Source organism: Myotis nattereri (assembly GCF_964212035.1).
Source record: "Myotis nattereri genome assembly, chromosome: 2".
Classification (NCBI taxonomy): domain Eukaryota; kingdom Metazoa; phylum Chordata; class Mammalia; order Chiroptera; family Vespertilionidae; genus Myotis; species Myotis nattereri.
Genome location: NC_138076.1, coordinates 177,605,870 through 177,750,048, shown reverse-complemented (window position 1 = coordinate 177,750,048; position 144,179 = coordinate 177,605,870). Strand labels below are relative to the sequence as shown.

The 144,179-nt window shown below is 41.2% G+C and overlaps 1 protein-coding gene and 1 pseudogene across 2 annotated transcripts; one reads left to right on the top strand and one right to left on the bottom strand.

The window, feature by feature from the left end:
- The first annotated feature begins 50,434 nt into the window (after positions 1–50,434).
- Positions 50,435–51,337, top strand: LOC308513949 (THO complex subunit 4-like; annotated as a pseudogene). The gene has a single exon. The product of its transcript is annotated as a THO complex subunit 4-like (transcript).
- Positions 51,338–75,062: 23,725 nt separating this feature from the next.
- IPO8 (importin 8) lies at positions 75,063–139,096 on the bottom strand. Its single transcript, XM_081082707.1, has 25 exons — positions 138,784–139,096; positions 133,307–133,388; positions 130,749–130,905; positions 128,683–128,841; positions 127,498–127,654; positions 121,270–121,359; positions 119,985–120,079; positions 117,868–117,952; positions 116,240–116,374; positions 114,527–114,626; positions 110,133–110,209; positions 109,754–109,870; positions 108,863–108,952; positions 105,948–106,113; positions 104,590–104,750; positions 99,752–99,877; positions 95,723–95,789; positions 93,841–93,966; positions 92,679–92,776; positions 89,687–89,782; positions 84,797–85,017; positions 82,399–82,604; positions 80,076–80,279; positions 78,144–78,260; positions 75,063–77,026 (listed from the first exon to the last, which is right to left on the bottom strand). Exons 1-25 carry the CDS (start codon positions 138,865–138,867, stop codon positions 76,929–76,931), a joined length of 3,114 nt encoding a protein of 1,037 aa, XP_080938833.1. The 5' UTR covers positions 138,868–139,096; the 3' UTR covers positions 75,063–76,928.
- Positions 139,097–144,179: the final 5,083 nt, after the last annotated feature.

The following is a 144,179-nucleotide window of genomic DNA, read 5'->3' as shown; positions in this document are numbered from 1 at the left end:
GTTGTACTGTTGATATTTGGCTCTGTAAACTAATGAGTTTGCCGACCACTGGCTAGACCACCCAGTGTCTCAGCTCTTCCTGCACAAGCTCTCCCAACACAGTGCCTCATCCCAGAACTCCAAAAGGAGCCGCAGGGGCCCTGCCTGGGTAAAGTGCCGAAGATGCCCCTTCGTGAGCTGCTTGATTAATATAAAAAGTTAGTTTTAAATGGAGAACCATGAATCAAATAATACTTAACCTTAGTCATTTTCTTTTAACCTGACCCATACAAATGTACATTGGCCCACATTTTAAAGTCAGGTCAAGGCATTTTAATAAGAGCCCATCGATTGCAAAACTGAATCATCATTCTCACATACACCCTACCCAGAATGCATCCCCTCTGGTTATCATCAGCTTGTGCATCTTTAAAGTGGAATGAACATTTAAAGACTCACAAGTCAGGTGAGTCGAGAACCCACAGTTTCCAGGATTTATTTTCCCCTTACAGTCTTTCGCAAGTTGTCTCATCAACACCTAATCAAACAGCAGTTTTCTATTTTTGGCAGCTTCACTTTTTTCATTCTTTCCAAAGCACTTACTTGGTTTTCATAGAAATGGCAACTCTTTTCACACTCAGATTTTATCCATTTATAGAATGTTTCACTAAATTGTATAATTATAATAAGAAGAGCAACTGAATAAATTTGGGAATGAACATGAAGTGACTCTTGGCAATCAAACAGCTCAACCAGTGGGCACAGAGGCACACAGGCTTTCTAAGGAGCCCGGCACTTCCTCAAGGCTTTACTAGGGCACAGCTAAACTCCACTGAGGGCTGGACAGTGTCTGCTAATGTGGTGACTCTTTGTAGTGGAGGTTATTTAAAAGAGTTTCTCCTATAGGTGCAATACATATGCTATAGGTAAAATAGTAAAAACTGTAGTCTACTACTGTTCAGACTCTCTGGATGACAATTATTGACTCTTTTCAGCTGGTCAAGAACCCTGCATCGGGGATTACAGAATAAGGTTTTCTGCTTCCCTGTGAGTCAGGCTGGTCTCTCCCATGTCACCAGACTATTACCACTGGACATTTGTTCACCTAGAGGCCCCTCCTGCCACTCCACTCCCATAATGCTCCCGCAGCACCAGCACCCGAAGCTTTGCTGATGTGCCCCAGGGGTTCGGATAGCAGCATGTGCAGGATTTAATCCTGAGGAGAAGCTGAGATCCTCAGTCACCCAGACAACTGTTTTCATCTTCCAATGTATGGTTTCAGCACAAAATAAACAGTAAATCAACCAATATTGCAGTCGAACTGGAGATACATTACCCTGCCCTATAATAGATCAACTATGCCTGGGCCACCAGGGACCCTTAGAATGACTTATATGCTCCTAATTTAGGTGTCTGCTGTTGATATCCAGAGCAGAGCCTCTAAAACAGTGGTTCTCAACCTGTGGGTCGCGACCCCTTGACAGTCAAATGACCCTTTCACAGGGGTCACCTAAGACCATCCTGCATATCAGATATTTATGTTACAATTCATAACAGTAGCAAAATTAAAGTTATGAAGTAGCAACAAAAATAATTTTATGGTTGGGTCACAACATGAGGAACTGTATTTAAAGGGCCAGAAGGTTGAAAATCACTGCTCTAAAAGGAAAGAAAACTGTGCAAACAGAATTTCGGTTCCTGATGGTGTTCTGTTGGTATCACTGAAAAGAAAGGACCATACTTTTAATGATTCTATATGAAGGAAACCTTGCCCTACTTTTTTTCCTATATAATAAAAGCCTAATATGCAAATTGACCAAATGGTGGAACAACTGGTTTCTATGACATGCACTGACTACCAGGGGGCAGATGCTCAATGCAGGAGCTGCCCTCAGCCCGCAGGCCCCAACTGGCAGCAGCGGGGGGCAGGCTGGCGAGCAGGCAGCACAAGGCCAGCCAAGGCAGGTGCCAGCAGGGACCACCCCCACATCACCCCACTGGTCGCCCTGCAGATCGGCCTAATCATCGGCCAGGCCTAGGGATCCTACCTGTGCATGAATTTCACACACCAGACCTCTAGTACATACATATTTTTTATTGATTTCAGAGAGGAAGAGAGAGGGAGAGAGAGATAGAAACATCAATGATGAAAGAATCATTGATTGGCTGCTTCCTGCATGCCCCACACTGGGGATCGAGCCCGCAACCCAGGCGTGTGCCCTGACCAGAAATCGAATCATGATCTCCTGGTTCATATGTCAACACTCAACCACAGAGTCATGCCAGCTGGGCTCCTTTTTTTTAATTGTTTAAAGTATTAATTTACTGAAACATTGTGAAGGAAAAGGCTGACATTGTTATTAAAACTCATTTAATGCATACAGTGGAGGCTTGTTATAATAATTATGCCAATTGATGTAGTACTTCATTATCCTTCTTGTGTCAACAATTGGAACTCTTTTAAGAAAACTGCATAAGACTTGCATGTATATCTTTTCAATAAGAAAAAACAAAACGTATTCCAAAATGAAAAAAAAAATGGGTGAATAGTACAGAAACATATCATTAGAACTGTAATGAAATATAACAAAAGTTAATTGCAAGTGCAAACTGACCTACTTCTTTATAATATCCAAAGTGCGTTTAAAAAGCTACACTAATAGAAAGATGCAAATTGACCATACCTTCACAATGCTCACCAGCCAATCAGGAGTGAGTATGCAAATTAACCCAACAAAGGTGGCAGATTAATTTGCATACACAGATGCCAAGCTGCTGGGGGCAGGGCAACGATGCAGGCATTCCATACCGCCTCAGCTGCTCCAGGCATCTGGGCAGCGTGGGAAGGCAGAAAGGCGGCTCTGGGCCAGAATGGCAGCAGAAAGGCAGCTCCGGGCTGGAGCGAAAGCTGTGCCGGCAGCCAGGGGAAGAAAGGCCCATTCTTGCATGAATCTTCATGCATTGGGCTTCCAGTATTCTTATAAAACATGTCTATGAAGACTGTGTTCAACAAAATGTATGTAGTTGGTAAAAACTAGGACCCAAATGAGGTACCATCTCACACCTGTCAGAATGGCTATCATCAACAAATCAACAAATGACAAGTGCTGGTGAGGATGCGGAGAAAAAGGAATCCTCCTTCACTGCTGGTGGGAATGCAGACTGGTGCAGCCACTGTGGAGAACAGTATGGAGTTTCCTCAAAAAACTAAAAATGAACTCCCATTTGACCCAGTGATCCCACCTCTAGGAATATATCCCAAGAAACTAGAAACACCAATCAGAAAGGATATATGTACCCCTATGTTCACAGCAGCACAATTTACAATAGCTAAGATTTGGAAACAGCATAAGTGCCCATCAGCAGATGAGTGGATTAAAAAACTGTAGTACATCTACACAATGGAATACTATGCTGCTGTAAAAAAAGAAGGAACTCCTACCATTTGGAACAGTATGGATGGTCCTGGGGAGTATTATGCCAAGTGAGATAAGTCAATTAGAGAAAGATAAATATCATATGATCTTACTCATTTGTGGAATATAATGAACAACATAAACTGATGAACAAAAACAGATCCAGGGACAGAGAAGCATTGATCAGACTGTCAAACCTCAGAGGGAACGTAGGGGAGGGTGGGGGTAAGGGGGAGAGATCAACCAAAGGATTTGTATGCATGCATATAAGCCTAACCAATGGACACAGACAACAGGGGGGTACGGGCATGAGCGGGGCGGGGAAGGCAATGGGGGGATAAGGACACATATGAATTACATTAATCAATAAAGAGAGAAAGAAGGAAAAAAAACTAGAACCCAGTGAGCAGGAAAAAACACTGTCTTATTTACATGCCTATTTTGAATGAACTTTTAAAGTAATTCCCATAACTACAGATGGCCTCATATGCCAGCTGGCATGTGTTTCTGGAAGGAATTAAAATTCCAGCACCACTTGTTGCCAGGGTTTAACACACAGAGACGGCTCCTCTGCCGGAATGGGGTTATTACCACAGTGCTGCTCACATTTAGAGAATGGAATATCATTTATGGTATCTCATTTGGAAACTTGACATTATTTTTTTGTGTCTCCTTTTTGATGGAATTACATTCTCATTGTGTTAAGTCTGGCGGTCTTGATCAAAATCCAAGAAGCATTTTTTTTAATAGAGTTATTTTATTCACACAGTGGTCACATGTCTAGATACATCTTAAAATCAAAGAACTATGATTTTCACTCAAAACTTTTTTTTCCCCTCAAATCATTCTTGCACATCAAAAACTAGCGTAACGGATGACCTATTATGAGTCCATTAGGCAATTTTGTCAAGGGATTGTTTGGATTGTCTGTGAGAATGGGGATATTGGTACTAGCTACCTTGCAGAGTTCTTGTGAGAATTAAATCAGTTAATTCAAGTTAAGCACTTAACAATGGCTGGTGCCAACTGGTAAGTTCTGCGCTATTATTACACTTAGAATCTAACTACATCTCTGCTCTACACTGCTCCCCCATCCGTCCCCATTGGCACCACCATTCTCTCCAGCCTGGTTCACTGCCTGACGCCCACTGGTCTCCCTGCCTCCTTGTCTGTCTCTGCCCCATCAATTCTCACCTGGCAGCCTCAGGATTCAGGATCCTTGGTTCAAGTCACGCTTCTGCTCAGAGCCTGGCACTGGCCCACCTCATCCAGAGTCAAAGTCGAAGTCCTCACATCAGTCTGAACACCCCCTAGTGTCTGTCCCCTCCTGTCTCCATTGCCCATCCCTCCTGTCCCTATCGCCCACTGCCACCTTCTCTGTGAAGCCTTCCCTGACCACCCTACTTAAATCGGGACACACACACACCCCAGTACTTCCTCTTCCTCTCCCCTGATTTTCCTCCACAGCACTCACCACCCTCTGACAGTTTTACTTGCTGTTTGTTAATTGTCTAGCTCCCTCCACTAGAAGAGCAGATACTTTTATGTCCCAGCACAGGGGACAGTATCCGGCACATGCAGGCCTATAATATATATTTTGTTGAATACGTGAATACTCCATCTAGTACTGGGTTGTTGTTGTTTTTTTAACATGGAATTGTCTGAAATAAAAAAATATATTTCTTTCTAAAGTATTTCACTTTAATTTTTTTTCTGTACTCTCCATTTCTTCTAAGGGTGTATTTATTGTGTTTACTTGTTCCTGTGTTTCTTCTTGTTTAGAATTCATTTCTAAACTGACTTTTTTTGGCTTTTATTTCTATTTCTTTCCTGAATTCAGTCACATCTGTTCTGTTTTTCTAATTCTGATTTGTGATCCTCATGTCTTATATAACTTTCAGCCCATTTTGAAATAATAAGTTATAGTTTTTATTGGGGTTGTGGACACATCTTTCTGGTATGCACTCATTTTCTCCACACGTGTCACTTTGCTTATTATCTTATCTAATAAATAGGGAATGTGCAAATTGACCATCATACTGTAATGGTCAAGATGGCTGTGCCTATAGTGGAGGCAGGGATTCCTTAACACAAGATGGCTGCACCCACAGCAAAGGCCGAATTCCTGTAATGAGCCTTAAAGAGCTATCAGCAGGGACCTGAGGCTGCGTGGTGCTGGGCCCCCCGCCTGGTGAGGCTTGACGGGGACCTCAGGCCACATCCCCTGCCCCGGTGCCAGGCTGGGGGAACCTCAGGCCATGCCCCCCACCCAGTGCCAGGCCAGGGGACCTGAGGCTGCGCCCCCCCCCCCACCTTGTGGGGCTTGACAAGGGTGGGGCCGGGTGGGTCTGGTTCGCGCGCAATTTTGAGGCACCACAGGTGGGCGGGGACTTGACTCTGGGTCCCGCGGCGCACCCCAGACTCTGACAGGAGGAAGATTTTCATATACATTTTACTAATTTTCTTTCATCTCTGATACTTCTATTATAAAGGGCAAATAGCAATATTAAAATATTTCCTCTAATTAATCCCCTTTTAATGTGCACGAATTTCATGCACCAGGCTACTAGTTACTTTTATAATAGCTTTGGGTGTTATTTGCCCTTGAAACTATGCTGTTCCTGTTTATGTGAAATTTGTTTTCCTGAACTCAAATGAGCCACAGTCCCAGGTAGCTTTCTCACTGCACAGAGCTTTCTGTGTGAGGCTTTTGTGTAGGGTCCTAAAATTCCCGACCTCCCTACTTGAGTGTAGATCTTTCTGTCTGTCATCCTTGTTGTCCCTGTCCCAGTGCACTTCAAGTCCAATATCAGCACTCCCTCTTTAGTGTGGGCCCCATCCTGTGAGGTTCATGGGGCGTCACTGCTGCAGCTCTTTCTTTACTTGTGTCTGCCTGGAATTCCATTTGATTTTAAGTGCAACAAAGAGGCATGGAAAAAAATTGGTTTGGTGTCTGTGAGGATCATCTGCTTTGAATGAAGAAGGATTGGCATATTTTGGAAGGCACTCCCAATAAAGAACATTCCTGCACGCATCCTTCACACCCAACACACAGCATGGTGGAAACGGATGGATACAAGATTATTCTAGTCTTCACTCAGTGAATAAAGAAATAACAGATGACATTGACTGAAGGGAGCAAGAATAAGGCTTGTTCTGAAGATGAGAATGTCACCGGGGAGATGGAGAGCTGATGTTTCAGCCTGGCCCAGGTTCATGAAGCCTGTGGGAACAACTGAATCAGCCTGGAGGTTCTGCAGCTGCCTGGGCTCCCCTCCAGCTCTGCATGAAAGACTCAAGGACCCTAAAATAAACTGGGTGTAGGAAACAGGCTCAAAAGAGAAACGACCACACTTGTTAGAATTGAATGGAGCAGGGGTGGCCTTTGGAACTTTTACACAGATCATTTTAGAGGTTCCCCAGGCACCTAGGGAGAGACTCTATTGGCTCTGCTATTACAGGGAAAGAACCCAAGTTACAGGCACAAATCCAACCCACACAGCTAGAAAGTGTCATAGTCATAACAGAGCCCAGGGCTTCTGAATCCCAATCCAGTTCTCTTTCCACTTCACCAAAGCCACTTCCCACCCATCCTGGCCCCACAACAAGAAAAGGCTAGGTTATATACACAATACTGTTCGCAGGAGCAGAGAAGTGTGATGGTGCTTTTAAGAAAGAATTTAATTAAATTCCCTACTTTCTGTTTAGAAGACTCATTTTCGGATTCTTCAACCATGGTTTCACTCTAAATCGGGTTGGCAACTAAACAGGAGGAAGGTTTTCTGGATCACCCTAGTTATACCATGATGCATTTAGGGTAGGTTGGTTGATTATTACTTCCTGGGGATAAGGAAGGAAGGAACCCCTCTAGCCCCTCACCCCTACCCTCCCACCCACCAATGTCTACACCCACAGAGCAAAGAAAGACTAACAGTGATAGTACAGTGCCACCTCCTAACACTGAGTTTGTCTGGGGTCATTTTTAGTCCTGAAAAATGCAGGATTTATGAGGGGGTTTTTCTGAAGGGGTTTGGTTGCTTTGTTGTTGTTCTTGTTGTTTTGGAAGTCATGTTTTCCTCTTTGGTTTTTTTTCTCAACAGGAAATTGAAAGTAAATATCTAACCTTAAGAATAGTTAACCTCCAATAAATAAGATCTGGGAGGGAAACCAAGATGGCGATATAGGTAAACACCGGAAATTGCTGCCTCCCACAACAAATTCAAAAATACAACGAAAAGACAAAACAGACATCATCCAGAACTACAGGAAGGCTGGCTGAGTGGAAATTCTACAACTAGAAGGAAAGAGAAAAGCACACTGAGACTCAGAGGAGCTGCGGAAGTGAAGTGCAGAGGTACGGAGGCTCGAGCGCGCACAAGGAAAGGGGCTGGCACCTGAGGACGCTGCTGTCTTTTTGAATCAGCAGGGAGTCACAAGCTCCCAACTGCTCTGAACTCCAGTTCCAGGAAGTCTCTTGGGACCCAGGACTCATACGGGGAGAAACTGGATGGTCTGGCAGCAGGCAGAACTCGGAACTCGAGGGCGGCTTTCTCTCAGAGGTGCTTGCAGCAATTACCGGGACACTGAGACGCGGGACCACTTAGGGCATTGCTGAGGATCAGCCATAGCTGCTTGCTCCATCCTGTTGATCCCCTGAACCCCGCCCCACCCAGGCTGTGGCAGAGGCTTTTGCATATGAATGCCCTGGCCTTTTGCAACCTGAAAATTACCTAACAAATTGCAGCTGGGCCAGACAGACCCAGAACTTCCAAGAGAAAGCTCAAGGCCCCACAGAAGCTTGCATTGCCTCACAGCTGGGCCTCATCTGGGCACCTCCAAACCCCTAAAAAGGATGGGGAATCTGCAGATCTCTTCATAGCTCCGGCTGGGTAGCCTCAGGCAGAGGCTAAATTAGCACCTCCTTAGATCCAAGAGCCAGTGTACCCAGTGGTCAGAGTGGGACCATCCAGAATACAACTCCTCAGATCCATAAGGGATACACTCAGGGGGCAGACTCAGTGAGCACCAAAGCCCCACTGAAGCAAGTCTTGCCCCATAAGGGTGTCTCCAGCACAGAAGTTCTCCCACTGCAGACACAGCTGATTCTCACAGCCAATTTGCCTAGAGGTCAATTCCTCCCAGTGATAACTACAACAACCAAGGCTTAACTACAACAAGACTGTGCACAAAGCCCACAAAGGGGTGTACCAAGAGTGTCCACCTCAGGTAATTGGGGAGGCTGAGCCACTGGGCCCTATAGGACACCTAGCACACAAAGCCACTCTACCAACACAGGGAAGCATAAAAAATGTGGAGACAAAGAAACAGGTCACAAATGACAGAAATGGAGGAAAACAAATGACTGGATATAGAGTTCAAAACCACGGTTATAAGGTTTTTCAAGAATTTTCTGGAAACCACCGATAAATTTAGTGAGACCCTGGAGGATATGAAAAAAAGACCAACTGGAAATTAAGCATACACTGACTGAAATAAAGAATAATATACAGAGATCCAACAGCAGACTAGAGGATCCCAAGAATCAAGTCAAAGATTTAAAATACAAAGAAACAAAAAATACCCAACCAGAAAAGAATAAAGAAAAAAGAATCCAAAAATATGAAGATAGTGTCAGGAGCCTCTGGGACAACTTCAAGCGTACCAACATCTGAATTATAGGGGTGCCAGGAGAAGAGAGAAAGCAAGATATTGAAAACCTATTTGAAGAAATAATGACAGAAAACTTCCCCTACCTGGTGAAAGAAATAGACTTACAAGTCCAGGAAGCACAGAGAACCCCAAACAAAAGGAATCCAAAGAGGACCACACCAAGACACATCATAATTAAAATGCCAAGAGCAAAAGACAAAGAGAGAATCTTAAAAGCAGCAAGAGAAAAAAAGTCAGTTACCTACAAGGTACTACCCATACGACTGTCAGCTGATTTCTCAACAGAAACTATGCAGGCCAGAAGGGAGTGGCAAGAAATATTCAAAGTGATGAATAGCAAGAACCTACAACCAAGACTACTTTACCCAGCAAACCTATCATTCAGAATTGAAGGTCAGATAAAGAGCTTCACAGATAAAAAAAAGCTAAAGGAGTTCATCACCACCAAACCAGTATTATATGAAATGCTGAAAAGTATTCTGTAAGAAGAGGAAAAAGAAAAAGGTAAAGATACAAATTATGAACAACAAATACACATCTATCAACAAGTGAATCTAAAAATCAAGTGAATAAATAATCTGATGAACAGAGTAAACTGGTGAATATAATACAACCAGGGGCATGGAAAGGGAGTGGACTAACAATTCTTGGGGGGAAACGGGTGTGGGGGTACAGGAACAGACTGGACAAAAATCGTACACCTATGGATGAGGACAGTGGGAGGGGTAAGGGCAGAGGGTGGGGTGGGAACTGGGTGGAGAGCTATGGGGAGAAAAAAAAGAGGAACAACTCTAATAATCTAAACAATAAAGATTTAATAAAAATAAAAAAAAACAAATAAAATCCATCCCCCCCAAAAAAATGTAAAAAAAATAAGATCTGGGAATAGAAATTAGGCAAGTAAATCTGGATGTATACATAGAAAAGGGGAAATTACAAACTATGGCACATGAGGCAATTTTATTTTTTTAAATATTTTTATTGGTTTCAGAGAGGAAGGGAGAGGGAGAAAGACAGCAACATCAATGATGAGAGAGAATCATGGATCAGCTGCCTCCTGCATGCCCCCAACTGGGGTCAAGCTCAAAACTTTGGCATGTGCCTTGACCAGGAATCAAACCATGACCTCCTGGTTCATAGGTCAATCCTCAACCAATGAGCCACACCAGTTGGGCACATGAGGCTATTTTAGTTCAGCATGGAATTACAAATTATTTGAACAATGAAAAACTGATGACATCCATAACTCTTAAATAAATAGTGCAAACTCTAAATTCTTGACATAAAAAATCTGAACTTCAGTTATATAAATTTCACCAATTGCTAACCTATGTATGGACTAGTATGTAATCCTCTCCTTTTTATTCTTTTATTATTTTTTTTTTGAGACTCAAGCCTATAGAACTTTACTCAAAGACAGAGCTTAAAAATAGTAGAACCAAAAGCACTTTGTATTTTAATTTAATTTTTATATAACACCTGGTAAGCCAAGTCTTACTCACTGAGTGTTACTGATTTTAAAAGGCTTTCAATTATGGCTATAGTGTTCAGAGATATGTTCATTTTGTGTTATGGGAAGCAAAATTTCCAGTTAAAGAAGTAATCTTATCGGCCCAGATTTTTTAGATATATTTAACTTCTATTTCAGTATTCTTCTCTGAAATGTTACAGTTGAACAAATTGACGGAGAAAAAGCAGCAATTATTCCACATTGAAGATCAACTGGTAGCAGCATATTTACATATAGCATATGCTATGTGACTGTTGAGCATTCTGATTATAGCTCAGAGGGCGGTTGCCACAGTTGTACTGAAACATAAGTCAGTACTCATGTCCAGAAAACAAATAGATATATCAGAATCATCTGCCTCTTAACACTTCTAAACACGTGTGCTTCTGATATACTAGTTTTTGTTTGTTTATTATAATTTACTTAGTTTCTCCTAGATTTGGTTTCCTCAACTGTAAAGTAGGCAAAATAATTTTTTCCTGAAAAAAGGGACAAGTAAATGAGATAATATATGATGGGAGAGTATAAATTGCAAAGTATAAGATAAATGTAAAATCTCATTACCACTATTTTAGATCATTTGGTCTTTATTATCCTTTATTCCTAAATTTTATTTTTCCCTTAAGCAATTACAATGGCCTAGGAGGGAAGGAAATAATTTTCTTGCCTACTTACTTAACTACTTCTGCTCAATGAAATGTTGTTAGATGCAAAGTGATATCCCTTTAAATATGTATAAATATACTAGAGGCCCATTGCACGAAATTCATGCAAGGGATTCAGCCCTCACAGCCCCGGCTTTGTCCGGAAGGATGTCCAGTCATTTGGCTGTCTGGTCTAATTAGCATATTACACTTTTATTATTGTAGATAGATAGATATATATTACTTATCAAACATTTAAGTTTCCAATATCTAAGTAACAATTTTTAATAAAGTAGAAGTCTTTTTCATAACAAATAATTTATTCTCTATGTGTTCCTTTTCTGTGCAACTCCTCCAACTATTTATCTTGTATTTATATTTGTCTTTAAACAATAAGGTTTATTACTTGAGAATACTAGGTAGGCTCTTATAATTTAAAAAAATTAAGATTTTTCTTTATTGATTTTTTTTTTTTTTAGAGAGAGAAAGGGAGAGGGAGAGAGAGAAAAAAAAATCTACTTGAGAGCAGAACATTGATCAGCTGCCCCTTACTTGGGGTCAAGCCCTCAACTGGGGCATGTGCCCTGACCAGGAATCAAACCTGCAACTTTTCCATGCACAGGACAATGCTCAACCAACTGAGCCACACTGACCAGGACATAATATAAAGTTTTAATTCATCTTAAAGGAAAAATGACTTTTTTAAAAGTTGAGGTCAACCAAAAGCAGTGGCTGTTCACAGCTAGTCTTCAAAAGTAGACTAAAAATCACTAGTATTTTCCAAGTCAGTGAAGTATTTGTTTTTTATACCAATGGGACTCTGAGTTTCTATAGATCTTTTGACAATTGATGTGGAAACAGAGACACCTCTTAAATTATTCATCTTTCCAGTAGAAATGATCCCCACTTGACTTTTCTGAAGATCTAAGCTCCACATAATTCAAGCCCACAGTTAATTAAAGATAAAAACACAAAGTAGGTTTTACCATTGCATGGGTCTGTGGTAAGTCGGAGAAAAAGATATGTTTCCTAAAACTAAATTTAGCAAAAACTCAAAAATGCTATCTTTTACCTGGCTGTGGAAGAATATTTTTTTAAAATATATTTTATTGATTTTTTACAGAAAGGAAGGGAGAGAGATAGAGAGCTAGAAACATCGATGAGAGAGAAACATCGATCAGCTGCCTCCTGCACATCCCCCACTGGGGATGTGCCCGCAACCCAGGTACATGCCCTTGACCGGAATCGAACCTGGGACCCTTGAGTCCGCAGGCCGATGCTCTATCCACTGAGCCAAACCGGTTTCGGCAGGAAGAATATTTTTAATAAAATACAGCTTTGTTTCCTAAATGGTGTAGTGCTCACCTATGGTTGGGTGAAGCCGCAGAAATTTTTACTAATCAAATACCTAGAGAGAGACAGGATATTACTTACAGGCCTATGTCATTACCAGGAACGAAAAATGTCTACACATTATCCAGATCTCCCTCCATGTTACCGCTACAGCTTGGTAATAGAATCAGTCGATTACAGTAAATGCCGGCAAGCCAATTCTAATTCCGGGGCTATTTGTTCAAACAAAGTCTCTACTCTGACTTTGAGCAAAAAGGTTTTCTGTGCTCACAGAGCTCTTTTTTTCTTTCTTTCTCCTTCTTGATGTTTGTGTCTGGTTTTGAGAGCTCAGGGATGAACTTATTTTCTGTTTCAGGGTAAAAAAAAAGAAGAAAAGGAAGAGAAAAACAATTCTGTAGTCAGTGAATGTGATGATTTTAAGGACAGTGGGATCATATGTGACTATAAAGTCCCAGAAAGGAGTTGAGAGCCAGCTGGAGAGGGCAGCTGTGGGATGCGGGGACAGGCATCTTAACAGATGGGTGAGCCCATTGGCCAAGCAAGCTCTCATCGACTTTGGTTTGATCTTTCCCCTAGTTAGTACTTTCACCTCAGATGTTTATTTCAAAGGCCATAAAACACGGAGAAATAAGGAAAAGATCTAGTTTTAAGAAATTATCTCTTCTGTGCCCTGGTTGGTTTGACTCAGTATTTAGAACATCCGCCAGGGGACTTAAGGGGCATAGGTTCAATTCCTAATCAAGGACACGTACCTCGGTTGTGGGATTGTCCCCAGGCCTATCTGTGTGCCATATGTCACTCTCACACTTTCTTTCTCTCTCTCTCTCCCCTCCCCCCTCCCTTCACCCTCCCTCCCATCCTCTCTGGAAATCAATGGAGAAAATATGCCCGGGTGAGGATTAAGGAAAAAAAAAAATTACCTCCTCTGTGATCAAAGGAGGGAAATACCCCAAGTAGGCTTTCTATGACTACTTGTCATCTGAGAAACAACGAACCTAGGAATTGCCCTCACTATGTTCACAGGACATCCCCTAAATCTATTACAGGTCACAGAGCTTTCCTTAAATCAGTAAGTCCTGCCTGGGATATGCTCTTTATAATCACTTCCAGAGAATAACAAAGTAGTTTTTGTGTCTAAGATACCCAGATCTTTCACAAGCACGGAACACAAGAGTATGTTTTGCCTCCTGTCACAGTTGCAATAACTTCGAACTCCTTTTAGAGACATCACTTGGTCCTGCTGTCCCTCCGTTAGGGCTCACAGTGTGCCTGGGGACAGAGAAGGCCCGAGGACTGCCTGCCAAGGAAAGGTGTGCACAAGGAGGTTACAGGGCCTGTTCCGGCTGCCTCTAATGTGTCCAAGCTGCGTGTGGGCCCTTTACGCTGTTGCAACGTGACTTCTTGGCCTTTCAAGAAGAACTCCTTCTGCTCCAAAATTAAACCGATCTTCTTAGGTAGGAAAGAACAGGGCAAGCGCAGCAAAAGGCCGCTGCAGTTTTGTTCCTTGGGTGACAGAGAGGGAGAGAACCTATTAGATTGCCAAATGTGTCCGCTTTAAATGCAGCAGAAACATCTAAATTAGTAGCTGTGGTCATTTTGGCTTCTTTCTTGTTTAGGAAGGAAGCAGATCCCCTTGCTTCCCTACATCAGCACAGATGTGCTTTAGTGCTGGACATCTAGCACGCCTTTGCATTTGCTTTTGAACTTTGGGAGTTGCTGGCTTTTTTCTTTTTCTTTTTTAACATCATTATGCATCGTTTAATATTTTTAATTGAATTTATTGGTGTGGCGTTGGTTAACAAAACCATACAAGTTTCAAACGTACAGCTCAACAAAACATCACCTGCACACTACATCATACACCCATCGCCCCAAGCGGAGTCTCTTTCCAGCCTCATTTTCCCCCTTTGCTCAATTTTTTTATTTTCATATGTTTTACAATGATTGTCATGCTGGAAATGACATCAGAGGAGGTAGGAGGTAGACTCTCACAGCCAAAGGAGGGGAAAATTAGACAAAATAGTAAGGCCAGATGAAGAACCATTTTAGGAATAGAAATTATTTTTATTTTTATATAATTTATTTCATACTTAGTTTTGTAAATTTGATATGCCTTTCTTTCTTCACAATGCTGCTTTCACGCATTGTAAAGACATTTACGTAAATCCCTCATAGACAAACCAAAGAACTCCCACCCCCTTGTATAAATAGAGGGCACTTTGTGAGCAGGTTGTCAGAATCCCACCAGACAGAAATTCAACACCTCAAGAGAAATCTTCTACCAAAAGAACTTGCCAATAACTCTATAAGCCATAAAAGGTTGGATTTTACTTTAATCATGGTAGCTTTGTGTAATATTTCTAAATCTTAGCATTACTTTGGGCTTATATTTATACTACTGTGTGGCAAATCTATGCTCTCCTGCCAAATTTGTCTGCCTCCAGCAGAAAAATATATAAAGCACATTAAATTGCTTTACTTTTTTACACAAAAGAAGTTGACCGTAAAGATTGACATAGGCATACATATTCTGGAGAGAGGGTAAGGGAAGAATTCAATGTTTTCCTTGGGTTGTGGGGTACCTGGATTTAAAAAAAGAAAACTGTACCAAACTTAAAAATGTTTAAGCAATCATGGCTGAGCATTTATACGATTTCAGGCTGTATCCACAGCATGCAACAGCCCTGAAAAATCCTGGAACCCTGACTAGATACACAGCACAGGCAAAGATGCACTATCAGAGGGCTCTCCAGCCACATTCTGAACACAACTGGGCTCTTACTACACCTCGGAAATCTCCTTACTAAGTAAGTGAACATCCACCATTGATCAGGTGGCCTTGTGATTCCTTCTCCACTCACTTAATTGTGGTGCCGAGGCCTCTTCCTGGAGCTTATTAGGGCTTTCAAGCTGTGGAAGGATCATCTGAATTGATTCTATCCCTTGTCAATCAAGAGAAGTATCTACCCTAAGTCTTCCTGGAATTACAAGTTCTGAGGGATGTTCATATTACTCACTAAGTTTGGACAGGAGTGAGTTCAATGGTCAAGTAAACTTAGGAAATGCTGGGGTAAGCACAGATAACTAGGTTCCTTTGTTATGAGAATCATGAATATACTAATCTACTGTTGTGACTCTTCCAAAAGGGACTAGAGCAGCGGTTCTCAACCTGTGGGTCGCGACCCCTTTGGGGGTCAAACGACCCTTTCACAGGGGTCGCCTAAGACCATCGGAAAACACATATATAATTACATATTGTTGTTGTGATTAATCACTATGCCTTAATTATGTTCAATTTGTAACAATGAAATTGGCGGGTCACCACAACATAAGGAACTGTATTAAAAGGTTGTGGCATTAGGAAGGTTGAGAACCACTGGACTAGAGTATTCAGAATTTCCCTAGAAACTCTTCTTTGGCAGAATTTTCCCAACACAAAAGATACCATGGATATACATGGAAGACTAGTTTAGAAACTAGTTACCTGCCTCCTTACCGTCTCCTTTTAGGTCACTGTGTAGCTGATGCCCTTTTTTCTGTGCAGTAGCAGAATTGACTTACTTGCCTCTATATTTGAGTGTAAGGCATCTTTTTTCTGCCTTTTCATTTACTTTTAGAGGCATATTCACTCAGAGGTTTCTCCCTCTTGCTAATCTGTGTGTGTGTTTGTGTATTAATCTTTGGCCCCATGTTAAGAGAAGCATTGATTTGAGTTAATCATGGAATAATCTTAACATGCTAACTACAAGGAGATAGATTTTATCATTTATGTTAAAGAATAGCTTCATCTATCTTGTTGGAGCAAAAAAACAAGGGGAGTACACTACACAAAAAAAGATGCTAATAAACTCCTATTTATGAAAAGTGGAAAAAATGGAACTCAGTACAAGCTAAGGGAGTTGAAATTAGATGATATTGTTATAATTTGGTACCATCAAAAGTGATTAAATTGAATACAGAAGTACATGCTTTGAAAGCTCTACAATTTTTGCATTGTGAAATTCCCTAAGAAAATAAAAGGGGATCAAAGAATGAGAGGAGATGTGTGCTAGTTATTTTTTTCCAGCTTTATTGAGATATAATTGACAAAGAGAAGTAAAACTAGTTGTTGCTTTATTATTTAGGTTTAATACCATATGATGCTTATTACTTTACTCTGCTATTTTTAAGTTATGGCCACTTACTTTTTTTAAATCACTGCAGTATTTCAATATGTCCTGCTTATGGACCAAATAACATAAAAATTGGGGGGAAATTTTCTTTCAATGACTGTTTGGGTTCCTGGACCATACATACTATATCATTAAAATATTTATTATTTCAAGACTCATGTGAGAGTGTGTGTGTGTGTGTGTGTGTGTGTGTGTGTGTGTGTGTACAATTCTTCCTAAAGCAGCTTTTATGACCTGGTTATAAATGCCACTTCATTGTAATGAAAGGTTTCATTCTGTTAATGATTATAACATTGTGCTCAGTGTGGCTCCAAATGAAAACAATAGCAGAGATCTCTTATGTTTCATTTCCCAAGTCCTAGACAAGATAATGATACTGTGAAGTCTCCTTTTTAAATCACATATTATCTTTAGTACATGTGAAAAAAATTTAGGGGGGAAATTTGATTCTTTTGAGCATGGAAATGGTTATTTTTGCAATAAAGGTTATCATTAGGTAGCCAATAAAGGAAAAATGTCTCTAGTTTCATCAGTCCCTGTTGCTGAGCCACACTACTGACAATGGCTTATATTTGTATGCTTTGTCGTTTTTTGAGTGCCAGTCACTATTTCATTAGAACCTCACAATTAGTCTGTGAAATAAAAAGGGACAAAGAGGCCATGAAAGCCCTGAAGGTTCAAGAATTTGTTCAGAATCATGCAGCAAATTAGTTTCAGGGTTAGGTTTGCCAACCTGCTTTACCACCTGCCCCTCCAGATAGATTGTATTATCAGTAGCTAATTCAATCAAGTAGATTAATACTGTGGTCATAGCTAACATTTTAAAATAATACTTTATATGTTTCTTCTATATTCATTATTTAATTTCATCTTTACAACAACCTTTTGAGATTGATGGAATTATAACCATTCCCACTGAAATATAAAGACTTGGGGGTTCAGCAATATTATGTGACTTTGGTCTTGGTTGTGGAAGATTCGAGCTTGAATCCATGCCCTTTGATTCCTGCTCACTTCCTTATCCACGACTCCATGCTGCTCAAATGCCACTCCAATGCAGAAATTTATATTTACCTTTATCATAATGTATGTTTACTTCTTTGTAGAAAAGCATCTTTTCTATATCTTTCTTACAGAGACAGAATTAGTTTACATTTCCTGAACCAGAATCCCTGAGAGGTGACCAAGAAAACAGAAGGGATCATCTAAATATAGATAACTCTGAACTTTAACACACATTCCTTAAGATATATGTGATTCTAAATCACAGCAATGGCCAAAGGCAGAAAGACTTTTCTATTTGATTTTTATTTGCTCAGTTTTACTGATTTATTTAAGATTTTGTTTACCTCTCTCGGCAGCTAACTTTTATATTTTTACCCTATAAAAGCATAATCCTAATATGTGTCCAGAACATTGTGAAAGGCTTGTAGAGATCTGATACAATGCAAATGATTCTCATCCGTGGAAATGCAAATTATTTGCAGCAGAATGCAAGCGATTAGTGCCCTGTGGATACTGACCAGTTCTGCTTCCATTTGTAAATTCATCTCAACAGTCCCCTGAATTCTTCTCTGAACTGGTTACAACACGTTGCTGGTTCTCTCATTGATTCATGAGTTAAACAAAATCTTTAACATGTGTTTAGTTTATATGTGTATCACACCATGATTTTACCTTTAAATTGGGAGGTGAGTAAAGTGCTCAAAGCTCAAGAGCAAAGCGTGAGTGGAACCAGCACACCCTCCTGCCTTCCTGGGCCCCCTCAGGGCTGGGACACTGCTGGCCCTTCTTTATTAATGACCTGGATTTTGAAAGAACTGTATAGCTCTGTCCAACCCCAAAGTCTAAATAAGACATTGGTCTTCCAGAACATCCTAGCCTTATACCTTATTTGGGAATATCTGATAATATTGGGAATAAGTATTATTTGGGTCCTTGGAACCATATGGTAGGCAAGCTTTGGGCCTTTTCAGAGCAAGTAGACCACACTGAGTATTATTTAAATACTTTAGGTTTCTTCTGTGACCATTTCACTGACCTTGAAACTAATCCATTCATATTCTGTGCAGCACCATTCCAGCGTGAGGGGCTGATTAAGAACAGGTTTCCCTGCTGGCATCCTTCATTTACACCAATTACTGCTGGTTATGGTTGGAAACAAGAATGTAAAACAAATTCTATGTCCTGAATGTAGGCAAGATTAGCATAAACTTTTTATGGATGAGCACAAGTCTCTCAAGGATGTGAATATTGTAATAGAATTTGTAAATTTGTAATTAATGTTACAAATAACTCTAACTTTATTCTGTAAATTCTTAGGCATAATATTTTTTATTTATTCCTGAGACTGAAGACTAAAGTTCAAACTTTCCTACTTTTCATCTGAAGCTCCCTAGAATCCATAGAGCCAGGATCACTCGTCAATGAATGGGAAATACGATTCTACCCCAATACATTTTGTGGTGTTGAGAAATCACTAATATTTTCATGTTCCGCACAGTCAAGGTTTCTTGAACAAAAATTCCTGACAAACTGGGTTAAGGGATGGCTGACCAGTAGTGACCATGCCTTGGAAGTTAGGAATAGTGAATTCCTCCTGAGAAATGTACAGGTTTATCTCCCCCTGGAGGCACTTATTTATATTTCAAAATGTAATAAAATTCTGAGCCACACATTTATATTCCAAAGAGTGGTAACACCTAGAAACCTGATTTTCTATTCAATAGAGGGTTTGTTCACATTAAAAAGATTAAGTTTTTCTCGCCCTACTGGAGTGGCTCTGTGGTTGACCATTAACCTACAAACCAGGAGTTCATGGTCTGATTCCCAGTCAGGGCACATACCCTGGTTGCAGGCTCCATCCCCAGTTGGGGAGCTGCAGGGGGCAGCCGATTAATGATTCTCTCTCATCATTGATGTTTCTATCTCTCTCCCCCTCTCCCTTCCTTTCTGAAATCAATAAAAATCTTTAAAAAATAAAAGATAAAGTTTCTCTCCCTCTTTCAGTACTTTTAACCCTATATCTTTAAGCTTCAGTTTCACCATTTCAGCGGTCCTCTCCTAGACTATGGACCCTGCACACACAGGGTGACATCCGCCCCATCACACCGCCGGAAGGAGAACTGGGGCATGGCAAACCCACACTAAGATGTTCTGTAAGCAGCTCATCAGCCTGCCTTTGATCCAGAAGCCTCATGCTTGCTGTCAGGAGAAAATAAATCAACAGGGATATTCAAAATTAATCAAATAGAATGTTACAGAGAATTTCATTTACAATTTTTTGCAAAGTGAGAACTGTTTTAGTTCACTTGAAATATGCTTTCATTTGCATTTTTGTTTACCTATGCTCAGCTTTTTATATAAAGCTGAGTTATCTGTAAAATGGTGATAAAAATGCTTCCCTACTCTCTCAAAATTTGGACATTATTTCCACATGAAAAGAATTCTAATTCTTAAGATTTACTCTATCTTCCATGATAACTTGAAACAACTCACGAATCAGGATGTAAGTTGAGAAAGGGGTAATTCAATGAAAAGAATCAGAGAAATAAGGTCTGTTCATTGCCCCGCACCTCTTGCACTCGTTATATTACTCTAGGTTACCAGACATAAAACCCCACCGTCTACCTCCACTTCCTCTATTTTCTCAACTTCCTGTCTTAAACTAGCCTGGGCTCAGTTTTACCCTGCCCTGAAGGCTGAGCTTTGTATATGAGGCTCTTGAGATCATCAAAACACTTTCCAATCTAAAAGTGTTAGTTCTATGTCAGCCAGGAAGAGAGACATGAATAAACTTAGATTGAGAGCCATGAGGGAAAAACGAACAAACAAGAAACTGAGACACTATAAATTCCCTTGGATCATACTGCCCTTGGGGAGAGCTGCTTGCCTATAAGGTTCCCTCTTTTCATAATAACTACCCACCCTATAGGGCAGCAATCTTGGGCAAGTCCAACCAACCTCCTGTTTTCACCACCTTTCATGCCGTGCCGCCTGTCTGCTGAACAGTGTTGCAGCGCACTCTGTCCCTCACCCTTCCCATTACCCTCCTTTTCCAAGTGAAAAGTACAACAGTAATTGACACTTAAAAGTCCATTTACAAGGCACTTCCACTTCTCTCCTGCACCCAACCTTTCAGTGTTTGGTAGGACAGGGATCATCAACCTCATTTTTCAGAAAGGGAACAGGCTGAAGAAAGTCATCCATGTCCTCCCACTGCAATTGAATAGTGACAACCTCTTTGACACTCAGTTTTCGCATCAGCGAAAGAAGCTGTTGACTGGGTGCGCTCATAGACCACTCTAGTTCTAAGAATCTGTGATTGTAACTAAGAGTCTAAGATTCTCAACTCCTAAACCCAAGGGTCAACTAAAGAAGCCATATTTCCATTTGAACGGTGCCTTCTGGAGACAATTCCCCCACCTTTGTAGGAATCTGTTAGTCATCTGCTAGATGGAAATTTTAGGCCAGGTGGAAAGCTGCCTGGTTAGTGGGAAAGAAACAATGGTTTTAAAATTTATTGAGTGTTATCATGTGCAGACACTCTGCCAAACAACATAATACCCGTGTTAGCCTCTTAAACCCTTCAGGATACAGGTGCCTCAATACACTGTTCCTTAACTTTGCGTTCAGTAAAAAATAACTTTTTCTTTTGGTGTGCAAGTCTATAAAGAGATGAGGTTTAGGCTGACTTTTTAAGTCTTTTGCATATTGATGAAAAGATTATGGTTACTCCACTGAATTGCCTTTGCATTATCAAAAATGAGTTGGTCACATTTGTGTCAATTTATTCTGCTCATTATTCTAAATGTTTACCTTTATACCAATACCACACTGGTATTGGTGACTGTAGCTTTATATTAAGTCTCAAAATCAAGTACTTAAGTCTTTTTTAAAAAATAAATTTATTTATTGTCTAAAGTTTTACATATGTCTCCTTTTTCCCCAGTTGACACCCCCCTTCCTCAGCCATTCCCACCCGGGGCAAGCCCCACCGCCCCAGTGTCTGTGTCCATTGGTTATGCTAATATGCATGCATACAAGTCCTTTGGTTGCTCTCTAACCCCCCACCTCCCCTGCCATTTGTCTCTGGATCTATTTTTGTTCATCAAATTATGTTGATCATTATATCCCACATATGAGTGAGATCAAGTGATATTTATCTTTCTCTAACTGGCTTATTTCGCTTAGCATAATGCTCTCCAGTTCCATCCATGCTGTTGCAAATGGTAAAAGTTCCTTCTTTTTTATAGCGGCGTAGTATTCCATTGTATAGATGTACTACAGTTTTTTAATCCACTCATCTGCTGATAGGCACTTAGGTTGTCTCCAAATCTTAGCTAGGGTAAATTGTGCTGCTATGAACATAGGGGTGCATGTATCCTTTCTGATTGGGTTTCTGATTTCTTGGGATATAGTCCTGGAAGTGGGATTACTGGGTCAAATTGGAGTTCCATTTTTAACTTTTTGAGGAAACTCCATACTGTTCTCCACAGTGGCTGCACCAGTCTGCATTCCCACCAGCAGTGCATGAGGGTTCCTTAAAAATATGAAATGCTTTATGAATTTTCGTGTTATCCTTGCACAGGGCCCTTGCTAATCTTCTCTGTATCATTCCAAATTTAGTATATGTGCTGCTGAAGCGAGCACAATCACTTAAGTCCTTCAAGATTGTTTGGCCATTCTACATATTTTGCATTTCCATGTATATTTGAGAGCCAATTTGTCAATTTCTATAAAAAAAAAAAAAACTCCTCAGATTTTAATGGGAATTTCATTAACTCTCTGGATCAATTTTGGAATAATGACATCTCACCAATATGAATTTTTTAACTTATAAGCATGGTTTATCTCTCTATCTGTTTAGCATTTCTTTCTCTCAGTAAGTTTTTATGTTTTCAATATAGAAGTTTTATGTTTTTAGTAAAATTTTCCCTAAATAGTTTTATGCTACTTAAATGGCATCTTTGGAATTCCTTTTTTTTTTTTTAATTGTTTAGTGCTAGTGTATAGGAAGACAATCTTAGTATATTAATCTTCTATCTGGCAAGCTTGCTAAATTAACTTGCTAGTGTTAATAGGTTTTATTATTGTCTTGGTAGAGTGCTTGGGATTTTTTACATATACAATCATGCCATTTGTGAATAAAGACCATTTACTTCTTGTCTAATCCGTGTACTTTTAAATTTTTTCTCTTGCCTTATTCTCCGGACTAAGACCTCCAGCACAATATTGAGTGTAAGTGCTAAGAATAGACATCCTTTCCTTGTTCCCAATTTTAGCCTTTGATCATTAAGTATAATTAAAGCTGTATGTTTTCTGCTGGTGTGTTTACTGTTGATGAGCACTATTTTTAATGCTTTTCTTCCAGTCATGGGATGGGTTAGTATAAATATTTTCATACATTAATTTAAATTTGCGACTAACTTCTCACCTTGTCCATTACAAGTCACCCTTAACAGAACTAGCTCTACCTATGAAGAAAAATCCATAATGTGGCACTGCTGGGATTCAGAAGCAGTGGCCTCAAAGATCTAGTGAATACAAGGTATTTCAAATAAGGACAGGGTCGGAACTAAAATTACAGAGTATTTCCTCTCAGACCCCATATGAGGCCTTTTATGTGTGTCATCTCCACTTCTTTTCTTATCTGTGCAGAGTCAGAACTTTATTTATTTATTTCTATTAATCCTCACCCAAGGATATTTTTTCCATTGATTTTTAGAGAAAGTGGAAGGGAGGGAGGAGAACGAGACAGAAACATAAAAGTGAGAGAGACGCATCAATTGGTTGCCTCCGTCTCTTGCCCGGACTGGGCCTGGGGATTGAACTTGCAACCCAGGCACATGCCCTTGACCGGGAATCAAGCCTGAGACTCTTTGGTGTGTGGGGCAATGCTCTAAGCATTGAGGACACCAACCAGGGCCAGAATCAGAACTTGTACATAATTCTACATATGATCCCCGACTTATGATGGTTCAACTTACAATTTGCAACTTTACAATGGTGTGAAAGCAATGCATGCAGTAGAAACTAAACTTTGAATATTAATTGTGATCTTTCCCAGGCTACAAAAATGCGGTATAATACTCTCTCATGATGGTGGGCATGAAGTGATTTTGCCCAACTGTAGCTCATGTAAGTGTTCTGAGCATGTTTAAGGTAGACTGGGCTAGGCTATGAGGTAGGTATAAATGCATTTTCGACTGACAATATTTTCTATTTATGATGAGTTTATTGGAATGAAACCCCATCATAGGTCGGGAAGCCCCTGTATTCATTCCTCCATTTTCAGCAGGGGAGAGTGAAGTGCTCCAAAGCTTTTCTGATCACACCACACAGGCTGGGCTCCTGGGCTGCCTCTCGCTGCTGCTGCAGGGACCCAAACATGATGTTGTAACTGACTCTCCAAGCAAGAGAGGAACAACTGATTTCCTCTCTTGCGGTGATTTCTGACCTGAAAAATGTTTCATTTGTTATCACCATATATTAAGAATTTGTAGTCTCCAGAAAGTTCTAATATATAGCTTGTGTATAGAGTCTATTCAGAAGACTCCCCTCCTAAACTAGATGATATATTTCCATTGTATTTCCAAGGGATGCACTTCGGGTCTTTCTGCCCATCCCAATTTTCAGATGAGGAACAGAGGCTTTGGGGGACCACGTGGCCTGCCCAGGGTTACACAGCCAGTTACTGACCAATCCTGGACTGGGACTCAGTGTTCTAAAAACCCACGTGACTTGTCATTTTTACCAGGACTAGCATAACTATTAAACCCACTTACGCCATCATTAACCAGTCTATAACATCTGACCAAACTCAAATGTTTTCCTTCCCAATATGTTGACACCTAATCTAGTTACTCATGTATTAAATTACATTTTTAGGCACACCCCTCTTGCCTTAAAAAGGACAAAAGATGAAAAAGGTACCATGACAAATTTTTGGAGAAAGTTGAAAGGTGTTCATATAGAACAATAGATGTTTTTTGCAAGTTATTGTAACATATTGAACACATAGGCTACACAGAATGTAATCAAAGTTTCTTCTCTCTGTACATACCAGGTGAGTGGTTATTCAGGCTGGATGGGTGCTCTAACAAGATGCAACAGTCTCTCATTCAGACTTCTTATCATTTAACTCTCAAAATTCCATTTTTTTAAAGAGTCACAACGTCTAATCTTTATGTATAATTCAGTCAGTTAGGAAAAAAGAAGAAAGCACACTTCTTCATTTGAGAGGGACATTGTTTGGGGATAAAAAATAATAATAATAAAAAGAAGAAGAAAAGACAACACAAAGAAACAGAAATTGAGAAGCCCTCCCAGGAGTTCAGATTCCGACTGCAGTTAATAGGGCATTTACTGCCACCAAGTGGTTTGCTAAATCCACTTAATTCTGTAACTGCCGTTTCTTACATTCTCCCCAAACACCAACACTTTTTCAAAGCATCTGTTTTCAGTTTAAATGAAAATACCATGAAACCTTAGACAGGGAATGCTGGAAACTCATCCTAAATGGACACACTAACAAGTCCTTAATTGCTGGGTGGGAAAGTGTGGTAAATCTTTATTTGCTTTTTCTAAACTTCTTTTATTGAAACAGACAAAAAACTGGGGTGTCAAAAATGCTTTTACTCAACACATGGGAAGGCAGTGTCACGGCTGGTAAACAAAGGGAAAATCCCTTTGGAAACTACAAATGTTTCATGAAAACATTTATACCCTTTGAATGGGGTCTGATTTCTAGTAAGTGTTGTTTTTGCAAAACACATGGTGAAGTTAGTACTGCCATGTCTACCCCACCCCCAACTCTCCACCTTTTGGGGATTCCTGGGGAGTATTTAGAGAGTGGGTCTTTAAAGTAGTAGTAGGTTTTATCCATTTCATACCTATTGGGATACCCCTGGGAACTAGCTCACAGTGAACATGCAGAACAGATCACTTCTTCCTATCGCAGCATTTCCCATCGTCACACCCAACTGTCAACAAACAGTTGACATTAAAGTAAAGTGCAGGGGTGAGGGTGCATTTTGTAGACTATAGGAGACTATTTAGGCATCAAATAACTCCAGCCACCTCATGTCACCTTGGCAACCAGAGGTATGGTGTTGGAACAAGCCAGCCAGCCAGCCGCTGTGATCTTTGGCCTTGGCTCATTGTCCTAGGAGTCTTCTTGAATCTTTTATTTAGCTTTTAGCATCTTGTTCAATTTAATCTGATATTAAGCATTAATTGATGGGCCCAAACCCTGCATGCTTACTCAGGCAGTGTTTCTCAATGTGACAAATGACGACCTATGCCAATTTCTAGGGCCCCATCCCAAACCTACTGAAACTCTTCAGGACTCTGAATTTTAGCAAGAACTTCGTGTGATTCTTATGCCCTCAAATTTGGGGATTACTCATCTAAGGGGGTCAGAGAGCAGTGGTTCCCAAACGTTGCTACACAATAGGATAATCTAGGGATCCCTTTAAAAATATTGTTGCCTGGCTCCTTTCCCCAGATATCTGGATTGGTATGGGTGTGGCCTGGTCATTAGGAGTTTTTTAAACTCTCCACGATTATAATATGTAAAAAAATTTTAGGAGCCTGTCATAGAGGATTCTAGATCATCATCTGAGGACTATTTAACAGACAAGGAACTAGCAGATGCCAAAAGGTAATAATATTGCCAAACCCTGCAGCTGTTTTTACTCTAAACTGCTGATGCCATTTAACCAGGATATTATTTAACCCTAATAGTTTCATCAGTGTGAACTGAACACCCTTAGCAGAAGCTTTGAGACTTTGAGTGTGCGGCCCTTGGTTTCACATTAATTTCAAAAGGATGCAGGGTATTCTTGTCTGTGGCTCATGTGAGCTAACTCAGACCTTCAGCTAATGGAAGAGGGTGTGAACTGATGGTATCTACTTGAACACCTTATCAACCATTTTGATTTTAGCCATTCATTCAACAAATATGGACTAATCAGTTCAGGTTTTGCTCATTACTATGGAAAAACAACCTGACCTATGGACTTCCATAAAAGACCACAGACTAAGTGGCTTAAAGAACAGAAATGTATCCTCTCAGAGTTCTGGAGACTAGAAATCCAAGATCAATCAAGGTGTCTTCTAAGTTGATTTCTTCTGAGGCCCCTCCCCTTGGCTGGTAGATGGCCACCTGTTGACATGGTCTTTTGCTGTGCATGTGCATCTCTGGTATCTCCCTATGTTCTTCTTATAACAATACCAGGCATCATGGAGCAGAGCCTGCTCTAGCGGCCTAACTTAGTCACCTTTTCAAAGGCCCTGCCTTGGAATGCGGCCTTCTGAGGTACTAGAAGTAGGGGCTTCAACATATAAATTTGGGGAGAACACAATTCTACCCATAACAGCCTGTTTCATAATAAAAATTAAAAGAAATAATGCAGCCCTGGCCAGGTGGCTCAGGTGGTTGGAGCATTGTCCCATGCACCAAAAGGTTGTGGGTGCGAGATGCAACCGATCAATTTTTTTCTCTCTCTTTCCCTTTCACCTTCTCTAAAATCAATAAACATATTCTCGGATGAAGATTTAAAAGAATAGATGAATAAATAATGCACCTCAAATTAAAATATTTTTCTTAAGCTCTGGCTCAGTACATTTAGAGTAAAGTGAAATATTGGCTTCCCTAGCTCTGGTCCCTATATCATTATTCTACTCAAATTGGCTGTTTTGGGGGGTTTTGCCTCCATATGACTTTGTGGCTCAGTCAACTGAAACCTCTGATATTTTCTTTTTTCACATGAACTTCTATTAAACCAAGCCTCACCCATCTGGCAGTCGTGTAGCCAATTTCTTATACCTGAGTTGAAGGATTCATATTTACCTGTACTTTATTTCATCTTCTTGACATTAATCCAAAATTTTAGGCTTTGGGGGACTTATTTTTCTATCTTTTCCTGACATTCATTGTGTAAACAATCCTTTTGTAGCTATTTTAATTGGGCAAATTTGATGTAAATATTTTCTGATTATTTAAGTTATTGATAAAAATGCTAAAGAGATCAGTACAAGATGGATTTGTGCCCTCTTTCCAAGTTAATCTCTATCTTAATCAAGATTCTTGGTATAGTTTTTCAACCAGCCATGAATTCACCCAAGTAATTATCATCCAGCTCACATTTCTTAGTCTTGTCTACAAGGCTGTCAAGGTTACTTAGTCAAATACTGTGCTGAAAGCATCCCCCTGATAGAGGCTAATGAACTTCATCAAAGTGAGTCTGAAATGCCTTGTTCTTATTGCTTTGCTGACTGCCATTTCTTGTCGTCAGTGACAACAAAACTGTGAGTGTCATAATCCTTCCTAGTATTTTGTCTGTGACTAATATTATGTTCACTAGTCTGTTATTTTTAAATCTGTTTTTGCAAAATTTTTAAAATTTAGAAAAAATATTAGCCACTAACCATAATTCTTTAGGGATTATGCTATCCATAAGAACACATCACCTAATGTTTGTGTGCCACTTTTCAAACACCTTATCACACTTGAATTTCATTAGGACACTTAGAAAGAAGATTGATGAGTGCAAAGCATGAAAGTGCAGCCCAGCTGGTGTTGCTCAATGGTTGAGCATCAACCTATGAACCAGGAGGAGATGGTTTAATTCCTGGTCAGGGAACATGCCTGGGTTGCAGGCTCAAACCCCAGTGGGTGCCATGCAGGAAGCAGCCCATCAATGACTCTCTCATCATTGATGTTTCTATCTCTTTCTCCCTCTCCCTTCCTCTCTGGAATAAATTTAAAAAAAAAAATTTTTTTAAACATGGAACTGCAACTTAGCAGCGTTTTCTAGCCAAAGTAGAGAACTTGAGATGGAGATATTTATAATACAAGACAAGAAGTTGAACAGTGAATATATAGAAAAGGGTAGTAAGATCAACAGCGGAGTCCAAACTTGAAATTGGTAGGTAATAGGGAACAAAGGTAGGTTTATGAGAAGAGGAACTATGTAAGGTATTGAGGGCTGTTAAATACATTCTGGCTAGAGTGGTTGAGAGCTTGGATTTGGGCAGAGGGTGGTGATGAGTGAAATCTGCTGAGAAGAAGATTCCACTGCACTTGGGGGTAGTTGGAGTATGAGAGGTGAAAAGAAAAGAGAATCAGAAAATTAAGAATTCCAGAGCAGAGCTCCTAGAGGACTGAGAAGACACATAGCCACTGTGAGCCACAAGGAAGCCAGGGAGAAACAAGATTTTTAGGAAGAAAGGACATTAGATAAGCTTTCAATATTGATTTTTTTTCAGTTACACGAGTAGCATAAAAATACAATTGCAGGCTTGGATAAGGAATACAAAATAAAAACTCTCATCTGATCTGCCACCTGTCACATAATGATTATCATTTTGTTCTATTTCCTGCAGAAACCTTGGAAATGGTTCATTTTATATGCTATTATATTACATTACATGATATATATTATTGCACATATTTTCCATGTGGCTACATGGAACTAAAACATTTTAATAGGGTTTTTTTAGTGTTTATTAAATAAATTTATCTTAAGTGACTTAATCCCCTTGCTATTGGTCATTTAGATTGCTATCAATATGAACATACTTGTGTTTACAGGCTTTCCAAAAATATACCTTGAACTGTTTCTTATGATGGATTTCTAGAAGTCCTGAGTCAACATTTATGAATATGTTTCATGACTCTTAAGACACAATATTAATTTGCTTCCAAAAGAGAGTACCAATTTCCACTTCCACCGGCAGTGTTCAACTTGATGTTAATGTGACATTTATATTGTAATGGCATATGGACAATTGGAAGCAAGAGAAATTGAGGCTGGAAATATAGATTTGTGATTTTTTATATATAAACAATAAACAAAATCAAACAGGCAAATTCCTCAGGATAGTGAATGAAAATGGAGAATCATTTTTTAATTTATTATTTACTTACTTGCTTGCTTATTTTGTTAATCCTTACCTGAGGACATTTTTCCATTGATTTTTAGACAGAGTGGGAGGTAGGGGGAGAGACAGAAGCATCGCTGTGAGAGAGACACATCCATTGGTTGTCTCCCACATGAACCCTGACCAGGGCCAGACATCCAGCCTGCAACCAAGGTACGTGCCCTTGCCTAGAATTGAATCTAGAACCCTTGAGTCTGCAGGCTGACACTCTATCTGAAGTATGGTACCTATTAGCTTTGTTTAACAATGGACAGGTTATTTTGATTTTCTGAATTGTATACATCACCCCATTCGATTGAATGACTATCCCATTGATTGTTATCTTAGTGGTTTTAGAAAGCACATTCTTCTGTACCTGGGAAACAGGACAGCACAATTATCCTAAATTGTCTTAGTGGACACAGATAATGCATTCCATTTGACTCAGTGGTCCCAAGACCAGGACAATGCAATTACTCTAAATTGCCTCGATGGCTCTAGATAATGAATTCCTGGCAACTCAGTGGTCTCGAGACCCGAGGGCTCTAGATAAGGTCAATTCAGTGACCCCGAGATCCAAACCTATAATTAACATGCTTAATTCTGCTTCTGTAAACTGCTTTTTTGCAAACCAGGTTCCTCATTCCAAGCCTTGAGATGTAATCAATACCTTTGTGATCTTTGCCTATATAAGTCTGGTTTTGCCACCATCTTAGCACTATGAGATTTGGGGAATGGCCCCTCATAGTCCTGGATTACAATAAATGTGACTCTTTAATTTGACTTCTTGAGGCGTCCTTCTGTGATTCACAGGGTACATTGCAACATATCCACTGAGCCAAACCAGCTAGAGCAAAATGGAGAATAATTTTGGAAGATAAACCTTGCAGGCATATTAGTAAACTTCTCATTTTGCAGATGAGGTGCACAGAAGGAACTGGCTGGCCGAAGGTCATAAAAGTAACAGGTAATGAGGTTTGGTGGAGCAGGGAAGGGAAAGGGAAGGGAGCTCATGTAAGAGAACAATGACTGTGCATTGTCATAGGAGTTAAAGACTAAACCTTGTCAAACAGAAGGTGTCAGCATCACTGTGTCAAAAAGCAGCAAAGAAATTTTTTTTAAAATTAAACACTGAGAAAGGAAAGTAAATTATTGGACTTAGAAAGCGGGTGGTCTCTGACTTACAGATTCTCCTCCGATTCTCCTTAAGTTCTGAGAATTGTCTGTTACCCAGACTCACAGATAGACTTTTAAACATTTACAAGCACACAAACACTATAAGCTCCCTAGTTCTGCCCAAGGAAATAGTCGCCAGCAGTAAAAGGGAAAAAGTCAACATTCTTTACGACTCTGACCACCTATAAATTATTACTAGTCCCAGGTTGTGAACTGTGTTTAAAAGCTATTCATTTAATAGCGCATTCAATCAAATGTCTTCCTTTCGTGAATTTTGGTATATGACTTCACCCAGCACAAGAATAAAAAAGCAAATTGGACCAATTAAATCTAAGGGCAGTATCCAGGGTCAATTTCTCCTTCTACAAGGACGATGCTTTGGATATTTTCAGACACTCATGCCTCTCTGGGCAAGTCGAAATAAACTGTATTTCGCTTTAAGGATTCCAGGAACAGAGAGAAGGTCAGTGTTCCTGGAAGGATAGGAAATGAAAGCAAACCTGTCTGGGATGATGTGGATCTGGATAAACAGGACGCTGCAATTACCTGCCACATGGTTTTCCTCTCTCTCTCTCTCTCTCTCTCTCTCTCTCTCTCTCTCTCTCTCTCTCTCCCACCACCTCCATTTTCATGGTCTCCTGACTGCTGTCCTTCTGTGTTTGTGGCTCATGGCTCATGTCACATTTCCTTTAACTTTTACAAGCCTTGGCATTTCCTCCTTAAAGTGCTATTTCTCTCTTGCTTAAATCGCCACTGTGTTGTGTTTGTCACACTCTGCTGGGTGCTGAGAAAACCTCAGATTGGGGGAAGGGGGACAGTTGCTGGGTAGGTGGGTGGGAAGAATGCCAGATTAAATTACAACCGTGGGAAGGACGAACCAGTGAGCAAATACTGAAAAGCGTTTCTCATAGAATGCCCACTTTATGACAGAGGAGTGGGGGGAACTGTTTTGTGGAGAGCATAAAAGCAGCAGTATTTCTGCTTTGTTTTTCTTAATTGGTGTGCCTTGAATCGCAGGCTTCTTAGAGAAATAATTAGCATAAACAGAAACTTCCATTGGTCCTCAATTTCCTAGAGAGGTGGTAACTTAGAAAGTCAACTGGCTGTTGGGGAGGTAACTCAAGATTCCAGGTGCTACCAACCTGAGGGAAAGGATTTCCAGGAGGTAGTTCAGGTGCATGAGGGTGAAGTCAGGACACCAGGCCCGTTTCCAAGCCCATCTCCCCTTCATTCGCTTTGAATTCCACACCCTATCGCTTCTGTATGTTATCTTACAACATCCATTCAACAAATGTTCATTTCTCCTCTAAGCTTTTGCCACCCAAGTCACAAGAAACGTTTTCCAACTGCTATCAGTTGTCCAAGAGAGAAAAGAACTTTCAGGAGTCCTTGTCAGATGCAGCAAGAGCATTGCCGGAGCTCTGGGGCTCTGAGTTGCTCTGTGTCCATATATTCTTCTAAATTCTTCCCGACTACACCAGAGTAGGTTCCTTCTCGAACCCCATCCCTACCCTAACTGTTGGGAACTTAGTCCAAGTTCCTCCTTTATCTTCTGTTCACTAGGGACAGGGGCCGGGTCCGAGCCCCTCCTTGGATGTCGGGTTTAGACGGAGAAGCCATGAGAAGTGGTGGGTGTATAAGAATGAGTCTTTATTGCAGAAGCCAGTGGCCATATAGCCACCAGACAAAACAGTTCTTCACAGCCAAGTCCACACCCGCAGCCGTACGCAGGCTGGTCAACAAAGACATCTTAAAGCAGTAGCACCTGAATAGCCTCTGTACCTACAGCTATTATCTGAGCAGCCGCACGCTGCCTCTAAACTCACCGCCTCACATCACAGCGGTATCTGAAGTCTCTGTCTCAGCAGCTTCTCCTGTCTCCCCTGCCCAGTCTCTGGAGCCTCACATAGTAACTACCTCGAAGCTTCTCTCTCAGCACACTGGCTGGTTAACATAGTAGGTATAACTGAGTTCTCTGGGAGCTCTTAGCCTTACGTCGGAGCAGTACCAGTGCTCAGCTCAGGCTCTTCTCTCCTCTCTCACTCATGAGCTGGTCAGTGCCAGGTATTCTGCTCCTTAAACAAAGAAGGCTAGTTACCAACCATGACATCAGTCATTTTGGCTACAGAAGGGCACCGGGTCCCGTGAGGTCGCTGTGGCCTTGCAGCTGTGTTCAGAGTGGCCTTGGCCGTTCAGCATCCGACCAACAAGGCCTCCACACTCTCATTAGCCTTGGTGATCCCGGGACTCTGGTGTGGCCCACAGTCCTTTACTTCTTCAGAAGGTGGACTTTGCACTTCTGCTTCCTCAAGATAAAAAGCATGCCAGAGCAGGTGCTGCTGACATCAGAAAGGAGTGCTTCATGTGGCCTGTTCCCTCCCCGTGGCTCCCATTCATTTTCACCGCCTGCAGAGGTTTCCCGCCCACAGGAGACGCCCAGGAGGAAGGCTGCCCCTCAGGTGCTGTCCCCGTGGCTGATTCGTGGTGAGGCGGTGACTGGCTGGAGACTCTGTGTACAGCAGGCAGCATGGCTGTCGGGACTGCTGCTTAGAGGAAGAGCAGCAGACTTTTGGAATGCTTTTGACAATCCAACATGCAGTTGCTGCCAGCCATGACAGTTATGTCAAGGGCTGTGTCAAACTGAGGTCATGGGGGCCCTGACTGGCATGATCAATGGTTAGAGCATCAGCCTGAGCACCAAAGGGTGACAGGTTTGATTCCTGGTCAAGGGCATGTACCTGGGTTACAGGTTCAATCTCCATTCTAGTCAGAGTACATGCAGAGGTAACCAATCGATGTGTCTCTCTCACATCAATTCTCTCTCTCTTTCTCCTCCATTCCCTCCCTCCCTTCTACTCTCTTTTAAAAAAATCAATGGAAAAATATCCTTGGGTGAGGATTAACAACAACACCAAAAACAAACAAACAAAAACCCTGAGGTAACGGGGTATAACAAGCATGCCTTTGCAAGGGGCCTAGAATGCGCCAAAACTCAAGTCTCAACACTCGGGTAAGGACTCCATCTGGACACTGATATGAGCGGGACCTCTGCCGCTGTGGGCTGTGAGAACTGAGCGCTCCAACCACCCAGCGCTGGAGCTTGTCTGTCCCACGGGTCACGCTAGGAGCCCTGCCGGACTTCCACTCCACCAGACACGTGCTGCCACTCAGCCACCTGGTTGAGACCGATGCCCGCCTCTCCACCTGCCATCCTCACCAGTGACAGGCCCTTCACTCTGGACCCTCGCTCTGCTCACCGCTATCTCGAAGCTCGCCCTCTGTGTGTCCTCCACGTGTGACTCTACTGGCTTATTGGGGAGCTCTCCCCTGATAAACCTGGCACCGTGGAAAGACACACACGTGTGCGAGTGACTCCTTTCGGGGATGCTCCCTTGCTCACAACAACTGTTCTCCTGGTCAGACGCATTTGTAATCAAACATGTCCTATATGTATCGCATCTTTTCCTTCTGAGCTCACAGTGTCAACCGAGAACGCAAATGGCCAGGCTTGGTTCAGAACCTTCTAATTTGATGAATTAAGTAGAAAACAAACTTGTTTGAAATTGACTGCTTAAAAATTGTTAGACTATTCAAAAATACTTAAAAATTGGACTACACCCTAACTGGTTTGGCTCAGTGGATAGAGCATCGGCCTGCGTACTCAAGGGCCCCAGGTTCGACTCCGGTCAAGGGCATGTACCTTGGTTGTGGGCACATCCCCAGTGGGGAGTGTGCAGGAGGCAGCTGATCAATGTTTCTCTCTCATTGGTGTTCCTAACTCTCTATCCCTCTCCCTTCCTCTCTGTAAAAAGTCAATAAAATATATTTTTTTAAAAAAATTGGACTAGATTACTTAAAAAATAATGCATTGCCTTCCCAGAAATTACAAAAATAAGCTTTGTGTAAATCAGATCAATATCAGATTTTTCCCTTCTCCAGTGGTTCCCCTTCATGCATTTTATAAGTAGAGCTTTAACCACTCCTAGAAATTTAGAATCATGACAGCAAGTGAAGAAAGTTGGCTACTGAGACCACTTTCCAATGAACCAGAGTTCTGAAACTGAAGAGGTTATTTGCTCTTATTGTGAATGATCGTTTAGAGGTCCCTTGTTATCATTAAAACTTTGAAATTGAAATCCAATTCAGAAATAGGAGCAAAACATCTTAGGTGAAAAAAATATGATGTCTTCACCTATTTTAATCAGCAAAAATGTGGGGGAAAATAAAATTAAAACCAGTAATTGCTCTGTTATTTAGTGTTGAATTTTGCTTCTGAAAGTTACAATGTCGGGAACTGATTTTAATATAACTTTTCAGGAAACAGAGTTTAGTTTAAATAATGCCTTTAAGCCGAAACCGGTTTGGCTCAGTGGATAGAGCATTGGCCTGCGGACTGAAAGGTCCCAGGTTCGATTCCGGTCAAGGGCATGTACCTGGGTTGCGGGCACATCCCCAGTAGGAGATGTGCAGGAGGCAGCTGATCGATGTTTCTCTCTCATCGATGTTTCTAACTCGCTATCTCTCTCCCTTCCTCTCTGTAAAAAAGTCAATAAAATATATTTTTAAAAAATAAATAAATAAATAAATAAATAAATAAATAAAATAATGCCTTTAAAAGTATCCATAGATTTTTTTAAAGCACATTTGATGCTACTGTGCCACTGTGTGAGTTCATGATAACAGGTCTAGTAAGATGGGATGACATTTGAATCATGACAATACTTGATGTGCCTCTCTAATAATTTTTATTCACAAGCTAAAGGTGCCATTTCTGAGAAAATGTTAATTTAATTATCACTCTGCATTCCCCTTTTCATTTTTCTAGTTGAATAATCAGTAGTAGCAAGTTGGCATAAGGTTATGAAACATGTCCATACTCAGAGCATCTTGAAAATATGGCCGTGGGCCTTGTGCTGGGCCACTGGCTTTCATCTGACCTTCAGAACTGTGCTATGGAGTCATGACATTGTCTCATGATGGTGGAACCTCAGTAGTTCTAGTTAACTCAATTTTGCCATCTGTCATGGAAAGCTGAAAAGTAAACGCTGACATGATCTTATTTGTGAAAACGTATAGTTTGATATCTAAGAGCTTATAAAATAAGTATTCTTATCGTATATTTAACCAGTAGATAGGGGAGGGGCATGGCTCAGGATAAGAAGCTACACCCCCAGAGGGCTATTTTTATTTTTATTTTTTAAGAAAAATTAAAATAGACTTCTCCAGGACACCTGCTTCCACCCTGACAGGCATGGGTGTGGTGAGAGAGACTTCGTGTTGTCAAACATTTACTCAGGCTGTTTACAGGCCCTCAGAATGGGGCAAATGCTAGAAATGAACGAGGCGCCTTGGTAAATGAGGACATAAGCTTGCTGCGTGTCTCTGTGGTCCATTCGACTATGAGTTTGGGCACCTTGTGCAAAGCCTGCGGAAGCAAGAAGCCCCACATTCCGGTGCCCACGGGAGGGTTATTTAAATCAAATGCAGCGCCTGTGCCTTGTTTAATGGAGAGTCAGCTTCTGTAATGGTGCCTATTGAAGGCTGAGTCTTGAGATGTCAGATCTTCCATTTTTTTCTAGAGAAATCAAAGGCTGGAATTTTATGTAAAATTTCTCAATCTTTGCAACTAATTTTTAAATGTTTACTCATTTCGTGGGCTAAACTAAACGACCCATGTTTAGTTGTGTGCACTCTCTGGCTTAGGAGGTGTGAGGCCTGCTCCTGCCCTCAGGAGAGGCAACAATGGCTGTGATATAAGCCCCGGCGGGCAGAGGGGTGCCAAAGACCTGCAGCGGGGGCAGCGAGCAAGAGTCCATGGAGGAAGAGGTGCTGAAGGTGGGATTTAGAGGTGGGTCAGTGAGGGAATCCTGCCCGGGTGGGAAGCGCAGGTTGGTCCTGGTGAACTGCAGTGGCTCAGTGTGCTCCAGCCGCGGGCTGAGGACATGTCCCAAGTAAAGGGTCTTCATGAGCACCCTCACCCAAGAAAACCTCCCCAGATTTTGGAAACAGCCTAAGTGCCTATCAGTAGATGAGTGGATTAAAAAACTGTGGTACATTTACACAATGGAATACCACACTGCAGTAAAAAAGAAGGAAGTCTTACCATTTGCAACAGCATGGATGGAACTGGAGAGCATTATGCTAAGGGAAATAAGCCAGTCAGAGAAAGATAAACATCACATGATCTCACTCATTTATGGAATATAATGAACAACATAAACTGGTGAACAAAAACAGATCCAGAGACAGAGAAGCACCGATCAGATGGTCAAACCTCAGAGGGAAGGTAGGGGAGGGCAGGGGTAAGGGGGAGAGATCAACCAAAGGACTTATATGCAGGTATATAGGCCTAACCAATGGACAAAGACAACAGGGGGGTGAGGGCATGAGTGGGGGGGGGGTGGTAATGTGAGGATAAGGACACATATGTAATAACTTAATCAACCAAAAATTTAAAAATAAATAAATAAATAAAGAGAAATAAAAAAAATTAAAAATATTTTCTATTATAAAAAGAAGAAGAAAGAAAACCTCCCCAGAGAACTGTGCAAATTGTGCAAGGTAGGTTAAAAGAGACTATGAACATTTGAAATGATTTTGAAAAGCAGCTTTAAGCACTGCCCATCCTTAACAGCCCCAGCGGAGCAGTCACTGCTCCAGAGGTCGTAAGTACCCTTTCTTATCGGGAGTTACTGGGCTGAGAAGAAAAGCCTCACACATCTAAAGGTTAGTCTTTTCAAGCAAACACGTTGAGCCCTTTTCCATCTTAAAGATGTGCTTGGTTAGGCCCGGGTGTGTCCAGAGAGCCAGATGTCCTTTCCCATAGACCTCAGCTTGTGGCCTTTCTCTCTGAGCATGACATCACCCTAAGTGCTATTTTAGGACAGAGGGACTTTGTATCTGCAAAGTCAGGTAAACCTTCATGAGACAGAGCATGTAATTGGCTCTTCGTTGTTCTTTTAAGAGGAAATGTGACTGCTTCCAGGGACAGAGCCCCAGTCCGCTCACCAAAGTGCGGATGACAGCAGCCACTCTACTCACCAGCCCAAGCATCACAATGTCTTGCCTTTTTTCTTTCTGAAACCTTGGAAAGTCACCTGATAAGGAAGATCATGACCTCTAGGGAGATGAGGTTGTACTCGGGTCATTGAGAAATTAGTTCTGTGTCAACTCTTTTTCTTCTAGATGTGCCAATGAAAGAGATATGTATGTGCAAAAAAAGAACTGATAGGCCATTCATTTTCCATGTGCAGTAGATGATGCATTCAAACAGTTGTTGGAAAATAAGACTCCAAGAATCTTAATAGCTGGATTTACAGTTAGTAACATGGACATGAGGTATAGATGTTTTTCATAGTTAATGTTGACAAAAATGCAAGCACAGCATGGTAAGTGTTTATCACAGTACCTGGTATATAGTAGGTGTCAGTAATGTTAGTTCTCCCATTTGACCCTCCCTCTCCCATTAGAGTTGATTTAGTCAGAGTTTTTGTATCATGTATTTTCTTTTTTATTCTCTTTTAAAGAGCAATTTGAGGAAGCTGAGGCAATGTATCAGGCTGCAATAAAGAACTGAGTAGAAAGCTCAGGCTTAAACGTGAACCACAGCATGGCCTTAGTCAAGCCTGGTCAGTGAGATGAAGGGAAACTGTTTTGTTAAGATCAGGGAACATTGATCGCTGATCAGGTCTATCTATGAAGAAAATGACAGTGACCCAAACTATGCCTCAGAAGTAAAATACACGGGCTCGGCAGGAAGCTCACACTGGTGACAGCCGCAATGTACCGTGGGACTGTGACTTCTCTAAATCTTCAAGTTCAGCTCAGTAAAATGCACCCAGCCATGTGACCATACCTCTAAGGCAAACTCTGCAGGACATGGGAAGTGCTCTTGATGATTTAAAAAGCAGTCATCTGCTGTTAGTACCATTTATACACATTTTTAAATCCACGATCTTGTAATGCACCCCCACAGAGTTACAGAACCTGCCTTTAAATCTGGTCATGGTACACGGTAGACACTAGTTTCCACAGATTACACAAATCTTCATACCTTTTTCTCTTTCCTTATTTAAAATACCTTATGGAAGCAATAAGATCATTGGTCAGATGCTATTGTATGGCAGGTGCTATATAAAATACACTTACTTCATCTTATTTAATGTAAAATCTCTTGGGCAGAAATTCTTTTTTATGATCTGTGCAGAGCTCCATATATTGTTGGCAGGCAATGAATGCTTATAAATAATGAAAAGAAAGATGTCAAGTTTAATGCAAGAAAATGATTTTATTCACATTGACTAATGGACTGGCTGCCTGCAGTAGACTGTAGCTTTAATTATTTTTTCAGTAGGACAAACTCAAACAAGTTTTATTTTCTTTTTCCTACTTTTTTAAAGAGCAATTTGAGGAAGCTGAGGAAATTTATGAGGCTTAGAGTAAAGGATTGTCTAGAAAGCCCAAACTGAAACATGAATCACATTTGAAGCACTTCTGTTTTCTAGAAAGTAAGTTACATCATGAATTATTTTAAAGCTGAGCTGCCCATTTGTGCATATAAAATTGCTCAATGTTTTTCCTACTCATCTATAAGCAACATAATACAAACTAGGAGTTACACACATTAAGAGATTAAAAACCAAAATGCTCAAGAGAAAAGCCTAATCTTCTTCCTTCTACAGTGAGTGGGGCCTTGACTTACAAGTGTCCCGACTAACGAGTTTTTTGAGATACCAGCTGTCTCTCGGCAGATTTTTTGCATTGAGTTGATAGAGTAATTTGAGTTAACGAGCTCCTTAACAAACTCCTTAACGAGCTCGGGCTCGGAAGGAATTAAACTCGTAAGTCAAGGCCCCACTGTACTTCTACCCACTATTGGCTCTATTTATCTTGCCAACAATACACTTTCTCTTTGCCTTTGTGTTTACATATGAAGTTCCCCCAATTCCTCCCCTGCCACCTGTTGCATGCAGATTTGTCAGTGAGGCATCTCTTGTCTCCTGCCAGTCAAACTTGCCTTCTAAGGCAAACTGTCTGGAAAAATTATAGTGCAAAGAATAAACATTCCTTAGGGAAATGTATACCAAGCACAGTTGTCCCGGTTCAGAAAGCTCTCCAGGAAGTTTTTTAAAGGAAGCTATCTAGACTAGAGAGACCTGATTCTGTTTCTCACTCCGAACTTCTCTTACCTGGGGATCTTAGTCAAGGTACTAAACCTCTTATGCTTTAGCTTCTGTATCCCAGAAGCATAACTTTGTCTATCCATTTTATCTCATAATTCAAAGGGGTTTTAGGTAGCTATGTAATTTTTAAAAACTTGCTAGGATCACATATGCAAGTGTTTTAACCTATATGTTGCACTAGACAAATGAAAGGTACTGTTATAATTATATGGTTAAAAGTCCAATTAAAGATCTTGCTGGTGTGGCTCAGTGGTTGAATGTCGACCCATGAACCAAGAGTTCACTGGATTGAATCCCAGTCAGGGCACATGCCCAGGTTGTGGGCTCCATCCCAGTAGGGGGCATGCAGGAGGCAGCCGATTGATGTTTCTCTATCATTAATGTTTCTATCTCTCTTCCTCTCTTTCTAAAATCAATAAAAACATATTTTCTTAAATGCTTAACACAAAAAAAACTTAAAAAATCCTGTTAAAGTAAATACCACTAAAATAAAATTTTAGCTTTAGAAGTTTCAAACTTTAATTGACACACGTTGATTAAAAGCAATATCTTTAAATATATTTGCTAAGTATAGTAACTTAAAAAGTCCCTTAGAAGTGGCTGCACAATGATTTTCTTTCTTAACAGATGCATATATTTGAATAAATGAGTCATCGATAATCTCAAAATGTCATATCAGCTAGCATGTTGGCCTATAAAAATGTTAACTAAAACACCTCAAAAAGCAAACAAGACGTTTTAGTTTTTATTAATTATATTATCAGGTACATAATTTTATTATACATAAAAACTATTGTCATCATTACTATTGTTGCTTTGCTATTGTCTTATTGGAGGATAGAAGTAAATAGTAAAATGGTCTTAAGCAATGGCAAGGAGGAAAATTTAAAGAGCAAGCTAATTTACAAACTGAGTAACTGATGGTACAGCTCTATAATAATGAGGAAAAACGACATGCCAGAGAGAGACTGAAGAACTCCAGTGTTTTATAAATAAGGACTGTTCTGATCTTCAACTCATAAGAGGTGAGAAGCTCTCCAGAGAAGGCAGTGCCCGTTACCAGCTGTCCATCGAACCCAGCCTCAGTCATCACGGCCATGGTGAGCCTGAGGAGACTGCCGGTCACGGAGAAAGAGCACAGCTGCTGAAAAATGGCACAAATGACAAAACGCCTCTTCTTTGCTTTGCAAGTTGCTCAGAGGCCTTAGCATTGCCTGTCCACTTTTTAATTAAACATTCATCAGAGGAGATGTGCTCTTAGGATATTTGCTAATTTCATCTATTTGGATGGTACTGATTTTCTTACTCAAGGAGAATAATATAAAAAAATATTATAAATGTTATCCTAACTAATGACTGGTTAGAACATGGGGTTAACGAAGCCAAAGCTGGAATGAATTCCCATATGGCACTGGCCACTTTAACAATGCAGTAGATGAGGATGGTAGAGAGCTCAGAATAAGTCTACCCTCCTTGATGGGATGGACCCTTGGACTCTGGTCCGTGTTGGTAGCTCAGCAAGGCAGGCACTGTTATATACAAAGGGAGACGTCATGGCCTTTCTCTTAAACGTTTCTCTAGACATAATCTCAAAGACCATGTTGGCACATGATTCAATCCCTGGACAGTCCTCCCTAATTCTAAATTTAGACCTTTTTGAAATGTAGCTTATTTTTAAAAAGGAATTTTATGCTCTTTCTTAAAACTCAGCACGCCACAGGTGGCACCCAGAGGGACTATGCTATCATCGCTCTCGGTCACCCGTGGGAGCGTTAAGTTACAACAGTGGTAATGTTTGCCAATTTACCAGGAAGCTGTGGCGCCTCGGCCTTCTCACGGGGACTCCATGCTGGTGGGTGGAAGGCCACCACACATTTTTTTTAAAAAAAGGAAAATGGGAACTGGGGAAATAAGTATAGCATGTGACATATGGAGGCTTTGATAAGCCTCAAAACAGAACCGGGATCACGACAGTATATCCATTTTATAAAGATTAGTGTGCCACTCATGTTAGATCCATTTGCCAAAATCACAAAAATGCTTTTTGATCTCATAAAAAATATTTTAAGGTAAGGTCTTTCTTGTCATTAGAAATTCAATCAATGAAACTTTTCTTACACACTTGCTGTGTGAAAAACATTAAAAAATATTTTAGCACTATGGCAGTAGGTCATGATTTGACATACTTAGTTAACTTTTTATTTAAAAGTGCAAGCCATTTCTGTAAATTTCTTTTGGCCAACCTTGCTAGATATACACACACACACATACAAAACTATAAACTGTGGTACATACAGCAATGGATGCTGAAATTTCTTGTCAGAAAAACAAATACAACATACTATATGTACATTATATATACACATATATAAACAAATATAATATACAATATATACATTAAATGTATACATCTTATATAGTAACTAGAGGCCCAGTGCACGAAATTCGTGCACTGATTGGCACATGATTCAATCCCTGAACAGTCCTCTCTAATTCTAAATTTAGACCTTTTTGAAATGTAGCATATTTGTAGGATATTATAAGTAAGGACTGTTCTGATCTTCAACTCATAAGAGGTGAGAAGCTCTCCAGAGAAGGCAGTGCCCGTTACCAGTAGTCTATCGAACCCAGCCTCAGTCATCACGGCCATGGTGAGCCTGAGGAGACTGCCGGTCACGGAGAGAGAGCATAGCTACTGAAAAATGGCACAAATGACAAAATGCTTCTTTCTTAACAGATGCATATATTTGAATAAATGAGTCACCAATAATCTCAGTGTCATATCAGCTAGCATGTTGGCCTACAACAGTGATGGCGAACGTTTTGAACTTGGCGTGTCAACATTTTGAAAAACCCTAACTTAACTCTGGTGCCGTGTCACATATAGAAATTTTTTGATATTTGCAACCATAGTAAAACAAAGATTTATATTTTTTATATTTATTTTATATATTTAAATTCCATTTAACAAAGAAAAATCAACCAAAAAAATGAGTGTCAGAGGTGACACGCGTTTCATAGGTTCACCATCACTGGCCTACAAAAATGTTCACTAAAACACCTCAAAAAGCAAACAAGATGTTTTAATTTTCCCAATGCCTCTCTTCAGGGACACTTTATTTGGTGACACCCCAACCTGCACCCCAACATGCACCCTCTCTAATCTGGGACCCCTCTAGGGATGTCCAACTGCCCGTTTAGGCCTGATGCCAGTGGCAGTCGGACATCCCTCTCACAATCCAGGACTGCTGGCTCCCAACTGCTTGCCTGCCTGCCTGCCTGCCTGCCTGATTGCCTCTAACCACTTCTGCCTGCCAGCCTAATCACCCCCCAATCACTCCCCTGCCAGCCTGATCAATGCCTAATTGCTCCCCTACTGGCCTGATTGCCCCTAACTGCCCTTCCCTGCTGGCCTGGTCACCCCAACTGCCCTCCCCTGAAGGCCTGGTCACCCCAAACTGCCCTCCTTACAGGCCTGGTCCCTCCCAACTGCCCTCACATGCTGGCCTGATCATCCACAACTGCCCTCCCCTGCCGGCCATCTTGTGGTGGCCATCTTGTGTCCCCATGGGGGCTGCCATCTTGTGTGTTGGGGTGATGGTCAATTTGCATATTACCTCTTTATTATATAGGATATATAGTATACTAGAGGCCCGATGCACAGATTCATGCACCAGTGGGGTCCCTCAGCCTGGCCTACTCTCTCTCATAATCCAGGACCCCTCAAGGGATGTCGGAGAGCCAATTTCAGCCCAATCCCCACAGGCCTGGCCAAGGGACCCCACCGGTGCACGATAGGGGCCAGGGAGGGACATGGGAGGGCTCTAGGGCATGTCTGGCCTGTCTCACCCAATCCCAATCAGCCGGACCCCAGCAGCAAGCTAACCTACCAGTTGGAGCATCTGCCCCCTGGTGGTCAGTGCACATCATAGTGACTGGTCCAACAGTCGGTCAGACACTTAGCATATTAGGCTTTTATGATATAGGATAGTTAGTATATACATATAAAATATATATATTATAGTGTAATATAGTGCACCTAAGGCATTTTCCCAATGCCTCTCTTCAAGGACACTTTATTTGGTGAGGTAACAACAAAGTGTCTTCGAAGCCAAGGTCAGTGTGGTTTTGCAGGCTCAGGTTTTGGCCATGAGGGGTCAGGCAAAAGCGGAAAGATGCTCAGTCACACTGTGTCAGAGGACCCTGGGTGCCTCGAATGCTACAGGCAATCTACAGGCAGCACAAGTGAGCACCACGATAAGAAAGCCCCTCTTGGTAGTGTGTTTGAACTCAAAATTAGAAAAATAAGTGACATAAATAATTCATGAATTTGCACATTGAAAACACTGCACAAGCTTGAATATTGTCAATTGGCAAATTATTCTCTCTTGTGGAAGCTTTCCACAGATAAACTTTCGATCTTAGATTTCCATTTGAGGTATCACTTCCAGCTCACCGCTGAGCTGAAGATTTTATGTAGCATTATCTCATCTTGTCCTCAGTGATCTCTATAATAAATAAAGACTAACATGTGTGCACAATGTGGCTTGTCATCCTCATGTTGATACATTTAATCTTGATTACAATCCTTCAAAGCAGGTGAACCACCTATGGTAGAAGCTGTTATTACTTGTCTCAATTGTAAAAGCCACGCAAGCAATAAATTCACAAACTCAACAAACATTTTTGAAGGTCTGCTATGTACTAGACACTGTGTGGGTACCAAGAATTGCATAATAAGAATTAAAAAAAAAATACTTCCTGTGTCTTCATGGAGCCTACAGTCCAGAGAAGGAAATAGATGTTGAACAAGTCATCACAAAACCAATGTAGAGTTATAGCCCTGCTCGCTGATGTCATTAAGGGTGGCAGGGTCCCTAAGGAGCACATCATCAGGGGAGTGGAGTGGTGTGAGAGGTCAGCTGTTCTAGTGGAGTGATATGGAGGTTGGGCTGGGTGATGAACAGAAGTTTAGGGACAAGAGGCAACAAAATAGTGCACACGAAGGCCCTGCAGCAGCAGTGGGTGGCCTGTCTGAAGAATAAGTGTGCTCTGACAGGACATAATATGAGATGGGGCCGCAGAAGTTGCTGGGAGAATCTTTGAGATTTTAAGGAGAAGAGCGACAGTCAGATTTGTGCTTTGAAGGGATCTCTGGCTGCAGGAGGGAGGGGCAGGGAATGCTGGCTGCAGAGTGGGCAAAAGGGACCTGTGAGGAGGTTGTTGGAGGGTCCCGATGGACATGGATCAGAGCAAAACATCCAACCCCAAATCTTGTTTTCTTTCAGCTCTATCACATGACCTCCCTGTCGCCAATCTGTAAATGGGGAGCCTAAGAGTACAGGGAAATCGTTCTGTCAGGGCCAGGTGATCTCTCAATGAGGAAGTGAAGAAGAATGAAGAATGTGAGTGTTTTGATTCTCACCCCACTGTGCTATCTGACATACCATGCCAGCTAATGCGTAAGAATAAGACGTATGCGTTTATTGTTTTAGCAGGTTTTACTTACTATGCTTTCATTCTGTCTTAATTTGCAACTCCTGAGCTTTTGTTCACAAACAGTAACTCACTAAAAAAGCAAAACCTCCCTGACAAAGTTCTGGAAGAAACATTTAATTGAGTCAAGGCAATAAGTTTATGAATGAATATCAATACCCTGATCTTTAAGCATATGCAGTAAAATCCAACTTCATTGGCATGCTTTTCTGATGAATCTTATCGTTAGTTGACATGATAGTTTAACTTTGTTTTCAGTTTATTATTCAGGATCCCACAGGACCTACTATTCAGCTTTCTCTTTGGTTGCCTACGAAAGCCTCCTCTCCAGCTTGACTGATCCCTACATATGCGTTGGGCATTTCTACCTCTGTGCCTGCACATGTCCTTTCAATAGCCCACCACACCCTGACTTCATTGCACCCATCCACGAAGATGCACCCTGCTCCTTCCTCTCTTGGGAGGCTTCCCCTGACCAGTGCAGCTACTCTTTCCTTGCTTCTTCTGGACTCTTGAACCACTTACTGTCCATGCCAGTAATTTGAAAGTCAATCTATTGAATTGTGGTATTAGGTCTCTTTGAGTACATTTTATGTCTCCTACCAGATTGGAAGTTCTTTGAGGAGAAAGACTGCTTCTTTCTATATTTATGACACTGCATTTTGCATCTGGTAGGGGTTTAATATTTACAGCACAAAAATAAAAGGTGTACAGTCTGCTCATTGATCATTTGCAGTCAGACACACCTTGTGTTTTCCTTTCATTAGGCAAATCCCGTAGTTGGAATCTGTGATATCTGAAGATCACACCAATTGTATTTTGGATCAAATTCCAGGTGATATAATTGTGGATGAAAATGAAAAAAAATGACTTAAAATATTGAAAATCAAGTACAAAGGAGAAATTAATTTGATGTGAACCCTCAATAGCGATGATAATGTCAAATTTGAGGTAGAAATTATCTGGATGTTCTTTTAGCTGGTAAACATTTTCAATACCAGTCTTCTTAATTTCTTATTACTAACATAATTTTATTATAAACCTATAAGTATATATGTTGTATGTTACTAAAATTATAAAGACGTTGCTTCGAAATAAAGCTATCTGCTGATTGACCAATGAATCAAATGATCATTATATGGAAGAAAAAATACAGAGAGTAAATCATTAAGTTAATACTAACAGCTAAAATGTACTTAATATATGGCATACACTATCCTAATAACTTTATATGTACTAACTAATTAAAGTTCAGCAATAACCCTATAAGATAGGTAATGCGATTAACCCCATCTTACAAATAAACTAATATACAAAAAGACTAAGTAATTTGTCCAAGGTCACACAGCTAATAAGTGACAGAGAAGGATTTGAACCTGGGGTTTTAACTACTGCACTATATTCCTTTTCTGTTAAATATTAATTAATCTCAAAAACATGCCTTACAGGTTTATTTTAGCAGTTTCTTTTAAGATCATATTTCTTCACTAGTTCTTATTTTAATAAAACTAACCTAATAAACAGGTGAACCAGATTGGCCCTGATCGCCAGCCAGGCCTAGGGACCATACTCATGCATGAATTTCATGCACTGGGCCTCTAGTGTATAAATAATGGAACAACAAATCAAAGTTTCTCTCTCTCCCTCCCCCTCTCTCCTTTCCTCTCTCTCTCTCAAATCAATAAATTTTTTTAAAAATTTTTTTAAAGTATTGAGCATCTTATCATGGAGATATATAAGCATAGACCAGGAGGCCAGATTAGTGATGAAATAAAAGATACTACTAAATTGGGTCTTGAGCTGGGTTAGGCAATTATTCTAAGATTCTGTGATAATGAAAAGTGTTTTTTTACTATATTTTTATTGATTACAGAGAAGAAGGTAGAGAGAGAGAGAGAGAGAGAGAGAGAGAGAGAGAGAGAGATCAGTGCTGAGAGAGAGAGAGACAGAAAGAGAGAGAGAGAGAGAGAGAGAGAGAGAGAGAGAGAGAAACATCAGTGCTGAGAGAGAATCATTTATCGGCTGCCTCTATACTAGGGATCGAGCCTGCAATGCCGGCATGTGCCCTACCCAGGAATGGAGCTGTAGCCTCCTGGTTCACAGGTTGATGCTCACCCATTGAGCCACCAGCGGGGCAATGAGAAGATTTTACAGGGCAACATATTCACGACATTGGATTTGGCAATGACTTCTTGAAGATGACACCAAAGGCACAGGTAACAAAAGAAAAAATAGACATATTGGACTTTATGAAAATCAAAAACTTTGTGCATCAAAAGACACTATTAACAGAGTAAAATTTTAAGCGACCCACAAAATAGGAGAAAATATTTTTAAATCATCTATCTAAAAAGGAGTTAATATTTAGAAGAGATAGAGAACTCACAGAATTCAACAGGAGAAACAATTCAATTCAAAAACTGGCAAAGAACTTAAATAGACATTTCTTTAAAGAAGATATACAGTGGGGCCTTGACTTACGAGTGTCCTGACTGAGTTTTTTGAGATACCAGCTGTCTCTTGGCCGATTTTTTGCATTGAGTTGATAGAGTAATTTGAGTTAACGAGCTCCTTAACAAGCTCAGTCTCAGAACGAATTAAACTCATAAGTCAAGGCCCCACTGTACAAATTGCCAATAAGCACATAAAAAGATGCTCACAATCACTACTCATTAGGAAAATGAAAACAAAAATAAAAGAATATACCACCTCGCTCACATTAGGATGGCTACTATAAAAAAAAAAAAAAGTGGGGATAGGACACATACGTAATAACTTAATCAAAGCAATTTTTTAAAAAAAAAAAAAACAGAAAATAACAAGTGTTGGTGAGGATATGGGGAGACTGGAAACTTAGTGCACGAAGTTTTATGGGAACATAAAATATTGTAGCTGCTATGGAAAATAGTATAGCAGTCCCTCAAGAAAATGAAAATAAACTTGTAATATGCTCAAGCAATTCCACTTCTGGAATTGCTTCAAAATAATGGAAAGCAGAGTCACAAAGAGATATTTGCATACCCATATTCATAGCAGCATTATTTATAATTGCTAAGAGGTAGAAGCAACCCAAGTGTGTATCAATGGATGAATGGATAAGCAAAATGTGTATATACATACAATGGAATATTACTCAACCTTAAGCAGGAAGTCTAATTCTGACACAGGCTACTGACATGAATAAACCTTGAGAGCATTATGCTAAGTGAAATCAGCCAGTCACAAAAGGACAAATATTGTAATTCCACTCATTGGAGGTGACCTGACGAGTCAAATTCACAGATACAGAAAGTGAAATGGTGGTTGTGAGGGGATGGGGAGAGGTGAGAAATGATAGCACACCAATATAAAAGTAGTTATACTGCTGAACTGTATGCTTAAAATGGTTAATTTGGTAAATTTTATGTTAAGTGTATTTTATCACAATAAAAAAAATTGGAAGGAAAAAGTTTTTCTTACCAACTCCATTATCAGCAGTTTTTAGAACAGCTGAAAACCACAGTTTTCTTACAGGTCAAGGCCAGCAGGAAACAGTGCACTATAATAGAAATCCCCAGAATTCCCTGCAGGCGTCTCAGTCTCTTTGAGTCCACAAGATTAGCTCTGCAGGGAAATTACACATTCCAGCTTCCTACACTGTAGAATCAAAAGCTTGTGCTGGGCACGGCACAGACTGGTTTTCTACTATTTAAATAATAGTAAATAATACTGGTAATTATTGTATTAACCATTTAAATGCTTGTTTGTGAAGAGAGTGGTTTACACAGCCCTCTAGTGTTAAGACGGCTTCTCATTTCCTCATCTGATGATAGTTCTTATGTATTTAGAGCTATAAAGCTGCTAGGAAACTAAATCCAGGTCAAGCCCAGGCCTGGGTGAACGTGGGTGAAACCCAGCCCATCAGGATGGAAGAAATAACCCACTTCCATGTGGACTGGGGTCCCGTTGTGTTTTGTCTTTCTGTATTTCTTCTCCCCAAAATGATTTCAAACCTTTCTTTTCATTGAACTCTTCAAAGACCATGGCATGGAGGTTTAAAAGTGAAATTAGCAGTCTGTGGTCTGTTTTCTGTATCTGGATGTTGAATATCAGAAATCCCTTGTTTTTCTATAAATAAAAGCTGTAATAGTAAGAGGCACCCTGATTTGACTGATCACAAATAGAACCATATGGACCAGGAAGCAGCTAGTACACAGCAAGCACAAACCAGCTGGTGTGAACTAAATACCCACTAGAACTTAATGGACTTATTTTTCTGTTCTACTCAAATGTCAATACTCAAGTTTCACTTTAAATAGTATTTTCTATTTCTTAGACTTGTCTTTTTTCTTTCCTTTCTGACCTTTCACTAGTAAATAATCTTGCTTCTTCCGCCCCCCACCTCTTGTTGTTTCCAGAGAAGAACTACACCCGATGACGTTTCCAGTCAAGAGGGCTGAATACTTCGGCTCTATCTAATAAGAGCTATCTTTTGTCCATTTTTCTCCACTCTGACTCAGTACTCCATCCCTGCCCACTCCTAGCCTTCCCCCCCTCCCCTGCCCCATTAAAGGGCCGGAGACTTTTGTTCTGGCTTCCTTAGCAGTGAGACTGCCACTGACCCACGCACCCTGGACCAGCAAGCCTTCCCACCGGAACAGCAGCAAGGGAGAGCTGGCGCTTTCTCTTGCTCAGCCTCTTGGCCGCCCAGTGTAAGACTTGGCTGTTCTTTCATTTTGGCTTGTCATCTGCGTCAGCAGCTCTCTCTAGCTCAGAAGAGCTCTTGGGAATGAAGCAAAACAGATGGGGCAGAGGATTCTGGGAAGAAGGGGAGTAGGCAGCACCCGGAGTCAGTCTCCCCACCTGGACAACAACTGTAGTGGCGGAACCTCTCGCGGGCCACGCTGTGCGTCTGGGTGAGAAAGAGGTGATGGGGGCTCGCTTTCACATCAGCGAGGGCGAAACCGGAGCAGCTGTCCTCTCACTCCCAGGTGAAGCTTCCCTCTCTCGCATTTCAGGTGGTGCATCTGGGGACATAAGATGCCAGCCCTGGTGCTGCGCAATTTGCATTTCAGTAGCAGAACATGAACCGGAGCCAGTGGGCGGCAGAGGCAGGAACCGGCCTGCGCCCTACAGCCGGCCCAGACAGCTTCCCGACAGGTGGCAACACGACCTTTTCGACAGCGGCTGCGGGGGGCGCCGGCGTGGAGACGGGAGGCAAACTGCTGGTGTCCAACCTGGACTTCGCCGTGTCCGACGCGGACATCCAGGAGCTGTTTGCGGACTGCGGGACTCTGAAGAAGGCCGCCCTGCACTGCGACCGCTCTGGCCGCAGCCTGGGAACGGCCCACGTGCACTTTGAGCGGAAGGCAGACGCCCTGGCAGCCATGCAGCGCTACCACGGCGTCCCCTTGGACGGCCGCCCCATGAGCATCCAGCTCCTCACCTCACAGGCAGACACGCGGCGCAGGCCGGGACCCAGTGGCCTCAGAGGCGGGAGGACCTGGAACCGAGGATCTGGAGGCTCCGGTGTCGGCACCCGCAGAGGCGCCCGCCGAGGCAGCCGGGGCAGAGGCAGGGGCACCGGCCGGAGTTCCAGGCAGCAGATCTCGGCGGAGGAGCTGGATGCCCAGCTGGACGCTTACACGGCGAGGATGGACACCAGCTAAAGCACCAGCACGTCCCTGCGTGCAGCTGGGCCTGGACAACCTGGACACACTACCTGGCTGGAGAACCTGGCTACCCTGCTGATCAACTGTGTCATTCCTTCCTCGCCGACTCTGTCCACACCTTTGGGCACCCCTGGACCTGCTGGGGCTGGACCCCAACAGAGCAGAACGCGCTCATCGCCAGGACCCGGCTGGCCAAGGTCTTGTCAGGGAGGTGGTGGAAGAGGCCCTGGGCGTGTCCGGGAGCCGCGGGGAGGGGGGGGGGGGGGGCGGCTGGGACATGGCGGCTTCTTCCCGCTGCTCTTGGGGAGATGACACCACGCCAACCCTTTCGTTGATGACCCTCTTCCCTGAAGGACACGGGGAGAGCGGGAGACCTGAGGACATCTGTGCTGGTGAATCTTGACCTTGAGCCCGTGTTATGTTTGTTTTGTTTTATTCCCCTGATCATGAACCTGTTTTAACTTGCACAAATAAAGATAAAATCCACAAATCCTTCTTGTCTCCGAAATGTCTACTTTTCTTTTCCTTCCCACAGTGCTTTGCGTCGCCGAGCGGTCTGTCACCCGCTGAGGCGTCTTTCTTTCACGTGGTCTCCTAGGCTCTGAGGAGACAGGAGACCAAACCCAATCGCCAGGAACACCTGGGGAACGGCCGCCATCACATTGTCCGCATCCGTGCGGTGTCCCACACTTGCCCTGAGGGGGTGCTAGGCCAGCGTCTCCAGGGGCACCCGAATTGATTTCCAAACCTTGGGCGATCCAAAGGTTTGTCATTTTACCAGCATCCCTAGAACCTCAGCCCCCCGGGCAAGCACAGAGTGACAGCCGGTGTTGTCCCGGGGAACTAAGCAGGCTTATGGGGAGGGAGCAGACCCATTCCAATCTTCCCTGTGCGTGGAGGGTGCGGCAGAGCCCTTCATGACAAGGTCCGTGGTTTCCCTTCAAAGGGTCATCACCCTTCACAGCACAACTCCTCCGGTGGTGTCTACAGGGCTCCTGGGCTCTGCTAGGCTTGCCTCCCTGGCCACTGAGACACCCAGTTGGGGCAAAAGCATATAGGCCCCACTGTCCCACTCTAGTGCTGAAGGGATGGTATCTTGCACTTTGGGTCACCTCCCAAAGGCGAAATGACCCCACACCCACCCCCTCCACCACCACACACACACACACACACACACACACACACAATGTTGTTTTATTTCTCCGCACATTTCCTTTGGCCTTTCCAAAAGCACGGAATCCAAAAGCACGTTGGTGTGTGTTTCTGGGAAGCTTTGTGACTTTAGGAGAGTCGGCAAGTTCTACTTCATGCCAACATATCCTCTTTCTGACACTCTCCTTGACCTACTGGCTACACTCAACACTGACCCATGTGTTCCCTGTGGCTATGATGAGAGACTTCCCAAACTCATGCTCACAAACTAAGCAGGAACAGGGAACCCTCCCCCTCCGTGTTCCAGAGCCATGATGAGTCAGATGGCAGTCCGCAGTCCACCGAGGAGAAGAGCCAGAGCAGTGTGTTCTGTAGCTCTGCATGTCTCTATCTATGCGTTTAGCAGCCATTTCACAAGGGCCGATGACACGACCGACCGACCGTGGAGTACCCAGTCCTAGGACAGCTGACTTGAATGACAGTGTTGAGAGAAACAGAATCTCGAGGTCCAGTCCTCACTTGGGGGTTCCTCTTCAGAAGGGGCAACTGCCGCCTTCTACTTTCCCAACTCTTCTCTTCCTGAAACACACCCTCCAGATACCATGTCCATGCTGTAGATGGAGAGGGGGTGGGTACAGTATGAGGGTCAGTGACAGGCCCTGTGGCCCCTCCTCCTCAAAGGTGTGGCAGGTCACGCCCCCAGCCCCCATCTGCTAGCACCCTAGCCCGCCCCTCTGAGAGGGACTGGGGACACGCCCTGGAAATTTCCAAGTGGGCGTGGCTCCACCCTATATAAGGGCGCCTGCCCTCCCCCAAGTCCACAGATCCCAGCTAGCAGAGGAGCACGCCAGACTGAGGCTGGTTCTCCGCTGGGCCTTTGAAGAAGGAAGGACCCAGAGGCAGATTTCTGACCTGCTCAAGGTCACCGGTGAGTCCAGGGGTTGGGCCAGAGAGCGAGGCGGGAGCGGGGGAGGATTATGGGGGACAGTGGTGCAAAAGAGATAGAAAACCAGCCGCCAGCCTGACCCTGACGCTTCCCGGCATTCCCTTCGCAGGTCCCTGGCCAGGCATCCCACCCCCAGGCCCGAGGCTTCCGTGCCCGCCATGGATGACAAAATGGACATGTCTCTGGACGACATCATTAAGCTGAACCAGAGCCAGCGGGGCGGCCAGTAAAGGGTAGCTAGGGAGAGGGAATGGAGAAAAGCCTAATGTTTTATTCATTTATGCTTGGTTTCACTTCGGGCTTCATTTATACCTTTCTCTACGATTGCAACCTAGGGATCTTATTCCATTTCTAATTCAGCCTTTAATGTCCACAAATAAAAAAAGCGCTCATACGTGAAGGAGTGAGATATATCAAAGTGGTCAAATCCTCCAGGGGAGAGCCAATTGGCGAGTGCTACCAAGAGGAGGCTGGTGTGATCCTCCAGAAACGTACCATGGTAAAATTCAAGAATTCTTTAACTGAAATTCAAATTTAATGGATGTGCAGCTGGTTGCTTGTTTGTTGTAAATCTGGCGATCCTCCTTCAGCTCGGAACACTCACCCATGTTTGTCATTTTGTCCCATGCCATGGAATGATTGGATAGAGAATAATCAAGTCAGCATGCATTACATTCCTACCGGGAGTCTGGCTCTAGGGGTGATATGAAAGAAGTAAGCTGCATCACCCATCCTTGAAGACGTGGGTGCCCAGAGGACTCCACAGGATCTTACGCAGAATGAGCACTCCAGAAATTTTGCAGTTGCTTGGGGAGTGAGTGATACTGTGAGGCTCTCATGAGAACGCTACAAGAGGGCGTGTGGGAAACAATAGTTAGAGATCACAGTGATTTCAGGTTGTCTTGAGCTGGATGATGGTGTTAATTGTTTTTATTGGAAGAAAAATATTCTGCAGAGATAAGAATTCCATTTGAGGGAAATAAGTCAGATTGAACTAAAGAACCATAACAGTTTGGCATGTGTACCCCTGCATTTAATGGATTAGAACCTTCAATTGCTGGACCATCATTCTCTCCTCCCCGCTCCCCCGACCCACCCATTTGGATGAAATCTGCCACTTCTTCATAGGTGGTATCCAAGCTCTGATGAGGCCTGCATCAGCCTGAGGAGAGGCCATCACCCAGGGTTTCAGGCCCAACAATGTTGGTACCATACTGCTGTTCACCAGTTTTTTTGAAAATATGTTCAACCCAGTAAATTCACCCATAGTTTTGCAGTGGTTCTCAACCTGTGGGTCGCAACCCCTGAAAACACATCCTGCATATCAGATATTTACATTACGATTCATAACAGTAGCAAAATTACAGTTATGAAGTATCAATGAAAATAATTTTATGGTTGGGGGTCACCACAACATGAGGAACTGTTTTAAAGGGCCGCGGCATTAGGAAGGTTGAGAACCACTGGGAGAAGTCAGCATTGTGGGAGATGCAGGGGACACGGTTTAGAGTCTGCCCTTAAGAAGCCCTTGGAGCACTAGATTCCATGCACCCCTGCTTCCCCAGACATCCCTCCAGTAATCCCCATCACCCCTGACACTGTCACACCATCACTCACTGCTCTCTTCCGGATTGCCCATCAGGATACAAACACACTGCTATTTCTACCTTCCTAAATTTAAAACAACACAAAACTTTCGTAGGACCCCACTTCCCTTTCTAGAGCTTCTACTCTATTCTTTTCACCAAAACTCCTAAAAGATATTTCTAGCTCACTGTCTCCAATTCCTCATCTCCCATTCTCTCTTGAACCCATTCTAATTGGACTTTCCATCCATCCATCCCCAGTCCTGTGGTACTGTTCTTATTAGGTTCACTGATAACTTCATGCTGCTAAATTCATTGTCCATTTCTAGTCTGCGCTGTCATAGATTTAACAGAGGTGTTTGAAACAGTTCATGGCTACCCTCCTTGAGGCGCTTTTTAACTTCCAAGATCACGTGCTCTTGGCTTTCTTTCTTATTCCTCATTTCTGGCTACAATAACAAACAAATAATTGCACAGCAACCAACCCCCAAATCTTAGGGGCTTGCAAAAACCACCATTGCATTTTTCACTCACAGATCTGAAGGTGGGCTACAGCTTAGCTGATCTAGATTGGGCTCAGCTGGGCCAAATGGGACTCCAGGATTCTGGTTCTGTTCTGTAGAGCATATTTTTAGGGCTTCATTTACTCAGTGTAATATATTTGAAGTTCATCCATGTTGCATGTATGAGGTAATTCTAAATTGATCAATTTACCAGATAGATAGATGATAGATGATAGATAGATGATAGATAGATAGATAGATAGATAGATAGATAGATAGATAGATTCTAGCTCTGTCTGCTGAAAGGGCCTAACAGCAATGACACCCACCTAGCAATAAGTACAAATAGTGCCCCAATCTTGATTTCTAAATACCATGCCCACTAAAAGGAACCAAAGACCCTTGAACAAATGGCTGATTTCAGGGAAAGGAGAAAGTGAATCATCAATATTGTATGCCAGAAAGCAAGTGAATCATCAATATTGTATGCCAGAAAGCAAGGAATTGCTTAAAGTCTGATGGAGACATGTTAAAAGGAGGCAGGGGCCACTTTAAAAAGTTTTCTCACTTGCCCAATTAATTCACTGAATTGTAAAAAGCAAAAAGTGTAGAATCATCAATAATTGGACAAACTCACAGTAAGTGCTTCTTGATGAAATAGAATAGGAAGCACACATCACCTGTACAGCATTTGTGCCAAAAATATTTAACCTGAATTCTAAGCATGAAGGAAAACTCAGAAAATCCAAATTGTGAGACATTCTTTATAGAGTTGACCTGAATTTGTCAAAATGTCAATCTCATAAAAGATTTTTTGGGATTGAGGGAATGTTCTACATCAGCAATTCTCAGTGTGGTCTGAGGATGCCTAGGGGGGCCTGTGAGACTAGGAAGTCTATTTTCAAAATAATATTAATAGATTATTTGCCTTTTTTGTGTATTGAGATTTGTAGGGATGGTGCAAAAGCAATGGTGGCTGAAGCTGCTGACACCTTAGCATGAATCAGACATGGCAGCAAATTGTATTAGGAGTCACGTTCTTCACCACCAGGCACTCACAATTAAAAATTAAATGTCAGGCCTGGCCAATGGGGCTCAGTAGTTGAGCGTCAACCTACAAACCAGGCGGTCAGGGTTCGATTCCCAGTCAGGGCACGTGCCCGGGTTGCAGGCTCAATCCCCAGTGTGGGGCGTGCAGGAGGCAGCCGATCAATGATTCTCTCTCATAATTGATGTTTCTATCTCTCTCGCCCTCTCCCTTCTCTGAAATCAATAAAACATATATTTTTGAAAAATAAATAAATAATAAATGTCCGTTTCACTTGAGAATGTCCTTGAAACGTTCAAAATTGTTAACTTTATAAAACTTCAGCTCTGGAGTACACATCATTTTAATATTCTGTGTGGCAACATGGAAAGGACACCTCACACCCTTCTGTGAGCCAAAGAGCCACAGCTCACCCAGGGAAGGCCCCGCACACCTGTCTGCAGGTGCACTGGTCCCTTTATTCACAGACACAATTTTAACCTGACGGCACACTGACAGACTCCTGGTTTCTCACACTTGGGTGTCTGGCAGACAGTTTCTCAAAAGATAGACAGTGAGCCTGTCACGGAAATCCCTAATAAGATTTGTTGCCAATGATAAAATTCCAACTTTCAAGCAAAAATTGGGATTTGGGAAAATGTGTGTTTATTACTGCATTTATTTGCATTCATCATCAGCTTCCCAATGCTCAATGGCTTTTGGGGGAGAGATTGGTGGTGATATCAATGTATGTGATTTTTTTTCATGTGGAATAATGAAATGTGCATTGGGAAGATCTGCATAACTCTGTGAATCACACTTTCTAAGTGAACAATGCATGGTGTTGTTAACAAACCATCCCTGGGTAAAAGCTTCATTCACCGTGCAAGATAGACCAATGGATTTTAATGTAGCAGAGTATGAAAGGTTTATCTATAGTTTCAGATTCCACATTGCAGCTAACCCTCAGAAATACCACTCCCCAACCCCCACCCCTGTCCAGTGCTGATTAGTATCAAAGGAAACCAGGAACTAACATGCATTGAGTACTCACCAACTGCCAGGTACTGTGCAAGATAACTTAAATACTGTGCAATAACAATTCAGATTTTTTACAGGTTTTACCTCAAAAGCAACTTGAAAAAAAGAAAAATCATGGCATTTGTTGGGGGAAGTGAGTTTATGATAGATTGGGAAATGCTTTAGATGCAAAGCGGACACACGAAAAGGTAAATGAGTATAAGCTTGTATTAGAAGTTTCTATTGAGGCACCCAGATACAGTGAACACCAGATGCTAAGAAAGCCTAAGACAGGCCGCCATAGTGAGGCAATTTCAGAGAGTTGAGAGTGTGTTGACACAGAGCGGACCCTCAGTGAATTTCTTTGGAGAAAACAATTGGTGCATAATATTTCCTAGGTCCACCCATGCTGTCCCAGAGGGCAACAGCTTCCTCCTTTTTACTACTCTTTCCTAATTGAATTCCCTGAATTCCCTCTGTCTTCAAGAAGACTGATTGAATAAAGGATGGCAGCCAAGCACTGCTGAGACCTGAGACATCATTCAGCCAGGGCCTCTACTCCTCTATGCAGAATCCGCTGCAAGCCTCACTGCCCGTCCTAGCTACGAAATGCCCAGCTCAGCACTTTCCTCCTAATTCCAAAACCTGCGATTTGGACACCGCCTATGAAGCAGCAGCAAATGGAACAAAAGAATGATGACTCAACAAACTGCAGCTTCTGGCCCCCCAAAAACCTTTTGGTAATCCAATAAATTATAGTGAGGCAGATGCCAAACTTTTATGACTTCTCAGTTTAATGAAATTAATTTATGCAAAGATGAAATCGTCTTTTCTCGGTTTGCCAGAAAAAGGCAGAACTTCTTTATTCTAATAAAACCTTGATTGCTACAAGCATCACCAACCCTTCTTCCTGCCAAATCAGTCAAGTTCTGATTCTGCCCACTGCTGAGCTCCTCCCTCTCCCTCTGAGCAGGATAAAGCAGGATTTGGGAGCAGAATTTGGAAAAGAAGCTGAGGTGAAAGGTCTCTTCTCATGATGTTAGCAGTGAGAGTAAGAAGGAGCCCCTCGTCCTAGGGGATCTCACCTTTGGGGAGGGCCCTGCACAGGGCTGGGAGAGCTGGGGGAGGGGGAGGGATGGGCTAGAGAGTATGAGGTGGGCCAGGAAGGGTGAGGGACAGGGTCCTTCTGTGGGGGGGCAGTGACAGGCCCCAGAGTGGCAGAGTGCTAGAGAATAGGAGGGAAAGGGGGTTTTAGTAAGAACTGCCTTAGAGTTTGATTTGCATGTGATTTGAATTCCCATTTGTTCTGTTCTTTGAATGTGGCTCCACTTCTGAATGAACCCTGAGGGTCGTGTTTTCCAGATGATCATACAGGCAACAGACATTTACTAAACACCGTCTGGAGATCTCATGTCTTACTTGCAGCCCAGGGGAGGCAAAATATGTAAAAGGCAATGTTAAAGACATTTGATTAGCTGAGAGGTGATAACAACATGTGTACAACCTCTTACTCCTTTTTGAAATGTCAGCGTGTTCGACAGGCTCTTTGTAAGAACTCTCTTGGGCAAACAGGGCAGGCTGTAGTTGTACTACCTGAGCGAAGCGATTCGGCTCAGGGGGAAGAATCTGAACCAGGGACTTCAGAACTTGTTCGCCTCTTCTTCCTGCAACCTCTTGCTCTCTCTGGTCTGGGAAGGAAGTTGCCATGTAGGTTCTGGTGTGCAGTGGCTTTTCAGGATGACGAGATGCCTGGTGCCATCAGTGATGAGGGTCTCACACAAAGATCCAGGAGCACCGGTCTAACAGGTCATCATCTTCCTCTTGGCTAGGCCGTCACTCTTGGTCCCAAAGACAACTACACAGCAGGCCTCGGGGCCACCAGCACAGGCCCCAGCAGACATTGGGGTAAAACGTCCATTTCTGCATATTAGTATCTCCTGGGATCCATATTTATCATAATGAAGGCATCAAAGTGATCGCTTTGTCACCCTCCCTATGGAGTTTCTTTCTAGAACAGTTTTGCCTAAGTCCCCACAAAGGCACCTGGCCTCCCTCATTGTCTTCAGAAGAGGACCGTGAGTGTGGCAGGCAGTGCCAAGGGGGGAGGGTTACCATACTAGTAACCCCGCTTTGGGGCTGTATTTCCTGAATAGTCAATCTCCAGGCATGTGGTTTTTTGGTTTGGGGCTTTTCGTTATTGCTGCTGCTGTTGGTTGTTGTTGTTTTGGCTACCTTAGGGACTCTTCCATTTTTGTTTTAAATCCTTTCAGGCATCTCAGCACTTCAGAGCACTTATTTTTAATTCTCCCTACCCACACACTACTTCTCCACTACATTCTCTCAGCTTTGCTCCTCAAAAGTATGTTGATCCAGAATTTAGCCAGTAAGAGAAGAGAAACACCCAAGCTATTTTGTTGTTGTTGATCCTCACCCGAGGATACTTTTCCCATTGATTTTTTAGACAGAGTGGAAGGGAGGGGGAGAGACAGAGAGAGAGAAATATCAATGTGAGAGAAACACATTGATTTGTTGCTTCCTGCACACACCCCAACCAGGACCAGGGGTCAAGCCTGCAACCAAGGTATGTGCCCTTGACCAGAATCAAAACCTGTGACACTTCAGTCTGTGAGCTGACACTCTAACCCAGCCGTGGGCAAACTATGGCCTGCGGGCCGGATCTGGCCCGTTTGAAATGAATAAAACTAAAAAAAAAAAAGACCATACCCTTTTATGTAATGATGTTTACTTTGAATTTATATTAGTTCACACAAACACTCCATCCATGCTTTTGTTCCGGCCCTCCGGTCCAGTTTAAGAACACATTGTGGCCCTCGAGTCAAAAAGTTTGCCCACCCCTGTTCTAACCACTGAACAAGACCAGCTAGGGCTCATGCTACTATTTTTTTTAATGATTTTGAGCCAAATTCAAAAGCAGCATTCAAATATCACTTACCATGAATGGATTGAAAAGGTCCCTGAATTATCATTTGTAAAAACTAATACAAATTATCAATGGGTTATATTATTTACTACTAGAGGCCTGATGCATGACATTCGTGCACTCCGGGAGGGAGGGGCGGGTCCCTCAGCCCAGCCTGTGCCCTTTTGCAGTCCGGGAACCCTCAGGGGATGTCTGACTAACGGCTTAGGCCCGCACACCCCACAAGGAGGTGGCCTAAGCCATGGGGAGCAGGCCTAAGCCAGCAGTCAGACATCCTTAGCACTGCCGCAGAGGCAGGAGAGGCTCCCACCACTGCCACTGCGCTCGCCAACCATCAGCCCTGCTTCTAGCTGAGTGGCACTCCCCCTGTGGAAAGCACACTGACCACCAGAGGGCAGCTCCTGCATTGAGTGTCTGCCCCCTGGTGATCAGTACGCATCATAGCAACCGATAGTTCCACTGTTCGGTTAATTTGCATATTACCCTTTTATTATATAGGATATTTTAAAGTTTCATGAAAAATCATGAAACAAACTGGTCTGTAACTCAAGATTTGAGTGTTTTCAAAATAAGAAAGACATGACTTTTTAAAATACAAATATATTTTAATATATATTTTTAATATTGTACAGACAAGTGAAGCCATGCCTGTGTGTGCAGAGTATCTCAGTATCAGTCAGTTCTATAATTCCACCATGAAAAAGCATTAACAGCTCAACAGCTGCACTGTACATAGAGCAATTGCTATTGTTGGAACTCAAGGATCTACAAGCTACGCCAGCACATTTAACTAAGTCAAAGCATATACACAGCAGTCATTGCATCAACATGGGATTACGAAAGAGGCCTTAAGCCCTATACTGAAGTCAAGCATTGTAATGTTTGCAAAAGAAGAAGGAGATCCTAGGACTGACCTTGTGCCTAAGGTGAAAGAATCCTTCTGGGGAGATTACACTACAGCAGCAGACGTTGCTGTCACGCTCATCTCATCTCAGCATTTGGGGGTAGAGCCTGCCTAGCTTAGCAGGGTTTGTTAGGACTGGACTGAGGGGTCAAGAATTAGCAGTCATCCATCTACACTGTGGTTTGGAGAAATACGTATAGAAACGATCCACCTTTTACAAATATATCTCCTCTACCTTTTTATAGGGTATCTGAAATCCAGGTCGTGAAGGCACTTCAGACTTTCTAATGTTTTTGTTGCTAATGAAGCTGGTTGGTTATTTCTCCAACACACAAGACTGGCAGCGTGTCCCTATCATCTGGGGGATGGGGATGCATGCAGTACTAGTAATGCAATGAGTTTGAAATGAATAACTGGTAGATAGCGGGGTTCATAATCCAGCCATGTATGCATTTTTGTTAAAATGAACACTAGCTAAATATAGTATGATACGCAGTAAGATTTAAAAGAATTACATGAGCCCAGCTGCGGTGGCTCAGTGGTTGAGCATCAACCTATGAACCAGGAGGTCACAGTTTGATTCCCAGTCAGGGCACATGCCTGGGTTGCAGGCTCGATCCCCAGCAGGGGCCATGCAGGAGGCAGCTGATCAATGGTTCTCTCTCATCATTGATGTCTCTACCTCTATCTCCCTCTCCCTTCCTCTCTGGAATCAATAAAAATATATGTTTAAAAAGAGAATAAACGGAGAGTACAGAGGGATGTGGTGGCAACAGGCCTCCAAAATCACCAGCAAAAGAATTCTCCCAGAAGGGGAGGACCTCGCCCTGACTGAGACCTGCTGTGGGTAGGACTGGGGTTGTGTAGGTTCAGAGGGCGGGGGAAGAGAGAGAATGGTGGCAGGTGCCAGGGGTACCCAGAGTAGTGAGTATCAAAGGCAGCACCTAGAGCACACCCTCTAAAAATGAAGGATCACCTTCCCAGGTAGAAACAGCATTTGGTGAAGCAAGCAGAGGGTGTAACAGACTATAGGTACCATAGTGAACAGGGTGAAGCCCAGAGGAGCGTACACAGAGCGCCATATTTAAAGAACAAAAGAAAGAGGGGCAGCAACTTGAAGTAGTATTGACTGAAAACTTCCCACATTTGATGAAAAACATTAGTCTACACCAAGCATGTCAAACTCAAAGGCTAACACGGGCCAAATGAACAAGGCATGTGGCCCGCGGGCTGCGAGTTTGACATGCTTGATCTACACAGCCAAGAAGAGCAGCACGTTCTAAGCAGATAAATTCCAACAGATCCACACCTAGACACCTCATGTTCAAACTGTCATGAGAAAATAGAAATCTTTTTAACATAGCAAGAGAGAAACAATTCACCACAAGGCGGGAGAAACAGGAACTATATTGAAGTAAAATGTGTATGTGCTATTGTAAATAAGTTAGTGTTATTCTACATAAACTAGATTGTTTAATGTTAAAATGCATATTGTAATCCCCAGAGCAACCACTAAGAAAATAATTCAAAAAATATATAGTAAAAAGTACCAACAAGCCCTGACCGGTTTGGCTCAGTGGATAGAGCATCGGCCTGTGGACTGAAGGGTCCCAGGTTCAATTCCAGTCAAGGGCATGTGCCTTGGTTGCGGGCATATCCCCAGTGGGAGGTGTGCAGGAGGCAGCTGGTCGATGTTTCTCTCTCATCGTTGTTTCTGACTCTCTGTCCCTCTCCCTTCCTCTCTGTAAAAAATCAATAAAATATATTTTTAAAAAAGTACCAACAAAGGAATGAAATGGTATACCAGAATATGTCTATTTAATACAAATGAAGGTGATAAAGAAACAAAAACAGACATGAGGTTTTAAGACAAGTGTCTCATTACACCGGCTGAGGAGGTAACCTCTGCCCCTACTCATGCACACTTCCCTTATCACCTGCCAGAACCTGGTTCAGGAACATGCAATGCATTCAAATATGAATTACAAAAATAAATGATACCATATCAATTTTTAAATTCTATACAATAAGAAAAATGTGGGAAAGCACAGAAAATGTGTCCTGTAAAAATGAAAATCCACCAGAAAGAGTTTTCACAGGTCAGATAAAAACTGTATTCAAATAAGATCACAATAATGAAGGAAGACAGCAAAGCAAAATAGAAGAACTAGAGAAAAAGGACGAGACAGTGGATGGTAGGTTGATAGATAACAGGAAGAAGAGAAAGAGAAACTGGCAGGACTCGGGAAATAAAACAAACAAAGCAAATAATAAATTACTTAAAAACACAAGGGATGATGGATATTATGAAAAGCACAGTAAGAGGTAGGAGGAAAAAATGGGGAAAGCAAGCAAAATGAAACCAAAACAAAAAGAGGTCGAAGGGATTCGAAACAAAATTATAGATACAGAAAACAGGCAAAGGATATCCTGCATATGCATAGAAGAAAGTCACAACCGTGGAGCCGGACACATGTGTGAAAATATAATCATAGAAAAGATTCCTGAAATATAAGATATATGTCTACCTATTGAAAAGGCTAAAGGCTGAGGATCTGGGCTTGGTCCAGACAGAGGGGTTCTGCTAGGGAGGCAGGGAAACTCATGGTGCTGTTAGCGAGCATTCAGGACTGAAATGACTAAAAGGGAAACCTGAGAGCTGGTCTCTCCCTTCAAGTCATTCAACTAATTCCAAGGCTGTGAAGGGTGGGAGATTAAAGAGCTAAACTGAGACCTCTGCAAAGCAGGGCAGAAAAGCAAGTCAGCAGCACTCCCATAGTTCATTGGTGCTAAGAAACAAAGACCACCCCACCTCTTGACTAAAAGTCTGAAGGGACACGCCCTAGGGATGGGCAAACAAGTGGATTGAATCTTCCTAGAACTGCAATGTAGCTCCAACCCAACTCAGACCCTGACTGGATTAAAATGAGTTTCCCTCTCTCCCACTCTGTTCTTAGCAGAGGAAAAGTTTGAACTTGCTCCATTGAAAGGCATCGTCACCTGGAACCTCTGTTTTATACAATTTCCAGCACCTGATTAAAAATTACTAAGCATGCAAAGATAAGGACCATATGCTAATAATCAACAGAAACAAACAAATATGTAGAGGTGCTTAGTAAGAAGATCTAGCCCTCGGCCAGCATGGCTCAATGGTTGAGTGACGACCTATGAACCAGGAGGCCACAGTTCAATTCCTGGTCAGGGCACATGCCCAGGTTGTGGGCTTGATCTCCAATGTGGGGTGTGTGCAGGAGGCAGCAGATCAGTAAAATATTTATAAATATTTTTAAAAGATGGAGATCTATGCAGTTTTCCCAAAATATATCATAGAAGTTGGGGCAGAAGAGGCAGCCAAGTTCCCCATCCCGACCTTCCAGCTACCATCCAGCACCACTGTGAATTTCCCAGAATGCTGGCAACTTTCGGCTTCCCATCTCTCAGGGACAAGGACCACTTTGCTCTTCAAAATTCCTTTCTCTCTTCAGAGCCTAGCAGAAGGGGGGTGGGATTATATTCACAATAGAAGGTAATAGAGGTTTATAATAACCTCATCAGAAATCCCAGAAATGGCCACCCTCTCCCCAGACCCAGTCAGCAGTTTCCCAGGCAACTAGTTTCAAATTTTCAACTTGATTTCGCTCCTATAAATGTTCTAAGTGTTTCCTTTATGACCGTAGTTTTCTGAAATTTTTATAGCGTGATCTGGGCACAGCTGCACGATTTTTTAAGAACCATTTTCCTTTGAAAAATAGAGCATTTTAAAAATATGGAACAACATAACTTGGTTTTAAAAATGAAGATTAGCCAAAGAACTTATATGCATTTATGCATAACCTATGGACACAGACAATAGTGCAGTGAAGGCCTGGCAGGGTGGGGTGGAAATGGGTGAGGGATAGAGGGGGACCATTGGGGGAGCAAGTGTAATACTTTCAACAATAAAGATAAATCTTAATAATAATTAATAAAGTGTAAAATAATTTTGCATAATATCTCTTCTTCCTTTCTCCCTGCTTTTATTCTAAATTTCAAAGTTAAAAAAAAACAACTAAAAATAAAGACATGTCAGAATTACAGTTATGAGGGTACAATTCCCCAAGGCAGGCGGCCAAATTTCTAGTCTCCAGATAAACTCTAAACAAGCCAGTGTCAAAACACAGAGACTTAGATTTCCTAAACTATTTTTTTTAAATATATTTTATTGATTTTTTACAGAGAGGAAGGGAGAGAGATAGAGAGTTAGAAACATCGATGAGAGAGAATCATCGATCAGCTGCCTCCTGCACATCTCCCACCGGGGATATGCCCGCAACCCAGGTACATGCCCGCAACCCAGGTACATGCCCTTGACCGGAATCGAACCTGGGACCCCTCAGTCCGCAGGCCGACGCTCTATCCACTGAGCCAAACCGGTTTCGGCCCTAAACTATTTTTGAAAAATTACCGTTCTCCTGCCTGAACAACTTTGGCTAATAATTCATTAGTAATATATAATAATAATAATTCTAAAAATTATAAAATTCTATAAAACAGAGAATCATTTAGTTCTTGGCTAATGTCCTAAATAGGGAATGTGAAACTATCCCATCATAAGATATTACTATGATACTTCAGCTTAATTTCTAAGAACAAAAACGTGTTCATTTACCTTTTGTCCTTTGATTTTGATTTTCATAAAAATCAAAACAGAAATTGGCAGTTTTTTTAAGAGTCTCAGGTCACAAAGCTCATCCGCAATTTTGGAAACAAAAAGATAACCCAAGGATTGCTATTTTCAAGTTGTTTCATGAACTGCTGTCAAGTTGATGGCAGCCGTTAGCTTCCAAAGGAAGAAAACTTTCCGGTATTTTTTATGTCTAAAATACTAGAATTCAAGTCATCCTGCAGAAGTTCATCTGGCATGCTCACCACGGACACACTTCTCCCACACTTTCTCTCCACTCCACCCTAAGTCCGTAACAGTGAGCTGCGTTCACAAGCAGGTGAGTGATGGTTAATCTCCTGTGTCAACTAGACAGGCCACGAGGTGCCCAGGTATTTGGTTAAACACTATTTCTGGGTGTGTCTGTGAGGATGTCTCTAGATGAGATTAGTATTTGAATCTGTAGATTGAGTAAAGCAGATGGCCCTCCTATCTGTGGGTGGGTATCATCCAATCCATTGAGAGCCTGAACCGAACAAAAATGTGGAGGAAGGAATCATTTGTTCTCTCCGCCATTTTTGCACTGGGACATTGGTCTTTTCCTACTCAGACTGGAACTTACACCACTGGCTCCTCTGAGTCTTCAGCTTTCAGACTGCATATCACCCTCCATAATCCTGTGAGTCAGTTTCTTATAACACCTACCCCTTCTCTAGATAAATGATAGATAGATAGATGACAGATGATAGATAGATAGATGATGATGATAGATAGATAGATAGATAGATGATAAATAGATACCTGATATATATATATATATATATATATATATATATATATATATATATATATATATAGAGAGAGAGAGAGAGAGAGAGAGAGAGAGAGAGAGAGAGAGGATAATACAAGATGATGAAGTCACTTCATATTTTACTTTGAGGGCTGTAGGAATGATCTCTTATTGGCTATGTTCTATTGTTACCAAGGGAAAAATGGCAGAGTATCAAGTAAGATAATAATAAGTACTGACTATAAGTGCTGACAATAATACTGTGCACCCAGCACAAAGCAGGTCCCTGAGGCAGGGGTGGGGCAGAGAGATGAACCTCTTCAATGTGCTTCACCACGGCACCTTCAGCATCAGCTCCAGCATCCCTCCATCACCGCCACCACCCTCTGGACACACACAGCACATGGCATGCTCTGATGTCGGGGTCTTGGGAGTTGTGACATGTTCACTGGAAGGAACGGACTTTGTTCCTGGCTCTCCAAATGATGGCAATATGATTTATACCATTATCCACTTTGTTGCCACATCTCTCTTCCCTTCCTCTTTTCCTTCCTCTTTACCAAGTGGTCAAAATATTCAGAGTGAACCAGACTAACAATCATCCCACCTCTAAAATTCTAGCAGGTATTTAGTGAAGTTAGCATGTTTCTAATACAAAATACATTTTCAGATAAGAGTAGAATAAGGAGAAATCTCAAGAAAAATTAGAAACTGGAGAAAAGAAATGAGGATAATGAATATAAAAGCTTGCAAAAACTGGTGTCAATTAACTTTTAAAATCATGTTGGTCCCTAAATGTTCTTTACCAAAGCAAGAAAGGACATACCAAGAATTAAGAACTTTAGAATGTTTTACAGACCATCAAGACACTTGTGTGGGCAAAATAGTTTTTGAAATTCTGAGGGCAAGGAAAGCCGCCCTTGTGCCTGGTATTGGTAAAAGAATGGAGGCAGCCTCGGGGTTAGGTGAACAGCCAGCCAGCTCCTCCTGACTTCCCATGTGCGTGAGAAAAGGCAGAAGCTGGCCACGGTCCTGCCCACCTCATATTCTTATTTTTTTACTTTTAGACATTTTCCTTGAGATGAAGTTTCTTTCTCTGTTTCTTGTAACATCTGAATATGTCTGCAGCTTTCAAAATAGCAGAGTATGCAAAGGTGCATTCACTTGAAGGGGACCAGGATATGTCACTGCAGAATATGCCACTGGGTCAGAAGAATTATTTTAAGGACAAGGTAATCCACCTGAAAGCCAGGTATACATTTCCCTCTGTGAAGCCATGCCCACCACCAGGGGGAGAGCAACTTATCGCCCGAGATGAACAGTCAACATGTACATAAGTTTGCATAAACAGACTTCACTAAAATACCTTTCACCTTCCATTAGTTTTCTGCATATATCTCCTAGTCACTCTCCCATGACTTTATCATTGCTTAAAGCCCAAACCTGCTTTCCTTTGTTAAAGTGGTATATAATCCCCTAAATCTAACTCCTTTTTGAATTTTCACTTCTTTTCTGTGAACTCCCATGCACCTGAATATTAATAAAAATTGTCTCATTTCTCCTGTTAATTATCCTTTGTTAGTTTAATTCTCAAGCACCCCGTCATTGAACTGTGTGGATGGATGGATGTATAGATGTATATATTCAAACACATATAAACACAAACATACATATAGATATGTACACATATATGCATATATGTCATCAAATGCCTTTAAATTCACACTTAAACTTTGCTTTGAAAGTGTGATAAGTTAACTTTATTGCCTTTATTCAAATTGCAAAGTGCAGAAGAGTATTACCTGAGGACCACATTTACAATCTTATAAAAGCGTGCAGTGGGAAAATAGCTCCCCCATAAAGAGATGCACTTTACAGCATTTTTATATTTTAGCCATTTAATTATTAAGGTCTACTGCTTATCATAGTTAGTACCCCTGGACCGTGTTAATTTCATTCCATCACAAATCTTTGGAGGTTCTGTCAAACCTGATTGCCAGCATAATCCATTCCTCTAACTTAGTGGTTCTCCGCATGGCAGAGTAAAATTAACAGCTTCGCCAAATAACCATGGCCAAGTGACAGCCCAACAAAAGGCCGAGGGAGGCCAATGCGCAAGTTATTGCATTACACAAGCAATCGTGCTCTGCTGTTCAAACCCCACAGTACATCCTAAACCCAGACGTGCCTGAAAATCAGATTTCCAAATTGAATATAAATATGAGATGGTACAAATACAGCCTAGGGTCAGAGGCATGTCCAGGCTTGTGAATGCTTTTGAAAGAGACAGGAATAGCTTTACAGCAATGCAAGCTCGTCACGCACGTTAAACCGAACTATTGAAGAACCGTCTCAATTGCACGGGTTAGCAGAGCTGACCATGGAGTCAGTGTAACAGAGACAATGCCTGCATATGTGAACAGTTAATTCAGCCATAACTGCAAAGGGGTTTTATGTCCATATAAATATAGCCTATAAATTAGGTCATGCCTTTTCGTTTGTAAAACATTCTGCACATTAAAAATAAAACTGACTTTAAATAAAAATAAATGGTAGTCCCTGAGAACAAATGCCTACCATTTGACAATAGATGTAAACTGAGCCTACAGATTGTATGATATCTGTCTTCAGAAAAAGCTTAGTTTGAAAGTAGACAATAAGACTCATTTAGAAAAATTCAGTTATCGTATTCACTTTTCAGTTTCAGCCTTTTGTGGGATCCTGGGTTGGTGATTCCCTAGTCCTGCCTCATGTCAGATGCCAGCAGCCCCTCCCCAGGGCTCCTGTAAGAGAAATAACTGATTGTGTTCCTAGCAGTTCAGGGTGTATCGCCTCTATTCAAATTGCAAAGTGTAGGAGAGTTTTAATGAACTCTGAATTAGGCATATATAGTGGCAAATTGTCCCCAAACTTAGCAGCTAAAAACAACCATCTATTATCTCAACAGTGTCTGAGAGTCAGAATTCCAGGAGTGGCTCAGTTGGGTGATGTGACTTCAGGCACTTCATGAGGTTTTCAAACTGTCAACCAGGCCTGCAGTCTCTGAAGACTTGACAAGGGTTGAAGCATCTACTTCTTAATTAGCTCATGTGTCGATTGGCGGGAGGTGAGCAACCCAAAGGGTAGCAAGGAAGGACCATGGAGCTCATCTTGGAGGCTGGCTACCACCGGCAAAGCACATTCCATCTGTAGTCGCACAGCGCTCCAGATAAAATGTGCTATTTTGTTTCCTAATCACTTAAACTTCTTAGTTGCAGGAGCAGCCAGACTCGCTAACTGAAGTAGGAAAGGCATTTAATGGAAAAACCTTCGTTTCTCACAGAACCAAACGGAAAGCTCACAAAGGAGGCTCCCTCAGAAAATGTGGGGAACCGAGAGGTATTTGCATACATTAAACACAAAATATAATGTTTCACATGAGTTTAGATACTGTCCTATAATAAGAGGGACGTGAAACAATCACAATCTATGGAATACAAGCAAAATGCACATTTATTTTACCTTCCACTTGCTCTAAATTCTATTTACTGCAGAAAGTTTCTCCCTGGTTTTAGATCAGCGGTTCTCAACCTGTGGGTCGCGAACCCTTTGGCGGTAGAACGACCCTTTCACAGGGGTCGCCTAAGATCATCCTGCATATCAGATATTTACATTACGATTCATAACAGTAGCAACATGACTGTTATGAAGTAGCAACGAAAATAATTTTATGGTCGGGTCACAACATGAGGAACTGTATTTAAAGGGCCAGAAGGTTGAGAACCACTGTTTTAGCTGAAAACACCCAGCAGGCCCAGTAATTTTCGGATCACGTGCAGGGAATAAGCCCCATAACCACATTGTACTGCACATGATCTTGATTTAGAAATTAAAATGTCCAGCCCAAAATATTAATCCATATTTCAGTGTTCAGAGCTGAGCCTCCTGCACCTGCCCCCACCAGGGCCTGCGTATTAGTTTTCTATCGCTGCTGTAACAAATTAACTACACACATCAAGGCGTAAAGCACAGATTTGCTATCTTACAGTTCTGAAGATCAGAAGTCCCAGACAGGTCTCACTGGGCTGACATCAAGCTGTTGGCAGGACCGCATTCCTCCTGCAAGCTCCAGGAAAGACTCCATCTCCAAGCCCTTTCCAGCTTCCGGAGGCTCTGTTGGCTCAGGGCCCCCTTCCTCCACTCCACCCTCAAAGCCAGCAATGCCGGCTTCCGTCCTAACACCCCATCACCGGACCTTCTCTTCTGCCTCCCTCTTCCACGTGTAAGAAACCTTGTGATTACATTGGGCACACCTGGAAACCCACAATACCCTCCCTTGTTCTGAGATCAGCTGATTATTAAACTGATTTCTATCTGCAACCTCATTCCCCTTCGCCTTGTAAGGTTACATTCACAAATTCTGGGGATTAGGATTTCCACATCTTGGGGATGGGGGTGCAGGTGGGGTGGGGTGTCATTATCACAGCCTGTAATACAGCAGCCAAGCAAAGGCCACCACTGGTGAGGATCCATATAAGGCAACGGGATCATGGGGTGGGGGTGGGGGTGAGGGGTAGCATCACCTGGCAGTTGCAGCTGGGTTTGGGTCATAGCATTGTCTTCAAACCCGGGTTGAAAGAGGCTGAATGCCATCAGCTGTAGGCATGTTGAGTGAACAACCTGCTTGTTTGTTGCTGCCTTCAGAGTCTCTGGCTCCACCGCCCAGCCACAGCCCCATTAAGGCCTGGTCAGCTGGGGAGCACCCTGCACACCAACTGTAGAGGTTTCCAAATACAACTCCTCATGCAACTGGTGAAATGAAAACTGCTCTTGCTCCACCGAAGTAGGCAATGCCTTCATGAGGAAATGCACACTTCTTGCTGGTGTCTAGCAATGTTGGACATTTTGTTTTATGTAAAAATGCTACTAATCCTGGTACCACCCCGCTGACGTTGTCTGACAGCAGCAGCAGCAGGGAGCTAAAAAATTATGAAATCGAATTTGCAGTGTTAGTTATAGGGAATGACCAAACTGGGTTATCCGGTTTGGAAAACTGTGTGTAATAAATGCATATTATAAATTTCTTATTCTGAAAATAGACGTTTTCAAGTTTTATTAGTAATAAATCAATTTCTCCTTAACTCCACCAAATAAATGTTGAGGAAATGTTTAAATATCACCAGATCAAAGGGTAAACTAAATTATTGACCTTCTTTACATGTTTGTCTGACTGAAATTGGGCAAGTAATTCCATTTCAAGTGGGATATTTCAGTCCCACTGACTTCTCCAACTTAGCTATTACCAGGGAGTCTGCCTTTGACAGGGTTTGGATGGTGCAGGCTACCAATGGTAAAACCACCCCCAGCAAAGCATTACGCTAGGTGCTGGGTTTCAGCAGTGAGTAGGATACTGATTTGGCTCTCAAGAAGCTCATGTTATACAATTATTTGATTATAAGTGGGATACATGATTGACATAGGGGTCCTAAGAACAGAAAAGCTTCTCTAAGGAAATATTTCTGTTTTGAAGTGAAGAGGAATTTACCAGATAAAGAGCAGAGGGAAGGAAAAGAAAATCGTGTCTGTGAACCTCCAGGAGGGAGAAGAAACCAGTGAATCGGAGGTGGTGAAAAAAGGCAGCTGGAAGGTGCTAAGGAAGTATCACAGGACAGATAGTTGAAACAGGGCCCAACCACTCAGAGTGTGTTGGCCAGGTTAATGATTTTATCTGTACTCTAAAAGCCAATGAAAGATCTTAATCTCTCGGGTTGGTTGTCCAAAACCTGCATTTTGAAAATCATTCTGCCTCATTAGCGAATAGGCAAAGGCAGTGAGGAGGGGCACGAGCAGGTGCGAGATCTCAGATCGGAGGACACTAGAATATTCCAGCAAGGAATGGTGGTGGCCTACAGTAAGATAATACGGAAAGAAATAGACTCAGAGTATTTTTGAAGAGATAATCAGTATGAGGAGTGAAGAAGTGGGAGTCATCAACATTGACACCCAACTATCTAACAAGGACTGGGTGACTGGTGCTACCAATGAAGAAACACTGGGAGAGGGTGGAGTTGGAGGTAAAGAGTAAAAACTATGATTTTTTTTATGTGGACATGTGGAGTTTGAGTTACATGTGACCCTCAAGAGATGGCAATTGGTTCTAAAAGTCTGAATGCCAGAGGAGAGGTCAAAACAGTCGGAGAGAGCCTGGGATCAGTCTCAGAAGAGCTTCCTACAAAATAATTAACTGGTTAATACATAAACAGGTTCTTAAAAACTAAGTAGAGGCTAATGAACCCATAGGGGAAAGGAAAGAAACAGCCAGTGTTAGGAAAAGGGGTTCTTTGTCATGGAAACTTGGGGTCTGAAAAAAAGAGGACTCCACTGCCCAGAACGCAGCTACACATAAAACCTAGGCGCTGGGCTCAGAAATGGGAGGATCAGCAGGGCCACAGTGGCCCACAGACCACATCGTACCTTCAGTGGCGTCCATCTCCTTCACCACCCAGCTGCTGCTGCTGCTGCTGCAAATTTGTTTTCTCCTAAAAGCCAGGCGCCTCCACAGGAACCTACCTGACTCTGAGATCCTATCTGTGGCCTCCGAGATGCCTCCCAATTCCCAGTCCATTGGCAGAACCTCACATATACATGCATTTGTTCATATTAATTATGCTTGACCACCAGATGCAGGGTATGTAGACAACATGTGTATAAAATACTATTTAAAGCATAGTCTCCACCCTCAAACTTATAATCAATGGTATGAGCAGCTCAAGGTGAAACAACAACCAAACAAGTGCTGTGAAAGAGGAGGAGCCGGCCGCTGGGGCTCAGGAGGTTGGAGCGTTGCCCCGTTGCATTGGAAGGTGTCAGGTTCCCGGTCAGGGCACATAACTAGGTTGCAAAGGGGTGCGCACAGGAGGCACCCAATCGATGTATCTCTCTCACATTCATGTTGCTCTCCCTCCTTCTCTCTCTTTCTTCCTCTCTAAAATCGATTTTTAAAAAAGAAGAAGAAGAATGGGGAGCTTATTCCAAGGCCAAAGGTTAACCTCTGAAGGAGTTCCAGCCCACTGGCATGCATAAGGCGAGGGCCAGTGGAGTCAGACTGTCTGGAGACCAGCAGATGAAGGTCAAGCTGCAAAGCTCCCAGGAGAGTGGCTGCAAAGGAAGAGAAATGAGGGCACTACCCTCTCTCACCGGGTAGTGGGGATGGTGGGCCACTCTAAACTCACAAGAGCTTGGTGTGGGACACTGGGCCACAGCTGAAAGCTGCCCAGGAGGCCTTGCTGCGAAGTCCTCATCCTCCTTGGCTTTTCCCTCCGTGCCCAAGGCGGTCCTTCGGGGAAAGTCTCCATAAGGTCTCCTCTGTGAGCTGCTCTGAGCCCCCTGCAAATTCTAAATCCTTCTGGGAGCCTCCAGTTTCTGGGTCTTTCGAGGCACCCATCTCCTTGTGTAATTTTCAAGTTGGGTGATATATCCAAAGGGAAGGTCCTCTCGGGTGCCCTCCAGGGTCAGGTGCATTCACTCACCTCCCCCGTGATGGGAGAGCCTTGCACTCCCTTTTCTCCACAGCACAGCCCAGCCGCTCGCTTTCTGCTGCATACGCCCCCCCTCTCTCCTGGTCACAGTTGCCCTCATTGGTGTTCTTCCTAAAGCCTCGCCCAGCCCTTTGTTCACTGGCTATGTGGCCTTATTCATTAGTGTGCTGCCCCGCTTCCAGCCCACCCATCAGCGCTTGCACGTTCATCTCAATGAAGAGCATCAAACAGGGACCGGATTACCCACACACACACTCTCCGGTGGTCTCTGACCACACGGCCAATTTCCCCCAGATTTCTTCCATGAATTTATTACAGTTTTCAGTCTCAACTGCTGAACATAAAATGGGTCTGTAATTCACTATATTACTTAAATGATAATTTAAAATAACTGTTTTCTAGCTTGGGGATTTTCCCTGATTATTAATTTGCTGGTTCTGTGTGGTCTTAACAGAAATGGTAAGTGGGAAGAAGGAGCCAAACGAGCTATAATACCACCCTTCCATGGCCATGCCAGGTAAGTATTTTGGAATCGAAAGGCCAGCATGTACCATTTCACTCAGTTGTGATGGCTCCCAATTGGATGGCAGCCCATTAGAAAACGGCTCCAGTTTGAGCACCTCCAGGTCCTGCTGTGGAAGGGACCTTTGCTTTCCAGAGCTTCTGTCGCACTCAGGCAGACGTCCTGGTTTAGGAGATGGGCTCTCAAGTCCCAACCACGCCCCTACCCTTTAGCTGCTCCTGATGGGCCCTGGTTACTTCCCAGAGAGCCCCCTTGCGCCAGGTCCCCAGAAGTCAGGGAAACACTTGGGGTTTGAATCACCTGCCACATTTCAGCAAACATTACACACAGAAAAGTTCAGGATCCTGGGGATCAGTCCGCATTTTACTTTACAGTACATTCACATAAGTTCCTGCATGTCCAAGGTAACCAGATCACATTCAGGTTAGCACTGCTGGTAACAAAATTATACAACTACCCTGGCTTCAAAAACAGGATGGATGATACACATTAACAATTATTTCCCTTTAATGCTGCAGGAGACAACACATTACAAAAATGCAATCACATGCCTTTGACAATCCAGTGTGAAGGCATACTATTTATGTTAAAATTAAATGATTTGGGGCATGGGAAGAATAAGAAGCATTTCAAAGTGTTAGATAAACTCCACTCCCCCCTTCCCCCCACCAACACCATCCTTCTCTTCTAGCCATCAGCTGGCATACTCGCCATCAAAGCCTGGGGAAGAGAGGGACAGAGGACAAAAGGGGATCATTTAGCTCTGAAATGCATGGTTTCTTGAGCCACTTCTATAAAAACTACTTAAATAACCTGAAATTCTAGAAAGAGTTAGTAAGAGACGGTACGATGAGAAGCACCTGGAGAAATTCCTCTAGTTGCTGAAGGCAAATATCAGCTGCAGACTTTTCACAACAACGGAAAACTGTATCACATACAATAATGTATTAAGTTCTGACAATACATTTTCACTTTACTGAATGAAAACACTGGTCTTTAATCAGCTCAGAAAAACAGCTGTCATTTCATCTGGCAATATTTGGGCTTTCTTACATCATCATTACCATCTAAGAGTGAAGCTGACCAACAGCCCCCACCCTTGAAAAATATAAGAAGCCAAACTGAGCTCTAATAAAGACTAGAATAAATTAGGCAGGAGAAAATACAGATGTATGAGAAAGCCACAAGTTAGATTTGGGTCTCTTTTTCCTAGATAAAAAACATTGTTACAAAATGCTTTGGACCCGGGTCCAACACAGCTGGAATGATGAGTTATTAAAAACGCAAGCCCCATCCCGAAAGATAGCGTGCTCATGGAGTACCTGTTCCCTAGAAGTCCAATGTGCTTTAGAATGACTATCAATTCACTGCATCATTAAGTACATGATTCAGAATATACTTGGACTTCTTCATTCCAGTGACTGAAAAGTCCCTGCCACTTGCTGCCAAAAAATTTTCAGTCCTGAACTTCTCAGGTTATAAATAAAATTGATACTCATATTTGCTGCCTCTAAAAGAAATACCACCCTTTCAGGGCTGAAACGCATGGTGGAAGAGGGACTAAGACACTACTTAGAACAGTCACAAAATATCTTATGAAAACCCAGAGCCAGTGCATACGTTACAGCCCCTGAAGAAAGCCCCAGCCACCGGGTAAGCAAGGGGAGCGGTGATGTTTTTGAAACCAGAGTGAGTTGGAGCTAACTGTCAAACAGTAAATTCACATAGTAAAATGCAGAGTAAGTCAACATATCGCCAAAGTTTACATTATATCTAGAAATATGTTTTATGCTTTAAAAAAAATCGCAATGCACTCCAAAAAAATGTTTTCAGATAATTCATGTACAACAGAAGGCACTGTTATCTGCATAAATCCACTGATTCTGCGTGGCAAAAACCTGAGACGTGCAATTGATCCAATCCTCTAAAACCATCTTGGTCATTCATCCTTTGGAGCATATGATTTGTCCTTCTCAGTCCAATGATTTTGTTTTCCTTTAATTTCATACATTACAGTAGCTTCTTAAAATACATATTTCAGGGTGAGAAAGGTCAAAGGGGAAAGTGGATAAAAGTACTGCCCTATGCCAGGAGGATGCCAAACAGCAGCTCCCAGTCCTTCCTCCCCTTGATCACACATTCCCCTGTTGAAGTGAAATTTCCCGATGACACTTGGTCTTGGCCGGTGGATGTTCCATCTTTCAGTTGTTGCTTGGCATAGTCCCAAAGTTAAATGCGGAGAGGACGCCTTTATTTTCAAAGGTGAAGCCTCCCTGTTGTTCAATCTTCTTCTTTGCCTCTAGCATTTGCCAAGAGAAAGGGGAAGAAGAAGAGCATTTAAAGTGCAAAGCTGGAATTCACCTCAAAGGAGCCAGATTCTTTATGCTTAGCACCCTGCAGCAATGTCACTCATGGCATTAAGTGCCGTGCCCTGCCCTACTGAGCATTAGCTTTAACAGACTCAGGGCAGTAAGTAATTATGTTTACCATCATGGAAAAACTGTTTGCTAACAATGAGCAAAATGAAAACAAGTCTCAAAGTTGAGTTCTGCCAGCTCCATAATCTCTGCTGCGGAAAGGACCCCCAGACCTCTCCTACCAGGAAGAGAATCTGTGCAGCACTGAAAATCTAAGTCAATGCAGAAAACCTGGGTTCCTGCCTGGCCAGTGTGGCTCAGTGGTTGAGTTTCAACTCATGAACCAGGAGGTCTCTAATTTGATTCCCGGTCAGGGCACATGCCCAGACTGCTGGCTCAATCCTCAGTTGGGGGCATTCAGGAGGCAGCCGATCAATGGATGTTTCTATCTCTCTATCCCTCTCCTTTCCTCTCACTAAAAATCAGTAAAAACATATTTAAAAATAAAAATAAAACCTGGGTTCTAAACTCTAAATGCCTATCCATGACGTTTCCCAGGAAAATATTTTTATAATTACAAAATCCTTTCCATTGATTTCCTAGGAGTGACCATAATAATGCCTGCATAAAATAATGTCTCCAGCTCAAAAAGTGAAAATCAGCAAGAATCACCAACATGTAAAGCCCAACAAATAGAAGTGAATAGTTTCATGTCTAGGAATATAAGCTCCTTGCAAGAACTCGTAAAGCACCTCAGGTTCATCTGTGCTTAAGATGTTTAGGAGGGTGATCCAGCTGATTCACTCTCCTCAGCAAGACTCATGCCAACCCTTATGTCTTATCTTTAGTCCAAAACAGGATGAGAATACGAATGACACTACCACTAAAAGACACACATTAATGCACAGTGCTTTATAAAGTTAAGATATCATGAGTTTAAGAAGACCATACAATAATAATTCCTTATTATCCTGAAAGGCTGGCCTCTAACAATTTAAAAAGCCGATTGTAGGTGCACTCTGACCCATGCACTCTCATCTGAGAACCACAATGGCCTACCTGCCACCGTCCTCCGGTGCTCTGCCAGGGTGTACACCTCCTGCAGCGTTCTCCTCTGGTCCTCACTGAGCGGGGCCATCAGCAGTTGGTACCAGGCAGCGTCCCGATTCTGCACAGCTGTTGCATTTGGAGGGAAGGTGGTAGGTGGAGGAGGAAAAGATAAGGGAGCCCAGTGACTATTATTTCAGACAATAATGACAGATCTAATTATAATGAACTGATCGCAGACAGGGAGAGACAGGAAGTACAGACAAACACAAGGTAATGAAACTTATTCCAACAATGGTTTATTTCTGAGGATCCATTCAGTAGCCAACTATGTGGGGCTTTCAAACAACACTGAAAATCTCTGCTTTACCTAGTTCTCTGCCTCCTTCACCATCTCCTCTTCCTCCTAGGGTTTTACCAACTATGAATGCTCCCTAAAATCCAGACGTTGGGAAACACCTGTACCCTCTTGTTACCATTTTCCTCCAGAATTCTCAAACCACCTGCAGCTTCAGCATCAAGCCTATACCAAGAACTCAAATTTGTACCTTTAGGCAAAATCATTCCCTGAGGCTCCTGGACCTTTCCATTTGGATAACTTGCCTCAAATTCAGCACAACTGAAAACAAATTTAACATTTTACCTCCCAACCCCTCTTCACCTCCCTATTTCCATCATAATTCCATGATTCTCCTAGTCAACCACTGTAAACCCCCAACATCTTCAACCATGTCCTCTCCACACCCATCCTCCACTGCTTTCTTAGTCTTTCGCCTACATGCTTCTTTCTGTCACATACTGATCCAAAGATGACTGCCTATCACTTGAGGGGCATTTTAAAATACATATCCCAAGATCCCACCCAAGACCTAAAAGCTTCTGCTCATCATGATGCACACCCGTGGGTGGAAGCAACGCCCTCAGAGCATCCCCTCCCTATCCCCTCTCCACACTTATGCCCTTATTTTCCCTGTGCTTCAGAATGTCTTCCCTGTACTCTCTACCTCTAGCTCCTGCTAAATTTCAGCAAAAAAAAAAAGAGGTGGTTTTATTTTCATTAATAGTATTTGTAGCAACACTAAATAATGCCAATATGTTATGTACTAGCATTACCTTGTTGGTAATAATATTTATACATAAGGGTGCCCACTTTAATACTGCTTTATAATAGCAAAAACACTGGAACTATTCATATGTTCATCAATGGAAATAAATTATGATACAATCATAGAAATAATATCTAGATATATAAAAGCCTAAGCAACCAGCTGACTGTTCAACCGGCCAACCAGTAGCTACAATGCACACTGACCGCCAGGGGGCAGATGCTCAACGCAGGAGCTGCCGAGCTGCTGTGACTTGGCAGCTGCGGTTCTCGGGTGACACACCCAGAACCAGAGAGGAGGGAGCCCAATTCCAGGGATCGTCACCTGGGAACCACCCTCTTGCAATCTGGGACCCTTTGGGGGATGTCAGAGAGCCGGTTTCAGCCCCATCCCCACAGGCCAGGCCGAGGGACCCCACTGGTGCACGAATCCGTGTACCAGGCCTCTAGTGTAACTATAAAAGAAAAAGATCTGTATTTAATAAAATTCTTTCATTATGATTTTATAATTTTCTAAACATTTTCATTGGTTTATTTTTTACATTGTATAAATTTCCCATTTACATATCCCATTTTTATATTGGGTTATTGGTCTCATTCATTTGTAGAAGGTTTCTGTTAACTGTGGATCTTAAGTGTAATATATGTATATGCTAAATATCTTCTCCCAATCTTTTATAAGTCCTTAACTGTATTTACTAGTATAGTGGCCCTTGCTGTACAAAATTGATAAATTGCTTATATAGTAAAAAAAAAACAAAAAAAACAAACTTCTAACAAAGGGGAATGAAGGAAGAATTTAGAGAAAATATCTGAAGATTTAGGGAATAAAGACATACCCAGCAGAGCTTGGGTAAAAAATTGATATTCATCCACACTATTGTCAAGGTCAAGTGGAGTGCTGAATCCCTCAAGGGCAGTTTCCTCTAAGACTTCTTCATCCCAGTCATCATCATCTTCCTCCTCTTCTTCACCTCGGCCATTCTTAGACTGCATAGCTTGTGCAGTTATATTCGCTTCCTCTTCATCACTTGAAATCTCCTCTATGAATCCATTCATTATTGAGAAGGAATCAAAACATATAAGAACAAAATATAAAATTCCATAGAATAAAATAAATGATCAAATGACATTCTGGAAATGGAAAAACTACCACATAATTTTATATAAAATTATAAAAATAAATCTTATCTTTACTGTAGCTTGCTAAACTGAAAATGACTTTATCCTCCTCACTGAAAACAATTTAAACTACGCCTAAATTTGTAGTCCAGCTGAACATTACTAGCGTTTGGTTATGGCTGCCTCATGTTCATTAATATAAAATACTACTTAACTACAGACACACAAATTAACTTTTTGTCAAAAAAGATATAAAATGAATGTGCAGTCAGTACATGTGTTTTATTTTTTTAAATCTGAAACTTTAACTTTTATTATGTTGCCAATAGCAACGCTGCTGATGGTCCCTGAACACAGCAGAGTAACACCTGTATCGTTAAGAATTCAGATTTCACACTGCTCGTGATTCTACAGATATGTGTAATTACCTGATTAAGTATATAATGTGTTTTAAATAACAATGAACCCCCACTGAGAATCTCAACAATTAACTAAGTTGATTATGAATTGCTCAGAAATGTTTGAGTGAAGAGGTCATTTCTGCTAATAGCAACAGAATAATATAGAAATGTAAAGGAAAAATAAAATAGGTAGTTAGCTACATGTGGGTTGAAAAGTTAGAAGATGAATTGTTTATCACCATGGACTCTATTTATGTTTTCAGTGCTGATTTGTTCCAATCAGTTAGACCAGTATGGTAAATAAGCAATAGACAGTAAATGCCAGGATTAAACTAAGGTAGTTTTAGAAATAAGGCAAGAAACCACAATTTTGACCCCATGTATAGGTATGGCAAAAGTGTAATAACAAAGACAGCAAGAAATACTTTTGCTAGTTAATCATTCTATACTTTAGTAAGAAATTCAACAAGAAAGTCTGGAACATTGCAGAAAAATTTCCCTCAAGTCATCAATTATAAGCCAATAAAAAGTGGGCAATACAAGAAATCAGAAAGAGAGCATCATAACATAGTAAAAAAAAATTATATAATTGTTGTCATATACTAGTACTTAGCAAAAAAAAAACACACAAAAAAACTTCTAGTAAAGGAACATTACTGCAAAAGATCTATATAAAATTCCATAGAATTTAGCATCAAAAGTAAAATTGTATATCTTCCATAAAATTTTTTATTTTTAACCAAAAGAGGAAAAATTCCATTTGGAGTTGGATAATATTACTTCCTGAGCCCTTACAAGAAGTCTTGCAAAAACATTAACTAAAATAAAGACATTAACTAATACTCCTTTTCTATTTTGTTGTTGTTGTTAATCCTCACCAGAGGATATCTTTTCCATTAATTTTTAGAGAGAGTGGAAGAGAGAGACAGGGAGAGAGAGAAAGAGAAACATCATACATCAATTGGTTGCCTCCCATACACACTCTGACCAGGGCCAGGAATTGAACCTGAAACCCAAGTATGTGCCCTTAACTGGGAATCAAACCCAAAACCCTTCCATCTGAGGGCCAGTGCTCTAACCACTGAACACACCAAACAGGGCAAGATCTAATTTTCTTAATCTTATTCTGACTCAAGTAAATCATCTTCATTTATGTACTTTATTCTAAATATATAATATGTAAATCACAAATATCTCCCAATTATAATTTTTGAGGATGAGTTACCTAAGAGTCATTTTTCAAAAACCAGGCACTCAGCACGAATCTGCTGTACTGACACTTCTAAGTCTAATGGTTCATTTAACTTATAACTGTTGCCTTTACTGAGACTGTTGGGATAAATAAATAAATACTGGGTTGTTAAGTTATTGTCAAGATCATTTAAGCCTGTTATAAATGTATTTCCCAGGGTGTAACAACATACACAAGGCTCAATAATAAATCATGTGTCAAAAGTGAACAAACATAAATTTATATCACATGATATAATTAAGTCAACCAAACTCACACTACCTGTTAAATGTGCAATAGACCAAAGAATATAAATCTGTTTAATAACTTAAATAGATTAAGATTCAAAGAAAATGCATGCTCAAATAAAATTCAATCCTAGCATTCACTGCAATTAGAAGACTTTACCATTTTCTTCCATATCGGTTTTCTTTGCTTTTAAGCGATCTCCTTGGTTTCCCAGTTGTCTGGTAGCACAGACCTGCTTCAGGCCAAGGAACAGGAAGAGAACGGAGGGCACAATCTGTGCCACCACAGCATCCACTGCAGGAGGTCGATTCTGCAATTCCAAGAGGATACTCAGTCCTATTATACACATCTTCCGGTCATGATGCCTACAAATTATGGAGGATAGATAAATGCGCATGTGAGGAATGAGGACAAACTCTGAAGAAATTAAAAAAGGTGTACTCTCAGGTGCATTCCCTGAAATTATATAGAGATATCCCCCATTTGATACTCTATGAAATCCTATGTAAGTGAAGTTTTGTAAACCAATTATCATCAAAGATCTATGGGAGTCTGCAATTAGTGTAGTGAATCTTACTGTACTATCAATGTATGATTATTATAAATGCTATATCAGAGCCTTGGTATAACAAGTTTCATTAAAGCAGGAATACCTATATTTGACAGCATAAAATTCCTATCCTATGGGAAAAAGGGAAGAGTTCCTTAGACTTCGTCTTTATTATCTTGGTCTACCAGGTTTTCTGGCAGATACACTCTTACAACCCTAGGCACCAAAATTTATTTCAAAAACTCTAATACTTTGAACTTAACATCTGTAAGTAAATCTATTAAATGTCTTCTGCTATAACAGAAGACAAGGAAAATTTAATTATGAAGGAAAGAAGTTTGACCAATATACATTACATACATTTTTCTACTAAATCTTTCTTCTAAGTTGTTTGAAACTAAAAAATATTAAGAATAAAAAGACTACTATATGGCATAACACTTAAAACTCTGGCATGAACAAAAATTCATTTGCAGTTATTCAATTTGTTTAAAATGAGAGTAATATACAACAAACCCAATGATGAATATATTTCAAGCTTCTGTTATTCTTCATTATTTGCATTGCTTGATTCATTCAAGTTACTACTGCCAAAGTAGTATGCTCTAACAGGAGCATACTCGCCCTGAGGGCTTTCTCATCCACGTAGCCCTAACTAGTAGTGCATACCAGGTGTCAAAGGGATCACAGCAGGAACGATGATTATCTAGTGGGGCTCTAAAGAACCTAAGGAAGCCCAATTCAAGCATGCCCAGCCCATGCAATAGCTGAGACAGCCTTTCTATCTTTAGAAAACTGCTTACAGATGCTAATAAAGAGACAAGAGTACCAACTGCATATTGTGAATGACCAAACCCCTATGCTCTAAATCTTTGTCAGAGACGACTTGAAGCACAATTTCTTTTCTTTTCTTTTTTTAATATTTTTTTTATTGATTTCAGAGAGGACGGGAGAGAGTGAGAGAAACATCAATGATGAGAGAGAATCATTGATCAGCTGCCTCCTGCACATCTCCTACTGGGGATCTAGCCCACAACCCAGGCATGTGCCCTTGACTGGAATCGAACCCGGGACTATTCATTCCACAGACCGACACTCTATCCACTGAGCCAAACCAGTGAAGGCAACACAATTTCTTTTTAAAGTATGTTCGTCCCTTATAGGCTTTAATAAGAAATCGAAAGCAGGGCCAAATTCTAGTTTCCTACAAAAATGAATAACTTGAATAAACACAGCAGTTTATAAAGATGTTCTACCTTCGTAATTTGGGCCTCCTTTATTTCCCCACCACTTCGCAGTCTCCCAACTATTTCTCCTGCTGGAAGTCTTTGCTCACGAGCACATTTTTCCAAATGATATCTTACAAAGCTTAAAAAGAACATTCGTTATTTCTAATGCTTTAAACAAATTAGCTCCAATTCTAGCATAACACAGTCACTACTATGTGTTGGGTCACTGGAGGTGGGCATATAACTACTTTGGAATCTGACTTTTCCTATGTCAGAAAACTAGGCGAGCGCTCCACGTAAGTACAGACTCTCCTACCAGGGCAGCTCCTGGCCTACAACTAACAACCCTGACCTCACCTTGGAGAACAGGCTCCCTGGAGATCTGCAAGGTGTTCAATATCCCAGGACACTGCATTACATCTTTACCAGACTGGTAACTTCCTTAAAACTTGACTCCATTTATAATGTTTTACCCACAAACACTTAATAGTCATGGAGTCAGGATGAACACTTAATTTTTGTTACATGGAGATATAACAATACACACGAGTCAAAAACAAGTAGGAAAGGGCTATACCTAATTTTCAAAGCCAGCAATCTTTCCACTAGATTATACTGCTGAAACACATTCCTAACTCTCTAAAAATTAAGTATGTCAACAACACACTAAAAATTCTTAAGATATAAAAGTTATCTTTATATATCATATTATGTGTACATTTTAAAAATTCAACTTTCCAAAAACAGAAATGCAGTATAAAATAAAGAAAACATTTACCCAAGAAAACAATCTGTATCATTCATCCACTGATTTATGAACTGTACAGTTATAGGCCCAGGGTTGTGAGGCAACTGAATTCTCTCTAGGGTGTGCAGAAGCAAATCGGGGTTGTAGTACAAGGCAGCAATCGCAACCTGAAGACACATAGTCCGGAGCTCGCTGGTTTTGACCCCTCGGGTTAATCTCTCCAAAACAAGCTGAACAAAGAGGGGAATGCACTAGAGGAAAAACACAAAAAGAGAGTCAACATACACAGAGAAACCAAGTAACTTTTATAGAAAGCTGAATATTGGTAAAAAAAAAAAAAAAAAAAAAAAGTATAATCAATAAATAAGATACCCTTAATGGCAATAAAACCTTTGCTTATTTAAATCATTTTGAGAGGTATTAAATTTATATTCTCAAAAAACAAAAAAAAAGAGTGATGAAAGGGCCAAAGAGAGATCCCAGAGCAGTGCCAGAAGTCTCCTTCCCTTTTCAGGGCAGAGTCCAGTTAGCTGGAGACTGTCCTAAAGAGTCCACACCCACGTCGTGGCAGTAATCCAAATAATGGACTCAGCCTTCCATGTTTAAGGTAAAATGACTATGGTAATAAACCAAATTGGGGAGAGAAGTGCATAGGGCTGAGAATAAGCATTATGTGATTAGAATTTCTCTTGAGAAAGAAAATTCTTATTCGTATAAGTAAAAAAAAAAGACTAAAGAAAAACAGGGTAGACTTGGTACAATAAAGCAAAATCATCTGACCCACCTCAAAAATGCATATTGATGAACTAATTTTATTAGAAATATTTGCCAATCGTTATTTTCAATAACAATGGATGGACTGAAATCACTTGTGTAATATAAAATTCTGAGGCTTTAAAATAAGCTCATTTTAAAAGCAAATTTTAAAAAATCAAAGTTTCAGAGAAGGATGGGTGAACAAGCAGAATAGAGGAATTTTAGGGCAGTGAAACTACTGTATATGCTACTATAAGGGTGGATATACTATGTCATTATAAATTTGTCCAAACTCTAGAATGTACATCAAGAGTGAACCCTTAAAGACCTTGTATGCATATATGCATAACCCATGGACACAGACAATAGGGTGCTAAAGGCCTGGAGTGGAGGGGCAGGGGTGTGGGGTAGGGCTGGAGAGGGTCAATGGGGAAAAAAAGGGACATATGTAATACTTTCAACAATAAAGAATTATTTTTTTAAAAAAGTGAACCCTAATGTAAACTTTGGACTTTGAGAGATTATGATGTGTCAGTGCAGGTTCATCAATTGGAACCAATGTATCACTCTGGTGAGGATGTGGGTAATGGGAGGTGCTATGTATGTGTGGGGGCAGGGGTGTATGCGAAATCTCTGTACTTTCTGCTTGATTTTGCTCTAAAGCTAAAACTCCTCTAACACATAAATATTATTTTAAAATGAATTTAAAAATCAAGGTTTCATGTAAATATTTAAGAGTTAAATTGAATATGTTTTCTTTAGTAGACAAAACTATAAAAACATTGGGGTTGCCCAGCTGGTGTGGCTCAGTGGTAGAGCATCGACACATGAACCAAGAAGTCATTGGTTTGATTCCCGGTCAGGGCACATGGCCAGGTTGTGGGCTTGATCCCCAGTGTGGGGCATGCAGGATGGCCACATGAAAAGATGCTCATCATCATTAGCCATCAGGAAAAACTAATCAAAATTACAAGATACGATACTGGTATGATATTTAACCATAATTAATGAACTGGAAAGAAACAAAGGGAAGCCCAAATATTACACGCATGCCTGAAGAGTTCTGACGCAGGAAGATGATTACTTGTCAGTCACACCTGGGAGCAGTTTATTGGCAAGAATAGGTGTGGCCACTGCAAGGGCACAAAATGTGAGATACATACTGGTAAGTTGCTGAACAAAGGAGTTCCCTCTCTTGCTCTCTTGCCTCTTGCTCTCTATTGCTGCTCAGGCCTGACTCCTGGCTTTCTTAGTCTCATGCTCTGCACTCGCCCACAGGGCCCACAGCCATGTGGACCCCACACACAATGGACTGATGAACTCGAACTAGCCTGATGTTACACTGGACCCAGCACCACCATGGAAGAGAAACTCTGGACACTGGCTCTGCTTTTAGTTCTGCTGAATCCCCAGCTGCATCTTTTCCAGGACTGGCTAAGGGAAATGGGACTTTGCAACCTGAGAGATGTAATTTCCACACAAATAAAGCTTTCTACCACATCTCACCCTCCTGTGGGGGCCTCTGGAAATGCTTACTCCAGTAGCGCCTAAAGAATCCCACTTCCACTAGCAACAGAGAAAGGCAATCCACGCAATTCTCGGATGACAATACCACTTCTCATCTACTAGAACAACTATAACAAAGAAAACAAAACAAATGTTCATGAGGATGTGGAAAAATTGGAACCCTCATTCACTGCTGATAGGAATGGGAAATGGTACAGCTACTTTGGAAAACAGTTTGGCAGTTCCTAAAATAGTTAGACATAGAATTACCAATAGAATTACCATTCCTAAATATATACCAAGAGAAATAAAAATGTGTCTGCACAAATATTCTATATAATAAAAAGCCTAGTATGCTAAGTGTCCGGTCGTCTAGTTGTCCGTTCAACCAAAGCCTAATATGCTAATGATATGCTAAGGCCGCTCAACTGCTAGCTATGATGTGCACTGACCACCAGGGGGCAGTTGACCAGTCAACCAGTCGCTATGACGTGCACTCACCACCAGGGGGGCAGATGCTCCAACTGGTAGGTTAGCTTGTGCCGGAGTCCAGCCGATCAGGACTGAGTGAGACGGGCCAAGCATGCCCTGGAGCCCTCCCACAGTCCCTCCCAAGCTGGCCAACATCCCGCATCCCTCTCCAGCCCAATTGTGCACCAGTGGGGTCCCTCAGCCTGTCCTTTGCCCTCTTGCAATCCGGGACCCCTTGGGGATGTCACAGAGCTGGTTTCAGCCCAAGGGCAGAATGACCGGTCACTATGACGCGCACTGGCCACCAGGGAGCAGACATTCAACGCAGGAACTGCCCCCTGGTGGTCACTGCACTCCCACAGGGGGGCGTTATTCAGCCAGAAGCCAGGCTCATGGCTGGCGAGTACAGTGGTGGTGGCGGGCGCCTCTCCCGCCTTTATGGCAGTTGGACATCCCCCAAGGGTTCCCAGGCTGTGAGAGGGCACAGGCCAGGCTAAGGGACTCCCCCCTCCCCCCCCCCCCCCGCCTCAGTGCATGAATTTCATGCACGGGGTCTCTAGTTTACATATAAATGTTCATAACATTATTCATGTTAGTAAAAAAATATGGAAATAATCCAAATACCCATCAAGTGATGAAGGACTAAACTGTGATATATCCATATAATGGAGTACTAGGCAATAAAAAGAAATGAATACTGATACATGTTATCTCAAGGATGGGCCTTTAAAACATCACGCTAAGCCCTAGCCCAACCATGTCAAACTCAAAGGGTAACACGGGCCAAATAAACAAGGTTTAAGTTTATGTGGGCCACACAAAAAAAAGCTTCAATTTTCATAGAAATGTAGGTTTATTTCGATAGAGACATGCTAAATACAAAGGGCTGAAATAAATGAGTAATCATTAACATAAAATAATAGAACATTTTAATAAAAATTCGTATTTTTTCTTGAACATTAACTTACCAGACACTGAATAACTGCACAAATTAATAAGCGTAACACAAAGAAACCTATTTTTCTTGTTCTCCGAAAGCAAAATATTTCCTGTTGCGCACACCAAACAAGTCAGTACACGACTAATGAGGTGGCAATTGGCAGCTAAAATATTTGCTGCTAGTATTACTGGAGAGAAATGGTGCACCTGCGTGTAAGGTGCGTAGGGAAATAAATGCAACACGATTATAGTAATCAGTCATTAGCGAACATTGTAGTTCGTTATTAATAATTATGTATAATAGGATATTGTAAAAATTAAGTTACAAAATTTTTATTAAAACATCCCTTACATACCATCATATTGGCAGGGCTGCAAAAATATTTATTGTGGGCCACGAGTTTGACATGCTTGCCCTAGCGGTAGCCAATTTGGCTCAGTGGATAGAGCATCAGCCTACAGACTGAAGAAGCATCTGGGGTTCAATTACAGTCAAGGGCACATGCCCAGGTTGCAGGCTCAATACACAGTGGTGGGCATGCAGGAGGCAGCCAATCAATGATTCTCTCTCATCATTGATGTTTCTATCTCTCCCTCTCCCTTCTTCTCTGAAATATATATATATAAAGCCAACGCTTTAAAAAAATTATGCTGAGAGAGAGAAGTTATTCTCAAAGGATCACATGAGATTTCATTTATGTGAAAGGTCTAGAATAGGCAAATCTATGCACATTCAATAGATAAATTGTATGGTGAATTTTATCTCAATAAAGGTGTTATAAAAAGTTACAGGCCTGAAAGAAGAGATGACTCCATAGTTTTTCTTAAACACTTAAATACTTTTTTCTCAGTCATTGATTATCACACCACAAATAGCAATCAAAAATTAATCTTCTTCAAAATTTATAATACTTTTTAAAATCAGTAAACAAAAACTTTTCTTTTTTACATAGTATCTTCATTTCTGTTTTAAAAAAATAATCTGTGAATACTACAATAACAAACATAAAGGAAAGTTTCAAATCTCTGGGAATCCAATTGTGTAACATTTACACATTTATCTCCTTTATGATTTGCTTGATAGCCCCTTAAATTATTACATATTTTTCTGTGTATCTCATTCTAAGCAAAGTACAAGATATAATTTCCAAAAGTTTTTAATTTTCATCATAATGTAAACAAAAGTCAATCTGCAATGTAAATTTTAAATGTAAACATAAAGTAAGAGGCTTTCCATACATATATTACCTGATCGATTCCCCTTCCTTTGCACTGAAGAATGATGACTTCAAGCAGTTTGGCTGCATGACATTCTGCATCTTCTCCTGCATCTCCATATAGTACCTGCAGCAATTACAATGAGCTCAGCTTCATCGAGTGCACATGAAGCAAAGAGCCAATAAAAATTCAGCCATGAAACTCATAGCTTTGCTTGCTTTTAAGTTTACCTTGTCAACCCAAAAAGGAAAGGTTAAAGTCCATCTGCCTTCTTTACTTACCCTAATTCCACATAAGGAGTAAAAATTCACTTACTTAATTTTGGATTAATAAAGTGGGATGTATGAGTTAATTATCTAGATAAATGAAGCATCTCTTTAAAGCACTAAAACAATAAAATAATTTTTTTAAAAAATACTTTCCTTTTAAACAATAAAACAAACCCTGAATTTTTCCAGTCTTTTTTAATTCTTTCCATATACACCCATTTTTTCATAATAATCATCATAATTCAATATTATACACTTTTAAAGGTTTCCTGAAGAGAGGCATTTGTAGAGGCATGCTTACATTAAAAATTAAGAAAGATGGAAAAATTAATGAGTTCAAACACAACACATAAACTTAACCCAAAGAATAAAGTTGACACAGAAATTAAATATATAGACAAAAAGAGATAACAGAAACAAAAACAGATTCATTGAAAAAAGACTTAGACAACTTTTATCTTTAAAAATTATTTTTAAAAAGCAAAGAAAACAAAATAATAAAATATTAGGAATGAAAGATATAAATACAAATAAAGGAGAGATTAAAAATAAGAGAATAGTATGGGCAATGCTCTTTATTTCTTTTATATTTGAAAATTTAGATGAACTGGATAATTTCCTAGACAAATACAATTTAAGAAAACTGAATTAAAAAGAAATTCCAGGTAAAGATAACAGAGTCAGTACTTCCATTTAATTTTATTCCTTTCCAAAAGGCCATTAAAATGCTAATAAAGAAATTTTAGAGGCATACATCCACAAAGATGGAGAAAAAGAAGAAAGACAGCTATAAAATGTTGGAAGCTAGAAAAGAGATGGAACAGTAAGTTGAATAGTAAGCAGGTAACTGCCAAAGCCAAGAATCAACTCTATTTACATAAATCTAAAATTCTACCTCTAGGGCAGCGGTTCTCAACCTGTGGGTCGCGACCCCTTTGGCGGTCGAACAACCCTTTCACAGGGGTCGCCTAGGACCACCCTGCATGTCAGATATTTACATTACGATTCATAACAGTAGCAACATTATAGTTACGAAGTAGCAACGAAAATAATTTTATGGTTGGGTCACAACATGAGGAACTGTATTTAAAGGGCCAGAAGGTTGATAACCACTGCTCTAGGGCCATATGTTTAAAATCTAGATCCTAAATGTGACTGGGCTCTCGAATCAGAAGACCTAGGTTTAAATTCCAGCTCTGCCACTTAGTATCTGTGTTTTAGAAAAAGCTACTTAACTTCTCTCTGTCTTACTATAAATATAAAAGGAGGATGATAATATATATACCTCATGGGGCTGTATGCTACAGAAAGAAAAAAAAATCACTCCTTTTTCCCAAAATTGCATTTACTTGGTTTTTTTGTTGATTGGTTTTGTTTTCCTGTTCCTACTCCCTCAAAAGGAGAAAAAAACAAAATATATTTCAGTGACTTAAAAATTAAATTAAGTCCAGCTCTGGAACCAGACTTTCTGTGAACAAATCTGGCTCCAACACACTGTGACTTAGGACAGTTGACTAAACTTCAGGCACAGTGCAAGAAATTGTGGTTCGGTCTCCTCTTGGACAAAAAAGTGATACCTTCCTCATTATGTTGTAAAGATTAAATAAATTTATAATTATAAAGTGCTTAGGAAATACCTGGTATACAGTAAGAGTTCAATAAGTATTATTATTAAAACCAAGAATATGAAACATTTTCACTACTTGGCAAGTATACTAGTAAGTACATCATTGTGAATATCACTTTTATTCTATCTGCTATATTACTAATGGAACATGTAGGACTGTTATGTTTTCTATCTGTTGCTTTCTCTTCCTCTTTTTCTCACTAGCATCTGTTTCTGTAACTTAAGAAAAATTGAAGAATGCCAAGTGACTATGATTAACAAGCTGGGCTATTAGACTAAAGGCATCTTTAAAAATCATGATTCTATTCCTTCAGTTTATATGCGATGAAACTTAGTGACTTCCCCATATCTTCCAGGCTCTTTTTAACTGAATGAGACCTAAATCAGATACTGATTATTGGTTCAGCACTCTTAGCAGATCCTGAAACACATCCTGTCAGGTGAGGAAAATAGGTTGTACAGAGTATTTTGCTCCCAACTCTAAGGCCAAACTTTTAGGTCTGGCTATTTGAGCTTTATAAACTCTGCCAACTATATGCAATAGTTTTATATTTATGTATATACATATATTCTACTATGGAAGGGAAGCATTATTTAGCCATTATGGCTTCCCAGAAATAACTAATAGAAGGCCAAATCTAACCTGTGACAAAAATAACACAGTAGACATTTGTTAGTGCACAAATCTAACAGGTACTATTATGTTGCTTATAAATTATCCTCGACTGATCTAAATGATGCTGTTTTTCCAACAATTTCAATCTTTTGTCTTAACGTCCTACATCTAATGACTTCCAATATATACATTCAAGTAAAAGAAAAATCAATGAGAACAAACTGTGTGTGGTTATTTTCCTAGCACGTTTCTTTAATCAAGTAGCAAGTTTGCCATTTTGAAAGAAAAACAATCAAAACACAAAGAAAATCATTTACCTCTGAACATTATAAAGTACACAGCTAGAAGAGTGGCAAACATTCTTCAGTACAACACACAATATGAAATTTTCAAATTACAACTCCAATCTCATTTTAAAAAACAAAATGACAAATATATGTTGATGAAGGCAATACAGAAGAACAAAATGTATAAGAAACAAATTGAAAGAGTCAACACTACATCACTTACCTTTCTACACATGGTGAAAAGTATTTCTAAATGCTTTGGATTTGACAGTAAAGTATTTGTATCTATTGTCACATAATTATGCAGGAGTGGCATCATGTCTGGGAAAAAATTCAAAATCCCAGTTAGACTTGACTAATAGAAGAAGAAATAAATTATTCCCCCTGAAACCACATTTCTGTTGCACACACACATTACTATCCTCCCTTGCTACTACAAAATGCTAGAAACAAAAGTGATAAATCTACCCTATTTATAGATAAGGAAAACGTGGATCAGAAAGATTAAATTGCTCATCATTGATGTAGTGATTGTTCTAAATATTATTCTTCTCCACAGTACTCATCACCATCTGACATACTACATACTTTCTTCCTTCTCTGTGCATTTCCATGCCTTCCCTTCTTCCCATACTAGAATGAAGTCATCAAAAAAGCAAGGGTGGCCCTGACTGGTTTGGCTCAGTGGCTAGAGTGTCGGCCTGCGGACTGAAGGTTCGATTCCGGTCAAGGGCATGTACTTTGGTTGGGGGTGTGCAGGAGGCGGCTGATCAATGTTTCTCTCCCATCGATGTTTCTAATTCTCTATCTCTCTCCCTTCCTCTCTGTAAAATATCAATTAGATATATTTAAAAAAATAAGCAAGGGTGCCCTGGTCGGTGTGGCTGAGTTTGTTGGCTGTCCTCCCATGCACTGAAAGGTTGCTGGTGCGATTCCTGGTCCGGCACATGCCCAGGTTGCAGGCTCAATCCCCAGTACAGGGCATGCAGGAGGCAGCCAATCCAAGTTTCCCTCTCACATCGATGTTTCTCCCTCTCTCAAATATTTTTTTTTAAAGCAAGGGCTATTTTGTTCACGGCTGTATTGCTGAGCTTAGAACAGTGATGGAGTATAGTCAGTATTCAGAAAATATTAATAGAATTAATGTACGGAAAATATTCTCTGATCGCAAACTAATTTAAGATACATAGGAAACACAGGCTCCCTCCCATTGCCTATATTCCTGAAGCTGAAAATCATTGCTACAACAGCCCCAACCTTGACAGAGAAATAAGAATAATTATTTTCTGATTGGTACTGAAATCATCTATGTCTTTATTTCAAGTATTAAAGGAAATAATATCTAGATTCAGAAAAGCAAAAATGTTACATGGTCAAAACCATACCTGTAAAATATTCAAAACAATCCTGCTGAAAAACCTCATATAATATAGCTAGAAGCTGCCACATTTGAGGGGAAATACCACGGCAGGTTAAACTATATGCCAGGGAAAGAATTTCTTCATAGAATTCTGGAAAGAAGAAAATATCTTATTAGAATGTATAGTTTCACAGCTTTTATTACAGTATATTATTATAATTGTTCTATTTTATTGTTGTTGTTAATCTCTTGCTGTGCCTAATTTATAAACTAAACTTTATCATAGGTGTGCATTATAGAAAAAAAACAGTTATATATAGGGTTTGGTATTATCCACAGTTTCAGGTGTCTATGAGGGTCTTAGAACGTATCCCCCGTGGATAAGGGGGGGTCTATAGTAATATCCTGACTCACCTAATCTTTATACAAATTAACACTCTGCTATAAAAATTGACCTTGGGGGCAGTAAGATGTTAAATTAGACTCTACTCATGTCACATAAATCATTGTGTTCATTAGTGTAACACTTTAAGAATTCCTTTTGTTTGATAATAGCCAGGGCTTGAAAATTAGTCACCTAATTTCCTGCCATTACTAGTGAGTACTCCTTTCTGGCTACTAGATTATGTTACCTGTTTTGCATTTGCTCTAGTAAGAAAGTAAAGAAAGGCACTTGTATCCAGAGATCCTATTAGCAAAAAGCATCTCTAATTACTATTTCACCTGCATGAGAATCACTTGGAATAATCAGTACAAATGCAGATTCCTGGGCTCTGCCTCAAACTAAGCATCAGAATCTCTGGGATACAGTCCAGCAATCTTCACGTTAACTAGCTCCTTAGTGGTTCTTACGCACACCAAAGTTTAACAGCTACTGCTCTAGCCTAGCCAGTTTGGCTCCTGGGATACAGCATCGGCCTGTGGACTGAAGGGTTTGATTCGGGTCAACAACATGTACCTCGGTTGCAGGCTCCCAGCTCTGGTCATGGGCATACGGGAGGCAACCAATCAATGTGTCTCTCTCACATTGGTGTTTCTGTCTCTTCCTCTCCTTCCCACTTTCTCTAAAAACAATCAATGGAAAAAAATATCCTCAAGTGAGGATTTAAAAAAAAAAAAAAGAAAAAAGAACTACTGCTTTACAGCAATGACTTCAAAAATAAGGAGGATATACCCTAGGCAGTGTGCAAGATAATCCACTAGATGGAAGAAGAATGTATTAGAACACTTTTAATCTTATCCTTTCTCATTTCTATTTTTATGTATGTAAATATATGCATATATATTAGAAGTGCATGCTCAATTCTCACTAATTTTTACTAAGTAATAAAACATTTGGGGACAACTGCTCTTAAGCAGTAACATGCTTTTCTTGTATCCTTCTATCTGTATATTGTACAGATTGCACTTGCCTGATGCCCAAATGCCTTGGAGGCTAGCATCTTCAAATTGCTTGGATACCATGGAAAAGTAGCCTCCGTCTACAAATTCCCTTTGGTTTATAATAGCCAGCATTAGTTACTGATTCTAATCAGAAGCACCATAATAGAGAGCAGAACAATTAATTCACACTTCTGATAAGGTATGCGACCATCACTTCACATTTTTCAATCCCAGCCTAAAGTAACCTCACCTCATCCGAGTTCTTGATTTCTAGAAATGTAACACTTAAGATTCTCTGCGCTTTAAAAATTTTAAGACCAAAACTTCTTAACTGGATGCATTAAAGTTTCTCCCTAAATGAAAATACAGATACTAGAAAGTATATCCAAAAACTGAAGAGAATGCTATCTTTTCTCTCTCAAAATTGTCCATCTTCTTGAATCTAAAGGACTAACAATGCACTGAAAGTTCATCAAATATTTTTTAATTTTCAATTTACATTCTTACTCAACCCTCAAACTTACCAATTATATGTTTCTGTAAAACAAGATCAATGATCCGTAGACAGATGTTCTCTAACTGCTGAGTAACCTAAAGACAAGTTTAAACAGTTTAAAATTCATCTTAACCCTTAAGTTCATCTATAAATTTAATATTATCCCAATAAAAATAATAAGACTTTTTTTGAGAGAAATTGAGAAGTTAATGCTAAACTTTGTGTGAAAAATTAAACATGCAAGAATACCAGAAAATTCTGAAACGTAAACCAATAATAGAAATGAGAATTACATCTATGATAAAATTATGAATTAAATAAGTTCCTTACCTGATATTTTATACCAAAATAAAGACCTAACAGATCAGATTTCAATGTTAATACAGTGGGGCCTTGACTTACGAGTTTAATTCATTCCGAGACCGAGCTCGTTAACTCAAATTACTCTTTCAACTCAATGCAAAAAATCGGCCGAGAGACAGCTGGTATCTCAAAGAAACTCGTTAGTCGGGACACTCATAAGTCAAGGCCCACTGTACTTCAGACATGAAAAATACCAGAAGATATCAAAAGAATTGTGTGTAATCCTAAAGAAGGAAAATGACTCAAAGCCCAGAAATGAGAAATAAATATATTGAGTCATTTGGTATCAAAAATTAAAAATATCTGCATAGAGCAAGCGGAAGTCAAAGATAAATGAAAAATTGAAGGAAATATTTTCAAAGATAACACAAAGATAAAATTCCACTCACATGAAATCATAGTAACAAAAAGAAAGGCAAAGATTACAACAAAAGAAATATAAATGGACCTGACCTTATAAAAAGTTTATTCTAATACATAATAAGAGTAAAAATTCTAACCACAGGATTAACACTTTTCACCTATCAGACTGGCGATGATCAAAAGAAGGGACTTTACATTGATTCAGGGAGCGTGAAGGACACCTTAGCAATATCCTTGAAACTACTCATACATGTATTTTTGATCCAGAAATTTGAATTAAAGAAATTTTCCCTCTGAATATATTATTACATGTACAAAATGACATGTAAAAAGTCATTGCAGCAACATTTGTGATTAGTAACAACCAATGTCCACTTAACAAGAGATAGTTAAATTATATCCATTAACAAGGACCAGCTAAGTAAATTAGGTATAACATACAAAGAGATATCATGCAACTATTAAAAATATGTAATTTTATTGACTACTATGGAAGACTCACCAAGAAATATTAAGTAAAAAGTGGCAGCTGAAAATGTATGCTATCATTTTCATTAAAGAAAAATACACATACTCACTTTCTGCCTGGATATAGTAGAGAAAAATCTCTGGAAAGATACAAAAAACCTGGTAAAGGAGCCACCTCCTTGAGAGGAGGATGAGATGTCTGGGGAGATGAGATCTCATCCTCCTTTTCACACCTTTTGAATTTTCAACATAGGTTTGTACTAAATATTTTTTAAATAAGAAAAATCCATGATGGATTCCATTTTTCATCCCTATTTCAACTTTTGAAATTATTCTTTAATATTCAACTTAAACTACAGTCTTGAAATTCAAATGATCCAAATTTTTCCATTTAAGCATTTTCTATATATTTAGAACCACTAAGAAAAACTGCACATGCTTAAGATGTTTTAGACTTTCACTTGTGCTCTTCACACAGGAAGAATCTGTACATATATTCATTCACATGTGATTTCCCCTTTCAAAAATAATGTTCTCAAAAATGTTTTAACAAGCTAAAATTTAGTCATAGGACAGGCAGTCAGGAAACAAGATTCTGGTTCTTGTTTTGCCCCTAATTATCTATGACGGTGATTTTCAACCAGTGTGCGTGCCACAAGAGGCAAATTGGTGTGCCTCAAGAATTTCTGAAACATGCAATACCTGCCCTGGCTGGTGTGGCTCAGTTGGCTGGGCATCATCCTGTACACCAAAAGGTGGCAGGTTTGATTCCCGGGCAGGGCTCATACCCAGGTTGCAATCGATTGATGTTTCACTCTCACATTGATGTTTCTCTATCTCTCCCTCTCCCTTCCTCTCTCTCTAAAAAAATCAGTAAAAGCATATTTTCGGGTGAGGATTAAAAAGAAGCAGAACTTAAAAAACACATGCCCCAGCCTTCAGAATTGTGAGAAATAAATGTTTGCTGTTTAAGCAACACACAAACACACACAAAAAAACACGCAATACCTGACTATGTAGTCAGGGGCAGTGACCTCTTCTCCCTTAGACTGTCAAATTTAAAACTGACAACAGCCAACACAACAATAGATGTCCCATGTGAATAAATCAAAATTACACATATTTTTTGTCAGATAGGCAAAAAGTGTATATTTTTGGTGTGCCACAGAATTTTAGTTATTATTTTATGTGTGCCATGAGATAAAAAAACAAACAAACACAAAAACATTGAAAATCGCTGATCTAAAACCTAGGTAAGCCATTTAGCTGAAGGTGCTAAGTTTTTTCATCTGAAAGTAAGGAAGATGGATATGATTAGTGCTCTTCAGTTTTACCCCTGGCTTGCTTTCCTTGATAATCTCATAGTAACTTCTCATGCTCCTTTAACTTTATTTGAAATTCAAAATAAATGTAATATCAAGAGTAAAAAAAATAAAACAAAAATAGAAAATGCTGTTTTGTTTTCAAAATAACCCTTTTGCTCATTCTACCACTGCCCGTCCTCCACACACATACTTGGGAAAACTGGATGAGGCGATTTCTCAGGTCTCTTCAAATTTAAAATACAAGTTCTACATATAAGGTGAAAGAATTATCCTCAAGTATACTTGCTGTGATTTAATTTGGAACACCTCACTGTTTCCAAGAGTCCCATATAGTTTCAAAAGGATACAAAACTAAAATAATGAATATGGAAATTAAAATTCGCATTGAGCCTTTTAGGTGAAGAAGGCCAGCCCAGGAAAAGAAGATCGAACCATTTTTAAGAATCTGGTAATCATGTATTGGTATGTGGTAAACACAAGATAAATCAATAGCCACAGGGTTTAACAATGCTATTTAAAGAAATGGCACCTGCTTTCCCAAATCCTCACTGTATAAAACAAGAGTTGCCATCATTGCTAAATAAGTCAACTTGAGCTCACAGAAAAACACAATCTAATTTGAATTAAGGGAAGGTTATGTAACACTTGGGGAGGAGAGCAGCGGGTTTTAGGTGGAGATACACTGATATATCATCAGGATGATTTGACTGCAAACCCAAAACTTGGTGACCATGAACAAGTCTCTTGTTTTCCACTTCTGAAAAATGGCACTACCATTACGTGCTCCATCCAACTCAGAGTGACGTGGGTACCATTATATCAGCTAATGCAGGAGTAGGGCACCTTTTTACTGCCAAGGGCCATTGGATATTTATAACATCATTTGCAGGCCATATAAAATGATCAACCTAAAATTTAGCCTGCTACATTTGGTCAAAGATTTAATTAACTCACCCCTAATGCCTTTGCAGGGCCAGAAAAAATGACTTCAGAGGCCTTATATGGCCCCTGGGCCGGACATTCCCCACCCCGACTTAATGGATGTGAAAGCACTTGATGACTGCCTGCACAATTCTTATCCCAATATTATTCTGGAATTCAGTTCAGGGAAAATGATGTTTTAAACTCTTCTTCCCTTCCATCCTCACAATATTTGTTACTCAGAATTTTGTTTCATTACTTAATATTTGCCACTCTGACTGATGGCTATCACTCTCCACTGAGAAGACTACACTATGGATTCAGAAGGCAGAGCTCATGTCTTATACAATTTAGTATTCCCTAAAAACCTAGTCATGTGCTGAACTTAGTTCATTCAGTTCAGAAAAAAGGGATATAGTATACACTTTATAACCACAGGTAATATTTCCCATCAATTATTTTAATATGTGTCTTTAAAATTCGAGGATAATTTATAAAATCTAGCAACATAACTAAATAGCAATTTAAAAGTCACAACTTTAAAATTGTGCCCATTGATCATATAAATTTCAGTTAAAGTTACTATAATGACAAAATAAAATACAAAGAAATCCCACCTCTTTATGATCTTCAACAACTGTCAAGATAGTATCAATGGTATGTAAAATTCCCATAGCCATTACTGTTTTGTCTTCAACTTCTTCATATTCATCACTTTGAAGAACTTTGCCAAATATCTCTGCCTATGAAAATAAACATATTCAACAATTAGTAGTTATACCCACCCCTCTATTATGTTAGCAAAAGAGCAGCATCACACATATAAATGTCAGCAACATTATGTATTTTGTTATGTTTTAAATATAGCCATTTTTTCCTTATCTGGACACTAGAGTGAAATATATACGTTAGCTATTACAATCAGATAGCTAATACTTAACTCTGGTTGTCATTAAACAAATAAATCCAAAATCTGGGAAAATTGAAATCTAATAATACTCAAATAAAAAATTCAATAGAAGGTTTAGAAGACAAGGTCAAGGAATCATCTAGAATATGAAACGAAAAGAACAGATATGGAGAGAGAGGTAAGGAAATCAGAAACTCAGTCTTGGCCCAATACTCTACATCAGAACTATAGAACAGAAAAAAGAGCAGAGAAAAATTCAACAAAGAAGTAACACAAGAAATTGCCTAAAACTGAAGAAAATGAGTTTCAAGATTCAATATCCAGAAAGTGAAAATTTAGAAGGCTCGCATTAAGGCAAAATCACTATGAAATCTCAGAATGTTGGACAACCAAGATGGCGGCATAGGTTAACGCCTGGAGTTTGCTGCTTTGAACAACTACTTCAAAAGTGAAACCAAAAAACGGAAGGGACATCACCCAGAACCACAGGAACGCTGGCTGAGTGGAGGTCCTACAACTAGGAGGAAAGAGAAACGCATACGGACACTCAGAGGAGGCGCAGTGCTGAAGTCAAATTCTGAGGTGCGGAGTGCGCGCACGCGCGAGCGGGCTGGCGGCGGAGGGCGCGGTTGGCGTTTTCAATCAGGAGGGAGTCGCAGACTCTGAGCTCCAGATACAGGCGAGTCTTTAGGGACCCAGACTCAAACGGGAGAAGCGGGACTGTCTGGCTTCAGTCAGAGCGAGTGCAGCTTTCTCTCCGAGCTTTGCAGCGGGTGCTGGGACTCAGAGAGGCAGAGCCCCTGGGGACAGGACTGAGAGCCGCCATAACTGCTCTCTCCGGCCCACCCTGTTGATCCTGGGCGACCCGCCCCGCCCAAGCCCTGCACAGAGGCATTTGCCGGATAGCCTCAGGCAAAGGCTAGATTAGCACCTCCCTAGAGGACAGAAGTTCTCTCACTGCAGACACAGCTGATTCTCACAGCCACTTGGCCTGGAGGTCAAACCCTCCCTGGAATTAGCTACAACAATCAAGGTTTATAAGACTGCGCACAAAGACCACTAGGGGGTGCACCAAGGAAGCATAACAAAATGCGGAGACAAAGAAACAGGACAAAATTGTCAATGGAAGATATAGAGTTCAGAACCACACTTTTAAGGTCTCTCAAGAACTGTTTAGAAGCCGCCGATAAACTTAATGAGATCTACAAGAAAACTAATGAGACCCTCGATGTTATATTGGGGAACCAACTAGAAATTAAGCATACACGGACTGAAATAACGAATATTATACAGACTCCCGACAGCAGACCAGAGGAGCGCAAGAATCAAGTCAATGATTTGAAATGCGAGGAAGCAAAAAACACCCAACCGGAAAAGCAAAATGAAAAAAGAATCCAAAAATGTGAGGATAGTGTAAGGAGCCTCTGGGACAGCTTCAAGCGTACCAACATCAGAATTATAGGGGTGCCAGAAGATGAGAGAGAGCAAGATATTGAAAACCTATTTGAAGAAATAATGACAGAAAACTTCCCTCACCTGGTGAAAGAAATGGACTTACAGGTCCAAGAAGCGCGGAGAACCCCAAACAAAAGGAATCCAAAGAGGACCACACCAAGACACATCATAATTAAAATGCCAAGAGCAAAAGATAAAGAGAGAATCTTAAAAACAGCAAGAGAAAGAAACTCAGTTACCTACAAGGGAATACCCATACGACTGTCAGCTGACTTCTCAACAGAAACTTTGCAGGCCAGAAGGGAGTGGCAAGAAATATTCAAAGTGATGAATACCAAGAACCTACAACCAAGATTACTTTATCCAGCAAAGCTATCATTCAGAATTGAAGGTCAGATAAAGTGCTTCACAGATAAGGAAAAGCTAAAGGAGTTCATCACCACCAAACCAGGATTATATGAAATGCTGAAAGGTATCCTTTAAGAAGAGGAAGAGGAAGAAAAAGGTAAAGATACAAATTATGAACAACAAATATGCATCTATCAACAAGTGAATCTAAGAATCAAGTGAATAAATAATCTGATGAACAGAATGAACTGGTGATTATAATAGAATCAGGGACATAGAAAGGGAATGGACTGACTATTCTTGGGGGGAGAAGGGGTGGGGGAGATGCGGGAAGAGATTGGACAAAAATCGTGCACCTATGGATGAGGACAGTGGGTGGGGAGTGAGGGCGGAGGGTGGGGCGGGAACTGGGAGGAGGGGAGTTATGGGGGGGAAAAAAAGAGGAACAAATGTAATAATCTGAACAATAAAGATTTAATTAAAAGAAAAAAGAAAAAAAAATGAAATCTCAGAATGTTATAGATAAAATACATTAATCTTAAATGTTATTAGATTTAAATCTAATTAACTATAGAAATTAACTGTCAATAGTCCCTTGGCCCCACCTCTCACTATAGCCATTGCTGCAGCAACCACGTCCACAAGGGCTTCCACCAGGTTTGCTCAGGCACAACCTGACATGGTCTTGCTTCAGGCTTGAGCCCTTGCTTCCTGCCCCAGAGCTTCTCTGATCCATGTGCAAACCAGAAGTGCAGGGGAACTAACCACCTATAGGGGGCCACATCTGACCAAAGGAGCCAGCAGCTGAAGTATACTGGGTTCTCTCCCCTGACTGAGTTCTGAGCCACATCCATAGTCTCAATAGCATAACCTGGTATTGGCTTCTCCTCCTTTGCGGTTCATGTCCCTTCCCCACTCCCATTCCCCAGAATTACTTTCTAAATCAACTACCTAGGCTCATAGCTAGTGGAAGAGTTAGACCATACATTAAAACACACACACACAATACCACGTCAGTAGTTATGGGTGCTCTAAGGGAAAGTCAAAGGTAGGTAATGGGTTGTGACGAGGAGCTATTTTGCTCACAGTGGTCAGTAAAAGTCTTGGAGGTGGTGGCATCTGAGCAGAATGAGGGGAGGGAGCCAGCCAAATGGATATCTAGAGGGAGTGGCATGTGAAAAGGCCAGGAGGTTGCAAAGAGCGTGGTGACCTCTGAGAATAGCAAGGAAGCCAGAGGAGCTAGAGACTGGTGTGTGAGGGAGAAGAGAGATGTGGGCAGCAAGATGGCAAGGCCAGACAACCTGGGGCTTTGTAGGCAGTAGTGTTGGGAAACGCTTGGGGCTTAAACTGATGGCTCTGCTAGGGCCTCGGCCTATCCCTGGGGCCTGGAAATTTGGGGTATATTGGGCTTCACATACAGAAAATAGAAAATACCAGAGCGCTCACATGGAAATTGGATCTAGATCTCTGTGTAAAACTGGGACCTAAAAAGGCAGTACATCAAATAAAAGATGGACTAGAAAATAACTTCACCCCACAGAGACAAGTAGGACATGAGCAGTGTGTGCACAACTTTGTCACAATTTCAAAGGAAACTGCTTGCTTCCCAACTCCTCTTTTTCCACTCCCTGTGGGCTTGAATTCAAGTGTGTTGCTGGTAACTTAGTTTAGGATTGTCCTGCAGTGGTCGGCAAACTCATTAGTCAAGAGCCAAATGTCAACAGTACAAGGATTGAAACTTCTTTTGAGAGCCAAATTTTTTAAACTTAAACTATATAGGTAGGTACATTGTTATTAACTTAATTAGGATACTCCTAAGGCTTAGGAAGAGCCACACTCAAGGGGCTAAAGAGCCACATGTGGCTCGCGAGCCACAGTTTGCCGACCACGGTCCTAGGGAATGGTGGGAAGAAACTGGGTGCTTGGGGACCTTGTCTTCCTGCCTGCTTCCTCCAGACTGTTATTAATATAAGAGAGGAATAAACTATCTTGTTTGAACTATAGAAAAAAAAGAGCCCAGCTGGCATGGCTCAGTGGTTGAGTGTCAACCTATGAACCAGGAGGTCACAGTTTAATTCCTGGTCAAGGCACATGCTGGCTCCATCCTCAGTGTGGGGCATGCGGGAGGCAGCCAATCTATGATTCTCTCTCATCATTGATGTTTGTCTCTCTCCCTCTCCCTTCCTCTCTGAAATCAATATATATACATATAAATTAACTGTCAAAATTAGAAGAGAAAACATTTGTACATTAACACTAGAGGCCCAGTGCATGAAATTTGTGCACTCTGGGTGGGGAGGGGTGTCCCTCAGCCCGGCCTGCGCCCTCTCACAGTCCAGGAGCCCTCGGGAAATGTCCGATTGATGGTTTAGGCCCGCTCCCCAGGGGGAGAGGGCCTAAGCCGGCAGTTGGACATCCTTAGCACTGCTGCAAAGGCGGGAGAGGCTCCCGCCACCGCCTCTGCACTCACCAGCCATGAGGCCGGCTTCTGGCTAAGCAGCACTCCTCCTGTGGGAGCACACTGACCTCCAGGGGGCAGCTCCTGCATTGAGCATCTGCCCCCTGGTGGTCTGAGTGCATCATAGCAACCAGTCATTTCACCATTCGGTCGATTTGCATATTAGCCTTTTATTACAGGCTAGATAGGATTACAATTACATATAAAACCAAACTCCAAATTTTGGAGTTTAATTTATTTAGATTAGTCAAGGCTTTTATACAAGACAGCCCTCCCAGTCTTACCAAGTGTTGGGTCATATCGACAGCAATGGAGGCTATTTCTTGACTGTATTCACATATCATCTTCTGGATAACATTCGTCACGTCGTCATTTTCTGTCTCTCTAACAATGTGCAACAGCTCCTGCATAATAGGCCTCACATGTGGCTTCATATACTCCTTAGCTAATGCAATAAAATAAACACAATCACTAAAAAATTAGCCATTCACAAGTGATAAAAGGAATCAACTTGCTCACAAAGGTAAGTGACACAGGGTAATAGGTTCTAAATAGATACTTGCTCTGTGGTAAGTTGCAAAGCTGTACCAAAATAATCTTCATCACTATATATCAATATTCCCCTAAGTAATACAGAGAGAATCAGTCCTGCACAGGAGAGAACTGTCCTGACCAAAATGCCAATAGCCCCCATGACTTATACAACATGGATATGATACCAGGATACAAGTATAAAAAATAATGTACATAAAACTATGCCCACTGCTGATGGTGCCCATCCCCTGCCCCACCCCATCTCTTTTCACCCTCCTCCCCTCATATTCTTATGCAATATTCAGACCTCCATTAAAACATTGTTGACTAGAGGTAAACTAGGTGCATGTTTACTTTCAAAGGTTTATTTGAACTTTGGACAGAATATTCTTCTAAACAAACAAATGAGATGTCTGGGTTATCACTCACTAGAAATATTACTTGCTACTTTCAGAAGTAGCAGAATCACAGAATCCTAGAGTTGAAAGGATCTTGAAGCTACCTACTCCAACCCCCTGAATTTAAATGTATTAGATATCCAAGTCATGACAAATCATGTGCCTTGCCCAGCTTTATATGCAAACTAGAGGCCCGGTGCACGAAATTCATGCATGGGTATGGTCCCTAGGCCTGGCCGGCGATCAGGGCCAATTGGGGCCTTCAGGTTGCCAGCCAGGGCCTTCCTTCATTCCGTGCCACCCCCTGGTGGTTAGTGCACGTCATAGCAAGCGATCAAACTCCTGGTCTCCCGGTAGAACTCTTGAGGGGACAATTTGCATATTAGGCTTTTATATATATAGACTGGTTGCACAATCAAAATTAGACACCAGTTCTCTTAATTCCCAGTCCACCTAATACCCAACAATTATCAACTTGTTCCCTAATCTAAAAGTTTTCTGGAAACCATAGTCAAAAGGAATTCCCAAAAAAGGTCAAAAGTAAACTTCTCTAAAACTGTGAGGGGCAAAAGTTCAGAAATCTAAACCCTAAACCTTAAGACTTAAAGAATTATTCTTAGTAGGAAAGAAAATGAGTAAGACTATTTGAGAAGGCCACGTCCAAAACTAAATAAACAAACGAATATTCTAAAAGGTGTTTTTGGCTTTACCTTGTGTCTGGTTAGAAATTAATGACTGAAGAGCAAGGGCAGCTTCAACTTTGACAGGCATCTCCTTATCTTCAATCAAGCTCTTCTTTGCTAGTTCAAGTGCATTTCTTAGATTGAGCTCATTATGAAACTTCAAAGAACTAAATGCATGAAGTACCCAACACGACTATGTTACAAGGAGAAAGTAAACAGGAAACTATTAGGATTACAGGATTCTATAATAATGTCATGCATAACTTCTTACTAATTAAAATGTCATTAATTCTACCACGTACTATTTGTTTTTTAAAGGGTAGCATATAAGCCTTAGTTGCTAATTTCTGGATTTCTCTGTTGTTTTATGTTTTTAAAAAAAGGCAGTTTGCTTATTTCTAAATTACCTATATGCAATAGCATTTTTCACAGGAAAAAGAAAACAGAGCCAAATTTAAGTGTCTCTGGGAAAAAATGTCCACCCTTATTCAAACATAAATCCGAGCCCCTATGCTTGAATTGCCTTCAAGTTTGTGAACTATGTACTGAATAAATTCAGAGAACTTGCCCTGAAAAATAAAGTCCTGATTATGCTTTTAATAAATATTATGATTCACAACTAATTTATTATTTACATGTAAAAGCTACTACAAACCAATGTTTGACACTTATTTGCTGGCCTTTACAGCAAACAAATGAAACATTATTTTCCCTTACACTACAGCAAACTCCCTTTTTTTTCACTCACATAGGTACAAAGAATTTAAACCTTGTATAGATTACCAAATTTTAAACTCCTAGACCACAAAATCATATTACTTTCTTAAATTATCTACGTGCATAAAACACAATCAACAGTTGAATTACTAAAGATTTTTATCAAGAGAATTACAATTTATACATCCTCTCAAAGATAGAAGCCTACCTGTAAAAATATTTGTGTGGCCTCAACATCTCTAATCTACATTTGCCCAAATATTTCTCCAATGATGATTATCTTCTGTTTATAAAATGCTTTGAAATGCATAAGGTATTATTAATATACTAGAGGCCTGGTGCACAAAAATTTGTGCACTTGGGGGGGGGGGGTCCCTCAGCCCAGCCTATGCCCTCTTGCAGTCTGGGACCCTTCGGAAGATGTCCACCTGCTGGCTTAGGCCCGCTCCCTGGGGGATTGGGCCCAAACTGGCAGTCAGACATCCCTCTGGCAGCCCGGCAGCCCTCGGGGGATGTCCACTTACCAGCAGGGAGCAGACCTAAGCTGCAGTCGGACATCCTTAGTGCTGCTGAGGAGGTGGGAGAGGCTCCCGCCACCACCGCTGTGCTGGCAGCTGGCAGCCTGGCTTGTGGCTGAGCAGAGCTCCCCCTGTGGGAGCGCACTGACCACCAGGGGACAGCTCCTGCATTGAGCATCTGGCCCCTGGTGGTCAGTGTGTGTCATAGTGACCAGTCATTCCCAGTCGTTCTGCTGTTAGGGTCAATTTGCATATTACCTTTTATTATATAGGATAGAGGCCTGGTGCACGGGTGGGGGCCAGCTGATTTTCCCTGAAGGGTGTCCCGGATAAGGGTGGGGGTCCCGCTGGGGTGCCTGGACAGCCTGGGTGAGAGGCTGATGGCTGTTTGCAGCTGGTCACACCCCCTTCAGGGTGGGGGTCCCCACTGGGGTGCCTGGCCAACCTGGGTGAGGGGCTGAGGGTTGTTTGCAGGCTGGTCAAGCCCCCACCAGTGGGGACCCTCACCCCATGGAGGTTTGGCCAGTCTGGGTAAGGGGTTGATGGCTGTTTTCAGGCTGGCCACACCCCCTTTGGGGGGGTCCCCACTGGGGTGCCTGGCCAGTCTGGGTGAGGGGCTGAGGGCCATTTTCAGGCTGGCCAAGACCCCGGTGACGGACGCTCCCAGCCTCTCCTTTTTTTCTTTTCTTTTCTTTTTTTATTCTGGGATTTATTTAGCATCTATAATTGAAACTTTCTTGCCTTTTGCGGAGGCTACAGCCGGTCGCGGGAAGCATGGCTTCCTCCATCACTGGAGCAACCAAGCCTCTTGCTCACTCCAGCTCTGTGGCTGCCGGCTGCCATCTTGGTTGGGTTAATTTGCATATAGTTGCTCTGATTGGCTGGTGGGCATGGCTTAATGGGTAGCAAAGGTATGGTCAATTTGCATGTTTGTCTTTTATTAGTGTAGATGTGCTTAGCAAGAAATTTGTGTGTTGCTGAAACCGGTTTGGCTCAGTGGATAGAGCATCAGCCTGTGGACTGAAAGGTCCCAGGTTCGATTCCGGTCAAGGGCATGTACCTGGGTTGCGGGCATATCTCCAGTAGGAGATGTGCAGGAGGCAGCTGATCGATGTTTCTCTCTCATCGATGTTTCTAACTCTCTATCTCTCTCCCTTCCTCTCTGTAAAAAATCAATAAAATAAAATAAAAAAAAATTTAAAAAAAAAAAAAGAAATTTGTGTGTTGATGTAGTTATAAATACTAGGCTCTTAAATTAAAGTTCTATTTTTATTTCTTTCTCCATAAAATATATTGATTCTAGAAGTAATACACACTTAGAACACAAATAAGTTTACATGGATTATTAATTTCTTCACTCTACTAAGGTATATCTACCTAACATACTGGAAAACATAATCAAGTTTTTAGCTAAACTAGAATTTCATGCTTTTTTTGGACACTGAAAATTAATCAGTTTCTTAATTTCCATTGTACCATTGCAGTAACATCATCACTCATTACATGTTTTGCATATGCAGGAAGTGAGGGTAGGATAAAAAATGAAAACAGTTGGACTTAAAATCCATAAATCCCTCTATCTACTAGTTTGTTCTTTAGTCAGTTTGCCTCAATATGTGTCAATTTATCCAAAAACATTTAGTTCAATAATTGTATTAAAATGAAGATTTTAAGATAAGATATATAATGGAAATATGGAAAACTTACTCTAGCTCGAAGATATCCCAGATTAGACAATAATAATGGAAATACATGATTCTGCAGCAACAACTCCATTTGATCCTTGAATAAACTCTTCTGTTAGGAAATAGAAATTAAGTTTCAACTTATATATCCTAATAAAGTATGTTTATTATGACTTACACTTACTATACTTCTATTTCCAATTTTGTAAGACTATTTCACTGATATATTGCATGTTTTAAAACAAGACAAAAATAGCCCTGGCCTGTGTGGTTCAGTTGGTTGAGCATCATCCCATGCACCAAGAGATTGCTTGTTCGATCAGATTTTGGGCTTGATCCCAGGTGAGGGGGTGTGCAGGAGGCAGCCAATCAATGTTTCTCTCTCTCTCTCTCTCTCTCTCTCCCTCCCTTCTTCTTTCTCTCTAAAGTCAATTTTTTTAAAAAAATTATTTTTTTTAAAGATGCCCATCCAGTGTGGCTCAATGGTTGAGTGTCAACATTTTAACTAGGAGGTCACAGTTCAATTCCTGGTCAGGGCACATGCCCAGGTTGCAGGCTCAGTCTCCAGTGGGGGATGTGCAGGAGGCAGCCAAAAAATGATTCTCTCTCATCACTGATCTCTCTCTCTCTCTCTCTCTCTCTCCCACTCCCTTCCTTTTTGAAATCAATAAAAATATAATTTTTTAAAAAGAGACAAAAACAGTACCTTAAATATAATTTGATACTGATTGATTTTGGTAAGAACAAAGTCAAAAGTTCTTTTTAACTCAAGATACAGGTGACAAAAAGAATATTTACGGTCAACTCAATTATGCAGAAGCAGTCACCAGTTTTAAATTATCCGTAACTTTCATATTCTCACGTTTGCCAGTGCTTCACAGTTTTAAGTAAATTAAATTATAAGTAACTTAACCTTCAATAAAATATCAGCTAGGGAACCAATCACATGCAGAGCACCATCTTTCTTCCTCGGGTCAAAGTTCGGGTCTGTTAGGATTTGATAACAGAATGCCATCATTTTTGGCAAGACCTAAAGAAATAGAAGAATCCATTTCAGTCTACATTAGCTTTCCTTGTATGACTATAGTATTATTTATATACAATGTACAAATTTTCAAAATTAAAGCATTTTACTGTGTTTCATAAAGTACTTATAATAGGATACTTTGCCCTTACTAGGATAATAAAATATTCTTAAAGTGACAGATTATAACGAATAGACAATTTTTCAAATACTAGGGTTATATTAGAGTATCAAATCAACAGAGGATTTAAAAAGAATAACTATGTACCTCTTTTCTTTTCTTTGCAGCAGTATATAAGAGAGTCTGGGCTGCTGTGGTAGGAGAAGCATAATCTTCAAAAATGTCTAAGATTTTAAAAGATTAAACCATTTTAGTAAACATACAATTACTTAATATGGATTTTAAATCTGATTACTCACTATTCCAAAATCAAGAAAAAAACAATAGTCCACATATGACATTGCTTTACAGAATAAAAAAAAGCTAGAAGATACATTGTCAGTGTTTTCTCTAAGGGTATATCATCAAGTGTTTTCATGCACAAGAGTATATATCCAACTCTACAGGGCTTACCTTTTTTTTTTTAATATATATTTTATTGATTTTTCACAGAGAGGAAGGGAGAGGGATAGAGAGTTAGAAACATCGATGAGAGAGAAACATCCATCAGCTGCCTCCTGCACATCTCCTACTGGGGATGTGCCCACAACCCAGGTACATGCCCTTGACCGGAATAGAACCTGGGACCTTTCAGTCCACAGGCCGACACTCTATCCGCTGAGCCAAACCGGTTTTGGCAGGGCTTACCTTTTTAAACAATCATATATATATAACCCTAATATGCAAATAGACCAAACAGCAGAACAACCAAACAACCAAATAACCGGTCACTATAATGTGCGCTGACCACCAGGGGGCGCGCGTGGAACATGGCGGGCATCAGCTGTGACGGGATTGTGGAGCAGGTGAGCAGGGGCACCAGACCAAGGCGGGGCACCAATCGCTGTCATCAGGGCCTCTGGTGGTTACTGAAAATTCTTTGCTCCCATGCACTGTGGTCCCGCCCAGCACTCCCACCTGCTGCCAGCGCCAGCCTGCTCACACCCACTGTTGGCACCGTAGCAGCCACTCACACCTGCTGCTGACACCCAGCACCGGCCCCAATAGATCAGGGCTGTCAGCAAGTGCAAGCAGCAGCTGCTGGCCGAGATAGCCCCTCAGGATTTCTCCACCTCTTCTTACTCCTGAGGGGCGATCAGGGCCAGCAGCCACCTCTCACACCCACTGCCAGCAATGGCCCCACTCACACCCGGAGCGGGCACCAGAGCCGCCACTCACACTCACACTCACTGCTGGCGCCTGGCGCCAGCCTCAACCACTTCGCGCCATCAGAGGGTACAAGCAGGGCTGGCGCTGTCAGCGTGTGGGTGTGGCAGGGGTGGGAGCGGGGCTTCTGGCAGATAGGGGACCGGGGGCCATGGTGGGAGGGGCCAGGCAAGGGCGTGGAGGATCGGCTGAGACCCACCCCTGTGCCCACTGCAGCCTCACGGCCCACACTGTGCACGAATTTGTGCACTGGGCCCCTAGCAGTAAAGAAATATATTAAATACATTTTAGGCATAGCTGCTTCACAGAGGGTAGGAAAAGTGCTGTATCTCTATCAAAAAACAATAAAGATTTATTTAGTGCTTACTATGTGCCAGGCATTGTTTGTAGGCTCTGGGGACACAAAGATCAAGCAAAAACAGTTCATGGAGTTTATAAGGTGAAAGTAAGGAACATTCTACACATATACACACATGCACATATAATAGGTCAGGCTAAGAACAAATGTACAACAGGGTAAAGAGAAACATAGAGAGTGTGAAGTGCTACTTTAAATAGGGTGTCAGGGAAAGCCTCTCCAATTCTCAAGGTAACACTTAAGTAGAAATTGAAGGAGAAATCTCTACAAGGAACTCTAAAGATAAAGCAGAGGAAACAGCAAGTGTAAAAGTCCTGAGGGACTGCTGGATAGCTCTTGGCCCTGTCAACAAGTATTCAAGGGGTATCTGTTTGAATATACACGTATGTAAAACACAGGAGGTATTCAAAGGGAATTTGTTTGAATATACACGTATGTAAAACAGATCACTTAACTACATGAAAATTTCAGAATAGGCAGTTTTATGTAAGAATATGAAAACTTGATAAGTATCTGATATATCCATATTTAAATATAAAAATAAAACCAAATCTACGTCTTTGCCTCAAAATATAAAACACAAACATGATAATACTAACAACTCACATTTACTGAGTACTTACTCTGTGGCAGGCACTATACTAAGGTTTTTCCCAGGATGTAGCATTCTACACTAAGCTGTTAATAACTATGTGTACTATCCCACTTACTCCATCCAGCACTATTGTCATTGCCTGCTTTATAGATGAAAACGTTGCATCTCAGAGGCATTAAGTGCTGTGCCCACAGTCCCCCGAGTGAGTGACCAAGCCAGCACCACACCTAGGTTGCCTTAACATCAAAGCCTGAGCTCCTGTACTTTATACCAAATCCAAAAGCTTCATTATTAGAAGCAGATAATACCTTTAGATAGGAAAGTTTTGTTCATATAAACAACTGCAAGTGACAAAAATATAAAAAGAAAACAAATGCCATAGCTGTTCTTCCCTATAGTTATCCCAAAGTAAAATATACATCCTATTAATAAAAGCCTATGTCAGCGGTTCTCAACCTGTGGGTCGCGACCCCTTTGGCAGTCGAACGACCCTTTCACAGGGGTCGCCTAAGACCATCCTGCATATCAGATATTTACATTACGATTCATAACAGTAGCAACATTACAGTTATGAAGTAGCAACGAAAATAATTTTATGGTTGGGTCACAACATGAGGAACTGTATTTAAAGGGCCAGAAGGTTGAGAACCACTGGCCTATGTGGTTGTCACGCCCTCACGCCATGATGCCCTCATGCCCCAACGAGCAATCACCAGAAGGCTGCGTGCACAGCGGGCACGAGTGGGCAGTCTGGGCTGCGGGCGCACATGGGTGGGCGGGAGCTTGTCGCTGCATGTGCGGCACGGAGGCGGGGCCCGCGGCTTCAGCCTACTTCTTTGGGGCAATCCATCGAGGAGCCCTGGATGGGTGGGCGGGACCTACCTCTTTGGGGCGATGGATCGTGGGGCTCCCGCACTATAAGAGGGCACAGGCCAGGCTGGGGGAACCCCCCCATTCCTGCCCCAAGTGCACAAATTTCATGCACCTGGCCTCTAGTATCAAATAATAGCCATTGCATTCTAGTTCCCAGAAGGAAATGGTTAAAGAAAAAGCATTTCAGCTAGTCTTGAGTTATCCACATTCTCTTCTAGTCAATAAAATGTAAATTCTGTCAATCAACACTCATAGCTCTTAATTATTTTATTTCTAAAAACTTCTTATCTTATTTTATATGAAGAATAAGTGAAATAATGGTAGCTTTCTGAAAGCTAAACACTCTGCACATTACAAAAAATAAAGGTATCACAGGAAAGATAAACATTGAAAGAATATAATGAAAAAGAGAAGACTGGCTAATCACTCTGTTCCTAGAAAAAACAAAAGCACCAGGAAGGGAGGAAATCATGTCCACGTGTAATGATTTTTAACAGGAAAGAGTAGAACGGAGGGATAAAGCAAATGGTAAATATCATTTCTCATTCATTGGCTTTTCCTGTACTTTGTCTCTGGATAAGAGGCACTTCCTCATTTACTGAATCAAACAGTACTAACACAGAGCACTGTAAAAACAATCTAGCATCTGCACCAGTAGCATCAATACCAGTAGGCTTAACTCAAGTAGCCAGAGACACCTGGTCCACAAGGGAAAGCAGTGCATTGCCAGTTTTATCAATTATTTATTTCAACATTTATTGAAGACATACTAGAGCCAAACACTAGTAGAGGACTGTAGAGATGTAGAAGGAATGGAGAATGCAAAATAAAGCAAATAAATAAGATACAGCCCCTGACCTCAGATAGCTCTAAGTTGTGGGAGAAACTGAGGTACACGAATAACATTTCACTATGTGAAGGGTTTGAGTATTCCATGAAGCAATTAATTCAAACCAGAGATCCGGAAATGAACTCAGGCAATCTACACAGTTCAAGAGCTTCCAGGAAAACCCAAGCTAAATGGACCCTCCTCCCCTTCCCAGAGAACTGGGCCACATAGTGCAACCACTGTGGGTAATCTCATTCCCTTGTGGAAAACTTTATCTCCAAGATAAGGAGGCAAACTAAATTGGGGTGCTCGTAAACTATGCAGAAATCCAAAGGATCTGCCAGACTGAGCACAGCCCAATCTACAAATGGGTACCCCAAAAGGCTCAGAGAGGGATGGTCCGTGCAGATCAGCATCACAATAGAAAAGATTACAGATGGCGCCAAGACCGCTTCAGTCCCATAGCATGGATACATAAAGCGGCTTTTCATCTCCCACACCCAAAGGCCTCAAGCTCATTGGTTCAACAGAACATCAAACTCTCAGGAGTTACAAAGGTTATCCTGCAAAGCAGAACTTGGGGAATTTTAACAAAGTAATAAAATCTCCTTAAAATACAAATTTAGGTCTATTACTTTATGTATCCAGGAACTAACGAGGAAAAAAACCATCTCGATTACCGAATTTCATCCTTATGTACTCATAGGGATCTTCTTGCCACAGCTCCTCATCCTCATCTTTATAACACATCACAGAAAAAATCACATCTTCAGAGATATTCTAAGAAGGAAAAAAACAAAACAGCAACTGGGTATAGCTATTCAAATTTGGGTAACACTAATAATGGATTTACTGACTGCCTTTATGATGTTAGTTTTCCAAACTGCACTATTAATCTTCCTATTAAGCTTGCAGCAGCTAAGGTGGGAGCAGGAAAGCAAGAGCTTAGAGTGGGGGTAGAGGGTGAGGGGATGAGGGAGTGAGGGGTTGGGTTAAACATAAGTTTGTTTTTAAACAACAATTGATTAAAGATATAGAGAAAGATGAATGTAAATGCTATTTTTTGAAACAACAGAAAGGATAATAAAGTTTTACTAACAAATCAGTAGTAAGCATACCTTGACTCTTTAAGAAGAAATAAATATCAAGCAAAGGTTATATTTACTATTATATTTTTTTGCGCATTTTTACATTTCCATTTTGGTTCTAAATGTCAACATATCAACAATATTAAAATTTTCTTTTCTTCCATTTACAAAAACCTAATTTCCTACTCTACAAATGCAGGTTTCAGGGGGAAAAGAAAAAACCATATATGTATGTCCACTGCTGATAATGCTCTACTAAGCCCTTTTGTGCTCCAGCAATTACATATGTAAAAACAGAACCATCTCGCCCTGGCCAGTGTGGATCAGTTGGTTGGAGCATCATTCTATACACCAAAGGTGCAGAGTTTAATCCCCAGTCAGGGCACACACGGGGAAGGCAAGATCAATGTTTCTCTCTCAGATCAATGTCTTTCTCTGTCTCTGTCTCTCTCTCTCTCCTTTCCTCTTTCTCTAAAATTAACAAGCATGTCCTCAGATGAGAATTAAAAAAAAAAAAAAAAAAAAAAACACAGAACCATCTCTTAAATAAAGTATTTCTAAGAGAAAAAATTCAGCCTAAGGATCCGTTTCTTATTCCTACATTACAGTCATGTAAAATTAAGGTCAAAGCCATCAAGTAGAAAATATACTATCACAATTAATCCTTACTTTACAGAAACACAGCAAATAAAATGAAACTAGTTATCTATTAATTGCAAAGAAATGACCCCTGTTTGATCAAGGAGATTAGGCAAATATAATTAAGATGTCCATAGAAAACAATGCAAAAAATATTACGTTGTTAAGACCTATAATAAGATAACACTAAATGAATTCTAACCTGGACACCAAAGGCAAAGAAAAGGAATTTCTTTTTCTTTTTAGATACCATCTTAGAAATTAGAATTCAAGAATTTACAGTTTTAAGGGGAAAAATTTCCATTCCTGACATTGTTGAATTACCCAAAATTGTCTGCATGCAAATAGGAATTTATTTATTAATGGCCTGTAATTTTTCATTCTCATTTGTCCTTTGATTAAATAACAATGTGGAATTCTATCTTTAAGTAAACAATTGAACAAGGTTAACTGAATCCAAGTCCTCCAACTCATAAAACTTGTAAGTTTTCACTCTTCTCATACTTAAATTTCCAAGCCCTTCATATCAGATATGACTGCACTCATTTGTAATTATTAATGGAAATAAAAATATATTCAGCATAAAATATGGAATTAGTAACACTATGTCTAGAAAACCAAATTTAACCAGAGAATAATTTTAGAGAACTGCTCCCTGACACTCACCTGTATATGTGGCTTCATCTGCTTCCACGTTACAGAGTGAACAACCCCTTGGTTGAGATAGTTGAATGCTTGCTGAAGAACCCGAGGGGCGATGTACTCTTTCTGTCTATATTGGTCTAAAATTTTTAGTAGTACCTATTGGAAAATGGAAAGAGAATATGTACAATTTTAAGGTTAAGGGGAGGGGCATTTAAGGCATGACCTAAAACCCAGAATGCATAAAGACAAAAACTAACAGATGTTAAGGGAAGTCAATATTTTGTGAGAAAGCTCCGGGGCAGTTTTAATTATTAGACAGGGTCATGTTATATGGAACAGTGCCTCACTGTAATTTCCAGCCATGTGTCCTACTTCTAACCTATGGAACTATTCAGAGTAAGTCTTCGCGCTATTCCACATAGTAGTTATTCAAATACATTAAGACTCCTGTTAAAAAAACAACAACAACAGACTTGACTAAATGAACATTGAAAACAACCATACAGCAAAAGACAGCACAAATAGATTTTAACATTTGATAAAGGTGCATTTCAAACCAGGAGAGAAACAGTTAAATTATCAAAAAAAATAGAAGACATCTGGCGTGTTCAGGGTGGTACGGCCGTGGACTCAAATAAATAGTATTGGGACAACTATATTAACCCTCTGAACAAAAATGAAGTTGATTCCCTAACTAAACTTCATACCAAAATAAATTCTAGATAGCGAAATATTTAAACAAACAAAAAAAAATGAAAGCATAAAATTCCTAGAAGAAAATATGGAAGAATTTTCTTTTAGAATCTCAGACAACGGAAAGTCTTTATAAACATAACACAAAACTGAGAAATTATTTTTTTAAAGATTGATTAAAAAGAGAGAGACTGTTTATATGGAAGGAACCATGCCCACAGCAGCCATGACTATCCCGAGGACCCTCAGTCAGAGGTAATAAAGTCCAAGGCTTCTAATATCTGGTCTCCAGAGTTCTGCCCTATAGCAAGCCTATTAAATGAACTGGTGAATAAATAAAAAAGGGTTCTTTCAAAACAAGTACAGAACATATAAATTCAGAACATAGATTCAGTTCAAGTTGTGTAAAATCCAGGTTGATAAAAGTGTCAGAGTCCTGCCATCATCTCTGTAGTGTTCAGCAACGCAGGCTAAAAATGGATGCTGTTCTTTCACTGCATAGAAATGGTTCCCAAACTTCCATAAAAAATGTGTAAGTTCTCAGCTGAAATTCTTAACTTCTGAGCTCAGCTTCTCTTGAAATAGATCAATTCGTATTCCATGAACTCTTGTGATATAAAAGCTTGGAATAAAGAGGTGAGGCTCAAAGAAATAGAGGGTAGGAAACTCACAGGAAGTCCGAACGTTAATAGCAGAATCCAGTCTAATACTGGTGACTGCTGCAGCAGGATAAACAAACCTTAAAGGTTTGAGTCCAGCCTCTAGCCGTCTAGAAGGGCACTTCGTGTAGCAGCTGCCTAGGCCACTTGGTTCTAAAACTAACTGCAGTGCATTAAACTCCCAGAGCTACCATTTCATCCCCTACCAATATGTAACATGATAATATATTTGTAACCTACTTTTATATAGATAGAAATGCCTTAACTACTTCTATTTTAAAAGCGTAAGTTTATTACCTGCTGAATTCCCACTGCATAGGTTTTCAAAAAGAATTCAGAAAATTCAAAGTATTCTTTTGTGACATTTCCTGGGCTTCCATATCTGAAAATAGAAAGAGAAATGTTTAAATACTGTGAATTGTTTAAACCAGCATGTCCACTAGTTTACATACAGTCCCTTGTTGAAAGATGCATTCTATTGGGGCAGAAAACTAACACTTTCTCTTCTTTTCACAAGCCCCAAAAGGAAATCATGAAAAGCTATCCTTCGACTCTGGGTCATACTTAAAATTTCAGACAGAAACTTCCACCTGTTTAATTAACAATGATCCCCTAAATGTGAAATATTTCAAATAAAGTTATATCTAACATGTTTTCCAATAAATGCTTCTATAATTAAATTTGACTAACTTTCCTATGGAGCTGAATTACTAAGCACCTTCTTGTACAACTCCTGGATATTTCCAATAAGCTAAACAATGTCATTTTCCATTCTTTTTATAGAAAAACTAGAGGCCCGGTGCACAAAAATTTGTGCACTCGGGGGGAAGGGGGGGTCCCTCAGCCCGGCCTGTGCCCTCTCGCAGTCTGGGACCCCTCAGGAGATAACGCCCTGCTGGCTTAGGCCTGCTCCCGGTTGGCAGAGGGCAGGCCCAATCCCTAGGTGCAGCCCCTGGTCGGGCTCAGAGCAGGGCCGATTGGGGAGTTGGGGTGCCGCCCCCTGTCATACACAAAGCAGGGCGGATTGGGAGGTTGCATTGCCACCGTCAGTCACGTTCAGGGTAGGGCCGATTGGGGGGTTGGGGCACCGCCCCGTCACACTCAAGGAAGGGTCGATGGGGAGGTTGCGGCGCCACCCCCTGTCACACACAGAGCAGGGCCAATCAGGGGGTTGGGGCACTGCCCCCTGTCACGCACAGAGCAGGGCCCATCAGGGGGTTGGGGAGCTCCCCCCTGTCACTCACAGAGCAGGGCCCATCAGGGGTTGAGGAGCTCCCCCTGTCACTCACAGAGTAGGGCCAATAGGGGAGTTGGGCACCGCCCCCCGTCACACACAGAGCAGGGCCCGTGGGGTGGGGGGGTTGGGGCGCCACACCCTGTCACACACAGAGCCGCAGGGCAATCAGGGGGTTGGGGAGCTCCCCCTATCAGGCACAGAGCAGGGCCGATCAAGGGGTTGGGGTGCCTTCCCCTGTCAGGAACAGAACAGGGCCAATAGGGAGGTTGTGGCCCTGCCCCCTGTCACACACAGAGCTGCAGGGCGATCAGGGGGTTTGGGCGCTGCCCCCTGTCATGCTGATCCCGGTGCCTAGAGGCCTCGTGGCTCCGCTGATCCCGGTGCTGGGAGGCATATTACCCTTTTACTATATAGGATAGAGGCCTGGTGCATGGGTGGGGGCTAGCTGGTTTGCCCTGAAGGGTGTCCTGGATCAGGGTGGGGGTCCCCACTGGGGTGCCTGGCCAGCCTGGATGAGGGGCTGAGGGCTGTTTTCAGGCTGGGACTGAAGCTCCCAACTGCTCCTTTTTTTCTTTTTTTCTTTTTTATTCTGGGCCAGCTTTAGCTCTGGCTCCAGCTCTGAGGCCTCTCTCTTCTGCTGAAAGAAGGTATCTGGTTTGTTTAGGTTCTATAATCGAAACAATGTATAACTCCAGCTCTGAGATCCCAGCTCGCTGAAAGCTGGTTTCTGGGATTTTGTTTAGCTTCTATATTTGTTACAATGTTTCTTAAACTGCAGGCTCAGAGGCCAGCAAGGCAGGCGGGGAATGTTGGAGTCCTCCGTCACTGAAGCAAGCAAGCCTCATGTTAGTTTCAAGCTGCCTGGCTGCCGACCGCCATCTTGGCTGGCAGTTAATTTGCATATCTCGCTGATTAGCCAATGGGAAAGGTAGCAGTCGTACGCCAATTACCATGTTTCTCTTTTATTAGATAGGATAGAAAGATTCAGAGAAGACTGAGCACCTCATTATGATCTCAAAGTCAATGATCACAATTAAAACAGAGGGTGACTTTTTGCCCTCTATGGCACTAAAGACAAATAACCATATACTCTGGGCCATCAAGGGACCTATCCAACTTTATTATATCCAATACTGAGATACTAACCTAAAATCACAAATCTAATACAGAGAATTACCGTTCAAAAAGACGAGCTACAATATGCAGCGCCCACTTCTTACACTTCCACCAGACTAGTTCTGGTCGATCATCCTCATCAATTTGCATAGTCTCCTAAAAGGACAAAAACACCCAGATGACATTTCTGCATAACAAAGGTTTATGTCAATAACAGGCAGAATAAATCTTGCTATAGGCCAAGTAATATTAACTGTAAATTTAGATTGCCATATAAATGCAAATTCCTTCTTAAAAAATTGCAAGGTAGAAATTAAATAAGCAAAGTAAATTTCAACTAACCAATGCTGCTGTTCATATTTATCTCCCATCTTCAAAAGACCCACATAAATAGAAAACAAATACAAAATACCAATTCACTTGAGGAAACTCTGGGATGACAGAAAGGTCCTACCATGTCATCTGGAGCTGGGTGACAGTAACACAGTGCATGTTTGCCATAATTCGCTGAGCTGTCCAATAAGTTCTGTGCATTTATGTATATAACTTAAATATAATGTGTCCCAAAATATGAATAAGAGAAAAGTACTGCGCATTTGAAGACAACCTTAAATGTTAAAATATTTTATATTTTTTAATTGAATTGGATTAGTTATCTCAGTTAATTTGATAAGTGAACTATAGCATCACTGTTACTGCAGATAAAAATGAGACACCATCTTTCACCCATCACACTGGGAACTTAGACTTTTATGTAAAATATTCTCAGTCACTGACTATTGAAGTGTAAGCCAGGGCAATGTTTCTGCAGAGTGCTTTGCAAGATCTGTCAAAGTCTTAAACCTTCCAGGAGTCAATCCAAAGAAAATAATCATGTATGTGCATAAAAATTTAAACTACATCCTTATAGTTAAAATACTAAAAAACTGAAACAATCTAAATGCCCAGCAAATGAAGCATTCAACAAAAATGATAGAGTTTAAAAACATTTGTATCATAAAAAAATTTATAAAAGATTTTAAGTGAAAAATAAATTTCAAATCAGTGCCTACATATACCATTTTTATAAATAAAAGATGGTTGTATATAGACACAGAGAAAAAAAAAAAGCTAGAAGAATAAATACCAGTTCTCAAAAATGTTTTTTAGCATTTTAGTAGGGAAAAGGTAGTTATTTTATTAGTTTTGCTTACCTGGACAGTCCCAACATGAGTATGTTTTATTAATTATTTTTACTACAGTAGTAATTTTTTCCCCAGATAGGCTAAGATCATAAATCAGTCTATCACAAATATCCCAAACCCACATTTTCACAGTTTTTCGTAGGAACAGAAGCTCTTTCTTACAGGGGGAACTGTCCTGTCAATAATAGCTCGAAAGATCTCCATCCACGTTGTCATGGTTTGGTTATTCACCAGCTGAAGAGGCAATGCATACTGAAAACAAAAGAACATCACCGTCAGCAGTCATTCCTCCCCCCACAAGCCAGCAATCTCAGCTATACTGGGAGGTTGAAATACATGAAATGGCTAACGTTTGACCATGAAAATAGTAATTTCATATGGTTCAACCTAAAATTTAATTTTAAATTTAAAATCTAGAAGTATATATGCTATGAATTGTTCCCTCTGAGCTACTATTTTAAATGAAAAAAAATTTTAATACAGTAAGGTCTCATTTATTCAGCATGAGATTCCAAGTAAATGATTTTTACCATTTACCCCTTTGTCAAACTTTTCACTTCAACCACTTTTTTCCCAACTTTATTGAGATACTAGTGACTCAGTGCACAGATTCATGTATATTGAAAGGAAATTAATTAGAAGAAATATGTTAATATCACTATTGGCCCTTTCTCTAAATAGAAGTGTTAACCAAATTCACGATCAACAATGACAGATCAAAACACACGTGCAATTGGCACCAGCAAGAACTTTATATGTATCGTGCATGCGCAAGTCTACTTAGCCTCTTACATATATAAAGAAAAACTTGCTTAATTAGACCTGCTTTCTGATTTAGCTAAACTTTTTCCAGCCCAGTGAAGCACCCCAACTTCTCTTTCAGGTAATTGTCAGCAACACAGCAGTAAATATCAACACGAAGCAGATTATTATTGTAGATCATGCAGGGAGAACAAAAGGCAAAATATATAACAGTAGCAGTGTTTGACTATATTCTGCACAGTGAGAAAACCTGAAGTCATTTTCAAGTTCCACCATTTCTTACTTCTTTTCAGTCGGGTCAAGTTTCTAAACTTTCTAAATCTCCATTTTCTGGCTAATGAAAAGAAAATAGGATTCCACCAAGTCTCCTATCTACCTACTCCAGGACTTCTGAGGATCAAATGAGATGAGGCATGGGAAAATGCTTCACAAACATTTGGTTAAATGTGGGAAACTAATATAGGGTTAAGCCTCGGACTGACCTGCTGGCAAAGTCACAAACAAGTCCTAGCTTAGAGGGCACAATCCTCTTAGCTTAATTAGGCTTGACCTTATAACACTCCCTAGATCTTATCTGGGAATCTAATGGGCTGAGGAAGTGCAGGAAGTATAACCATGGTGTAAACAAGTGAAACTCACAAGAAAAGAGAACTTGGGGGTCAACAGAGGTGGGGCACAGATCCTCACCCCCCCAATTGTGCAGGGGCTTGAACACTCGCCCCTTCTGAGGGAGGTCTCCTTCCCCCATGGCTGCTGCGCTTCCCACGCCCAGCTCAGATCGGGACCCAGGTAACAGAAAGAGACTTGGCCCAGCTGAGATAAGTACCGGGACAACAGAGACTTGGCTGACAACAGCTACCCTATATCTACAACCAGCCTAACACCAGGAGTGCTCAGGGCCTTCTCAAGGATGCAAAATAACCCTTTCCATTAATATTTACAGTGCAAACCAAGATTGTTGTTAGATTATTAAATTTGACAGTGAAAATAGCAGTCAGGTTTTCAGATTAAAATTGGCTCAACAGGTATTAACCAAAATTTTCATTTCATGGTAAATTTGCTTAACATGCAGTGATCCTAAAGCAGTCATATTTTTGTGCAAAAAAATAAAATTTAGAGTTATCTAGACTGCATTATAAATTTTCCAAACAGCCTTCTAATAATTAAATCAAAAACGGGGGGATAGTAGAAGAATACCATGTAAGAAAAATTTTTTCATTTATAATGCCAACAGTGAGACACCCAGAAAATCACACATGGTGTCAAAACAAGCCAAAGGAAAATCAGTTGGGCAAATATAAAAAGTACCCTAAGTAAAAATTTCTTTATTAACCTTCGGTCGAGAATATGTTTGTATATTTTCAGAAAACAACTTCAAGACCACGTGGATTGCTGCAACAGAGAGGAATTCTCAGGAATGCTCCAGTCATGAAGACAAGAGGAGAGACAGTTCAGAGATGGAGACACTGACGACGCTTTGCCATGCTAGCAGTCAGCAGCTGTGCGTCGCTGCAGGTTGCCCAGGATCAAACCAGAGAGGGTCGGACCTGCATTGCCACCATTTGTCCACCATCCAGAACTGAAATATCATTGCTGACATAAGGAACTGTCGGACATTGAAACTTGGACTCAGAACTGTTGGACATTGAAATTGGGACTTAAAACATTTCTTATTCTTGAAATGTTATGCTTAAATTTTAAAATGTTTTGGGTTACGGATTGGCAGTTAAATAGTAAAATGCTTGCACCTGGCCATAAAGCAAGTCATGTTCCTGGCCTGAAGAAACTCCAAGGAGGCTAGTCACTACTAGGGAGAGAAAGTCAGGCACTGTCATGTGACGCCATTACCCGGCACCCACAGTCACCATTTCCAGGCTCGCCTGGGCCGTGGGCCGCATTTTGCACCATGGGGTCTTGGCAGCGTTGGCTGCGATTTGGTGTGGTGTTGCTCCGGAGGGTGGTGGGGCCTGTGTCCCACTTGGGGGAAGCCGAGTGTTGGTTTGTCAGCGCCAGGTTCGTGGTGCCATTTATTTTTAAATGGCCAGTGCATGTCATGGCAGCTCCTGCATTGAGCACCTGTCCCTGGTGGTCAGTGCGCATCATAGCGACCGGTTGGACGGATGGACACTCAGCCTTTTATATGTGGAGATAATTGACATATAACACTGTGTGTGTATAGTTAAGGTACACAATGTGATATTTGATACATATATACAGTAGGTCCTCAGGTTATGTAGGAGATCCGTTCCTATGGTGCGGTAAGTCAGCACCCACCTACATAAGCACCTACGTCATTCACATGGAGCACATACACAGCAGTAATGAAGTGAAACAGTAAAATAGATTTAAAAGAGAGATAACAATTCCTGACCTTTACTTGTAGTAAATAAATAATAAAAAACATAAAGCACAAATGTACATATGTCAAAATGATGGAACTTTTTTTTTATAAATACTGTAAATGGGAGATGGCGACGTAATCACGAAATGACATATGTCAAGTCCAACGTAACCCGAGGACTGCCTGTATATGAGAAATGATTACCACAATAAGATTATTTTTACTACAGTTAACTCCTCTATCACCTCACATAATTACCTATTTTGTAATGAGAACTCATTTTAACCACTTTAATGAAAATCTTTACCTCATGAAACATTTTTTTCAACTACTTTCATCTACACTGTGGCATACCAGAGCCACTATATTACTGTAGGCCCCCCTTGCTATACTGTGAGTAAAGTGAGATGAGGCAATACTGTCTCTGCATCCATGCCTTCCAAAACCTGCTACATGCTAAGGACATAATAAGAAGGAGACTCACACTCTAGTTGGGGTGCGGGGGGACATATATAAACAAGGAATTACACTATGGTGTTATACGGTGGACAGGTAACAGCTGCGCAGTATTGATGACAGCATACAAGAGGACTACCTAATCCTGCCCGGGAGTAGCAGGGATAAGGAAGGATGTGCAAGCTGAGACCTGGAGAAAGAGCACAGATCGGCCAAGGTGTAATGGGGAGAAGAGTGCTCCAGGCAGAAATACAGTATTTTAAAGGCTTGGAAGAGAGGGCATGACCTGTTCATGAAGCCAAAAGAATTGCAGCATGGCTAGTGTAAAGCACAAAGGGGAGAATGGTAAAAGGTAAGGTGGAGAGAAGAAGGGTTTTGTAGGCCATGTTAAGAAGTCCACACTCTATGCTTTTGGTGCAATGGGTAATTTGGACTAGAGATCGGGACAGAGGAGAAGCAGGCTGAGGGTTGGGGAAGAATGGCAATGAGTTCATTTTTTTTATCCTCACCTGAGGATATGTTTATTGATTTGAGAGAGAGAGAGAGGAATAAAGAGAGACAGACATTGATCAGACATTGATCGGTATGGGACGCAACCAATCATGCCCTGACCAGGGATCAAACCCACAACCTAGGTCTGTGCCCTGACCAGGAATTGAACCTGAAACCTTTTTGGTATATGAATGACATTCCAACCAACTGAGCCACCCGGCCAGGGCATGAGTTCACTTTTGGACAAACTAAGTTGTAAAGTATGTATAAAGCCCTAACCGGTTTGGCTCAGTGGATAAGAGTGTCGGCCTACGGACTCAAGGGTCCCAGGTTCGATTCCGGTCAAGGGCATGTACCTTGGTTGCGGGCACATCCCCAGTAGGGGGTGTGCAGGAGGTAGCTGATCGATGTTTCTCTCTCATCAATGTTTCTAACTCTCTAGCCCTCTCCCTTCCTCTCTGTAAAAAATCAATAAAATATATATATATTAAAGTATGTATGAAGTACCCAAATGCTCTGTACACAATCTATACTAATAAAAGGGTAATATGCTAATTAGATCGGACGTCTTCCAGACATCCTTCTGGATAAAGCCACAGTGGTAGGGGCCAAGGCAGAGGCGGTTAGGGGCAATCAGGCCAGCAGGGGAGCAGTTAGAGGGCGATCAGGGCAGCAGGGGAGGGCAGTTAGGGAGCAATCAGGCCAGCAGGGGAGCAGTTAGGGGTCAATCAGGCTGGCAGGGGAACAGTTAGGGTCATCAGGCCAGCATGCAGAGGTGGTTAGGGATGATCAGGCAGGCAGGCAGGCGAGCAGTTAGGAGCCAGCAATCCAGGACTGCGAGAGGGATGTCGGACACCCCCCGAGGGTCCCAGATTGGAGAGGGTGCAGGCCGGGCTGAGGGACACACAACCACCCCCCCCCCCCCCGCATGAATTTTGTGCACCAGGCCTCTAGTATTTAATAAATGCTAGACAAAGTCAATTTAATTGTATCATACTTTTCAAAACATATATATTTCTGCCTCTTCCCAAATTGTCAATCACTTCTTACTTACACTATCACTGTAATTATACCTCTGAAAGCCTTCTAAATCTGCTTCAAGGATACCCAGCAGGAGCATACTACTTTAGTAGCATATAATATATAACCAAAATCATTTAAAATGTTGAGATTTTTCACTAGCTTTTTAGGTTTTTAGCATGTATATGTTGGGGAAAAAAAATTAGATTTTGCCCTCTTAGCTCAAGTAGACATAGAAGTTTGGGGACAATTATTTCATCAGCCTCTGGTCGACTTCCTGATTTCTGGCTATACTTCTCCCAGTGGAAAAGGGAATAAATGGGATGTTACTATATCTAATGGCAAAACATCTCACTGAACGCTTGCCTCAGAGTAAAGTGATTCTCCTGAGGAAAATTTCTGAACAGTGCTTTAATAAAAAGGCAAAGGCACCATACATCTTCCTTCCCTATTACTTGAAAAAAAGAGGGTGGAGAATATATTTTTCTAGTATCCCAGTTTCTTATCTCTCCTCAGATTTGCCTCCTTCTCCCTTCCCTCTCTCCCCAAAAAAGGCTGAGCTGAAAACAAAATCTGCCTCAAACTATCTCTACTAAAAGGTTAAAAGGCTAAAAATATAAATTTTTATTGAAGTGAAATATTCTGAAAGTGCAAAACTACTTTGTTAGCTTTAAATTAGGTCAAATGCAAACAAACTACCATCAGTATGATTTCCCACTAAAAGGGAGTATGTTCTTTTCCTTCCTTTTCTCCTATAATCATAACTAATTCACAGGCAGATACTATGGACAGATGAGTCAAGTAATCAGGTTCTAGGGCAGTTAACTCCCCTGGTTCTCCCATTCCCAGCACTTCAGACCCTGGAGTACAAGCCATACAGACATTGACTCTCAGCTCTGACACTCGGATAACTTTGCACAATCAGGTTAATTTCTGTGAGCCTGTTCTCCTATAAGGATTTTTTTTTTAATATATTTTATTGATTTTTTACAGAGAGGAAGGGAGAGAGATAGAGAGTTAGAAACATCGATGAGAGAGAAACATCGATCAGCTGCCTCCTGCACATCCCCCACCGGGGATATGCCCGCAACCCAGGTACATGCCCTTGACCGGAATCGAACCTGGGACCCTTCAGTCCGCAGGCCGACGCTCCATCCACTGAGCCAAACCGGTTTCGGCTCTCCTATAAGGATTTTTTTAAAGAAATACGTGTGAGAATATATAAGAAATGTTAACAATAACTGACACTTATTGAGCATCTTCCATGTATGAGGCAGAAAAGCAAGGCCCCAAATTTGTCTTCTGCAATAGACACTTACCTGAACAAGTGCATAAAAGATTTTCAAAATCTGTTTCTGTAGTAACACAGAATAATGTGAGGAATCGGGAAGGAGCTGCATGATTTGATGTTGAATACGAGGCAGAAATATTTGCATTGCTGCTATAAGAGGCTCTCTTTCCTCTGCTTTCTTATATCTACATGTGCAAAAACAAAAAGAGAGAAAAATAATTGTCCCCCCTTGCAAAAGAACAATAAATAATGAAAAAATATATACATATTTTAAAAACTATATAGAGCTAGCCAAACAAAAACATTCCAACCATTGGCTTACATTTTCTGTTTGAATTGTTAGAATAAACTTGGAAGAACTTCAAAAGAACATATCTCTCTTTTAGGCAGAATACCGAAAATCTTACTATAAATAGATAGACTAGTTTCAAGTCTATTTTGTGGCTTTCCTAAATAAATTTTTCTACTATTTAATTTAATTTTCATCATACCACAATCCTTCCTATAAAATATAATTTGATATGTCTGTTTAAATAGATATTCTTATATAACAAATAATGTGGGGAAATACATTCCTTCTCACAATATCCTAAATTAAGATGTTAAAGTGATTTACAAATGTACATGCCATTAGGTCACTTCAATTGCCACAAATCTAAAATATCTTCTAAAAATTCTACAGAGCAGGAACTAACCAGCTTGTAAAAAGGTCTACAGGACTTTGCGTGTATAAGTAGCAATCCTCTCCGAAACCAGAAAGCAACGCTATTAAACGTCGTACTTGTCTCCCACCTCCCAAGCAGCTTTTATGCAAAACAGTCATTAGCAAAGAAACTTTAATATTTTCTATTTTGCCTCCAAAAAGTTAAATGTTTGCTGTACTTAATAATGTGCTCACTTGAAGACAAATGTCAAGATACCTCTGTATCAGAATTACCCAGGAAAGCTGTTAATAAGTGGTCCTCTGAAACTAGCAAATAATTTTTGAAAAGCACTGCAATATCATACCGTATCACTGCCTCAAAGATTAGCATGTACATTAACAGATTAAAGGTTCTTTAAATAACTGTAGTAAATAAACATGTTTGTGCTTATCCACCATTTGCCAAACTAACCTGAACCCCCCAGAACACCCAGCACAACCCATCTATGCAATTTAATTCTTTTTAAGTACCACAAGGCTGGTATTTTCAGCCAATGGAAATCAACTTACTCATATGTCTTCACCAGTTGATACAGACATAATAAACTGCCAAGCCAGCTTCCGCTGCTCTGTGACTGCAAGTAATAGTCTATCTTGTCGACTACTGCTGGCCAGTGACCGGGGAAATCGCATTTAATGATGGCACGGAGACACATTGTTAACTGGACTCTAAGGGGGGAGAGGGGGGGGGAAGAAAGTCCAAAATCTAAGTGGTTAATAAATATCAGGTTTCAAAGACCCCTAATATTTTACATAAAATCACTTTAAGTCCTATTTACCTACATAATATAGTTATATATCTGGGAGGGAGGACAAAGAACAGTATTAGAAAGACAAACCTCAGTAGCTCAACTTACTGAAAATAAAGAGAACAGGTCATTTCCTAAAAAAAACAAATAAAGCCTTTCAAACAGTCTTATCCTAAATACAGGGGAGAATAAAATCTCTCTTCTATAAACTATTAATATGTCCTTACATGGTCATTTGCAAAAGGTCAGAAAGTGAGCCTGGCTAACTTAGGATTTCACAGCGAAATAAATAAACATGTGTGTTGAGTTAAACAGCCAATAACTTAGATTCACTGAAATGAAACAAACAAAATAATGCCCTTTCCTATGTTAACCAAATCTGTTCGAAAATTTTTCTTTGCAAAACTCTGACATAAACTTTAAAAATATTTCTTCAAAGTGATTACAGTCAAGGCTTCAGGACATAACAGAAGCAAAGCCACAAAGAACTGCCTCGTTATAAAGGTCTCCCCTTGTGCCACCAGCAGCTGTTCCCAAACAACCAATATGTCAAATCTGCAAGAAAACTGAAACTTTCCCTTTTTAAAGATTTCATCTTCAGGTTGACCCTCCCAACCCTCTTCTCACTGCAACCAAGCAAAGGATGGCTATGAGCGGCCATCCTTTCCTACATTACTAGGTAGAAGCACTGCAAGACGCAGAGATATCTGAAAATGTAAAGATTTTGACAAGAAATAGATCCATGATTACACCATAGGGGAGCCACTGCCCAGCTTGGCACTTGGACAACCAATGAGAATAACGGTGGTTTTCTTTCACCAGTACACCTACTTTCTCCTCTCAGCAGACAAAGTAACTGTACCAAGAGCAGTATAATGTTTCTTCTCCTTCCTCACTGTTTCTTCCTCACACTTTCTTCCCTTTCTCCTGCTTATGTCATAATGTACATTAGACACAAGGAGAAAAGTTATACCTAATCTCTTGACATTAAACAATTTCATTCCCCTACCTCAGTTTCATCTATTTCCCTCCCCCATTTTCAAAAGAAATCTAATTACTAGCTCAGGTTGGAAAGAGTTTGTTTCTCCTATTTTAAGACTGCAAAATCCTTATGACTCTACAGCGGTGTTGTCCAATAGACAGGGGCAGCCATTAGTTACATGTGCACACTCTGAACTTATCGAAGTTAAATTAAAAATTCCCCTCCTCAGCTACACGGGCCACACTTCAAGCACTCGATACCATGTCAGCCACACGGCTAAACACAAATAGAGGAGATTCCCATCACTGCAGAATGCTTTCCCGGACAGCGTTGCTCTACAGCACCTAAGCCAAATGTGAAAAAACCACAGGTGATTCTTCTATTGATTCGTACTCTATCCTGTCTCCTCCAAAGGAAAAGATACTCAGCTCATAAAAATGAATGGAAAGAGAGGCCAGTGTTAAGAAAAGTGGTAGGTTAAAACTCCCAGAAGTCAATTTCTCTGTGTCAGGAAAAAGAAAAGCAGACAGAAAAAAGTCAAGAGATCATAACTAAGAACATAGTCATTTCCACAACAGGGATTTATACAACAATTTTAATTAAGGATGATTTTTGCCTTAACTCTTTTTTGTGGCAACTTAAAGCAACTGAATCTTTCCCAAAATATTGCAAAGGATTACAAAAGCAAAGACAAATCAGCAAAACAGTATTCTCTGAGTGCCCATCTTCATTAATTTACCTTTTTAAAAACCAAACTTGAGGATGATGATTAAATCCAACCTCCCCGCTCAATGCATATATTTTGTGCTTCCTACTATTAACCATGTAGATATAGTCTAATGTACCTCACTAAATCTGGAGACCGAATTATTCCTTCCACAATGTTATCACGTATTTGCTGGCGATCATTTTCATGAATGTTGAATGGAAATATTGCTTCTCCTGGGGGAGGTTCTCGGTCCGGCCAGTACTGTGTCACCATGTTCTTCAAGTAAATGGCAGCTAAATTAGAGAAAAAAATGCCAGTATAGCAGTACCAAAAAGATAACTTTATTCAGCTTGTCAGAGCGTGAAAGGCTTAAACCCTTCAAAGTTAAACATGACAGCCAATAAAAAATGGAAAATCTTGCAATTATAAATCTTATAACGTGTCTTTTATATAGGCCATCTTGTATGGTGCCCATAATAAAAATATTGTCTAGTTATAAAATTAACAGCATTTAATGACTGAATTATAAGTAAGTCCATGATTTTACCATGTGTGTATCTTTGTTGTCTGAAGGTTGCTTCTTATTTTCAAGTCCAGTTCTATAGGGATTAAAATGGTTTTGTGATCATATGGGGAACCTCGCATTCTAATGCACTATTGATAGAAATGTAGCAGAAGCAACTTGGTGATAAGATTCAAAATTCGAAATGTTAACATCATTAAGATCCATTGACCTAGCAGTTCCGTTTCTTGTCATTTACTCTATGAAAATATTCCCACAAGTATCCAGAGATATATGTCCAAGGATGCTCATTTGAGCATTGCCTCTATAACAACAATAAGGGTCAATAAAGGAAATGTCTATTAACATCAAATTGTTTAAATAAAGTATGGCAGTTCTCTACAAAGAAATGCATATGCACTGACATGGAACAATTCTCCAAGCATCAATGGTTAAATTTAAAAAAGGAAATTATAAAATAGCATATGTAATATAAACAGATCTTTGTTACTTTTTAAAGCCAGCATAGCCCTAGCCAGTTTGGCTCAGTGGATAGAGCATTGGCCTTGGGACTGAAGGGTCCCAGGTTTCAATTTCTGTCAAGGGCACGTACATACCTCAGTTACAGGTTGGATCGCCAGCCCTGGAGCTGTACCAGAGGCAACCAATCGATGTGTCTTTCTCACATCGATGTTTCTCTCTCTATCTCTCCTCCTCCCTTCTATCTCTCTAAAAATCAATGGAAAATATCCTTGGATGAGGATTAACAAAATAATAACAACAATAATGCCAGTATAGCTATGGGGGGGAAATAGATTTGGAGAACATGCCCCTAAACTGATGGCAGCTATCTTTGGGGGTGAGATTAAGAGAAATCTAATGTATAAATTCTGTGTTTCTGTAGTGTTTATATGCCATATAAAGAAGACATTAGTTTAATAAACTGCTTTAAAATCTTTAAAAATACTACTTCCACAAAGCTTTCATAGGAACTTCAGAATGGCCCTACTTAGGTTATTTAAAATAGCAAAAAGGTGTTTCAGAACAGCCTATTTTATAAAACAAAAATTAAATAAAACTGAGAGTAATGCTTTCAAAAAACTGACATAGAAGTCTTACAAACCTTATTAAAGTAAAAATTGCAATACAAATGTTTTCTATAGATTTTTTTTTCTAATCTAAGGGATTAGAAAGGGAACTTTCAGGAAATCATACATAGTGTTATATTTTCCCAAAACTGAATGATTCTTTACTTTTTCATTATTATTTCAAGTAAAATTAAATACTTTTATCAGCACGTAGAGTATAACTCCATTTTTATAAAACATCATCAATTGCTATACCCTAACACGTGCACATGTGTTAATGATGCTCATTTATAATTTAATGAATGTTGAGTAGCTTTTTTAACTTTCTTCTTGGTATTCTTCTATAATGCCCAAATTATTTACAATGAGTATCTGTCACTTCAATAATTTTTAAAAGCCCTTTTAACTATTTTTTAATTAGTATTATTATTTTATCTCCTTTACCTTGAAGTTACTATCTTTTCAGAACTCATGATTTTCCAAGGCTTTCTCCCTTTTTTTACCTTTTGGGCTCTAATGGCCAGCTCATCTTTTTTAATCTTTATTTCATTTTTTTCCCATCACCATTTATTCCCCCTATACCCTCTTCCACCTCCCATCCCCAATCTACCACAGGTCCCATAGACTTAAAGGTAACTTTCATGTTTAAAGCAAAAGTCCTGCTCCCTCATCACATGGTTAGGAACATCTATGCAATACTTTACACCTCCATGATCTGATACACGGATGGAGTACATAAATTCACATATATAAATTCATGATATTAATCTGTGGGCCCAAAGGCTAGGCCTCCAGGAATCATAAAAAATTGGGGAGATGAAGCTCTTAAAATAAGGAAAGATAAGGGGAAAAACAGCAAAGTTACAGAGGCCAGGGGTTGACAGATAGAAGAAAAAGAAAAAGCTAAGAGAGATTTAAGAACTCAGTATCTACCCCTAAAGTTCCAGGTTAAAGGAAAGTGATTTTTTAAGCCATTAGAAATACTTCTTGTGCATTTCCTGGTTTTTTTTTTCTTCAAGAAATAAAATATGTTTAAAATTAAAATAAAACTCTACTTTTACTTTCACCGTAAATAAGTTTATAAAGATTAAAAAAACAGCTCACCTGCCTGGCGCACGGGGAACTCCACGTGGTCAGAGACTATAATCCGAAGTAAACTGGGGGCAAAATTGATAATCTTGTAGGACTGAAATTACAAAGAAATATTTTATAAAATAGGGCAATATACATGAATAACTATTAGCACCTGTTACTAAATACACTCCTGTAAATAAAACTTTTAAAGTGAAAGAAATTCTCCAAAATGAAGATTACTAAAATACTTCAAGTCAAAAAAAATTAACTTAGAATAAATTGATGAAGAATCTGAACATTTTTATTTGTTTGTTTTGTTGTGTGTTTCTTTCAAATATGTGGTCATAATGCTCTCCAGAATGGGAGCAGCAATTTGCCATAGCAACAGTAGTGAATGCGTGTGTCTGTCTACCCAAAGTAGGGATATCATGCCTGCAAAAACTTAAAAACCTTATTCCTGTTTTAAATTACACTTCCTCTATGTTGAATTATTCCTGTGTGTTGCCTGTTTGTTTTTCTACAAGTTCCTTATTCCCTTTATCCTTTTGTAAATGGAATATTTGTTTTAGTCTTAATAAGTTCTATGAGCTATTTATGAATTTACAATCTCACCTTTTTGGGGGGACCAATACATTTCAAGTGTTTCTTTCCAGCTTATTTGTGCTTTAATTTAGTTTATGGTATTTTTGACAAACCAAAAACAGAAAAACATGTGCTTCAGAAAACAGGAGATCCAGCACAGGAAAAGAAGATCGCATTAAATAGCTGTGCATGAGCCCTGGAGAGGACGCAGTCCAGATGGCAAGAGGGTGCCTCACCGCACGGAGCTGTCATCAGCTCTGCTGCTGAAGCATCTGAAATTTAGCAATGCCCAAGTGAGGCTGTGCTCATGAAGTAAGTGCCTGCCGCCTGGGTCATTTCACCCACAGACATGTTCTAACTTGACTGACTCCTGAGTTTGGTCAGGGTGACTTTAGAAGCACAAAAAAATCAAGAGCAAGCCCATTCCCGCCCATTCCTTCTGACCATATTCCCACCGGATGTCTGGTGCCTAGACCATATTACAGCCCTGCCATATTCCCAGAGCTTTGACTTGGCCTTGCCAGCTGACAATCCCAGAAAACACTCCTAAATTCTCAGTAAAGCTAAAGCCAGACATATGATGCAGAATCTGTCCAGTTTACCTTCTCCCAGGAGCCTGGATCTACCATGGCACACCACTCAATTTTTTAACTTATCACCTTTCCTATCCGTTTATTTATAACTAGAGGCCCGGTGCACAAAATTCATGCGGGGGGGGGGGGAGTTTTGGGGAGTCCCTCAGCCTAGCCTGCACTCTCTCGCAATCCAGGACCCCTCAGGGGATGTCCGACTGCTGGCTCCGGACCCCTAACCTGTCTGCCTGCCTGATCACTAACTACTCTGCCTGCCTGCTTCACCACCCCTAAGCACTCGCCTGCCTGCTTCATCACCCCTAACCACCTCCGCCTTGGCCCCTGCTGCTGCGGCTTCTTTCGGAAGAATGTCCAGAATGACATCCAGAAGGTTGTTCAGCTATCCAGCCTAATTAGCATATTATGCTTTTATTATTATAGACAGCATTTATTAAGATGTTTGACTACAAAAAAAAAGAGAGAAAACTGGCATCTTTAAAATATTAATCCTTTCCATGAAAGAGCATTATGCTTTCCAATCCTTTCTATATCCTTCAGTAAAATTTTGAATTATCTTGAAATTGTTCTACCTTTCACCCTTATAAACCTCAGAATCTTAAATCTGTTGTATATAAAGTACATTCTGTTTTACCCATAATTGCAACTGCCAGAATTTTAAAGTATTGTTAAAGAAAACAGATTTCTTTTAACAGCAGTTTACAGGCACCAAAATTAACACAAATGTAGCCCAATCTTTTGCACCTTCTACATTTACATTATAAAATAACTCCTGTTCGTAACTTTTGAGATACTGGAAGGTCTTATAGTGAATCAAATATCTATATAGTTTAATTCTAATCTATATAGTTTAATTCTAATCTATGTAGTTTAGTATTTATTTTTTAAATCTTATTACACATAAGTACAAAATAATCTTTATACTAGATTAATGCTACTTATTTGAAAATGGTTATTGTGGAAACTACTTTTATTTCAACACTGTTGCCATTTTACACATTTTAGAACTCCTCTTTTTGTAACTGTTTGCATTTCAAAGAACTTCCGCAACTTTTTATCTTTTCCTTTCTGCCTGATTCAATCTATGTTAATTTGCCAGCTAAAACATTCCATGGTGAATTTCGATGTATTCTCATACTATTTTTCCTCACAAAATATTTATCCAATTTCTTTTTCCACCTGGTCTTCACATTTCTAAGGGGGTGGGGAGAAGGCATTTCGCAATGATTTCCTGAGGATTTACTTTGTATCTGTGAAGTTTTCTGAAAATAAAGAGTTTCTTTGCTTAGCTAAACTCTGCATTTTATGAGAATTCATTTACAGCAAAGACCTGATGTTTTCCCATTCTCTGCCTCACTGCCGCCAACAAGGCATGATGGCAAAGCATAACTGCATTACCTATCCCAGTCCTCCAGCAGGACAAGCCGAAGGCTTCTACTGAACTTGCCCTTCCCTCTCTGCTCCCCTCCCAGTTCACCTGGTTCACTCCTAACATGTAGGTCTCTGCTCGATGTCGTCTTCAGACAATGACCACCCTCTATACATCCCAGCACACTCTGGGGCTTTATAGCACTTGTGACCTGAAATTATATTGCTTGTCCGTATCCTCCGCTAGAATGCAAACTCTCTGAGAGCACGGCCTTGTACTAGTCCTTGCAATAGAAATGTTATTCATACAAGTAAACTCCTTAAAGGTCAATAAAAAGGATACCAGAGATTCATGGAAAAGCAGGGAATAAAAGCTTGCCAATAAAAGCACATATCTTTATTTCCTGTCGAGGCCATGGTGAGAATTATTTACTAAAGGAAGACAATTTTCTGAATGAGTTACTGAAGCAACATATCCACCCATTCCAAGGGACTTCTGGGTCTAGAGGTGGTGATGAATATGTACAGGAAGCATTCTCAATATCCTGAGATAAAAATAAAAATGCATCTGCCCATGCAAACAATATCATAAATAGCAATCAAGGGACCAGTCACTGGTAACAGAAATACTGCATTGGCCACAGAAAAATATAGCTCCAAATAAGAATTTATCCTTTGGAACACTATTATGTTTCAAAGCTGCATTCCTCTTCTACATGGCAACTGACAAATCAATCAGTACTTTGTAGAGTAGACACTGCCCCCATTTCCTATGCAGAGCACACTTGCTGAGGGAGGACCCAGACTAAAATCAACGAGCTGGACCCTAATCACTTATGCTAGATTACCCACCTGTTTATCCAGCAAAGTATGTTGGTAAAGGATAAGCATACAAAACCCAACATTATAACCATGTTTTGCTATCTACAATAATAAAAGCGAAATTAGACCAGACAGCTGAATGACCTTCCAGACGTTATTCTGGATATCCTTCTGGACCAATCCGTGGAGGCCCGGGAGGCCGAGGCAGTTAGGGGCGATGAGGCAGGCAGGCTGAGGGGTTAGGGGCGATGAAGCAGGCAGGCCAGCAGTTAGGAGCCAGCAGTCCCAACTGCAAGAGGGTGCAGGCTGGGCTAAGGGACACACACACCCCTGCACAAATTTCATGCACCAGGCCTCTAGTAAGGTTATATGACATAACTTAGTCTTCTACTTACAGAACAATCAAAAAAACACTTAGAGGATATCACAACCCAAAGCACTATACGACATATAAATGCTAGAGAGCGGCACAGCCATAAGCAACTTTTAGAGGTTACAGAGGAAACTGCGGTCTGTGATGACTTGGGTGAATACCGGGCAGGCAAGGCAGAGCAAGGATGGAATGCATTTGGGTTGAAACACCATGAAAAATATATAATCTAAATATCACTTCTATTTCTACAGGATCTCCCACTTACCTTTTCCACTTCTATCAAGTCACCTGCACGTATGTAGTAGGTACGGATGAATCAGAAACAAAGCGAGGGCGTGCTCACAGAAGCAGGGGAGGCTATGGTGACATCGAGGGCGTGCTCCCAAAGGGCACTATCAAAGTTACATCCTGCCCCCTGTGCGGAGGAGGGGGCCACAAACAGGCAAAGCCTCCCTCCCGGTCCTGCTAATGGCGTCCCCGTTCAGCTCTAGCTCTGCTCTCCCTAACCAGCCCCTGGGTTTACTGCTTTTCTAACCAATCAACAGAGAGGACATGTCCTTAAAGCCCGGGACAGGTGCTGGCTTTAACTTTCTCCTATTCTGGGTGGGAGTCCTTGTATTTTCAAAAAGGAAATCCATTCACTTTGGGCTTCAGTTCAACTCCACCTTCCCCCCGGGGCCAGTGTTCTCCATTCTCCCTCGGATCGCCCGGGAATCCGGGATTCACACTCACGGCAAACTCCGCCCAGATTTCCCACGAAAGCAATCCGTTCCAAAGATCCACAATGCACGCCTGCACTTCTGTCACCGCGGGCCAGGGGACACCTTCGTGAACTCGGACGGAAACAGCTGCTTCTCAGGCTTAGGAAGCACAGACCCCCTAGCCGGCTACTTGACACAACCCGGGCCCCAAGCCCAGCTCCAGCCTCCTTCGGCCGCACAGTGCCCCGGGGCATTTGCGTTCCCAGCAAGTTCCCGGGTGATGGGGCGCTGCCCGTCGTGGGCGCCGCTTGGAGAAGCCCCGGTTTAGGATCGTTCTTAAGAACTAGCACCACCTCCCGCAGCTGTCATCGCCTCCTGGGGTGGGGGGGGGGGCGGGGGGGGGGGCAGACCTGAACCTGTGCTTTCCGTGGGAGCTCTGGGCTCCACCCCTGCAGGTGCGGAGGGAAACAGGAGCTAGAGTTGGGGCTCGGTAACAGTCCCCAATGTCGGCGGAGACGCTGGAACACGCTCAAGGCTGGTGAGTGGGAATAGGGGATGGAGGCCAAAACAAATCTCATACGTTTTCAAAGAAACCCCTCCGCACGCGCACCTCGCGCTTGCCTTTCGGAAGGCGGTCCCCCGGGTCCTGCCTCCGTTGTCCAGGGCACCCTCCCCGCGGCACCCCCCAGCGCCCCCAAACTCTGCCGACCCGCGCCCCACAGCCCGGCCAACCCCACCGAGGCAGGCGACGCGCACCGGGAGGGGCTGGGTCTGCGGAAGCGCTGCGCTCGGACCTGAACCGTAAGTGACTTTCCCACCCGCGTCCCCGCGTCGGGACTCCAGTCACCCCGGAGCCACCCGCAACGGCGGCCGAGGCTTCCTCCCGCGGACCCGGCGCCGAACTCACGGCTCGGGGCGGACAGGAGGATGCAAAGGCAGCCACAGGTGCGGGGCCGCTCGGGGAGGTCCCGGGGGTGCCGCCCGCACCCTGCGGCGGGGGCGGGGCGGGGCGGAGTGGGGCTGGGCGCCGGCGGGGGTGGGGATCGGGGGGCGCCGCGGGCCCGGCCTCACCTGGTTGAGCTCGTTCTCCGCCGCGATCCGCAGCTTCGGGTCGATGGTGCCCTTTAGCGCCTGGATGATCCGGTTGAGGTCCATCTCCCCGGGGGAGGGGGGGCTCCGCGGCCCCCGGGCCCGTAGGCCGGACTGCAGCTTTCGTCCTCCTCTGGACCCCTCGGCTGCCTCCTGCGTGACCCCCGCACTACCTCACTCCCCGGCCCCCGCCCCCGTCGCCACCTGCAGCCACTTGCTGCGCCACTCCGACTCCGCGCCCCCTGTCCTCCCTGTCCACCCCCCACAACTCGCTCTCCATTCACCCTTTTACGACAGTCGGCGGGGAGGCGGGAGAAGAGGAAGCGGCGCGCGCTTTACGGCGGCCTCCTCCCGGCGAGGCGAGGGCGGCGCCCCCTGGCGGCCGGCGTGCGGCTGTGCGGCTCAGCCTCGGACGCTGCCCGAAGGACCTCGGCTTTCTCCGCCTCCCCGCCGCCCCCTAGCGGCCGGCGTGCGGCTGTGCGGCTCAGCTTCGGCCGCTGCCCGAAGGGACTCGGCTCTCTCCGCCTCCCCGCCGGCAGCGCTCGGAAAGCCCCGCCCTCCTCTCCCAGTTGGCGAGATGTCTCTTTACAGCTGCTTCCAAATTAAGCTTATATGGATAGACGGGCACTTTTTGTTAGTCCAAGAGCTGTTCGGGCATCACCACGGAATCTGTTCCAGGGACCTTGCGATCAGCCCACAGAAGGACAGGGTCCCCTCGATCGGTGGGAGCCTCCATTCATTCAGTCACTGAACGCTAGTTCAACAGCTAGTTGAACCAGAGGACTGAAATATTCAGGTCCCACATTGTAACAACATGAATTTGACGCAGGTTACTCTGAAGGAATTTACCATCTGATAAAAGAGACAAATGTAAACAGATAAAGTATATTAACTCTGGAAATACAGAGATCAGAGAAATGAACTACATGCCTCCTGAGTTTCTGAAAAATGTCCAGACCACCTCAGAAAAGTAGTGAAAGGCATTGAAGGGTCATACTGTTCCACGCATTATGGCCACATCTGGCCCCACAATTTCATACAAATAGTAAGGAGCTAGTTTTTCCTGAGGTTAACTAGGAAGAGAGTTCTGATTATATATTTATGGTGGACAAAATACATCTGAGGGATATGATCTTTCCAGGAGAAGATGATTAAGATAGATTGGTTCAATTAACTGGGTTCAATCAAGAGGCTAGAATATATGTAGTGGACACAAAAGTGCCCAGGGAGTGTGTCTCTGATTGCTTCCAGTTTTGCCCCTCTTTAATCCATTCTCCACACTGCCGTCAGAGTCATGTTTCATTTTTTTAAACATTTTATTGATTTTTAGATAGAGAAGAAGGGAGAGAGAGAAACAATGATGTGAAAGCCAAACATGGATAGGCTGCCTCCTACCAGGGATTGAACCACAACCTGGGCATGTGCCCTGACTGGGAATTGAACCAGCAACCCTTCCATGCACAGGATAATGCCTAACCAACTGAGCCACACCAGCCAGGGCCAGAGTCACGTCTCTTAAAGGTTAATAATGTCATGTCCCCTCCTTGATGATTTTTCATCAATTTCAAGATATAAAACACAAACTGCTTAGCACTCCAGGAGTTTAGAAAACACAGTGCCTCTCATCTCTGCACTATTTCTTTAGCCCACTCTCTTGGACCTCATGATAAGTAATCTAAAACTCCTTGACCTCTGGTCCTAGCCAGTTTTCTCAGTGGTTAGAGCATTGGCTGGGGACTGAAGCATCTCCAGTTTGATTCCAGACAAGGGCACAGGCACGTACCTCAATTGCAGGCTCACAGAGTCCGGGCGAGTACAGGAGGCAACCAATTGATGTCTCTCTCTCACATCAATGTTTCTCTCTCTCTCTCCACTTCCCTTCCACTCTTTCTAAAAAATCAAAGGGAAAAATATCCTTGGGTGAGGATTAACAACAAAAAACTCCTTGACCTCTGAAATCTCTTTCTTTCTCTCTCTAATTCCACACCTGTTTTCCAACTCAATCGCTTTTTTAGTTCTCCTTAGTCTATTTGTTGCTGACTACACATCCTTCTTTGCTATTAAACTCCAAATTCACTCTTAAGTCTATCCCTGACCCACTGTGCAAGTTGAGACCATTACAAATGTGTGTTGCTCTCTCCGTCTCAACAATCCTATTCCATGTCTTTGATCAGCATCGTCTCCCCTCCTTCAGCAACTACCCCCTCTCACCGAGCCCTGCAAAGATGAGCAAAGCCATCAGACTCAACTCACGCAAACACAAATTAATCTCCTTCCCTTCAATCAGAACCCACTCCCTCCCCACCTCCTCTTGGACCTTGCTCCGTAAATATCTCGTCTCCCTTCTATATGTTTTTGCATTAAATTTTGGGTATTCTTGCATGCTCATTGTTGGTGATTTGTAAAACTTTTTTCTCCATTGATTCAACCTCTGCCTAAACACATTTTCCCCAGTTTAAAAAAAAAAAAAAACAAAACAATATTTTTTCAGTAATGCTAATTATGGTTAATTCTTTTTCACTTTACATTCCAAAGAAGTCTTCGTTGTCTCTGCTTCCACATTTCCTATTCATGCTTCTATCAGCTATCCCCACTGAAATTGCCAAGCAAAAATCAACATTGATTTTTCATCAATTTCCAAACGTTTTTATGATGTTTCTATCTCCCATGAAAACATCGTCCCAAATGCCAGAGACATTTTCAGCTCTCATCTTAAAAAGTCTCTCTCTGGTATCTGGCATGATATTATATGCTCTTGTTTCTTTTTCATCTCTTTCCTTATTTTCTCTTAAAGAATGTATTCCTATCCCTTTGATTAGTGACTTGATCACCCAACTCTCATACACTGGTGCGTCTCAGAACTCCCTTCTCAGCCCACATCTCTTTCTCTTCCACCCATTCTGGTTTCATCATTCCATCCACTTATAGAACTTCAACCACCAACTCAACAGGAACAACTCACAAAACTACTTCTAACTAAGATGTCTGTCCTCAAACTAGGTGTATCCAAGCGCCTACTACACGCGTACATGAATGGACCCAAATCTTTTAAGGCACATGTCTAAAACTGAAGTCTGGTAGCACTAAAGATGGTTTGGAGTAGGGAGAGACCTGATGTCATTCTAATAACATAAAAGGAGAACATAGATTTTTTAAAATAGTGACACCACCAAGTGCTGATGAGGATGCAGAGAAACTGGATCGTGCATATATTTTTGGCAAGTGTGTAAAATAAGACAGCCTCTCTAGGAAACTGCAAGCAAGCAAACTGGGACATCAATGCTGTGGACTACTACTGAGGTATCAAAGGAATGACACATGCAACAACCTGGGTAAGTCTTCAGAGAATTATGTTAAGTGAAAAAAGCCAGTCCCAAAAGATCACATGCTGATTCCATTCATGTAACTTTTCATATGTAGCATTCTTAAAATAAATTATATATAACTGATCTGTGGTGATGAGGGGTTAAAGTGGAGGTGGAACAAGAGGGAAGTGGGTGTGACTATAAAAGACCAACAGGAAGGATCCTTGTGGTGATGGGAATGTTCTGTATCTTGAAAGTATCAGTCTCAAACCCCTGGATGTAATATTGTACTGCAGTTTTGCAAGATGTTACTGTTGAAGCAAATAGAATAAAGGGTACATAGGATCCATCTGTATTATTTCTTAGAACTACATGAGAATCTACTATTATCCCAAAATAAAAACTTTAACTACCAAACTACATAATTAAAAAGAGAGTTGCCCAGCTGTCATGGCTCAATGGTTGGGCATCAACCTATAAACCAGGAGGTCACGATCAAGGGCACATGCCCGGGTTGCGGGCTCAATCCCCAGTGTGGGGCATGCAGGAGGTAGCTGATCAATGATTCTCATCACTGATGTTTCTCTCTCTCTCTCCCTCTCCCTTCCATCTGAAATCATTAAAAATATATTATTTTTTTAAAAAGGAACATCAACTCTCTTATACTTTAGACCAGCCGTGGGCAAACTACGGCCCGCGGGCCGGATCCAGCCCGTTTGAAATGAATAAAACTGGAAAAAAAAAAGACCGTACCCTTTTATGTAATGATGTTTACTTTGAATTTATATTAGTTCACACAAACACTCCATCCATGCTTTTGTTCCGGCCCTCCGGTCCAGTTTAAGAACCCATTGTGGCCCTCGAGTCAAAAAGTTTGCCCACCCCTGCTTTAGACTCAGTGAAGAGAAGTTACTAAAAAACAATGCCGTCAAATTATTGTCTAAGACAACAGGAAAAAAACATCTGATTCTGCTCTCAGATTTCTTTGCTAGTATTTTAAAGTAGTTTTCCCTAAACTATAACTTATATTTAGCTTATATTTGGTCCGTTGTTTGAGTCCCCTCTTTTATTTCTTTGCATAACATGAAAGGATGTCTATATGTATGATATCCTCACCATGTTTAAGGTAGAATTTGAGCCAGCTATGTTGTCTTGTATGGCCATGGTTTGTCTATGCCTCACCTCTCTGTGCCTGTTTCCTCATCTGCTTCCAAGAGCTGTTCTGAAGATTAAATGAGATAAGCACATTGTTCATGGTACAATATAATCAGTGTATTCTAGTTAAAAGAAACCTTATTCAGCTTTGATGAAAGAAAGTGACATAGTGAGACAGTCTCACACCATGCCTGGCACATAATAAGCAATCAATACGTACTGGTTGGATGAATAAATGCAAGCATGTGAGAGAAATAAGGAGTCTAACACGTGGTATCTACAGTGAGAACACAGACAGGCAGACATCAAACCTTTCACGGGTTGAATAAACAGGAATTTGTGACTGATTAGGTATACAAAGTAACAAAGGGAAGTCAAGCTTGGTGCCAAAGTTTCAAACTTTGATGGCCTATGGAAATCATTAACCAGAGAAAATGGAAGTAGTATTAGATTTTGAATGAATAATGACTATCTGTGCACATGTTGAACTAGAATTATTTATGGGCCATACAGCTAGAGATTTCCAGTGACAACTGAACATCCACGTCTGGCCCTCACAAAAGAGCTGAGTGAGAAGGCAGGAAGCTCTGGCCGAGGGAAAAGGAATAAAGGGCTAGAGTTAGAAAACCGTGAGTCATCTGTGCATATAGGTTAGGTGACACCACAGAAGTAGATGCCATTACCCTAGAAATACAGCACACGGCGAGAATACTGGCATGATTACAGCTCAAATGACAGAAAGTGATTTTTTACTGTAAGCACTGCCACAGCGGCCTTTTTTGAGAGTTAACATTTTAGTCGTCTAAATGGAACAGCACAGCTGTCCTCCCCATCTGCGGGCAGCAGCTCATCTGCTGGTCTCTGTTCCAGGGCTTGAATCTAGTCCACATGGTAAAGAGAAAATGGGAGCAAATGCAC

Coding starts and splice junctions, on each gene's coding strand:
- IPO8 (XM_081082707.1), bottom strand. CDS start 138,867: ATGGACCTCAACCGGATCATCCAGGCGCTAAAGGGCACCATCGACCCG. Junction 120,080..121,269: donor TTGACAGGACAGTTCCCCCT/GTAAGAAAGAGC, acceptor TTGTCCTTTTAG/GAGACTATGCAAATTGATGA. Junction 95,790..99,751: donor TTGTTGAAGATCATAAAGAG/GTGGGATTTCTT, acceptor ACTTGTCTTTAG/GTTACTCAGCAGTTAGAGAA.